Below are 144179 nucleotides of genomic sequence, written 5' to 3' on the forward strand. Positions count from 1 at the left end.
TTAGAAATTAAGTGTTAACGAGCAGTTGGACAGGTGTACCTAATAAAGTGGCCGGTGAGTGTATTTTTCAGACTATAAGAAGCACCTAGGTTTTAGAGGGAAAAATGGGGGAAAAAAATTATTTAATCAAAAAATGTGGTAAAATATTTATTAATGGGAGTTGTAGTTTTGCAACAACTGCAAGCCCACACAGAGATGCGTAGGGCATTTTTTATTTATTTTTTTGTGGGGTCAGATGTACTTTTTAGTTACGCCATTTTGGGGAACATCTATTGCTTTGATCACTTTTTTATTTAAATCAGAGGCACAACAGTGAAAAAACCCCCAGCAATTTGGCACTTTTGATTGTTCCTCCTGCTACGACGTTTTAATTTTTTTTTTTTCGTTACTATTTTATTAGCCCTCCAAAGGGGCTTGAACCTGCAATCATCTGATTGCAAGTCCCATAGATGGCAATATGCTCTATTGCAGTCTATTGGCGACACTATACTATACATTACTACTAAGGATGGTTACAGACTAGCTTCAGTAGTAATATTGCTATGACAGGCCTGGGAGACTTCATTAGGCTCCCGGCTGTCACAGAAACAGGTTGGCTCCTGCGATCTCACCATACAGGAGCCGGCCTGCAACTTTAGAGGTATCACCGGCCCAGGGGGGCATTGGGTGGGTTTACAGGTAGCAATGCCTGCCATCAGAGTGTAGATTATAGCGGAGACCCAGTAGCTATGGTGCCCGCTCTGCAGCAGACCGGCCACCATTATCTCTACAGACCCAGCATCCACCCTAATAGCAACAGTGGGTGCCAGGATGGGTTTGCAGTGCCAGAACACTTGTTCCTCGTGCACAGGTCCCGCAGCAGGAAGCCTGCGGAGGTAGATAGTAAGGGGGCGATTCATCTGTACTATAAGATGCACTTCTATCTTATCAACTCTCCAAGAAAGAAATGGCATAAAAAAGTGTGTCAATTAAGGAGATGAACTTGAGCGTAACAGGTTGCCCATTAATTAAAGGCACACAATATCTGGTCCTCCATGCAGGACTTTTCTCTCCACTGATTTTCAGCAGTTTCTGTGGTGGAGCTTCCATCAGAGACTAGAGGGCAGATGTGAACTGAACCTTACCATTCCCCTGTGCCTCCTGTGCTATAGTTGCCTGTCCACACCAGTCTCTGTATCCAATTCTTCAACTATAAGATTGCATTATGGACAACTGACTACTGCACCAACCAGCACTAAGCTCACACCTGCAGCTTATGGAGCAATGCCTGAATTTCTATTTTTGTCGTTCATGAACCCTTTTGAATTGCAAAGTGCAGCGAAATATGTTGTTGTCATGTAATATTATTATATTGTCTTGCACATACATTGTACTCTGTGTTTCTCTGCATGTTAGAGCATCTGAATTCTTTGAACTAGGACCTAGGACTAGAAGACACAAAACATTCCTCAGCTATACTGTAGAATTAATCTTATTTCTTTCCTGAAATCACATAATAGGGAGTTACCTTCCAGAAGGTGTTGCTAGAGGCAGCTGCCTTTTTTCATCAAAGAAAACTTACTTGCATATAGAGAGCATTTAATAGGAGTCAATTGATTTAAAGAGGACCTTTCACCACTTTTGGGCACATGCAGTGTTATATACTGCCAGAAAGCCGACAGTGCGCTGAGTTCAGCGCACTGTCGGCTTTCCCAATCTGTGCCCGGTGTAAAGAGCTTACGGTGCCGGTACCGTAGTACTCTATGGTCAGAAGGGCGTTTCTGACCATTAGCCAGGAACGTCCTTCTGCCTCGCAGCGCCAATCGCGCTGTGCTGTGGAGCGGGGAGGAACTCCCCCCTCCCGCTCCTGATAATGCTCGTCTATGGACGAGCGCTGTGAGCAGAGGGAGGGGGCGTTCCTCCCCGCTCCACAGCACAGCGCGATTGGCGCTGCGAGGCAGAAGGACGTTCCTGGCTAATGGTCAGAAACGCCCTTCTGACCATAGAGCACTACGGTACCGGGCCGTAAGCTCTTTACACCGGGCACAGATCGGGAAAGCCGACAGTGCGCTGAACTCAGCGCACTGTCGGCTTTCTGGAGGTATATAACACTGCATGTGTTATGCTAGACAAAACAAGCACATTAGGTATATCTGTATCTGAAAAATGCTATCTAAAACATAAAAATAAAACATACAATTATTTTATTTATTTATTTTTTTTATTTTTTTTATTAACAGCCTCTCACATAGATATACCTATCTAGTATCAAAGCTAGTAAGACAATGAATAATGTCCACACAAATATAAACTGTACAAAAATATTCTTTATTAACTACTTGAGCAGAAAAAGAATTTATTATTAAAATCAATTAAAAACATAGAGAATCAGAACAGCATGTTAACCAATTGTCAACGCTGGTGTTTTCCCTATAGGTATAACAGAGGAAAATTTGTAGCAGAAAAACTCAGCAAAAATGACACCAAAAACCGCTGCAGAAAAAAGAAAATGTTACGTCAATAACACCATTCACATTCATTGAATTTAATGCAATCATGTGACGTCTGTTTAAAAAAATAGAATAAAATACTGTCACGCAGCTTAATAACCATGGTTGTGTGAATATAGCTTTAGGGTAGATATCAATACAAAAAAAAAACTACTTTAGCTACAGAATACAACCAGTTTTATTGGCTCCAGAAGAATAGGGCAGATTATTTTGTGTAAAGTTTGCACATGACCTCTCTTAAGTGACACATAACCCATTTTACACATTTGTACAGTTTGATCTGGTATGTTGGCCTACCATGGACAAAAAAAATAATTATTTCACTACAATAAGGGCTGAAATCCATAACATGGGAATGTTTATTATCTCAGCAGACAAAAAAAAACAAAACTACATGCTTTTCCCAATCCATTCCCTTCAGATAGACTACGGTATCTACTGTATGTCCGAGACAAATGGTGTAGAGATGTGTTTGGGAGGTTTATCTGATAATCGTCCATTCTACTATGACATTTTATCACTTGTAGGAACTTGAGAGATAAGCAAAGCATTAATACAGTGAAGGCTAACCCAAAGAAGAGACACCTGGATTCATGGTCATATTTTAGGGTTACTTTATGCATATCCTAATACATTAGTACGGTAAAGTGAGAGTAAAGTAAAACAAAGTAATGTAATGTTAATAAATCATGTCTAAAGATAAATTGCTAAATTGAGCACCAATGACCATTGTTAGTACGCTAACATTCCTAAGACTTGCCCTTATATGTTACAGGAATAACGTGCTTTTACTGTAAAAACCATTTGAGTAACTGCTTAACTTGCAGAACTTTTCTTGACGCATGATTTGTGCGGACACAGAGTGGAAACCACACAGACCCCATTATAGTCTATGGGGTCTGTGTGGTTTCTTAGCGAACGGCTTTTTAATGAGTAGAGGTTTCCAATCGGGGGATCTCCAAGTTTCTACACCCCTTTACTTCATTGGATGTACTGCCGATAGAGAATTTTCTCTAAAGTCAGCATAAAAGTGGGATCAATGACAAATGAGCAAATTACTGGCTCCATGTACAAACTCACTGCAAAATCATCTGTCCAGACGATTTCTACCCCATGAAATGCACCATATGGACTGGAAAAAAAACAATTTAATCGGCTAGATTTCTTTGCCCAAACCTAGTCAGGAGACACTCACTCCTTGTCTCTCTCTCTCTGCCTGGGGCTTTACGGTTCCATAATGTATGGACATTAGAACTAAGGGCAGACAGGGACTCCTAACATCAGAGATTGCTATGCTGCAAGGAGTCTTGGTCTCTTCACTGGGTTCAGGCTGGGAAATCCGGCCAATGTACAGAGATTTACCTCTTTGTATGAAGCCTGAAAAGCCCTCACTTGGGGCTTATAATTCTGGGCATAGTAACATAGTAGATAAGACTGGATAAAGGTAGAGGTTCCTCAAGTACAACCTATAAACCTACCAAGTGGAATCAGGGGAAGGAGGGAAAAAAACCCCAAAACAGACTCAAATTACCAAATCAAAGAAATTATTCCATCCCAATCCCAGATATGGTGATGATATGGTGATCAGAGTAAGTCCCTGGATCAACATCTTATCCCAAAAACTTCTAGTTCCCTTAACTTATGAGACTCTTACTTTCAAGAAAGTTATCCAGACCCATCTTGAACTAGAAGTTATTAGACCTCACACATCAGTGAGTTCCATAGTCCCATCTGTGACTATGGTAAATCCTTATTTTCCCCCTCTAGACATAGTGAATGCCCCCTTGGTATGGTTACAAGCCTCAGTATGAAGAGATCATCTGAAAGATATTTGTACTGCGGATTTATGTGCGCACACATTAGGTTGCTCCTAAGCAGTTTTTTTGCAAACTGAACAACCCCAAGTCTGATAACTCGGCTTTACACTCAATTCACCCATTACCTTGGTCGCCCTCCTCCGCACATACTCCACTCCAGCTATGTTTCCTATATACAGGTGCCTAAAACGATGCACAGGCCACTACATGTGACCTTACTAGTTATTTGTATAGAGGGAAAATTATATCCTTGCCATGAACATCTAGTCCTCTCTTTATATAGCCCATGATTGTATTTGCTTTGGCAGCAGCTGCCTGGTATTGGTTGCTAAAAATAATTTTACTGCCCACCAATATCACTAAGAATTTTTCACTAGTCTTACAATTCTAATAAGAAAGGACTGGGAAACACATGTCTTCTTCAGGCCAGATGCATAACTTTATATTTAAACATATTAAAATTCAGCAGATATTGAGAATCTATTCTGTAAATCCTCAATCAAGTCATTAATAAAAGTATTAAAAAGAGGACCCAGTACTGACACCTATGGCACCCGGCTGGTGACCGAGACCCAATCTATGTGACATTAACAACCACCCTCTGGTTTCTAACCATGAGCCAGTTACATTTTCCCCTAATCCTAGTATTCTTAATTTATTTCCCAAATCTTTTATGTGGGACATTGTCAAACGCCATTGAAAAGTCCAGATATACATCTATGGCATTAGCCAGGTCCAGTCTAGAACTTACCTCATAAACCCATGTAAATACAGTGTTAGAAGTTTATTACCTTTGAACAGTGATCCTATACATTGACGGTCTTCCCTGTGTGACAGTGCTGTCAATTGCTTTTATTTATAGTATTAACAATTGCTGATTCAGCAAGAAATGTCCATATACCATCTAGCTACCGTATATACTTGAGTATAAGCCGACCCGAATATAAGCCGAGGCCCCTAATTTTACCACAAAAAACTGGGAAAACTTATTGACTTGAGTATAAGCCGAGGGGGGAGGGGGGAAATGCAGCAGCTACTAGAAAATTTCAAAAATTAAAATGGTCGGAGTTTTTGGGTGCAGTAAGTGCTGGGGAAGGGGAGGGGGTGTTTTGTTTGTCTGTCTGCCCCTTCCCTGAGCTTGAGGACTGGGTTTTTTTCCCCCCTACTTGGAATTTAGTCTGCCTGAATATAGGGTATCTGCAGTGCTCCTATTAACCCCTTCCCGACGGAACAGGAGCACTGCAGATCCCCTATATTCAGTAGACCGGGCACTTTCAGACACAGGATACCTAATGTGTATGTGTTTCACAGTCATTTTCTACTTTTGTATGTATTCTAGGGAAAGGAGTGACTTAGAACTTTTATTTTTTTAAAACATTTTTGCACTATTTTTTGGGAGATTCTATACATTAATATTGTGGCTGGTCATAGACCCCCCCCCCTTCTCCTAAAAAAAAAAAAAAAAATTTTTTTTTTTTTGCTGACTCGAGTATAAGCCGAGGGGGACCTTTTCAGCGCAAAAACTGGGCTGAAAAATTGGCTTATACTTGAGTGTATATGGTACTTTAAATCTTAACTTTGATAACTGATATTAAAGCGGTTTTTAACCATAACAGGGCAATTGTGGGTAGTGCTGTAAAATAAGTGTTTAAGCTAATTTTCCTGCCATGTCTGCCACCAACCCAGCACTCCTACTTTACGCTGGTGGATTCTGTTCCCCATTATGCTTGAAAAATACAGAGAGAAAAGCGCTGCAAGAAGCATTTTTCGCCCTCTTCAAACAGTCATTCATCAGAATGTGTTTTTTTTGGTACCAATAAAGTTCCAAGTTTGACTACGCTTTGGTGAACCGTCTGGTTGTCCAAGGATCCCAAGGTTCTGTTGGTGGTTCCTTTCTTAGCCTACCCATCCTGATAGTTTTCTGCATTGAGAAATGTAGGCAGAGGAGATTGGTGGATCAGATCTTTATTCTTATTTATAGACAACTTCATTTCATGAAACCAGTCAAACCAATCATACCGTAGTATACAGTAAAATTTATTAGAAAAATCTGTGCAAAACATCTCAACCAGCCAGAATTTACAATTGTATCAGTTACACTGTACATACTTTTAGAAGGAAGCAGAAAAAGAAAACAAAAAAACCCCCCACGAAGATCATTAAACATTAAAAGTCATAAATAAAATAAACAGGATTTTAGTACACTCAAATTTAAATATTAGAAAAATATTAATTGATCTGTCTAGGAAATGTCAAACAATTCTGCATACAAACACTATACAGCCCTTGAACCATTCATTCATTAGAACCCATTCTGCGGATGTTGGTAGACATGTCATCTTATACTCCTTTGTGCCATCGCCTCTCTAATTTGACGATCTAGCTCACTAATGATCCGGTCTTCATGAGTATAGACGCCTGTTCTTAATAAAGTGTCCCTCTCTTCAATGAGGCGAGACAGAAAGTCATCTAAACCTTCATCTTGGGGCCTGGATGCTGAAGCCGCCATTCTTTGTTCTTGGCTTTTAGAGGGGTCAGTCTGTTTTCGGTCTTCTTGCAGCCTGAGTGTGATGGAAAAAGAACATCTGTGTATATTGCTGCATATAGTACATATAAACATATATTATATTACATCCTAGTGCCAGTCATCTCAGAATTGTGCACATAAATAAAGGAGCATATGATGCAAGCCCAGAAACCACACCTGACCAGGGGTCCTACCAATATCCAAAAGAAGAGCAATCAAGCCACATTCAAAATGCTAAATCTATGTGGATGTTGAAATCTGGTCAGCTCTAATCTAATCATAGCGGCGAACATGACTACATTTACTTACAGGGAGAGGATCTCAAGATGTGTAGTTTGCACACCCACTAATGCGGATTATAAAGTGGTCACAGCATTGCATCCCTCTCTAAGTGTGTTCCTGCACATGAAACTGTTCTTACAGACATTAGCTGTACAGAATGTAAAACATCATGGAACGGCGATTGTGAATGGAACCGTATGGCAATGCCTTGCACAGCAGATGGTTGGAAGTTCATCTTTGCAGGAAAAACTGAAGGAAGTCGTTGCTAAACCAATACTTCTGTCCAATTATTCTCTGCTCGGGCCTTCGCTAATCAGAACATGATGGCTTATTGGGCATTGGGGTAGACGACGCCATCATCCACCTTCTTCACAGAGCTCTCTCTCACCTGGAGAAACCCGGGAACACTGTGAGAATAATGTTCTTTGATTTCTCCAGTGCGTTCAACACCATTCAGCCAGGGCTACTGAGGGAGAAGCTGAACCTTGGTGGTGTGGACCAGCACCTGTCCAACTGTATCCTAGACTACCTGACAAACCGCCCTCAGTATGTGAGAGCCCAGGACTGTGTGTCGGAAACTGTGATCTGTAGTACAGGGGCACCACAAGGTACAGTTCTTGCCCCATTCCTCTTCACACTGTACACTGCTGACTTTAGGCACAACTCCTCCAGCTGTTACTTACAGAAGTACTCTGATGACTCTGCTATAGTCGGCCTTATCACTGATGGCGACGATAGGGAATAGAGACTTAAACCGGGACTTTGTTGAATGGTGCCAGCAGAACCAGCTCAGGATTAATGCTGGGAAGACCAAGGAGATGGTGGTGGACTTTAGTAAATGGAGAAGTGCTCCGACCCCGGTGGAGATCCAAGGGTCATGCATTGAGATAGTCAGGACCTATAAGTATCTGGGTGTGCTTCTCAATAATAAACTAGACTGGGCTGATCACCTGGAGGCGGTTCACAGAAAGGGCCACAGCAGGCTCTACCTGCTCAGGAGGCTGAGGGCCTTCGGGGTCCAGGGGACACTTCTTAGGGCCTTTTTCAACTCTGTGGTTGCTTCAGCCATCTTTCGGTGTGGCCTGCTGGGGGAGCAGTATATCAACCAGGGACAGAAATAGACTTGACAGGCTGATCAGGAGGGCCAGCTCTGTCCTGGGGAGCCCCCCAGGACCCAGTACAGGTGGTGAGTGACAGAAGGATACTGTCTATGGTGACCTCCATGCGGGTGAACAAATCCCACCCCATGTATGGGACCTTGATGGCACTTAGCAGCACTGTAAGTGACCGTTTGCTTCACCCCAAGTGTGAGAAGGAGCGCTATCGCAGGTCCTTCCTTACAACCGCGATCAGGCTGTATAATCTACATCAGACCAAGCGAAGATCACCCCACACAGAAAACTAAATGATTAGGATTATGAAGTCTTCCTTCTTTCTTCTTCTGTTCTTTAGCTGTTATGGACTCCTAGTATATCTATTCTTCTCAGCATATGTGTGTCTACGTCTGTAATATATTACTGTGTACTATCCTGTATCTGTATTACTATGCTGCTGTAACATGCTGAAATTTCCCCACTGTGGGACTATTAAAGGATTGTCTTATCTTATATACTAGCAACAGATCATGACTTTATCAGATGTGAAAATCTGCTTAAAGCTTAAAGTTTGAAGCTGAAGCCCCACATTGCAGAACAATTTTTTTTTGTTGTTGCAGGTTTTGCTGCATTTTTTTTGAGCTAAACTCAAGTATGGCTACAAAAGTAATGGAAAGTTCTTACACTTGTCCGTTCTGCTCAATCCACTCCTGGCTTTGGCTCAAAAAACTGCAGCAAAATCTGCAACAATAAGGGCCCTTTCACACGGCGTAAGCGCTTGGCTCATTCTGAGCCGCACACGCAAGCGCTTCTAAACACTTCCCATTCACTTCAATGGGAGCACGCGTAAGGCCGGCTTTACAAGCGCTCCGATTGAAGTGAATGGAAAGTGTTTAGAAGCGCTCGCGTGTACGGCTCGGAATGAGCCGAGCGCTTACGCCGTGTGAAGGGGCCCTAAAAAGCTGTGTTTCTGCAACATGGGATCTTAGCCTAAGCATTCATAGTGGATAACACCAACTGGTTTGGTTTTTAGTTTTGTGATAGGCACCCACACCATAAGGAAATCTCAAGTCTGTGTGTGTGAACCTGCTTCAATCAATGGCAGACAACTCTGGTTGTCTCCATGAGAACAAAAGATTGACATAATGAAATTCTACCTGCTTGATCCATCCAATGACATCATCTGTTGTGGTATACTTGGAAGACTCCATAAAAGTAAAATAATTGTTTGGACCCACCAAAAACATTGAGTAGGAAAGACTTTACTCTTATGTTGGGTAGCTTTAAACTTCACTATAAACCAGCACCTCTTCATCTGTATTGAACTATATGTGAAAGGTTATATTTTTGTTTATAGAGAAAATTTTCTTTATGTAAAATTAGGGTTATCGTGAAAGAATAGTTTCTCTTTGTATAAAATACAGTATTACAAATTAACGTTCTGAATCTCAAATATACAAAAAAATGTGCATATGTCTGTATGTATGCATGCGTGTTTTGAAAGACAATATACACAATAATGGGTTTCATCTTTGATACCTATTTAGTTCATTCCTGATTTCCTCCAGCTCTCGACGTTCGCTCTTAACCATATCTTTCTCTTCTGCTGCCAGATAGCGTAGTCTCATTTGTTCAAGTTCTTCTTGTTGCTTTTTAAGTCTTGCCATAGCGTTCTCTTGTTCACGCTTTATCACATTATATGAAATAAAAAGGAAAAACAAATAAGTAAAATAAGTAATTTACAAATGTGAAATTTCCTAGATTTATTAAATAAGCGAATTGCTGTATTTAATGCCATATCTCCATTGTTTAATTCTCATATGCTTTGTCCTTCTGACCTACACTGTAGCATTTCCCTCCTTTATTAAATTCTTGTATATTTTTAACTTGCAATAAACTTTTCTTTTCTTAAGCTAAATAAGGTGCGTATGAAAACATGTCAAACTCTAGATAAATCAATAAAGGAAAATAAAATTCAGCGCAGTAAATATTAAACAGTTAAAATCCATATTAATGTAAGAAAGATAGAGGCCACAGAACATATCTCAGGGAAGTAGAATCGCTTATGTCATTCATACAAACATTTGAATTCTTTACATTGTTTGAGTCTTAAACTAGAGACTCCGAGTTGAACTGTACCGTCTAGCACACTTTAACAGTCACCAACTTTTCAGGCAACTTAGTCTAATTTTTAATAGAGTATGTGATTGTAGAACAACATGTAATGCACTTTAACTTTTGTTTGTTGCAGTATTGTGAGCCAAAACCAAAAATGGTTACAAAAGGAATGGAAAATAAATAGGAAGTTCTTATACTTCTACCTTCTGCTCAATTCACTCCTGGCTTTGACTCAAAAAAAAAAAACAAAACAAAAAAAAAAAACTGCAACAAAATCTTCAGCAAAAGAATCATGTCCCTAGAATCAAGAAAGAAAGACAATGAGGTGAAGGGGAGGATTCCCTTCACACAGTGAATGCAGATGGAAGTGGCAGATTCTCCTCACATGTCATCAACCTGCAAGGCCTGACGATTCTTCATATTGCACATCTTAAAATACAAGAAAAGTAATCTGTGTACTTCTATGTACTCATGGCTGCTTCTGTGGTTACATGCATGGTCATGTCTGCATGGTAGATTCTACACTGTAGTAGGTATCTGTATATATCTACTCTATATTTGTTGTTCAGTGCTCCCGATCTCGTATATTATGGTCATTTGGACATTTCTTAGCTATAGGTTTCCTCTTGTAAAGTTACTCCTGGCAGAAATACATGTTAAAATTAAAAAAATAAAGTTTCATAGAGAAAAAAACATGCTTATTGAACAGATGGAGTGGTTTTCCATTGAGGTAAAGTGCAGCGTGTGAGACCGTATAGAAAAAGAAGTTTAATAAATGGAGATGAAACAGATCTCCTGTCTACCCTCCTCCTTAATGTCCTGGGTCTGTTTGTAAGAAAAGTGGATAAAGTAGGAGCCTCCTGGCTGTGCCCTGTCTACAGTACTAAAATATACTGCTAATTCCTTGCTCCTCTGTCAATCTCCTGTAGAAGATACTGCAGGTCAGCACAGGATTAATCCCTATGCTCTGTATATGAATGTATCAAGACTGCTGCAAACAGCATGGCAGGCTATCTATTTTTTAGTGTTCTTCACATTTTGAGAAATGCGATCTAGATGTGAAAATGTAGAAATGGGATTGACCGTGTATATTAGACCTATAAAATATTTTATACCTTAGGAATTTTCCTTTATGAAAGCAACATAAAACTGGGGTAAACTAGTACACAGATAATGGGTAGTTTGGAATGTAATAATAATGGGAAATAATAATTTACTGTACATTGTTAAACTCCACAAATCATCCAGTTCTCCAAAATCCCAGCTACAAAGTAAGATTAACATTGAAGACATTCTGGAAAGTAGCAGGGGTGCTGTGATAGTTTGCATTTGCTGCTTAGTGACTCTCTGAACTATGTCTGGCTCCAGTTTAGAACATCAATCTTTCACTCATATGAGCCGAGTTCTGACTTACAGTATGTGGAAATTAATTATCGCTTTATATATTCTCAATGTTTTGGAAACTTGTCCAAGTCATTAATATATGAACTCATTGGTTATACATGTAAAGTCTGATTGTTTGTTATGGTATTCGCTTACGAACTCCAAGTCAAAATCAGGGACAAAAGATGTAAGAAAGGAGAGAAAAAAATATATATATATTACACATAAGAAAAAAAAAAAACTGTCCAGCTGGAAAAGACCAAACTAAAAGTCAATAATCAAATGTAAAGACCACTGACCCTAATCAGGCCTAGGGTACATTAATCTAAGTTGGTCCTGAAGGCTTAAAGTTGTGCTGAGGAAGGAATTCAGATCCGATTGTGCAGCAGATTCAGCCTCAAGAAATCTACCTGCCATTGTTTTCATTGAGAGACAGTGGTGGACACTTGTCAGCACATTGAAAAAATGAAGACCAAAAAAATCACAGCAGAAATACTTGTGAGGCCTCATGCTTGTATAAGGTTCACCAATGGGCAAATCTGCAGCAGAAGGCCGAGGCTTGTTGTGGGTTACATTGGACTATTTTTTGGTCTGGAGATAGACTACTGCTTTTGGGAGATTTTCTGGTTCGAATTATATCCCAAGTCATGTGACAAGGTTTCTTGAAGGTCAAGCATGCTCACAGACACCAACAGGATCGGGCTATTTGGGATTCCAAGTCTTTGGGCCATAAGGACCTGTGAGTGGTTTAGTGCCTCAAGTAGACCTGACCGATTCCCTTTAAAGAGGCTATCTGGAGCTAGGAGAACTTCTATGCTGCTCATGCCAATACATTACAAATATATTATAATTGAGACTTAACATCTAGCTTTAGTAGAATTTTTGTTTCTGGTACATAGCAGACTTGGTGTGCACCCTTTATAAACTTTTGTGTCTTACTCCAGATGGGGCATTTACTAACTTTAGAAAGTTGTCATTCGGATACCAATTTAGCCAAAAGCCAACTCACCCAATCCCCTCGCTGAGCAATGTAGGAATACTAAATGGTAAAGGTGGGAGGAAATTGTGCCAGAATTATCTGGCGGCAACTTATTTAGTACAGGACAAAAGGATGGGGGAAATTTTATTCCACTCCAATTCCCTTGAAATCTCCAACTGGGAGGCACGCACATATTAGATGGTTGGCCACTCTTGCAAAAATCATTTGGTTGACGATCATCTATCAGCTTATGCTGTTGCATGATACGCCAGACTTGGTAAACTGATCTCACTGTCCACATGAGTAATCCATAATACTTTGTATAATCTGTAAGTGAGGGTGATGTCAGTGACTTCACATCCTGCTGTCATGTAACAGTCAGATTGATTCAATACTCAGTGTAATGATAGACATGGTAATATTGTTGAAGGGAGATGAGAAGACGACTTTCACCATATGCATACAAATTGCTGAGAGGACACTACAAATAAATTCTAGTGTCCGTTCTGTTATCACAGCCCTTAATGTCTTTGACACTTCCCCTTCATGTATTGTAAGCAAAACTAAAAAGGAATATAAAAATACAAGCTATGTGGAATAGACAGGAGATAAAACATGTTATCTACACTTCAGGAAGATGCAGCTATGGCTAGTTTATCAGCAGCTCTTACAGTAGGATGCCAAGTACTCTCTGTTTCCATCACTTTTTCAACACTTGCGGGTTGCTAGATTTCCTTCCACCCAAGTGATGAAAGTCCTGAAAACCATCCATAAATATTGTGAAGTGTGTTACAGAGACACGGATCTTTCAAAAGTCAGAGAAAACAGTTCACTCCTCAAGACAATGTTACAGGTTAACAATACAATAGGAGACAAATGGTGGTCAGTTGGCTAGCTATACAATGTAAGGCGCTGTGTATGGTAAGCGGGGTTTGGACAAGTGCTGCAGTGTCTTCATACCTGCTCAATGGAGGTGCTGGATGGTGGACCCCAGAGATAAGATAATACCCTAAGGATAGGTCGCTACTATCAGTAAAGTGGAAAGAAAAAAAAAAAACCTTTAACAAAAGGAGAATCTAAAAATGGACAGCAATGTCAATTCTGAACACAGCAGTAAGGGTTGAACTGCTGCATTTCCCCCCCTCGGTTTATAATTGAGTCAATAAGTTTTCCAAGTTTTTGTGTGGTAAAAATAGGGGCCTCAGCTTATATTCGGGTCGGCTTATACTCGAGTATATACGGTATATATGTATTCTAGGGAAAGGAGTGATTTAGAACATTTATTTTTTGAAAGCTTTTTTTGTCACTATTTTATGGGAGATTCTATACATTACTATTGCAGGTGGTCATAGACCCCCCCACCCCACACACACAAAAAAGGGGGGGGGACTTTTTCAACACAAAAACTGTGCTGGAAAAACTCTGCTTGTAGTCGAGTATGTACGGTACTTATACTTGCAAAAATGTTTACATTTTAATTATATACAAAGTTAAAAATGTCTATGTACATGGGAACAACCCTTTAAGGCTAAGGCCTCTCAGTGCCGAAACAAAGCTTTTTTTTGTTGCAGATTTGGTTGCAGTTTTTTGAGCCAAAGCAAAGACCGGCTGCAAAAGGAATGGGGAATATATAGGAAGTTCATATATTTCTCCTTTTTGCTTAATCCAATCCTGGTTTTGGCTTAAAAAACCGCAATAAAATCTGCAATAAAAAAAAGCTGCGTTTCCGCACCTTGGGGCTTTAGCCTAAAATTAGGGGAAAAAGCCCACAAAATGACCCCCTCCCTTCCTGACAACCCCCCCCCCCCCCCCCCCAAAAAAAAAAAAAAAAAAAAAAAAAAAAAAAAAAAAAAAAAAAAAAACCTAGGTGTTAAAAATCTGATTTTTTATTTTTTAATATTATATTACTCTATCCCTAGCTGCTCCATTACAAACATGAAGTGACAAGGATGCTTATCGAGCACATATTTGCTGGACTGGCTCTTTACAATAGATTACTATCTGCAGTAAAAGATCTATATAAGACATAAAACAGAATTACTCATTTAGCAGTTACAAAGAAAAGCAAATCTGAAAAAGGTTAACATTTGTTAAAAAAAAATTAAAATCTGAATATATATTTTTATTACTCTAAGTAGTTTCAGCTGGCATGTGTCTTTACCAAATATTTTTCCTGCACATCTCTACTCAATCCTTTCAGTCCTTACAACGTACAATTGTACAAGGAAGAGAAAATAAGCAGAAACCGCTATTTAATATTATTATAACTAATCTGGACAATAAAACAAAGTCTAATATTTTTGTTAACCCTTCAAATGTGGAGTTCACTAAATTCTGCTTGTACAGTTCTATCCTCTATCTGGCACTGGGACGGTTAAACATGCAATAGAGACATGCCAACCCAGTGTAAAGGACAAGCGGCTCCTCAGCAACCGAGCAATCAGGATCTTTATTTTGCTATGGCTGCCTATAAATCCTGAGAAGAGCGGTAAACACACATACAGTAGACTAAACAATCACTAAATAGTGGCCGCTGCTCGCTCTCCCACTCATACATACCAAGTGAGTCTGTGGGAAAATAATGCCTCTCTCGCTAAGGAACTCAAGTCAAGTTTTCTGAAAATAACCCAGATCTGACAAGCCAGTAGGAGGGCCTGGATGGTTTCAAGACACAGTTTTCAACCTACCCAAGATCCCCGACTAATATATTTTTTAAACAAACCTTTCGCTTCCCATGTTTGGCCAAACGACTTAATAATGAATCAAATTAATTACGGAGAATGGATAAGCGCGGGACAGGAGAGGGACAGACTAGATGTCAGACAGAAAAATTTGTGCTGAGCAAACGCAGAAAAAGAGCTTGTTGTGTGATTAGACGACAAATGACCTGGACATGCTTCTTTTATTTGCCCTTACAAAAATAAGGAAGAGAGATAGGCCGCATCCAGACAGCCTCAGACCATTAACATTTATGTGCCCCTGTACTGCATCCAAAGCCACGCATGTATGTCCTGCACATCATCAAGAGTGTGCTGGACGAGGGGGATTTATACAGGGACTTTATATGTCTCATGATATGGAACAAAAAGGAAGAGAAAGTTATGTAGACAGTTCAGACAGAAATAGTGTAAGTGTATAACTGTGCTTTGTCTAGAAGTTCTATAAAATGGAGACATTAAGCCAAGGCAAAATCAGTACAATGTATTCTAAGGGTGTCACATGTACACCATTTACCGTATATACTCGAGTATAAGCCGACCTGAATATAAGCCGAGGCCCCTAATTTCACTTCAAAAAACTGGGAAAACTTATTGACTCGAGTATAAGCCGAGGGGGGGAAATGTAGCAGCTACTGGAAAATTTCAAAAATGAAAATGGTTCGGAGTTTTTGGGTGCAGTAGTTGCTGGGAAAGGGGAGGGGGTGTTTTGGTGTCTGTCTGCCCCTTCCCCGAGCTTCAGGACTGGGTCCCCCCCCCCACTTGGAATTCAGCCTGGTTGAATATAGGGTATCTGTAGTGCTCCTATTAAACCCTTCCCGATGGAACAGGAGCACTGCAGATACCCTATATTCAGTAGACCGGGCACTGTCAGACACAGAGATACCTAATGTGTTTATGTTTCACAGTCAATTTTCTACTTTTAAATGTATTCTAGGGAAAGGAGGGATTTAGAACATTTTATTTTATATTATATATTTTTTTTAAACTTTTTTTTTTCCACTATTTTACTATTGTAGCTGGTCACCACTGCAAGAAAACCAAGACAGACTGGCAAGGTCCACCAGCGAGTGCTTTATCAGGGGGGCATAATTATTTTGTGGTGTTGCCTTCACTTATCAGGGTGTTCCAGTACTCTTTTTCACACATAGGGAGGCCTAACAAGACAAAACAGTACATATCCACCTGTCCGTTCAGTCTGCGATCCAAAGGATAGTCACTGTGTTGCTGACACACATGAGTGTGTCAGCCAACCAGTAAACTCAGTCCAGGGACCCAACGCAGACTCTCTATTGACTCTCTAGCTGAACGGACAGGGAAGTTTATTATTTTAGTTGAAGGGGGGGGGGGGGGGGAGTAAAAAGGAGTAAAATTGGCAACCAGATCTCTTTCTCCCCTCACCTTTTGCAATGACCATCTTGGATGAGCCCCATGTTATTTCAGTTATTATTAAGGCCATCAGACAGAGATGGACCCTTATTTTTTGGGCTACCTTTATACAGTTTGTTTCAGAACTATGTACACTAGCTACATTTCGCCCATTTAAGTTCCCCTCATTTATTTCTTGGTTTGGCGTCCATTTAATGGTTACAGAAGGCGCATGTAGGAGTGTAAACAATATGTGCTGGAAAACTCGCCTTTTCCTTTAGTCTTAGGGTCTTTAGATGTAAAACTCCAAGTTTCATTAACAGCCTTTGACACATTCTGGTGTGATTAACATTAAATCCATACAAAACACAGGCTACAGCTAAAAAGAAAAAAATTGCTCGAGTGATGGTAATAAGTCAAGATTTATTATTTTTTTAATGAAGAAAATGTAGAAAAGGGATCTCTCAAATCACAAAGAAGGCAGCTTTTCCAAATGTTTACTCTTTAGGCTAAGCCTTACAATAATTCACTATATGGACTTCGTGCAGGCACAAGTTAGTAATGGAAATCATTACTCACTCCGCCTTGGCAGTGGGCACTCGCACAAGACGTCTAAGCCTCTTACCAGTTGGGCTTTGTCATTAACATTTAGAAACAATAAGATAGAAATTCCAACATCCAATTTGCATGATGGTGAATATTATAGAAAGGCTTGTACAGCGCTTCAGTGTAACAAATGACTGGCACAGGCGGCATTCCAAGAGAGGTAATAATTATTCGCAGGATACATTGTTTGAAGAAAGCATTTTCGTACTGGCAGATACATATGTGTGAAAGCACATGTGCCAGACAGAAGAGCGCTGGGATTTCTAACAAGAAGGATATAAAATCATCAAACGGTTCCAACTACTTCTGAGTATCACTCTCCAATCTACTGCCACGGGCCAGTAAAATGCACTCTAGGTTGGCTACAAAGCACCAGCAGTCTGAAAGCATTGGTTGTCTTCACGCTGCGATTTCTGGCAAATTAAATAATGCCCCAGCATGTGAGGTCCCAACAAAGACCCTCGTGTTTATTGACCCACTGCCTAATATATTATATATAAAATTCAGTTAATACACATTATGGCAATAAGTAACTAAAAAACAGCTAGTAAAGCGTACCTAAATTTCAACCACCTTAATAAATGTTGGAATATACTTATTAAAAGATTTTTGCTTTTTTTTCCCCATAAAGTCCTGCATTGAAATCTACTTTCTGTCCCTTCTGTATGCTTTCCCATGTTTTTCACTGGAGTTCAGGGGTGTACAACTCCAATAATGGAAGGAAGGAGGCCAACGGCTAGAGATAGACGTCTGCACTCTCTGGTCCACAGATCGGAGTATCGACAAGGTGAATAAAATATATGACCTTTATTGGTCAAAAACGTACTGCATGACGCGTTTTGAGCTCCATAAGCTCTCCTTCAGGTGCACAATTGCTTGCCAGGCGAGGTCAGAGTAAGTAAGTGGGCACCTGAAGAAGAGCTTGTGGAGCTCGAAACACGTTGTGAAGTACATTTTTGCCAAATAAAGGTCATATATTTTATTCACCTTGTTGATACTCCGATCTATGGACCAGATTGCGCAGATGTCCATCTCTAGCCATTGGCCTCCTTTCTTCCATTGCCGTCTGGTCCTCGGTGACCAGTCTGTAGATTCTACAGCCACCTCAAACTCTATACTTCCATTGGTATTGTGACTCATTCACAACACCTAAAGGTGAGGGACCAACTGGTCCATTTCTCTGTACATTTATATTTCCAACATCCATTGCAAACTCATCTGCACTATAAGCACGCTCGGTGTTCTCCCCCTTTGTTATTACAACTCCAATAAAGCAGGAAAGTCGAGGCTGGATGATCACTTGAAACAGTTACCGTATTTTTCGGACTATAAGACGCACTTTTTTTCCCCAAAATTTTGGGGGAGAAGAAGGGTGCGTCTTATAGGCCGAATGTGGCGCCTGGCATCCGCTGTAATAGAGAGGCGGAAGCCGGCAAGGGATAGACGCCATTACAGGTGCCGGGGCCTGAGACATCGCTGCCCTGTCCTGCATGAAGCCAGCAGCGGGAGGAGTGATGCTATTCCGCTCCTCCGTTCCCCGCCGCTGGCTTCAGGCAGGGCAGGACAGCGATGTCTCAGGCCCCGGCGTCTATCCCTCTCCGGCATCCGCCTCTCTAGTACAGCGGATGCCGGGTCTGCAGTCAGTATCAGCGGCCCCTTCTCCCCCGGGGCCAGTCCCCACCGGCCCCGTACCTGTAGAGTTGCAGGCCGGCTCCTGCGCGGCGATATCGCAGGAGCCGACCTGTTCGGGTGACAGCCGGGAGCCTAATGAGGCTCCCAGGCCTGTCACTGCTGTATTAGTATTGCGGCTGGTCTCTATGACCAGCCGTAATACTAATAGACAGAATGTCCCATAGACGGCAATACAGTTGTATTGCCGTCTATGGGACTTGCGATCAAGTGACCGCAGGTTCAAGCCCCGGGGGGGAATAAAATGGTAAAAAAAAAAAAAAAGCTTTAAAAATATATAATAAAAATATGAAATAAATAAAAGTTCTAAATCACCTCCTGTCCCTAGAATATATATATAAAAGTAGAAAATCATATATCATAAACCACCGGTTTTTTTTTTCAATAAAAGGTGATCTAAGCAATAGATATTCCCCAAAATTGTATAACTAAAAAGTACTTCTGGCCCCGCAAAAAAAAAACACTCTATGCGTCCCCGTACAGCTGCAGGGTCACCTGTCAATGTGGCCTTGCAGCTGTTGCAAAACTACAACTCCCATATATTAAATATTTTACCAGTTTTTGCTTCAAATTTTTTTTTCCCTATTTTCCTCCTCTAAAACCTAGGTGCGTCTTATAGTCCGAAAAATACGGTACATCTCGGCCATTATAAAAGAACGCTGGTTTTGATGTCATACAAAAGAGGAGATTCTATCTACATTATTTCATCAGTTAACAGTCAGGATTGAGAGCAGCTGTAGATGCATATAAATATGCCAAACTCAACTGAGTTTTCAATGGTTGATATCACTGGAAATAGAACAAGTACAAGATGAAAATCTTTCATACAGCACAAAAGCCACTGTTCTAAGGTTTACAATGCCAGAAGTATAACTGTATGAAGTGACCCCACCAACCTAAACCTCTTTGCATTATATAAGAACTCGTATATCCTTGTACACCAGCAAGAAGCAGTGAGAATACAGATGGGATAGAAAGAAGATGTCACTAGATTATGACATATAGCAATGTCACAAATACTGTTAAAAAAATCAAAAGCTGCTACAAAGTTTAGGTATGGTTTAAGTGATTGTTTTTTTTTTTGCAATATTATGCTAGGCTCACATCTGTGCCAGAGTCTCAGCCACAGAAACAACCAAAAAATAGTGAAGAGAAAAGTCCTGCATGGACACAAACGTGTCCACAGGTAACTGCTGTTTTAGTAGTCTGACTCTCCCCCGGTGGACCCAAACGATGGAGACCTGTGAACAGATGTAAACCTAGCCTTATGCTGCTGTTAAATTTAATCAATGGCTTATGTCATTTTTTTTTTTTTTTTTTTAGAAAAAGATGGATCTAAGACTTTTAGAAAAACATTGCTACACTGAGACTAAATATAAGAGCACTCACCTGTTTTATTCTTGCCAATTCCTTTAGCGCTCTTCCCCACTGCTGCTTATAGTGCAACTTAGATTTTGTTGTAGATTCCAACTTCCTTTCAAGTTCAACCTATTGAGGGGGGGGGGGGGGGGGGGGAGGCAGAGAAAAAATTTTTTAGACAGCTGCATTCTACATGGTACATAAAAGTTACAATAAATACTGTAATATAATCATTCAAGTGAATTTCAAAGGAAATATGAACAAAATGATTACTGGAGATGAGCAAATTTTTCAGCTTCGCTGAATTTTCCAATACGTTTAAATTAATTTGCGGCAATCACATAACCCCCCCCCAGCTATTTCCTGGTTGCAGAAAGCCTATATAGTAGTGTAGAACACTGTGCCTTGCTGTATTTGTAGTGATGTTCCACTGGTGGACTTGAACCAGCAATGCACTGATCGCTGGTTCAGCACTATAGACTGCAATACGCATGTATTACAGTCTATGGAGGAAGTCAGCCTATGCAGACAAATAAGCTGACTTCCTCACTTCTAGGTAAGATCAACCAGGTACTGGGGGGCTACTAGCAGCCCGGGGTCATCGGTCAGACCCCGGGCTGCAGAAGATGCATATTGGCACCCACAGATATCGCTACAGGGGTGCCCTAGGGCACATGTAGCATGGAAAAACCCCGCGGATAGCGCAGTCAATCACAGGGCTGGATGCACGTATGGCACCGAGGGTGATCCCGCGTTCCTAGAGTTCCTTGCCCCATGTCCTAACATTCAGCAACTATTTTCTGGAAAAAATAAATAAATAAAAAATGAACTAAAATAAACTAAAACTACCATGAAGCATGCGGAAATCCGGATTAGAAGAAAATCAAGTATTTCCTGAAATTCGGATTGAATGACACTTCATCAGCTTCGATTCGCTCATCTCTAATGATTACCAATACAGTGAAGATTTTCCTATCCCAAAGAAGGGAGAAATCTATAGTATTGTAAAATGGATTATATGGAAAGGTTGCCAAATGTGCAAAAATGGATGTAACAGTGCCAAATTTATCAAAATGGAACAGTGGCCACTAAGACCAATATTTAACGCCAAAACAGAAAAGTCCATAAGCATATAATCCACGTATAAATCCAGATGTTCTTAAAACAAGTAGTTACAGTCAGCTGAGGAACCCACAAAAGATAACAGTGCAGTCATACAGTCCACGTATCTTTGCAAGGTTTATCCTATTGTTTACCTAGCATAAGCTGTGCTAAATGTTTGGCAGTCCTCCATAGGAAGGAACATCACACCATTAAACATATTAATGTTTACCGTATTTTTCGGACTATAAGACGCACTTTTTTTCCCCAAAATTTTTGGGGAAAAGAAGGGTGCGTCTTATAGTCTGAAGGTGGCGCCTGGCATCCGCTGTAATAGAGAGGCGGAAGCCGGCAAGTGATAGACGCCATTACAGGTGCCGGGGCCTGAGACATCGCTGCGCTCCTCTGCCCTGCATGAAGCCAGGCAGCGGCAAGGGCTCCTCCGTCCCCCCGCCGCTGGCTTCATGAAGGGCAGAGGATCGTAGCAATGTCTCAGGCCCCGGCGTCTATCCCTCCCCGGCATCCGCCTCTCTAGTACAGCGGATGCCGGGTCAGTATCCGTGGCCCCTTCTCCCCCGGGGCCGGTCCCCACCGGCCCCGTACCTGTAAAGTTGCAGGCCGGCTCCTGCGCGGCGATATCGCAGGAGCCGACCTGTTCGGGTGACAGCCGGGAGCCTAATGAGGCTCCCAGGCCTGTCACTGCTGTATTAGTATTGCGGCTGGTCTCTATGACCAGCCGTAATACTAATAGACAGAATGTCCCATAGACGGCAATACAGTTGTATTGCCGTCTATGGGACTTGCGATCAAGTGACCGCAGGTTCAAGCCCCCGGGGGGGAATAAAATAGTAAAGTAAAAAAAAAAAAAAAGCTTTAAAAATATGAAATATATAAAAGCTCTAAATCACCTCCTGTTTTTTTTTCAATACAAGGTGATCTAAGCAATAGATATCCCCCAAAATGGTATAACTAAAAAGTACAGCTGGCCCCGCAAAAAAAAACGCTCTATGCATCCCCGTACAGCTGCAGTGTCACCTGTCAATGTGGCCTTGCAGCTGTGGCAAAACTACAACTCCCATATATTAAATATTTTACCAGTTTTTGCTTCAAAATTTTTTTCCCCTATTTTCCTCCTCTAAAACCTAGGTGCGTCTTATAGTCCGAAAAATACGGTAGTTCACATTCTGGGAGTAATGATCATTGTGTGAAACAAGTTTTTGTCTCTATTACCTTATGTTAACCAGCCATGCAGCACAGAACCATCTTTCAGTTTTAAAAACTTTGGTGTACCTCACAAAATTAAAGAGAACCTGTCATGTTCAAAATACTCCCCAATCCAATAATAAAGCTATGTATGGGCCTTTAATAGTAGTAAAAACAAATTTTCATTGCCACAAACTTATAAAGTAAGGGGGCTTTCACACATGCGCTTGTTGTCCAGCTTTTGCATTCCGCCAGGTTTCTGGCCTTTTGCCCCCGCAAAACTGGAGAGGGGACTGAAACCCGGTGGTCAGTTTTAAAACGCCTTTCACTTGAAAGGGTTTGCAAAGATGACCGCCCATGTGCGTCTTCTGCCTGTCCGCAGGGAAACCTTTTTTTTTTAATTTTTTTTTTTAAGCCAGACACAAAGTCCTGCATGTCTGACTTTACAGCCTAATTTGCCTGTAGACAGTTGCAAATGCTCCAGTTCTTGTCTGGAATCAGTGACTAATATCTCCCTTTTAGATATACCTAACATTTTTTTAGAATCTGTATGTATCACAATTGTCCATATACAAATCTGGCATATCAAATCCGCATATACAGTGGCGGCAAAAAAACCCCGCATCATTTTACAAAATGTAATAATGATTGTAGCAAAAATTATGTCATTTTCCATTTCTATCCTCTTTTCTCCTGGATGATGAGTATTTGGCAATTTTGTACATGTCACGTGACATTTTTCAGTCGATTTTGCAGTAGGAAGTATACATATCATTTGTAGGGACTCAATTTAAACGTATCACATACATTTCACAAAATCCACTGGGTTTTTTTTTTTTTTGGCCACCACTATATTTTCAGGCCATCTTGCATATTCATAAAAAGATGATCCTCCCTGCATCATTTTATGGCTACAAAGGTATTTCTGCTCCTATTAAGGGTCCCTACACAACACTATTATTGGTGTGGGAGGAAGTCTGGACCCTACGAACTCCCTTGAAAAAAAAAAAAAAATCTGCCAGCAGTACTGACCCCTTGAAACTGTTGTGCCGATGGTCAGGGGCACATTAGCTGCATAAGCTATGAAAAGAAGTCTCAATCTGTCTGGAGCCAAGATGGCTGTAGTTGTCATTCAAGAACAGACAGGAGGGGTAGGTGAGTGAAGTGTCCTCGACCCTTTGCAATAAACATAGTCTTGGCTTCCACAGGGACAAGATGAATCAAGACAGATTTTTACTGCTTAGGCTAGGTTCACATCTGCGTCAGAGTCTCCATAGGAGATTCCTCCGAAAATTGGACAAAGAAAAGTCTTGTACTGAGGATTTTTCAAGTCACCTGGTTTCAATAAAAAATGGCAGAAACCTGGTGAACCTCATTAAAGCTTATAAGGTCCCAGGGTAACAGACAGCCCAGCGCAAGTGTGAACCTAGCCTTAAGCAACTAGTATGAAAGCCTCATGAACTCTGGTAAACCAAATAGAGTAACATGGAAAGATACAAAAAGTTACCTTATTATTCAAAAAAGAATTGTTATTATGAATAAAAAAGTATCTTTGTACATCTCATTTCTTTATTTGATTGACAAGTGATCAAGTAGGTTTCACGGTCAAGTTCTTGGGACTGATCAGAAATTGTAGGTGTTCATAACTACCCCGTTTCCCTGAAAACAAGTCATCCCCTGATTGTAAGACATGGCAGAGGTTTTGTTGAATTGCCTAATATAAGGCACCCTCCGAAAGTAAGACATCCCCAACAATAATAATAATCTTTCTGCGCAAAGATTGTATGAAGAAATACATTGAAGCTGGCTGAACACTGTGCACGATGTTCCGTGTGCACAGGTATGCCGGCTGCTTATGCTGCTGCGATACGCTGTATCCACTGTCCCTGCTGCTGTAGGATGAGCTGGGAGATGCCGCTGTGCATACACTAAGCATCATATGCGGTGGCGGGTCCACTCTCCCAGCTCATCCCACAGCAGCCAGAACAGTGGATACAATGTATGGTATCATAGCAGAAGAAGCAGCCGGCTTTCCTGTGCACACGGAACATCGTGCACAGCGTTCAGCCGGCTGCAATGTTTTTCTTCATACATTTTTTGTGCAGCAAGCATATTTCAGCGTAGCGCAGCAGCACACAAAAATAAAATAAGACATCCCCTGAAAATAAGACACAGCATATCTTTAGGACCAAAATTTAATATAAGACACTGTCTTATTTTTGGGGAAACACGGTATTAATATAGAGATGTCTTATCTGTGTGAGATGTTGCCTCTTGCAGCAGTTTCTTGATGGACACCCTTTAGGCTTATATTAGGGGCCACCATTACTTCAGTGACTAAAGTATGTTACACAACAGTCCTGCTGCCATATTGCTGTCAAGCCAGAAATGAGGATTCATAAAATAGAAGTCGTAACCTACTGGCAAAGACTCTAGCCTTGTCTGGATGAGGCAAACAACTGTCCAGTTGCTGGGTCATAGGCACATGAGCTCATAAAGCAATTCTGCATTCCTCAGTTCTCTTCTTCCACAGGTTGTATGTGACCCCCTTCTGTAATCCTGTACATTATGTGCCGACAGCTCATAGGTCTGCTAAGGCATTTTCAGCCACTCACTTTAAGCATTTGGTTGGAGGGAGGTGTAGATAGCGAGGGGTACAAAGTCTGAATCAAAATGCTTATTTTTACTTGCCATAGCTGATCTGTTATAACTGAATTCCAGCCAACCTGGCCTTGTTTTAGGAATGTACTTTCTCAGTCTCAAACAGAGAAACAAGTTGGCTAAAACACTCCAGACAAAGTTTTACTCTTTATTTTAATAAAATGATAGCAAGTTTAAAGAAACACAAATGTCAGCCCTCCTTTACCATGCACTTTCAAGAAGAGATCGGCTCCAAAATAAATAAATTATATATTTAACGTTGCTCAAAAAATGAACCCTCCGCTGTGTTGACTAGTTAATATCAATAGGAGAGGGGAAAATGAATGACTCTGTTTGTATATTTAAGGACAATACTAACAGTGCAGTTAGACTCTTTATAAAGGATTATAGGACTGTGTTTATACAGAGAGCTGTTACGTGAATGATTAAGTTGTTTTACAATAGATGAGATCAGAACAACCAAAATCTGTCAGTGTACACTGGTAAAAACACAGCAAACCACATAATAATGGAACGTAGGGCTGCAAAGAGTCATGAAACTTGTTAAAGTGAACTACTGGATTACTATTCAGTGCTATCAACAGGAAGATACTCAGGTTAATGTACAGAAGCTTCATAAAGAAGACTGTACTGAACTGTAATATTAGCCATGGAAAAAGTATAAGGTTAATGTGAACTACGGTATTATTTTATGGCACTAGGACCACAGAGATGAGATTCTCAGCACAGTCTAATAGATACGTCACAAACTGCACTGAATTGTAGTATCAGCCATGGAAATAAGTAGCAGGCAACCTATTCCTGTAAATTCCACATGGAAAAGCCGAGGATTAGGCCCCACTGAATGACAACATGGCTAATCTGTATACCTGCAGCAGAATCTGAATTTCAGCCCTTGGATTACTACCCTAAAAATTATGTCAAATTTAATGCCGAAGTGTGAACACAGTCTAAACAGGGATTAGAGCATTCAGGGACTCGCCATATAACATTTTAGCATGCTTAAAGGGGCTGCCAGGTTTAGAAGATCTGTTTCAAGTAGGAGTAAAATTTCTCTTTTTTGCCGTTACACCTTCCCCAGTCTCCTCTGGGATTTGACCAATTCCTGGACAACCACTTAAACCATTTGTTCTTTTGGACAGTCTAACTTTAGAAAATCATGAAAATACAGGGAGAAATTCACTATGCTAAATGAGTCACAATTCAGACTCAATGTGCGCTACACTAGCAGGAGAGAGGCATGGTCTTGCAGGAAGAGGACACGGTTTCAAATGCATTAGTGTGCCAAGATTTTGGTACAAAGCAAGAAAACCAAAAGGTGATGTACAGTTAGTCAAAAGTGTATAACTTGCAGGAAATTCATCATCCAGCCTTTAAAACAATTGGTATACCCTCTGACGTCCAGGTGTAAGTTCACGCTGTTTGGTCAGGATTACTAGCCAATCCTACTAATATTATAAATGTGAAAGTTTGTGAGTTTGGATGTTTATTAGTCAATCACCCAAAAACGGCTGAACAGATTTAAATGAAATTTGCCACATAGATAGTCTGTAACCTGGATTAACACATTAATTACTTTTTATCCTGGTAAATGACATGGCTTTGCGACTGTTCTGAATTTATGTTCACATACTATATCACACTGCTCCTGCAGCAACCTTATCTCAGGTCCCAGGGCTGTTATCTCTCTGTGTAAACACTCAGCTAACCCTCAGTGGTTTGTGTACACACATTTGCATATTATCTGATCAGCTCCAGCCAGTACAGACAAACTGACATTGCCAAACCCCTTTAATCCAAATTGGCAGTTTGTCAATTTTAAAAATGCGTGGAAAAAGAAAATCTAATTTGTCGCAAACAATGAGAGCTATGAAGGAAGCAAAAAGTCAACAGAGTTCTCCTCAAGCACAGCTGAGGGGATCATTGACGCCCACAACACATGCATTATATGGCGTCCCAGCAAGCTGCTGAGATGCTGCAACAATCATGGACACAGCGCGAGGAATGAGTTCAGTGGCAGGCCAGCTTGAGAGTTGCCGAAACGCCGGAGCATGCGGAACATCAACACCAACAACAAGCTTATTATATGGCTTCCCAGCGAGCTGCTGAGATGCCGGAACAATCAAGGGCATAGTGTAAGGAACACGTTCAGCGACAGGCCAGCTTGACAGCTGTCAAAACGCCGGAGCAGGTGAATCATCAACACCAACAACAAGCTCATTATATGTTGTCCCAGCAAGCTGTTGAGATACCAGAATAATCACAGGCACGGTGCAAGGAACAAGTTCAGCAGCAGGACAGCTGAAAAGCTGCCAAAACGCTGGAGCAGGCAAACCATTTATGGCAGCAATCATCCACTTCAACAACCCACAGACGAAGTCTTGGACAGAGGCTAGTATACTATATAGACAGATTCCCTTCAATTTCACCTTAACCAATAGCCCCATATTTTCATGGCTGAGAGGTAAAAGGACCAAAGATGAAAGAAAGTCATCCCAACTTTTTTTTTTTTTTTAAAGCATTACATAACTTGGAAAAATGAAGGACTGATACAACACCTGAACGTATGTATACTAAACAAGAGCAGATTATCAGCATAGTCTCAACAAATGTCTGCGTCTTTATTTCATGTGCTGCAGAAGTCAATCTCTGCTGGGTAGCACAATAAATGGTAAGGCATACTGTAGATATATTTTCCTATAGCTTTTCAGTTGGGTGTTTAAAATGCAGAAATTATTACACCACAGTAGCATCTATGTGATTCCATGTAACTACTCGGCAATCGGATTCATTAGAGTCATTATGACTTAATGGTGGGAGAAATCCATCTCGAAAATGAGTCTGGGATGAAGAGTCTATTGGGAATGGATCTCTTAGTCACTGTATTTCCAGAGAGGTTATCAGGGTGAAACCTTGTTCTAAAGACTGACGTGAAACACATTTCTTGTCTGTGAGCCAGGCCATTGTCTGGGACATTTTTGGGATTTTAAACCAAGTAGAAATTCAACTTGGTTTTATGACAATTTAATCCTGTAGTTAATATTTACTGTACTGAAATTAACTGTATTATTTTTTTTCTGTCTTAAGCACATATACATTAGTCAATAAGAGGTCGCCTCCTGAACTCACAAATCAAGAACAGTCTTAACATATCTAGTAAGGAAATATTTTATGTCATGAAAGAACACTAGAAAACACATTTGATAATTTTGTACATTTTCTGTAGATCTATAGAACATACTTATTTCATTTATGGGTTACTGTTTTCCACATTTACTTTACACTTATACAAGAGTATTCTAATAAGTTATACACCAACTCTGTGAGTGATGTAACATTATATACTATATCATATTTTATTATAAATTAGATTTATTATTGTTTTATAACATTTTATTATATTTTTATATCCCATTAAGGAGCTACGATTTTACATATTTTTTTTATACAGTACATATTACATATTAGCATCCTGCTGCATGTTACTAACTTATGCCCTGACTCACTACGACATATGCTGTAGGAAAAACACTCAGTGTACCGTCAGCTCGCAGTTCTTTCTAGGTCACAAGGGCTGACTTCACAATGGTCTCTCAGTTCCTGATGGTGTCTCAGGTAAATCCTGTGACCCACTTGAAGAATGGACTGGCTGACTTCTGACTGCAGCAATCCAAGGGTTAAACAGCGGACATTGGAGTTTCTCAGATACTGGCTGATAGAGCAGGAAGCTGGCTGTCCTCAGAGAGCAGAGTACCCATTCATGGGATGCCTGTGCTTCCTACATCAACGCAAAAACAAAGAACTGCTGACACCCATTAGGATGTTAAAGGATTATTCCCATCGGAGACATTTATGGCATAAATGCCACAAGATAAGCCATAAAATGTCTGCTAGATACAGGTCCTTGATCCTTCTTTTGCAGCAGCGGTGATTGGTACACATGCACAACTCTTTTCTTTTCCTTTTATTGAGCTTACAAAAACAGTGGTCCATGCTTGGCAATTGTCAGAGGCAAAACATAATGAGCCTTTAACATGTGATACTGCAGTGTACTGTACATTTTAATAGATGCCTATTCAGTCCAGTCTACGGCAGGACCTAATAGGCATTTGGACGATAAAATTTAACGTTTAATATAAATTACTAACCCTTTAAAAACGCAGAGTAGTTTGTACATTAATGCTCAGCTATTTTTCTTCATATTTTCCTTCCCCGCCTTCCAAAATTCATAACTTTTTTTATTTTTCTATTGGCTTTATGCTCAGTTTCTTATAGTGTTGACACCTTTTCCGGAAACACTCATCATTATGGGTTTGTTGTCTGACACTCTTTTGGAACTTGGAATTATTTTTATAACATGTATTGGTTATTTAGGTTTCTGTGCCTGTTGAATAACTTAGGCGGTGCCATAGTACTGCTTTTATTAATAACTTATTAAAAGTTTCATGGACATTATTAGATTTATCATTGTTGGGGAGATATGTCATTGCTTTTTAGTAATAGGCATTTGAACAGTGAAGTGGCTCAGAGTAGCCTTGCAGCGCTGGAGTCCCAGGTTCGAATCCAACCAAGGATCAACATGGAGTTTGTACAGTTTCCTCCTACACTCTAAAGACATACTAATAGGGAACATAGATTGTGAGCCCCATATGGGACAGTGACTGATTGTGTCTGTAAAAGCGCTGAAGAATATCTTGGTGCAATACAAAAGTAAGCTACGGTAAATAACTAAAAATTGTATATGGAGGCTATTCAAAAGCAGTTTCAGACTGTCATGGCACCCTGTGACCAGCATTAATCGTGGCATCTAACTTTCTAAGAATGAGTGTTATCCTCCATTCTGTACTCACTTGACACAGTTATACCATACACTGTATAGACCAGGGGTAGGGAACCTTTGGTTCTCCAGCTGCTGTGAAACTACAACTCCCAGCATGCTCCATTCACTTCCATGGGAGTTCCAAGAACAGCAGAGTGAGTATGCATGCTGGGAGTTGTAGTTTTGCAACAGCTGGAGAGCCGTACGTTCCCTACCCCTGGTATAGACCCATCTAGTATCTATCCTTAGAATTGTTCAGCTCTTGGGCAGCCCATTTAAAGGGGTTAGGGCTAGTTAACATGTAAATTACGTGTGGCTTATTTTGGTCCTGAAAAAAAAAAACGCTTCCTAACTTTTTGGACTTTGCCGCGCTTTTTGTAGCTTTTTTTGTAGCTTGTTTTTTTGGGTAAAAACCGCTTCTAAAAACACCAGGTGGTTTTCCCCTCCCGTAAAGTGAATGGCCCGCAAAAAATGCGTTGCGGTTTTTGAAAAAATGCCTGAAGAAAGGTCATATCGCTTCTTTTTTCTGCTAGAGGCGAAAAACTGCTAGCAGAATAAAAAAAAGCTAGCGGTCTACATAGACCACAATTGTAATGAGGCGGATTTTGAGGCGAAATCCAGAGTCAAAATTCGCCTCTTTGCCCCCGTGTGAACTAGCCTTTTTATGGGACTATGATCAATTGCTGTAGCCTCTTCACTACTTGCCAGCACCATAAGTTTTATGGTGGCTGTGGTCGGTACTGCAGCTCAGCCCCATTAATTTGAATGGCACCGAGCTACCGCATGGCCAGGTGACCAATGGATATGATGTCAGTTCCTGAGAAGAAAAGGTGAAGCTCAGTATAACCCCAGGACTGGTGCGGACAATGGCTAACTACTGTAAATGAAATCATGTGATATTGTTTGGCTAACACACACAGAGGGCTGCTATGTAATGATTGCACCAGCCTATAAATACTATTTATTGCCTAAAAATACTTTACATTTTGATTCAATTAAGCTATGGCAGGAGTATTTATTAAAAAAAAAAAAAAAAAAAAAAAACATCCACTAGAAAAATGTAATATACATGCCCATAAAAATGAATGTACGTAAAAACAACAAGTAGTAGTAAATGAATAGGATGGCCAAGTCCAATGTTACCTTTTCTAGTGTGAGAAGATTGATCTCTGACTGTAATCGGATTTCTGGTTTACTGCTTTGCTGCTCCTTATACTGCTGAAACTCCTTGTCCAGTAATTTAAACTTATGCTCGGTTTCTTGAAGCTGGGAGGGAAAAACAGACAGACATTGATATAAAACCCATTAAACTGGCTACTTAAAGAAGCAAGCTGAGGACATAGAACATGTCAGTACTCAGCCCATGAACCCTATGTTTATAGACGTTAAGCAGATATCACAATGGCGCTGCCACCATAAATTACCGCTGCTCGCAAAACAGCAGAATACTCAAAACCAAAAGATGTTAAAACAAGCTCTTAGGAAACAAAAGTGAAAAGTTATTTATTTCCTAGTGACACAAGAAAAACACAGACTAGAGATAAAATGCAGAAACTGCCCTCCACTAAATCACTGACAGCTCGGCCATGCTTTTTTTAAATTATTACATTATATATTTTAGAACATTTACCTCTGGATATTTTTCTGATGTTATGACAAATGTAACTGCAAAGCAGGAAAAATGTAGCAGCTCACATAGCAGTATCTACCAGCTAGGTACAGAATAGAATAGGTTTTATTTAATAAAAATGAAGATAATGTAGATTAGATAGAATACGGACCCATTAATTTCCATAGCCCCCATACACATGTCCATTGCTTTCAAAAATCAGTGTCTGGGCCGTATAGATGAGCTGCAAAATATGGAGCAGGTCATATACCTGACCGTTTATATAGGCTGGTTAATCTATTCAATAGTATGGGTCTGCAAAAAACACAAAATGCACACGGGTGGACATTTTTAAGGAACTGGGCACTGCCTATGGTCATATGCATGAAACCTAAGAAGGAGATATATCATGGAAATAATGTTCAAGTTGTAATCTGCAGTAAAATTATCAATCACATGACAATTAACACATTTCTCAAGTCTCTAAGTCTAACTCTTCTGTTCTGAGGGGTTACGCCATTTTCCATTCCCAATAATTATAGGGGTGATGCCGGGACAAGTTTTAAAAAGTTGCATTTGAAAAATGTGGCACAAGCAGCTCAATAGAATTCAAGTGTCTAATAAAATAGACATTGACCCCTAGTATGGATCCTTACTATACATGTACATCTTACATACAAATAATTTCTCCAAAAATAAATTATAACAAGTATTCCAAGGTGAATACGAGGGGTTTTTCTCATGAAGACAATTAATATTTAAACATGCACATTTTTATTTTTTTTTTACAGAATTTTAAAGATTTTTCTTTAACCATATTCGTATTTTGTCTTGGTAGGTTGCCAATAGATATGACCAAGAATGCAGGAACTTTTTATGGTCTGACACTTGTCAGAAACTCAGCCATAATTTCCTTATTGACGTCAGGTTATCAGGCAGGGACAGCGCCTGAATGAGAAGATAACTGGGCCGCAATAAGAAAAATCATGGCTGGGTTTCTGAAAAATGCCAGACCATAGAAAGTTCCTGCATACATGGTCGTATCCATTGGCAGCCGCTCAAGACAAAAGATTGTCACCACTAAGATTAAAGAAAATCTTTAAAATTCTTCTACATTTTCCATTATTTATATTTGCAAAAATATGGTTATGTCCATGGGAAAAATCCCTTCCAATAAGGCATCCATATCAACAGAATAACCATCCAGCGGTCCCCGGATTACCTGCTGCTGAAGCCGCATCTTGTCCTCCTCCAGCTGCTTAACCTTTAACCTCTCGAGCTCTATTTGATGTACGCAGTCTTCTCTCACTCTTCTTATAGAGTCCTGACGCTCCTGAACACTCCGTTCACACTGTAGCTGAAGTTCTGCCTTAGCCTTTTTTAACTGGAAAGTAAACACAATAAAACCTTGTAAGAAAAGCAGCACATATGGAAATATGACTATAGGGATTACTTTCTCAGGTTATTAACAGGCCCCTAATTAAGTGTAACATGAAAAAAAGCGCCCTCCACCTCAACGACGTATTCCACAAAAACACCTACTATATATAACACTCAGTAAATAAACCACTTGCTGTGAGCGCGGATTCCTCTTAACACTGTAAGTGACAACAATATTACATTCACGTTGGTTACAGCTAAGTAGGAACTTTTTTATTTTAGATTTATTTGTGATCAGCAGTTTTGTTGAACGGTAACGTAACATAAGGTTAGTTAGTGAGAGCTAATAATAATTAAAAATAATGCTTCATAATGCAGTAGGTGTATGATGAAGTTGTGGCATGCATAAAAATGTTGCTATACAGAGGGCTCAAGAATACAGACAGTGAATAAGCCCCTTCCGCCACTCGCCTCCAGACACTGGACAATGTATCTGATAGATATATGGTCTCAAACCCTGGAAAAGTGAGGTTGCTCTGGAGTTGCGTAGAAACGGTTTTTATTTTATCTATAAGTGTATGAACATCCAAATGGACCAGACTCTCTCAACTCCAACCTTTATCTTCACAGCCCTGCAGAGATGACCATTTATTACGATTCCTCCCCAAATATAGCAGAATTCACTTTTTTGCAGCAGGAGACAGAACAATAGCCATCTCTGCAGTGCCTTGGAGTTGAAGAAAAACACATGGAGATGAAAGGGAAACAAAATGTGTACAAGATTTTAATTTTATTTGTAAATGTACAATCTATATGCGCCTCCAGAGGGATTCGGAATAAAATAATCACTATATTCTGTAATATATTTTACTAGATAAAAAGCCTCCATTTTTCAGGCTTTTCCTGTCCTGTCCAACCCCCCCCCCCTTTCTTCATAAGCAGACATTCATTCAGAAACCTTTCCAAGTGAAGTGTCAAATTACTGCTCTCCATAGAAGTCTATGGGGAGGGGAGTAGGAGAAGTAGCCAAGTGAGAGAGAGAGAAAAATTGTAGAGATGAGCGAACAGTGTTCTATCGAACACATGTTCGATCGGATATCAGGCTGTTCGATGTGTTCGATTCGAATCGAACATCACGTGGCAAACTCCAAAAAAATTTGATTCCCCTCCCACCTTCCCTGGCGCTTTTTTTGCACCAATAACAGCGTAGGGGAGGTGGGACAGGAACTACGACACCGGAGGCATCGAAAAAAATCGGAAAAAGTCATTGGCTGCCGAAATCAGATGACCCCCATTTTAGACGAATAGTGGATTTCAAATCCGGGTCATATGAGAATGTGAACTTTGTGACTAAGAGACAGGGATAGCTGTACAGGCAGGGATAGCTAGGGATAACCTTTATTTAGGTAGGAATGTTATTAAAAATAACTTTTTGGGGCTCTATCGGGTGTGTAATTGTGATTTTTGTGACATAAACTTTTTCCAATAGGAATGCATTGGACAGCGCTGATTGGCCAGAGTACGGAACTCGACCAATCAGCGCTGGCTCTGCTGGAGGAGGCGGAGTCTAAGATCGCTCCACGCCAGTCTCCATTCAGGTCCGACCTTAGACTCCGCCTCCTCCGGCAGAGCCAGCGCTGATTGGCCAGAGTACGGAATTCGACCAATCAGCGCTGGCCAATGCATTTCTATGGGGAAAAGTTAGCTTGCGAAAATCGCAAGCTGAGAGGGATTTCCATGAAATAAAGTGAGTCTAAGATCGCTCCACACCAGTCTCCAAGAGTCAGCGCTGATTGGTCGAATTCCGTACTCTGGCCAATCAGCGCTGGCCAATGCATTTCTATGGGGAAAAGTTAGCTTGCGAAAATCGCAAGCTGACAGGGATTTCCATGAAATAAAGTGACTTTTATGCCCCCAGACATGCTTCCCCTGCTGTCCCAGTGTCATTCCAGGGTGTTGGTATCATTTCCTGGGGTGTCATAGTGGACTTGGTGACCCTCCAGACACGGATTTGGGTTTCCCCCTTAACGAGTATATGTTCCCCATAGACTATAATGGGGTTCGAAACACGTTCGAACACACGAACAGTGAGCGGCTGTTCGAATCGAATTTCGAACCTCGAACATTTTAATGTTCGCTCATCTCTAAAAAAGAGACACAAGGAGTCATCAGAGCATCACATTAGAAGGACAGACACTAAAAATTCCCTTATTAATATATTTGCACAGAGTGAAGTTCTGCCTTTGGACAGCCTGTGCTGTCCAAAAACCCTCCCTGTGCTGTCCAAAGACCCTCCAGCAACACCTGTCTTCTTCTCCTGACCGCCTCTTCGCCGCATTATCAGCCGGCAGAGCCAACTGTGCATGTCAGTTCAGCCATTTTCCTGTCGCCAAACGGACGCTCGTGTAAGAAGCCACAGGAACTGACACACACATTTGGCTCTGACAGCTGATGACATGGTGAAGAAGCCTGTCGGGAGAAGAATACAGAGGTGTCGCTGGAGAGTCTTCGGACAGCACAGCGGACCTCTCAACCGCTGTGCTTTTTGAGCAAATGGGAACACCCCCTGTGCTTTCTGAAGACTCATTTGCATACGGAAGAAAAAAGAAAATTCACAAAAACGGTGGCGCGGATCAGAATAATAAAAGGTAGGAGAATAATGGTCTTTATAAAGGCTATTCCAATGTGGTCTTTGTAGAATATACCGTATATACTCGAGTATAAGCCGACCCTAATATAAGCAGAGACCTCTAATTTTACCACAAAAAAAACTGGGAAAACTTATTGACTCGAGTATAAGCCGAGGGGGAAATGCAGCAGCTACTGGAAAATTTCAAAAATTAAAATGGTCGGAGTTTTTGGGTGCTGGGGAAGGGGAGGGGGTGTTTTGGTTGTCCGTCTACCCCTTCCCTGAGCTTGAGGACTGGGTTTCCCCCCCCCCACTTGGAATTCAGCTTGGCTGAATATAGGGTATCTGCAGTGCTCCTATTAACCCCTCTTGACGGAACAGGAGCACTGCAGATACCCTATATTCAGGAGACCGGGCACTGTCAGACACAGAGAGACGTAATGTGTTTGTGTTTCACAGTCATCTTCTACTTTTATATGTATTCTAGGGAAAGGAGTGATTTAGAACTTTTATTTACTTTATTTTTTCTTATATTCTTTTTAAAGCTTTTTTTTTCCAGTATTTTATGGAAGATTCTATACATTACTATCGTGGCTGGTCATAGACAACCCCCCCCTCCCCCCCAAAAAAAAATTATATAATAATATTTTTTTTTTTTTTTTTTGCTTGACTCGAGTATAAGCCGAGGGGGGCTTTTTCAGCACAAAGAAAACTGTACTGAAAAATTTGGTTTATACTCGAGTAAACTACACATTGAGAACACCAAGTTAAATGAATATTGTTAAAAAGTGGGAGAATTCAGTAAGTAAATGCCTCTTATTAGGAAGAAAGAAGTGGACTACTTGGGAAATAAAGAAAAAATATACATATATGGGCCAACTCAGACAACCCTGCAGTATTTCAAGTTCTAGCATAGAGAAAGAATGGAAATTACAGAGTTGTTGTAAAAAGACGTTCATACACTCTAGGTCAACTAACTGGCTGGGGAAAAAAGCCCAAATGTGAAGGTAACAGGCTATACGATACTGTTGATACAAAGTGAATTACACATGTACAAACTTACACTGTAACAGAAGGCAATCTTAATAAAACTTTCCTAGTACAGATCCAGTATGTCAACATGTCCAGAATAAATTAATGTGTCTTAGATAAGGAAATGTTTAAGGCACCAGAGTTACTTTCTGCTTTATGTCTGTATCATAGCAAATGTCGGATTTTACCAATAGGATTGTGCCAAGAACACAAAGCAGGATATTCTCCATGACCCTGAAGATTTACGACTGCTTTACTCCATCCTTGTCTAAGAGGAAAGCCTTACATTTCATAGGTGAAAGTATGGAAGTGCGGTCATACAGTATTTTACAATATATGAGAATGGAGTACAACATAAACAACTTATCACTGTCAGAATCAAGACACAATTTACAGGTTTTGCTGTATTTGGGACAAAAGCAAAGTACAATATAAGCCTCTACCGCTATATACTATCAGGGTTTATCACTATTTTGGTTTTTATTAAAAAAAATATTTGTGTATTTTCCTTCAGAAACATTTAATATACAATCTTTTGTTGCTCTAACTTGGGATTTAGGTGCACACGCACAATGGAGAATGGGGGTATCAAGACAAGTGTGACCGGTGGAGACGTGCAAAGAAAACGTCACCATATCATAGCTGGCAAAGATTTCAGGCATCATATATGCAAGTAAGGTGATATAAATAAAATATTTAAAAAAAACAACAAAAAAAAACAAAACACACATACATCCATCCCACGTGAAACCGTATTTATCACAAGGGGTCATTTAAAAAGTTAGAAATGTGACCAAGGCCAAGGCGGAAACGCAGATTTTTTTTTGTTGCAGATTTTGTTGCAGTTTTTTGAGCCAAAGCCAAGGATGGCTACAAAAGGAATGGAAAATATATAGGAAGCTCTTATACTTCTCCCTTCTGTTCAGTCCACTCCTGACTTTGGCTCAAAAAACCGCAGCAAAATCTGCAACAAAAAAAGCTGCGTTTCCGCAATGTGGGACCTCAGCCTTAGGCCGTAAACTCACACATACACATACATGTTTTCCAGACTAATTCTGCATAGTTCAACTCTATTTTACACTTTCAGCAATTGGACAAAGATGATCATACCTCCATTTCATCACTCGTGATTTGATGTTCTCTTATTTTTAGGTCAGCCAAGGCTTTCTGCAATGTTTCTTCCAAAGCTGTGTATTCAGCAACCTATAAAGTAGCAGAAAAAAACCCTTAAATATTATATACATAAATAAGATGTGTGTCTGAAGTGTTCAGCCGCTCGTGCCAGTGCTGTAACTGACATTGATATGTACTGCACATATGTGCAATACCCTAGTTTATGTATTGTTTCTTAAAGTGAGTCCATTATTGGCTATAGGTTTTTGTTTTGTTTTTTTAAAGGGATTCTATCATTAGAATCCTGTTTTAAGCTAAATGCATATCGGAACAGCCTTACAAAAGGCTATTCTTCTTTTATCATTAAGGAATGGCGGCGCGGAGAAGACTTCTCGATATCTCGGTTTCATCCATATGCTAATTAGTTTTCGCAGCACAGGGGAAGCGCCCAGTGCTGCAAGAAAACTATCCAGCGCCGCCGTTTTCTTGGTCTCTGGCTCTCGATCCTTTTCCCATCACGTCTTCTTCAAAAAGTGCCAACTGCGCATGTTCGTCACCACCTCTCCCACTCGGCCACAGGAAAATGGCGACGGACATGCGCAGTCGGCCATTTTCCTGTGGCTGAACGGGGGGAGGCAGTGAACAAGAAGGAAGCGGCGCTGGATAGTTTTCTCACAGCACAGTGCTGTGAGAAAACTAATTAGCATATGGACGAAAACTCGGGATATCTAAGGAATGGCAGCACAGCGAAGACATCTAAAAGGTAGAGGAAGAATAGCTACTCCGACATGGTTTTAGCTTAAAACGGGATCCTAATGATACAATCCCTTTAAAGGGATCCTATCATTCAGACGACATTTTTTCTAAGTACTAGGCTATTCTTCTCCTACCTTTCGTTGTTTTCTCCGTGCCGCCGTTCGCCTACAATCCCGGCTCTTGTCGGTATGTAAATTAGCTCCTCTCGCAGCACTGGGGACGGGCCCCAGCGCTCAGACAGCACTGGGGGTGGCCACAATGCTGCGAGAGAACTCTCTCCGGCGCCACCTCCATCTTCGTCAGGAACGGCCTCTTCATTCTCTTCTTCTGGCAGTGTCTTCTTACTTCTAGACCTCGGGCAGAGCAGACTGCGCATGCCCACAGGCCCCGAGAAAGTGGCTGCTTACAATACTATGCTATTTCTATCCATTTTCTCGTGGCCTATGGGGTTTGCGCAGTCTGCTCTGCCCAAGGCCACCGCCGGAAGAAGAGGCTGAAGATGATGCTGCTGAAGAAGAGGAGGCGGCACTGGAGAGAGTTCTCTCGCAGTATTGGGGACGTCCCCAGTGTTGTCTGAGCACTGGGGCCCGCCCCCAGTGTGGCGAGAGAGCTAATTTACATACCGACAAGAACCGGGATTGTATGCGAACGGCGGCACAGAGAAGACAACGAAAAGTAGGAGAAGAATAGCCTTTCTTAAGGTTACTCCGACATGGTACTTAGAAAAATTGTCGTCTGAATGATAGGATTCCTTTAAATAGGGGGCAACATGGTGGTTCAGTGGCTAGCACTGCAGCCTTGCAACACTGGAGTCCTGGGTTTGAATCCCACCAGAAACAACATCTGCAAGGAGTTTGTATGTTCTCCCTGTGTTTGCATGGATTTCCTCCCATTCTACAAAGACATAATGCTAAGACAAAAAAATGTACATTGTAATCCCTATATAGGGCTCACAATCTACCAAAAAAAATCCCTTTAAATAAGCATACCCATACGTAGCCTTTAGAAAGGCTATTCTAGGCATACCTTTCATTCATTGATCTTCGCAGCCATTTTTTAATTAATCTGGTTTTCTTAATATGCCAATTATCCTGCAAGGAGCATCGGAAGTATTATCCCTGTTCCCTGAGCACTGCTGTGTGTTGATGGACTTTCAATGAGAACAAAGCATTTATATTCACTATAGAATGTGCGCTAATGTTCTGGTAACACTATAATAAGTAAATGCAGGAGGTGTTACCAGAACATTAGCATACATTCATACATGAAAGTCCATCAACACACATCAGTGTGATAGACTCCCTTTAAAGAGGACCTTTCACCACTTTTGGGCACAGGCAGTTCTATATACTGCCAGAAAGCTGACAGTGCGCTGAATTCAGCGCACTGTCGGCTTTCCCGATCTGTGCCCGGTGTGAAGAGCTTACGGCCCGGTACCGTAGCTCTTCTATGGTCAGAAGGGCGTTTCTGACCATTAGCCAGGAACGTCCTTCTGCCTCGCGGCGCCAATCGCGCTGTGCTGTGGAGCGGGGAGGAACTCCCCCCTCCCTCTGCTCACACAGCTTGTCCGTAGACGAGCATTATCAGGAGCGGGAGGGGGCGTTCCTCCCGGCTCCACAGCACAGCGCGATTGGCGCCGCGAGGCAGAAGGACGTTCCTGGCTAATGGTCAGAAACGCCCTTCTGACTGTAAAGCGCTACGGTACCGGGACCGATAGCGCTTTACACCGGGCACAGATCGGGAAAGCCGACAGTGCGCTGAATTCAGCGCACTGTCAGCTTTCTGGCAGTATATAACACTGCCTGTGCCCAGATATGGTGAAAGGTCCTCTTTAAACCTCTGTAGGATGGTTTTCAAAATTTCGAACATTTCTCGAAAGAGACCCTGGAGTAGAATAGTGGTTTCTTAGTGATAAACCACAAAAATATTGGGTTCGGGCAAACCTGAGATTTTTGTAGAATTCATATTGAACTTGTCTTGTTACGAAACAGTTTGCTCATCTCTAATCATTATTGTAAGCGACTATACACAGGCAGTAATGTTAACTGATACAAAACTCAAATAATCCTTCACTAAAGGTCTACAATTCCTTTAACATGTTACCTATAATGGAAGCGGATTACCAAACATGGATACATAAGGAAGGCTTACCTTTTTCTTTACTAATGCCTCCCTTTCTCGATCTCTTCTTTTCCATTCTTCTACCAGGACTTGCATGTGGGCCAGTTCTTTTTTCTTCAACTGTCCATCAAAAGTACAATAACAAAGTTCTTTTTAACCCCTTAAGGACACAGCCCAAATGTATGTTAAGGACCAGGCCTATTTTTTCAAAATTGATATGTCACTTTAAATGGCAATAATTTTCAGACGCTTTAATTTACACAAGTGATTTTGGGATTATTTTCTCGTAACACATTATACTTCATGTTAGTGGTAAACACTAATCAATATTTTTGTATTTACTTATTAAAAAAATAGGAAATTTGATGGAAATTTGGAAAAAATTGCAATTTTCAAAATGTGAAATTCTCTGTTTTTCAGGCAGATAGTTATTACCACCCAAATACAGTAATAAATATTATCTCCCATATCTCTGCTTTATATCGGCATCATCTTTTGATTGTATTTTAATTTTATTTTGGACGTTATAAGGCTTACAAGTGTAACAGCGATTTTCCAGATTTACAAGAAATGTAACTTTTTTTTTTTTTTGTTTTACACTATTTAAAAAAAAAAAAAAAAAAAAAAAAAACTTTTTTACATTGTTTTATTTGTGCTGCAAGCACACTAGAACCAGTGATCAGAGAGGATCGCTGGTTCTATACTAACTACAGACTGCAATACACGTGTATTGCAGTCTATAGAGGAAGCTAGCTATGCAGATGCATAGACTAGCTTCCCCTTGTCCTGGCATCCAAGGGGTTAACCCTCCCCCCATCGGAGCGAGCTCCGATGGGGGGAGGGATTAAGGAGCAGCGTGTAGCTGTAAATTACAGCTCACACAGACTCCTGCTGCCGGCAACATGATTTATAGCCCAGCCAAACCCCTAGGGTGCCATGATCACTATGGATCATGGCACCTTAAGGGTTAAACAGCGGGGGTCGGTGCAATCACCGTCCCTGCTGCTACAGGGGAAGCCTGGCTGTCAGATACAGCCGGCCTCCCATGGAGATCGCACGGGCTCTGCTTCTGAACCCGTGCGATCTCTATCACGTACAGGTACGTGGGAATGCGGGAACTAACCACATTCCCTGACGTACAGGTACGTGATTTAGCGTTAAGGGGTTAAAGACATTTAGTATTTGAGCTCTACATGCCTACTAGCATATATTTTCTGTCTTTGCCAGCTATGCTCAGTGCTTATTATCCTTCCTCATTTTGACCAAAAAACAAGGACTGGAAACAAAACTAAATTAGGGACCAAATCAAACACAAAGTTATCGGTATAAGAAAGAGGACCTGACAGTAAGTAGAAGATGCTAAATGCCATACATCATTTATTGCAATTGTGTACAAAGTTTCTTAGAATCGCTTATGCTATTCCTTAATGCAAAGTTTGTTGAAACAACAGTGCTTCTAAAGGTAGAGAGTTAAAATCTGGGCATTTTATATACACAAAATTTCCTGAAAAAAAAAAGTGGAAAAACTGCAGAAATCTAAAATTAAATAGTGTTTGTTAGGCTGCAGTAACATTGCATCCTGTTAGCAAGGCGTAAAAATCTTGAAGACACAGGTAATGATATATTCTGTGATTACATTTCTCTCCATTTTCAAGATCGCAATTTGTGGCCAATAAAATTATTCCATATTAAATTTAGAACCTAAAAGCCCTTAGAAAAGCTAAAGCTTCTTAGTGCTGAAATTCTGCTACGATTGTAGTCAGTTTTGACAAACTTAGGAGAGCAGCACATGACCGGGTTTCACCCGTGTTTCTCCCAGCATTAAGTTCAAGCCGGTAAATTTGGCTGACACACGGGCCGTGTTTCACAGGCGAAAAACGGTCGTGTGCTGCTACTCTTGGTGCAAGTAAAACTTGATATATTTTGTCTACCCTGGAACAACGCAAGTGCCAATGCAGTCATTCAGTAACAAGCAGATATCTTGAGAATGGTGGGAAATTTTAAAAAATGCATAATGAAAAAACAAAAACACACTGTTGAATTTTGCATTATGCAATAATGAAGATTTTAATATGTAAATTGCAAGAAATTTCTTTAGATGGACTGTCAGCAGGGGAAAGCATACTAAACCTACAACAAAGTTAGATTTAACGAGGACCTTTCATCAGATTGGGCACAGGCAGTTCTATATATTGCTGGAAAGCTGACAGTGCACTGAATTCAGCGCACTGTCGGCTTTCCCGATCTGTGCCTGGTGTAAAGCGCTATCGGTCCCGGTACCATAGGGCTTTACAGTCAGAATGGCGTTTCTGACACTTAGCCAGGGACGCCCTTCTGCCTAACAGTGCCTATCGCGCTGTACTGTGGAGCGGGGAGGAACTCCCCCCTCCCTCTCCTGATAACACTCGTCTATGGACGAGCTGTGTGAGCAGAGGGAGGGGGCGTTCCTCCCCGCTCACACAGTACAGCGCGATAGGCGCTGCTGGGCAGAAGGGCGTCCCTGGCTAACTGTCAGAAACGCCCTTCTGACACTAAAGCGCTATGGTCCCGGGACCGATAGCGCTTTACACTGGGCACAGATCGGGAAAGCCGACAGTGCGCTGAATTCAGCGCACTGTCAGCTTTCCAGCAGTATATAAAACTGCCTGTGCCCGATCTGGTGAAAGGTCCTCTTTAAAGTCTGGGAAAATTTATATTAAAAAAAAAAAAAAAAAAAAAAAAGGGCTGTTGCTGTTCTCAGCATACAGTCTACTGAATGTGGCCCATAAGCAGGCCCACAAAATATTTAATAACTCCAACCATGCCAGATCAAATGCTCAGAGTGTTCCAACATTATTTCATAAAAACGCAAGTTCACATTAATGAAAAGAATCTCATGAACAGTACGCGCTTCTTGCCAACAATATCTATATTACTAGAAATCATGATAAAAGTATGTTGGCATATAATCATTATCTACAGATCCAGAGTATGAGAACATTGGATATAATACTGAAAAAAGGCATGGGACTGGAAATCATTTATACACCAAACATAATGGGAGGTTACGTCCAGTGCACAAATAATGTGCCTGCTGCCCAAAGCAAGCGGCCACAGCCTTCACTTACAACACAATGCTTGGAATCTCAGTCACTATAATTTACCGTATTTTTCGGACTATAAGACGCACCGGACCATAAGACGCACTAAGGTTTTAGAGGAGGAAAATAGGGAAAAAAAAAAATTTTAAGGAAAAAAAATTGGTGAAATATTTAATAACCTAATAATATAATATTTCACCAATGTAAATAGAACCGGGGGCTTTCGGACACAGGGATACCAAATGTGTATGTGTTTCACAGTAATGTTTTTGTTTTATATGTATTCTAGGGATATGGGGGTGATTTGAACATATATCTCTATCTATCTATCTATCTATCTATCTATCTGTCTATCCGTCTGTCTGTCTATCCGTCTGTCTGTCTATCCGTCCGTCTGTCTGTCTGTGTCTGTCTTTCTGTCTATCTATATCTAATCTATCTCATCCATGGATGGAAAGAGACACCCTGCAGTGAAGCTATGCAAGAAGAGAAAAAGGGGCGGGCCAGACGGGTGAAGGAGGTGTGGTTTTCTAAGCAAACTTGAAAACATGCCTTTTTCACCTGTCTGGCTCGTCCCTCCTTCACTGCCTCTCACATCTTGCTCCGGCAATGAAGCCACACAGACAGGGAAGTAGGGGCGGACCAGACAGGTGAAGGAGGCGTGGTTTCAAGCTTGCTGAGAAAACCACGCCTCCTCCTCCCGTTTGGCCCGCCCCTCCTTCCCTGTCTGTGTGGCTTCATTGCCAGAGCCAGATCTGAGAGGCAGTGAAGGAGGGGCGGGCCAGACAGGAGAAGGAGGCGTGGTTTTCTCGGCAAGCTTGAAACCACGCTTCCTTCACCCGTCTGGCCCGCCCTTACTTCCCTGCCTCTTATATCTCGCTCCTGCAAAGACCCGACACAGACAGGGAAGGAGGGGCAGAGCAGGCAGGCACCGTGCTGCTCTCCTTTTGATTCACACAGACGGGACACAGACGCTGCACACGCTGCATTCGGACTATAAGACGCACACACATTTTCCTCCCATATTGGGAGGAAAAAAAGTGCGTCTTATAGTCCGAAAAATACGGTAAGTGCTAATAGTCACTTTATTATCTGTAGCAAGAGTAAAACAGGAGGGGGTGCTTTTGAATAGGGGGATCCGCAGAGGTTTCCGGCCAGCCTGCTCCTGCACCCTGCCTATATACTGAGGTCCTATGCTGTGGTTGTTATGGCCCACCAGGAACCTATATAAGGGAGCCTTCACACGGAGTAAACGTGTGTGTATTTTTGCAAAATACTCGTGTAAAAATAAGACTCCCATTGACTTAAATGATATTTTTTACATGTGTAAAAGTACGCCTGTAAAATGTCATTGACGTCAATGGGAGTCTTATTTTTACAGGTGTATTTTGCAAAAATACACGCGCATTTACTCCGTGTGAAGGCTCCCTAAGAAATGCATCACTGTACAAGCTTGAAATATAAAAAACAAAAAACTTGAGAGTCTTCAGTAGATGATACTTTTTTACTGGCTAACTCATAATGATGACAGAATATAATGTTTCAAAGCTCTTTGGCTTCTTCTTCAGATATAACTAAAAAACAATTTTCTGAAGGCTGCATATTTATGTACAACAGGACACATAGGGATAGGATTTCAGGAGGGGGGGGGGGGGAAGAGGCTTATTAGTATATACATGTAAACAATTCACAGTTCCCAGGTTCTTATCTTTATGGCTGTCTTAGTTCAGTGATTTCTATAGAATGACATGAACACATATGAGACATTTATTCCATTCTCCAGAGTGTTAATTTAGGGTCATGCTCTTGTACTCATAAATCTGTCGCTCTTTCCTTGATTTAAAATTCCCTCTTAAAACCAAAATTTTCATGTCATTGGTGAGATTATGATCTTCATTGCAGAAATGTTTTAGCACGGGAAAGTCCATCCTTTGTTCTCTAATTGTATGGCAATGTGAATTAATTCTCATTCTGAGCTTCTGACCAGCAAGTCATTTTCTATGCAGCTGTCATAACAAATAACTGAGAATATATATTTATATATGTATATGTGAATACTTGTATACAGACTGATAAGCGTGTATAAATGCATGTCAGACACTGCCATAAAAGTTCAGAAGACTTGTACAGTAAAAGTTAGGATCTCACCAAATAATCCGTAGTCTTAAGATCATCCACCACTGAGAGCCTTACAGATAGCCTACCTGACTTGCAAACAATTCCTCCTGCATTTCTTTCCACATTTCCAACTCGAGAGCAGCTTTGTACTCCAGGGTTTCCCGTGGCTCCGAAATATGTTTGGGAGAAGGTGGTGGCTGGGGAGGAGGATTCTGACATGCTGAGCTCTAACATTTAATAAAAAGAATAAAGAATAACTCTTAAAAATTACAAGTGGAAGATGGGCAAAAAAACATTACCCTGTTTCCCCGAAAATAAGACAGTGTCTTATATTAATTTTTGGTCCTAAAGACATGCTATGTCTTATTTTCAGGGGATGTCTTATGTGCTAAGATTGCACAAAGATTGTATAAAGAAAAACATTGCAACCAGCTGAAAGCGGTGTGAGGTGCTCTGTTTTCACAGGAAAGTCGGCGGCTGCTGCTGCTGTGATCCCATTATTTGTATCCACTGTTCCTGCTGCTGTGGGATGAGCTGGGAGAGTGGACCCGACCCCCCCCCCCCCCTGCATATGATGCTTAGTGTATATCCACGGGCATCTCCCAGCTCATCCTACTGCAGCAGGAACAGTGGATACAACGTATTGCAGCGGTGTCAGCAGCCGGCATATCTGTGCACACAGAACATCGCACACAGTGTTCAGCTGGCTGCAATGTTTTTCTTCATGCAATCTTTGCGCAGAAAGATTATTACCGTATTATTGGGGCATGTCTTACTTTCGGGGGGTGCCTTATATTAGGCAATTCAACAAAACATCTGCTATGTCTTACTTCTGGGGGATGACTTATTTTTGGGGAAACAGGGTAGTACAATGCACTAAAACATAGCGTGTAGAAAACAATAGTATGTACATTAATATACAGTATCTTTCTGCTATAACGCCTGTGGGTGGATTCCATTTTAACCATTTTTAATTATTTTAAAAAACAATGAAAATGTTTTAGGCTCTGTTCACATCACGCTTGATCCATCTGTCAGATGAATACCTATAAAATATTGCCCAATGTACTGTATGTCACTGTGTATAGTGCCATCTTTTACCCATTCACTTTATTTAAAAGAAACTTATACTGGCTGGTCTTCATCTTTGTTACTGAAGTGCACAGCAAAGTATTTTATGTTACTCCATACAACAAAAGAAAAATTATACCAATATATTGCAGCCTGATGAATACCAAAGAACACACTTTTAGTGTCCACCAGTCAAATGGAGACCTATAGATATACAAGCCAAACATAAGGATCAAATGAGATGTGAACAAAGCCTTAGAGGGTAAAATTAGGACAAGCTTTTGCTTACTAACGTAAATTCCTTTCCAATTCTGATTTTTTTTCATTTACTGCTTAGAGTAGTAACAGAGTTACTTAAAGGGGTTGTCTGGGATAAATAGAAATCCCTGCACTAATCTAAACACCCTCCCGTTGCCTACTTTCTAAATTAAATAATTTAACAAAAATGTATAATTTATCAAAAATGTATCCCCATATCCCCAGGATGGTCACGTGAACGCCCCAGGGACATATTCTGATTATCCGGTGGCTGTTTTCCCATTTCTAGAAACAGAACGTCACTACTACAACCCCCCTCCACCCAATCATACTTGCCTCTCATCCTTCCAGACTTCCTCCTGCCGGGAACGGCTCTTCTTCCTTCTGTGAAGCCTGTGTGAGCCGGAGTCAAGGCTTTGCACTGTAGCCGACACTCCAGCTCTATTAAGAAAGCGTAGAAGCCTGAAGAAGCTGCCCACGCCTGCGAGTAGAGATGGAGTAAAGGCTACAGCACAGTGCCAGGACTGTTGCACAGGCGCTGCAAGAATCAAAGAACAGAAGGAGCCTTTCCCGCAGCAGAAAGTCTGGATATGAAGAAGACAGGTAAGTATAATGGGGTGGGTTGAATTAGTTGGGAAGGGCTAGTAGTGGGAGGGATAACTAGGGAAACACGGAGGAAGTATTAGAGAGGGAGATCGGGTTAGAACCTACAACTATCATAATGCATTACATCAGCTAAGGCAGCAGGAAGCTACACCATGTAAACGAATGCAGAAGATGCTGCACGCTCCCATGGAAACCCAGAAATCAAACAAAACACTACTAAAGGTGGATGTACTTATTAACCCATTATTAGCACTAACAGACCTTTTTTTAAAAAAAAATATATATTTTTTATTTTTCCCTGAAAACCCCTTTAAAAGGCAGGACAAAGCTATCGGAATATATTGGATAACAAAATCCAAGCTTATAGGACAGATGATGCGACTTTTTGCTCTCTGAATGGGAGGGGAGCTGAGTTTTCAAGACTGTGCTTGCTTTCAGAACAATTCAGACAATCAGTTCAATTTATTACACTTTGCTGATAAAGCTCGGACAGTACTTAACCTTTCTTTGTAAACACAAAGAGAAAATGGAGTTTACTTCAAGTCCATTGTCTGTTCTGATAGGATGCAAGTGTTCTCCAACCTTGTATAATGTAATATACATTTACTGTTCATATTACTTGATCTGATTATTATAGATTTCTAATACCTTCTGTGTTTGTCTTCTTTGGGCCTCATGGATGACGCATGCGCAGTTGGCTCTAACAGGCTCGCGCAGCCAGAGCCGACTACGCATGCGTCATCCATGAGGCCCAAAGAAGACAACACAGAAGGGGTGGACGCAGCTGAGAAAGAAGGCAGCGCTGGCTATGGCAAAAGGTAGGAGACGAATAGCCTTTTTTAAGGTTATTCCGACGTGGTCAAGAGGAAAGGACTTCTTTTAATGGTAGAATCCCTTTAAGCGACCGCCGCCGGCAAAGTCTGCCTGCCGCTTCCATACATTGCAATGGGAGCGCGCTATTCAAATAGTATTCGCGCATCTCTAACTTCAATTGTAAGAAGATACAATTGAAGTTAGAGATGAACAAATACTATTTGAATAGCGCGCTCGCTCCCATTGCAATGTAGGGAAGCGGCAGGCCGACTTTGCCGGCGGCCGCCGATTAACTCCTCGCGTGCCGCCGCTTCAATCCATATATAAGGCGCACTGGACTATAAGGCGCACTTTCGATTTCTGAGGAAATCGTAGGATTTTATGTGCGCCTTATAGTCCAGAAAATACGGTAATGATAAATAATGTATCAAGGTAAAGCAAATGCATATATCTAGTGAGGTACTTCATAGTGTCCCGTCCATCAAATATGCAAAGTCCGCGCACTAGCTTGCTGAATAATACAAGTGAGAAGAGGCGGCAGTAGGCAAAGCAGATGAGAGTGGGAGATGTGAAACCCCTTTTAACATTTTGTGATTTATTTTTTAAATGTTCCACCTACTTTAACATTTGCAAACAAACTGAAGGCTATTCTTACATTTAACAGTCCAGCATATTATTTGTTTTAGGTCCCCATTAAAGGGAACCTTTCATCACCTCCATCAACTCTAACTATCTACATCTTTCAATAGGAGATGATCCACTGATTTTGGTGAATTTGGAATTCTCTGGAGCTCCCACCATTCTTGAGCAGTCATTTCTATCCATGTCAACAATATAACATTTACTACAATACATACATTAACTAAATGACTGAACTGGCACAGAGGGAGAGTGGACACTGCCCGCAAGGGCTTACAAGAAAGGAGAAGGCAACAGTGGTTGAGGGTAGAAGTTGCCTAGATGACAGTGTAATGGCAGCAGGGTTAATGAAGATTGCAAGATATCTTAGAGGTGGTTATTCAGGTTGCCTTTGAAGGTTTTGATAGTTATGACATCCTGATGCATTAGGATAGTGCGCTCTATAGAATGTGGGATGGACTGGAGAAATCCTGGAAATGGCTGTGAGAGGAGCAGAATCTAGAGTGATGGAGACGATTAGGTATAGATATCAGGAGCTTAGATCAGAGATGTATAAAGGAAACCGGATGTGGAAAGCCTTATATGCCACTCTGATCTGGGATAAATCATTGTTGGTATACAGAATTGATTTGGTTAAATATTTGATGTAAGTTATGCAGCCTGGTTCTATACAATATATGTCACGTGCTGTTATTGAAAGGTCTATATAGAATATATATATATATATATATATATATATATATATATAGATAGATAGATATAGATAGATAGATATATATATATACAGTCATGGCCAAAAGTTTTGAGAATGATACAAATATTAATTTTTACAAAGTCTACTGCTTCAGTTTTTCTAATGGCAATTTGCATATACTCCAGAATGTTATAAAGAGTGATCAGCTTAACAGCAATTACTAACAAAGTCAATAATTGCCTAGAAAATGAACTTTATCCCCCAAAACACATTTCAACATTATTGCAGCCATGCCTTAAAAGGACCAGCTAACATCGTTTCAGTGATTGCTCCATTAACACAGGTGTGGGTGTTGATGAGGACAGGGCTGGAGATCAATCTGTCATGATTAAGTAAGAATGACACCACTGGACACTTTAAAAGGAGGCTGGTGCTTGGCATCATTGTTTCTCTTCTGTTAACCATGGTTATCTCTAAAGAAACACGTGCAGTCATCACTGCACTGCACAAAAATGGCTTAACAGGGAAGAGTATCGCAGCTAGAAAGATTGCACCTCAGTCAACAATCTATCGCATCATCAAGAACTTCAAGGAGAGATGTTCCATTGTTGGCAAAAAGGCTCCAGGGCGCCCAAGAAAGACCAGCAAGCGCCAGGACCATCTCTTAAAAGTGTTTCAGCTGCGGGATCAGGCTACCAGCAGTGCAGAGCTTGCTCAGGAATGGCAGCAGGCAGGTGTGAGTGCATCTGCACACACTGTGAGGAGGAGACTCTTGGAGCAAGGCCTGGTCTCAAGGAGGGCAGCAAAGAAGCCACTTCTCTCCAGAAAAAACATCAGAGACAGACTGATATTCTGCAAAAGGTACAGGGAGTGGACTGCTGAGGACTGGGGTAAAGTCATTTTCTCGGATGAATCCCCTTTTCGATTGTTTGGGACATCTGGAAAACAGCTTATTCGGAGAAGACGAGGTGAGCACTACCACCAGTCTTGTCTCATGCCAACTGTAAAGCATCCTGAAACCATTCATGTGTGGGGTTGCTTCTCAGCCAAGGGAATCGGCTCTCTCACAGTCTTGCCTAAAAACACAGCCATGAATAAAGAATGGTACCAGAATGTCCTCCAAGATCAACTTCTCTCAACCGTCCAAGAGCAGTTTGGCAATCAACAATGCCTTTTCCAGCATGATGGAGCACCTTGCCATAAAGCAAAGGTGATAACTAAATGGCTCAGGGAACAAAACATAGAGATTTTGGGTCCATGGCCTGGAAACTCCCCAGAACTTAATCCCATTGAGAACTTGTGGTCAATCATCAAGAGATGGGTGGGCAAACAAAAAGCTACAAATTCTGACAAAATGCAAGCATTGATTGTGCAAGAATGGACTGCTATCAGTCAGGATTTGGTCCAGAAGTTGATTGAGAGCATGCCAGGGAGAATTGCAGAGGTCCTAAAAAAGAAGGGTCAACACTGCAAATATTGACTTGCTGCATTAACTCATTCTAACTGTCAATATAAGCTTTTGTTACTTATAATATGATTGCAATTATATTTCTGTATGTGATAAAAACATCTGACAAACACACATAAAAACCAGAGGGCAGCAGATCATGTGAAAATAGAAGATTTGTGTCATTCTCAAAACTTTTGGCCATGACTGTATATATATATATATATATATATATATATATATATAGATATATATTATAAAAATGTATGTCTATAAAAATAATATATATAAAAATAGTAATAACAATACCTGAGTGGATTCAGACACAACATCCTCTCGCTCCTTCAGCAGTCCGTAATCCTCTAATGTGATGGTATACGACAGTTCGGCCACTCTGTTTTCAGATCTGAAAAGAATATTTGTAATGCTTATTATAGTATTCAAAAGAATATAAAAAAACTGGACAAACAAATAGATGAGAATAATAAAAAAAATGTGTAATAACTTTGCAGAGATATTGCTCACAGGATTCTACCACCTACCTCAAGCATATTCAACTCTTCCCACTACTTTATAGAGCACAAAACCAATGTTACAAACATCACACCTTTGTTACGTATGCCACTTTTGTAGATTTGGAGAAAAACAACATTGAAGTCATACAAAAATGAAGTATCTGGTGCACTGGTGTCAGTCCTGGGAGCTGATGTCAAAGCATTGGGAGGATCAACTCTCACTGCAGGGGTTGTCACAAGCAGAGGATGGTAAGGGTCTGATTGGCAAAAGCCAAGCTCTAGGCAACCCTTGTCTTTATGCCCTGTTAGGATATATGGATGCCAGCGAGATGGGTTCCCCCATTAACTTTGTGCACTTGGCCTTATTATGTATCATGTAAAGCCATAAGCACATGACTATATTTGTCGGCAGCATGCTGTTTTGTTAACAAATAGCATTGAGAGGATCAACTCTCACTGCATGGGGTGTCACAGGCAGAAGATGGTAAGGGTCTTATAACCCACTCATTACAATGGTCCCATGCACACAATTAAATTCCAAGGGTACATGTGGGAACTGTGAACACGCGGCAGCTTAATTTTTTTTTTCTATCATGCCGATACCAAATCTTTTACTCTTTAACAGTAAGGATCAATTGTTGGCATCTGTTTAGGTGCAGGGGGTCATATTTTATTATTGCAATTACCATTACTCAACTTCTTTTATTCTGCTAAAGAGATGCGGAGAACATAAATGTGATAGAGGGCAGTAGTTGGAATGAGGGGTGATAACATGATGAAAAGTTCCTGAGGTCACTAACCACACTCCTCTCGATGACAGTAACAAGATTTGTATGTGATTTTTATTCCTGATGTCATTTACAGCTTCCTCCTCAAAGTCCTTTGTCACAAACAAACCTAAGACTTTAAAAGGATCCTATCATTCAAACTCATTTTTTTCCTCACTAACACATCAGAATAGCCTTAAGAAAGGCTATTCTTCTCCTACCTTTCGATATCTTCTTTGCGCTGCCATTCGCTTTAAATCCCGTTTTTTTTGTCGGTATGCAGTAAGCGTAAGTGGCCACAAAAAAAAAAACTTCCGCCCGCTGGCAGAGCCGACTTGCACATGCGTTGAATTTTGACACTCCGCGCACCGGAAGAGGATGTGTGAAGAAGCCGTTGCTGAAGAAGATGGAGGAGGCGCTGGAGAGAGTTCTCCCGTAGCATTGGGCACGCCCCCAGTGCTGCGAAGGAACTCATTTGCATACAGACAAAAAACTGGATTTCAAGCGAACAGCGGCGCAGAGAAGACATCGAAATGTAGGAGAAGAATAGCCTTTCCTAAGGCTATTGGGACATGTTAGTGAGAAAAAAATGATTTCGACTGATAGGATCCCTTTAAAGGGGTATTCCCAACTCGTCTGTTCACCTACTTGCTGGCTGTGTGCTCTCTTCACTTCCTGGTTTTCTCTGTACATTGGTGGACAGGGTTTCACTTGCTGTCTCCCAGACAAAGCCAGCTCTGCTATCTCTCTTCATAGCAGTATGTTTGCAGTCAGTAATGACGGATGGTTGTAAATAAATTAGCACAGTATTACTGGAAGATGCACAATATGAAGCTGATTCAGCAGAGCTGAATTTGATAGGTGATGAGAATCCCAAATTTACATGCTACAGGACCAAAAGTCAGCTTGCAATAAACTCCGTTTTAGGTCTGTGTGTTGCATACAGAGGTAACTGACTCCCTGTCTCAGCTCTTATCAGCAAAATTCAATTAAAAGACCTGATAACTGGAAGGAGATAAACAGCTCAGAAATACAAGCTGCCCCAAGCACTCAGTTCCCCCTCCCCTAAGAGCAGGGAGCTAGGTCACTTGTCCTGGGCAGAGAAATAAGATCATCACCAGGTCCGTGGTTATGGAAACGCAGTGTAAACAATGAAGTGAATAATCTCAGATAATAGCCAAACAAAGCAGTTTTGCTGAAGCAATGTATTTAGGAAAAGTCTTAAATCCGCATAAGCTAGTAGTATAGATAGGATCCTTGAGATCGTTTAAACATTCCATGCTGCGCCTCAAATATGTCTAATATCCAAGCTTTAGCTTCAATGTACCAGTCAGGACAAGGCTTTGAAATCTAGCCATATTATGTATGGCCTCGACAGTAATAGTATTAAAATGGGCTTTATGTGCCAGCATGTGAATATTTGCACAGTTACCGTCTATAAAGAGTTCCTAAGCTTTACATTGTAAGTTTAATACTGCTCTAGTACTGTACTATAGACAATTCAGCCATGCCATTTACAAGTTACACTAAATGAGTACAGTGAATGGTTGTTATAGACAAGTAGTGTGCCTAGAACTACTGGAAGAGCCAGATAGACAGAAATAGAGATAAACACTGACAAGGGAACAATATCTATAAAAACCTGAACAGCAGAGTCATAAAATATGTCAAGTTATTAAAAACAATATCACATTATATTGCGAACAAATAAGACAATTCAGTTTCCTTTGCAACAGCTGGAAAAATAGAACATGTCAAGCAACACGTTCTTGTTAAAAATGGATGGCCACAAAACAATTTCATTTCTAAGCAGAAAAGACATGATTTGTGGAACATGTCGGAGTATTCTGCAGTTACATTGTGTAACTGGCCCGAGATTAGTTTCTATCAAAAGCTATTAGAGGTTGGTTAGTCTCTCATCCCTCTAATATAAATGCAACAGGAACAAGAAATCTACCCCATGGTGTCTATGAACAGCGCTGACCAGTCACACAATGGTGCCCTTCTTTTGAATGTAAAAAAGTAAAAAAATAAAATTTAATTAAAAATAAACTGTACACTATGTCAGAGATTCCAAAATGCATGTGAACATAGCTAAATGGAAAGTCCTGTAGCAACATGTGAACAAGTACAAGGATCATCAGATGTAGAGTGTAATGGGATGGCACCACAAGCACCAGAAATATAGGGTAGGGGTGGGGGGAGATTGGGCTTTGCCCAGGAATCTAGAACTGGGACCAAAGTCCAGGTAAACTATGGTATGCTACCAATGCACAATTTACATATAAATAAAACAGTAATTTACACAATTTACATGAATATGGGGCTCCAAAGCTAAATAACAATCTGCCCAAAGTCGCAATAGACAGCCTTATGTACCCCAAAAAAAAAAAAATACACTCACAAAAAATAAGACCTCATAACAAAAAGTTTAGAAAAACAAAACAAAAATAAAGTTATGGGTCAAACACTGGTGACACAAAGGGAAACCATATGTATCTGGTACTGCAGTATTCACACTGACCCACATACAATAGTTCAAGGGATTTTCCAAGATGTGATATTGAGGGCCTATTCTAAAGAAGGGTCATCCATGTCCAATCGCGTTGCACTCGCCACGTCACCCTATTGCAGCTCACCTCGCATTCACTTGAATGAGAGCTGTAGCAGCATGGCCAGTACTCAATGTAACAAAGAAAATATAAAAACACTAAGGAGAAAGCATTAATGAAATTTCAGGGATTAGCAGACATGAACTTGGATGCAGCACGTCAGTTTCACACATACGCGGTCATAACTACAGATATCTGTATTATCATCACATCGAACAGTATGCCAGTCACTCAGAAGACACACAATTCAACCGCACATGGACCGAACTAGTGACTGAAACGTTGACATGTCACAAGTGGTTTTCTTTTATCACGGTACTGGATCTTCACTAGAAATTGATTATTATTCCACCGATGATCTGCTCAGATTTCTTTTTAGACAGCGCCATCTATTGGTATGACTGTTCTCCATTATAGTGTCTTGCTCATACTTGCTTTAGTTATTGACCGTTAGGTTTCATCTGGACTCATTTGAACAATATTTAGTATGCTATCCATTAACTTATTATTAATATTATTGCCACTTTAGACTGGAGACATGTAATGAATTATTGAAACTGTTAAAATATTAAAATTTACATGTAGCTGAATGGGGGGTGACAAAACAAAAAAAAAAAAAAAAACAACCCATATTGTAGTATTATGTCAACATGAGACTGATACAGAAATTTTGCAGAATACAAACGCAACTCCTAGAAATTTGCCACAGATCTTAGCCTATCACAAACGGTAACATAATAAGTACTGAGACATATAGCTAGCAGGGAAAAAAAAGCAGCTCCCATTGAAGGCCGTTTTTGGAGGCGGATTCTGCGACAAAATAAGCTGCCAAATAACTCTGTGAGAGCATACCATACGCATTGTCTAGCCACAACTCTTTTCCTTAAGACCTTTCATAACACTAAGGAGGAAGGCGTTTAAGAAGTAGAAAATAATGTCTTATAAAGTGCCTTTTGTAGATGGCGTAGTAGGAGACCTTCCTACTCTTGATGGGCATTCTTCGTTAAATATTTTCAACGATATTTCTATAAAACTGTGTTTACCTTTGTAGGCACATACTGAGCGATGTGTTACATTAAATTTCCCTTTTAAGTGTTACACAGAAGAAACTGAACACTTGCTGCCAAGTTCTTGGTGAGCATGTTTTATTAAACATTCCCATGTGGTGCAGTGGTATGCATGCTGTAGTGGTGGGCAATGTTACTTTCTATATATAAATGCATGGAATATACATTATTAGAGATGAGTGGATACTATTCGAAACGGCAGTTTCGAATAGCACGCTCCCATAGGAATGAATAGGAGCGGCTGGCGCGCAGGGGGTTAATCTGCCGGACGCCAGCTGCATCCATTCATTCCTATGGGAGCGTGCTATTCAAAACGGCCGTTTCGAATAGTATTCGCTCATCTCTATATATTATATATAAATGCATTTTAAAGTTCAGCTCAGGTCAGTAGACACTCTGTTCTCTAAAGTGCAGCCATTGCAACAAGTCAGTAAAATTTTGACTGCCTGCTGCTTCTTTACCAGTATACCAATCCTGAATCATCAGTTTACAAACTTTGCTAAGGGCGGGTTCACACCTGCGCCCGGCCTCCGGTTTATAGGTTTCCGTCTTCTGCCCGAGAAACTGGAAAGGAGACCGAAACCATCAGTCAGTTTTCAAACCCATTCATTTGAATGAGTTTGCAAAGTGTCTGCTCATGAGCGTCTTCTGGTCTCTGCAGCGAAACTGTTTCTTTTAACCAGACACAAAGTTGGACATGCAGAGACCAGAAGACGCTCAGGGCAAACATTGACTGCCGGGTTTCCGTCTCCTGTCCAACTTCTCAGATGGAAAGTGGAGACCAGGCGCAAGTGTAAACCTGCCCTAAGGCAATGAGTGTTTAGCCCAATTCCAGTGAACAGGTGAATGTAGACTTTAGAAGTGTACTATTAAATAATGCTCTGGTCAAGTGATGTCTCCTAGGCCAACCTCAAACACTACTACATGGACACAGGTACGTTTTTGCGCCTGTGAATACAAGCTCCATTGTCTAGCACAAAGTTGGTACATACAGTATGTCACTTTCGGGTGTGATCAGTGTCCCAATTCAAGAGCATTCTGCTTAGCAACATTCTCACAATTACAGTTTGCAGTTCGGTTTCAACAAGAATGTGAACTGTATATGCATTTCCAACAATGTACGGAGGATCACATGTATTGTTCCATGATATGCCTAGAAAGGTGACAAACGGTCTACATTTGGATTTGGGTTCTCTTTGTTCATATATATGTCTTACCCCTCTATAGGCAGAACAGAAGCCTTTTCATGAAAGGTCTGCCTCCAGCAATGCTCCCCCTGTCGTCCTAAGAACCGTGTCTTCTCAGTTGTAAAAACGTTTGACAGCTGAAGTCTTGCTACTCCAATGAGAAGATCCTTTGCAGATTTATCCCTGTGCCATACTTCAACAAGCAGTGGCAACCTAAAAAGACAAAAATGTTATCCTGTTAAGATCTGTAATGCCAATTGATTTGTATGTGATAACTGGTGTATGCTATGTTCTATACATAAAGGAAGAAACAGTACCACGTTGCACTCTAGTGGCCATATGAAGAAAGCAAAACAACTTTAAAAAAAAAAGTTTCAAAGCTCTTGAAATTTATAACTACTAGAAGAAAACTAAATAAATAAAAGGACTACTGGTAAATTATAACATCAATGCATTTAATTGACAGTAACTTGACTGAGAGCATACGTATGGTGAGGTTTTTGAGATCTGCTCACATGGTATAGGGATGTGTGGCGACTGCCATTGCTGTGATGCTGTGTCTGCGGTGTGGTCTAGAGTCCGAGAGCTTAGCCTGTTAGAAGGGGTGCTGTTGGCCTGCTGGGTTGTGTTCACCTGTAGGTGCTGAGCTGTGGAGGTTGTGTGGTACCGCACCAAATATCATAGGGACCCACTATACAGAGGTTGCCGTGAAGTGGCTAATGAAGGTATATACCTTGATTAAAATAAATACTACAAATTCTTGAGTTAATTTTTGCAGGTTTTGCAGAGTTAAAAAGGTTATTCAGGCTAAATAATATTTTCTAATTAGGCCCGGGGAGGTGAAAAAAAACAAACAAACAAAAAATACTCATCTGACCCCGATGCTCCAGTGTTCTCCTAGCCCGCTCCTTTCTGCTGCATTCTTGTGAATGAATTTCTCACTGGCTCTGACGTTCCGGATGCCTACCACTGATCGGCCTTGGCGATCTCATGGGGCGGACACTTCTGCCATAACAAAGCTGCAGGGGCAGAAAGCCCGGGGAGGTGCCGGAGCACCAGGGACAGGAGAGTATGGTTTTATTTTTTTCACCACCCCCGGCCTAATTAATAGATAGCATTTTAAGCTGGACAACCCCTTTAAGTATAAATCAATGTATAAATACTGGTATTAGATCCATGAGTGGAGCTCAACAGTAGAACATGACTGGGGAAGAGCCCACTAACAATTAGATGTGTTCCACTGTCAGAGCAGTAGAGGCAAACCTTTCCCTTTTGTGAAGGGGTGAAATGACCTTTCCCAATACTTACCAGTACTGGTCTATTAAGTTTCTTTCACAACTTTGTCATGTTTATATATGGAAACTGAAGGTGGCCATAAACCTGTTAGTCTAATGCTTATATTCTTTTTTCCATATAAGACGTGACAGTTGGCCAAGCATGCATGTGTTCTCAGTGGGGCGAGCGGAAGATGCTGTCTGGGTTTTTTTTTCAGCAGTTTATATCCATTAAAGACAAAAGGAATTTGCATGTTGAAACCCATTACTTCTTTCCCTGACATGTGTCAAGAGATCCTTTCCCCAGTCTGTACACATACACACACTAGATGGCCAACTTTTGTGTATGTGTGGGTCTCTAAAATAAAAAAATACATCCATGTGCTGACCATGTCATCCACAGACCCACTCATTTCATATTGTTGAGTTCTGCTTGAAAAACGGAAAGGAATAGGACCTGTCCTCAGTTTTGCCTCTGGAAAATTGTTGGACTAAAGTCTTGCAAGTCCGGCTGTTTCAGTTTTAAAGAAAGGACACCGATGGACCCCTTTATAGTTAATGGGGTCAGCTGCGCCCCACACGTGACCACTGTTGTAGCGGTCAGTCTATCCATTGTTCTGGTCATCTGACGGTCCAGAACAACAGGACGGTCGACGTTTGTGTGAACCTACCATAACCCTGCTAAAAATCCCTAAATTGATTCAATATTAATCTATTGTGTATGGCCATTAGACATCTGTCTCTTATGATCCACAGAGGAAACCTAATACCTTATACTAGGGCCAGGCGACCAGGCTTAGCTGAGCTGACTTGTGATTTCAATTATTTTTGGATTAACTGCCCAGCCCTACCTCATACACAAGTGTGGTGCATTGTGGCTTGTAACATAATGCATACAATTTTTACTACAGTTCAGTTGTAAATAGGTTGAATATCTCCAAACCTTAAGAAGGTATCCTGAAGCTGGTGGGGCATAGTCGCAAAATCAAAGGCACAATAAGACTGTGGAAAAAATACTTCCATATTTCTTCGCACTTCCACTGGAGGGTTAGTCATAATAGGAGCTGCACTGCCAAAGAATGGGTAGGTGTACCTGTATTGGAGAAAAGAAAAGACGTGCCTCTCAGTATCTGATCGTTTACTATACAATACAAATTGGAAACCAGTGATAGACATGCTGACTGTAAGGTCTGACAAAGATAAATGGTCATTGAGCCAATAGTTCTCCCCAGAGTTATTCTGTCCCCACAGGTCTGCCATGAAGCTGGATTATTCCGCAGTCAGATCCAGTGCCCGAGAACCCTTCAAGATGCCAAGTGAATACAAAGTTTGTTCTCAAACTATTTACAACAGTGAAAGCAATTTACTAAAGGACATCACAGGGGACAGTCAAGACAATACACTAAAACATTTGTAAGTTATTATTTATATAGTAATACTAAACAATAACATTAAAGATTTGTCAAGAAATAAAATATATCAAACCTTAGAATGCAGTTTACAGGGAACCCAACATCTATATTACTAATGCTTCTCAAATCAATGGAGAAATAGAAGTGGTGAGCAGCAGGGGGCACTACAATCTTCTGCTCAGAGATGGACTCAGAAAGGTTCTTTGCTTCTGCGGCACTTCGTGGAGCAGGCGATGGGGAGTGGGGAGCTGTGGTAGAAAAAACATTTAGAGTAGTAAACTAGAGGAGGATAGAAACTGAATAAGGGCGCAGCTGACTTTGGGCCCTAAGGACACGGCGATTGTCTTTATATAAATTTGTATTTCACAAGGAACCACTTATTTGACATAGCCATACTTTGGCTTGTTTGGGTTTTTTTTGCATTATAAGTATTTTTAAATACCAGCATATTGGTTTACATAGAATGTGTGTAGCTTGTATTAATGTCTAAGAGGAGTGCATAAATCTACATGCAATACCTCATTATTTGGGCTTTGTTTTAGGACACTAATACTTTTGTCAGTAGATCTTTAAGAATATGGAGATATGAAATACTATCATACGGCTATGCCCAATTAATACAGATTTTATTACTTAGATTTTTTGTGACATAGCGTGTCAGCTTGTCTTTTGTGCTGCGAGCGATAGTGAGCTAGGGTTATTATTGGTACTATTTTTTTTTAAAAAAAAAATACTAATTTTTCATTACCTTTTATTCCTATGGCGAGAGGCAAGATGCCATGAAACAACAATTCTGGCATTTTTTTGGTTCTTGAGTTTTAAATAGAACTCATTGTATGGAATAAATAATGGTTATATTTTAAAGAGGTTATTAAAGGGCTCTATCATTGAGAAAAGTCAGCACATCCTTGCATAGGCTTTAGAAAGGTTATTTCACACCTACCTTTTGTATGTAAATTACCTCAGTAGTCTTTGAATAAGTTCATTTTTATTCATATGCTAATTGGCTTTCTCCGTGCACCGGAAGTCTCACTGTGCACTTATCTCTGCTATTCTCTATGTGTATGTACAGCAGAGGCTGCTGTGCTGATGACTCATCTCCCTGCTAGCATACACAGAGAATAGCAGACACAGATCCGGGTGCACGCTGGAGGCTAATTAGCATATGAATAAAAATGGACTTATTCAAAGACTAGGAGGCAATTTACATACAAAAGGTAGGTGTGGAATAGCATTTCTAAAGACTATGCAAGGATCTGCTTAGCTAAAAATGACGTTTCCCAATGGTAGAGCCCCTTTAAACTACCATAAAGGGGAATGAGAGCTATAGAAAGTGAAAAGCATAGCAGGGCTACACGGATTCCCTAGCTTCACAGCTACAGGAACAGCATAGTTATAGGTGTCAGGGTGTTTCTGTAGCTCCCATACTCCTACTGTAAATGGGGTAGCAGCACCGCTTGGCTTTTCCCATATGTTCCAGCTGTAAGGGCCGGGGTTGGGAGCAATAATTCCCATCTAACATCTCACTCATGGAGATAAAGAGAAGAAACCAAGTAGGGTCACGCTAACAGAAGTTTGACATATAGTCCATATAAACGTCCTTATAAATTTTACCCTCAAAACACTTGTATGTCTTTTCTTGGTAACACACCTGAGCGTCTCAATACCTTATTCGTACAGCAGCATCTTCAGTATCACGGCTCAAGGCCGGAAATACATTTACAGGATGGACTGGGACTTAATCCTTACGGTAAACCCAATATTGATGCGAAGATAGGAGTAAATTGATTTATTTAAAGATACCCCGAAATGCGTTATCTTTAAATAAATCAATTTAATCCTATCTTCGCATCAATATTGGGTTTACCGTAAGGAGCGTGTTATTGGTTTTTCAGTCTGGGATTAAGTCCCAGTCCATCCTGTAACACCTCACTCATGTTCATTTTAGTTGCAGCAGTTATAAGTACGTCAGTGATGCCCCAATCAAGTTTATGGGACATCAATGAAAACCACAACTTCTAATAGTATGGCGAATAAGACATGGAGTGTTGAGCTGCACTATTTGCTAAACATCTGATCTGCAAGGGTTCCAACAGCTGGATCTCCACTAGTCAAAAAGTGATGGTCTATCTAAACATACTGTACATGTTAGCAGTTGCCTATTAGGTTATGTTTCTGACTTGTTAGGCATCCATACATGACAGCCTGGAGGCCATTGTTAGACCTGGCTGTTGTGGAAACCCCTCCAAACTAGACAATCAAGGGCCATCTTCAGGTGAAAGCACCTATCTCAGTACCACCCATTACCTGGTATGTGATCTTCCAATGCCCCTGTAGCGGCATGTTCAGTCTGTGGCTGAGAGCTTGCTGGTTCTGCCTGCACAGACTTTATACTCTCCACTTCACTCTCGGTGGCATCATCTTTGGTGGGTGGGGAATCACTATACCGAGGGGGTTTAGGCAATAAACTATTTGCACTTTCTTTAGGATTTTTAGGTGGTGTAGATGGCTCTTTCCCAGTTACAACATTTCCACTGCGCTCCTTCAGGTGAAGTGAGGTCTGCAGATATATAAAATAAGCACATTAAACTATTAAATGAAAGAACATAAGTCTACGATCCAAACATTGCAAAGTGCCACATTACCTGCTGCAGATTAGATTCTTTATACAGGGAAACAGACACTCCTATTGTTGGGGCGCCATCTGCAGGCAGTGAGGGTATAGTCAGTTTGGATCTGTTCGGAGGAGTAAGGATGAATGCACCTTCCACAGCCACTGGATGATGATCTATTTCTGTACTTGCTTTTTTCAGCAATCCTGTTAACGGTATATCGGTGCTCCCCAGAGACTGATCTCCACAACACAGATGGATCTTGAAAACATTAAAGATTAATGCTGTAGAAAAGCTGAACTTGTAACAAATCTGAACAGGAAATGTTAAGATACCATGTAACAAGTTAAAGTAGCCTTCAAACCAGTCATAATGCATTGTAGGGAGTATTATGCTGAGCACCAACATACCTTCAGATAGTCCAATAGGTGCAACATTTCCATGAAAAGGCATTTAAAAAAATAAAATAAATAATAATAAGCAAATGACACTCAATTGGAATGGGTGTACTAGAAAAGCGCAAAATAAATGAACAGATCTTGTATCAGGCTAGAGACAGCCCAACTGCGTACTAGAACCCCCTTTCAATTCTATAGTTTTCCCCAAATAAACTTAGCCAGTGGCTGTAACACTGCAATGACTTACATTATATTCACACATATAAAGCATCACTCAATTCCAACATCTCCTTCTTGACTTTTTTTTTTTTTTTTTTTGTCAATGCGTATGTCTATTGTATGGCATAAGGTCATCAACACTAATTTGACACTATTTTTTATTTATTTATTTTTTTAACTAATCGCTGTTCCCATCACCGCAGAGTAGGAAAGATTTACAATCCTATTAGATTTCCTACTGAATCACACTATGACCAGTGAAAATAGAGCCTTACCTGCAGTTTGGGCTGGACAGAAAGATACATGCAGAGCACCTCAGTACTGCTGCGGATTCTGACAGATGCTCTCTCTGGTTCAAAGTCTGGATTTATCAAATCCGTAAATGGCTCATTTGTGACATCATTTCCCAATAAAGAGTAGTAAAAGAAAAATTCTGGCTGTGGCTCTGGAAGCCTTAAAGTACTAGGGATTAACTGAAAAGGAAAAAGGGGAGACATCAAAAAAATAAAGATCGGTTACGTCTTCTGACATGTCTGTTTAATAAATAACTACATTTCCATAAAATAATTCTGGAGTATCTGTTCTTAGAACATTGCTTTGTGCCGTTCCTCTGTTAGTCCTCCAAGAAATTTCTGAATTAATTGGCAACTGGATGATATCAGTTGGGGGTGTCAGTCAGTGGTGCCAAAACTGGACTGGAGGGTCACACTCAGAATTGTAAGTTAGAAACGTTTTGTTAAATTTCTAAGGAATACCAGAGGAACATCACAACACAGAAATGTGGAACCAAGAAGGAAAAAACAAAACTGTCCCTTATTATAAAAAAAATAAAAAAAAAATGCATAAGGGAAAAACCTACAGGAAGTCCATTGTACAATATTTATTTTTACAGGGATGTCAGTGGAATAATTTGCATCATCAGAAAAGAATTCCAGTACCTCTTAAATTGGTTTTCTGGAGAACATATGCTAAGCATTTACATAAAGGCAATTACAGTGAATATGTTTCTATTCATAGAGGCTTGACAACATTATTACCTGCTCTAACTGGGTAGCAAATGCAATGGTCACAGAGAGAACAAAGTAGTCTTTGCAGTACTCCACAGGCCCGATTTGATGATAGCCCTCGGCTTCGTTGAGAATAGGCACAAGACTTTTTGGGTCGAGTTCCCCTGGGACTAAATAAGGAAAAAGAAATAGATAAGGACTACTTATACCATTACTGTAAACTGCCACAAAACAAAAAAATGCCGCAAAGAAAACCTACAAATACACAGACCGCTCAATCCACCATGAAGATCCTTTTGGTACTAAAGGTGATATCAAGTTCATTGGTCACATGGCCACACTGCGAATCAATCCCATTCAAATGAGTGGATTTCAGCTGCAACACCAAGTTCAGCCACTATAAAATGTATGGCACTGTACTTGGTAAGTAGTAAAGAGAGCACAGCAGCCAATAGCATAGTGCCGGACAACACTTTTAAAGTGGCTCTATCAGCAAAATCATACTGATAGAGCCCCACATATGCGTGAATAGCCTTTAAAAAGGGGGCGGGCATTCAGGGTCCGACGTCTTCTTCATACACGCCTCCTCTTCCTGCGATGTCCTCGGGTCACGTCTTCCTCCGGCGCTCGCAAACTGACATTGCTAAAAAAAAAAATGGCCTGGGCGCATGTGCAGTAGCATGCTGCTTCTACTACTGCGTATGCGCCCACGTCATTTTTTTTTATAGTTTGCGAGCGCCGGAGGAAGACGGAACCCGAGGACATTGCAGGAAGAGGAGTAGTGGATGAAGAAGTCGGTGGACCCTGAATGCCCGCCTCCCATGCACGATGGGCAAGTGTATCACATTCTGTTTTAGGGTTTTATTTTAAAACGGGGGGGGGGGGGGGGGGGGGGTAGTTTAATATAACATCTACGGTGCCTGAACAGCCTTTTTAAAGGCTATTCAGGCATATGTGGGGACTCTATCAGCATGATTTTGCTGATAGAGCCCCTTTAAACAAGGTCAACAAAATGCTCTTTTTTCCATGTTGGGTCAAAATTTAAAATTTTCTAAAACATATTCTTCTCCAGAAAAATACTCCAGCACACCCAACATACATCTCTTAAATTATGTCATTCAAAATCATGACCATACTGGCAGCTGAGCGACTTGGCATGTGACCTCACATACACTATGTAAGAACAGCCTTCCGAAATCTCCCGGCTGTCTCCTCGCCACACAGGAACTGTACTGGTGAGCAAAGATGTGGGTCGTCTTAAGAGGGATCAGGGGGACGCAGATGCACTAACTGCCCGTGATCAGAGAGGACTTTGTTCCCTGCCAATGTTGAGGAACAGGTTAACAGATCCTATAATAGATTAAACTAAGTGATGGCCCAGACTGGAGACAGATCTCTTGCACGCCAGTGTGAGATGGTTTACCCCATTACATCTATTATCCTTTTCCATGCCAATGGCAGGGAAAAGGTTAACAGACACTATAGTCAATTAATGTCACTAGAAGTGCCTATAATGTCCCATGCCTATGACCAAGTGTACCTTGGTGACACTCAGAGCAACGTCCAAGTGACATCCGAGTATATTTTGTGATGCTCTATTGGGGATTCCCATGCATTGTGTTCTAATGATATAGAGTAGGTCCTATCCTGCTCGGTCATCAGAACAAGAACCAGAGGTAAGTGCCTCACAAAAAGCACTTAGATGACACTCAGAGAGAAGCTCTGACGGTCTGAGAGTCATCAGAGAGCATTCCACTACAAACTCAGTCGTGTACATCAGGTCTATATGCCGGGGAAGGGGAGCTTCAGCTTCAAGTGCTGGAAAATGTCTCATGTACTGTATATTAAGGCAGAAGACTTTATTCAATGCATAAAAATGCTTTTACAGGTGCCTATGATACTTGTGCAAGCATTATTGTAACCTTTCTCTGGAACCCAAGTGAGTTTGGATCATAGGGTACCTGTTACTTACTACCTTCCGTCCTCTATGATATGACAGCAGTATACTGTAGTGACAGGCACACTGAATTCAGCAGTGTTTAGGATAAACTCAAAGCTGTGTATCAAGAGTCTGATGTATTCATGAGAGCCCGGGTTCTGCCTTTAATTGATTATTGTGTACAGGGAGAAATCTGTCAATCAGCAGCAGGGGGAAGGGTTGTATGCATACTATGAATCTATTGGACTCCTTGCTCATGGCATTGGCCACAAGCTTCAAATTAAGTGGGAGTTTGGCCAAATGACTCCAAAATCATGCACAACCTCTCTGCCGACAGAGGGTAAAATAAATAGGTGACAGGTTCACTTTAAATGTCTGTCATTGCTTTACCGTCAAAAGTTTTAATGTTAGGTAGTTCTCTAGAAGATGTCTCATAACATAATTTATAGTTATAAAGTTTTTTAGGATTATATGCTGCTTTCATCGATTTTTACTTGCACAAACCACAGGCGGTCAAGTACTGCTACTGACACAAGCTGGCTGAAATGTATTCACACCATAACTACATTTATTTTTAGAATTGGAATAACAATTTCAAGTTATAAGTATGTACCAAAGAGATCAACAACATGTACCTTGATGTGTTCCTCTAACTCCTGAAAATTTCAATGAAGTCCATGCTGCAAATGGCAGCAAGAGGGCAGGTCCATACATAGCAGAATTTTTCCATCACAGACTTTACCACAAATTGTTACATGTAGATTTTTGATGTGGATTTTCCATGGAGTTCACCCCTATACACTAAGGGATAAAATCCATGGTGAAAATCAGCAACAATTCTGCATTACAACCGATCAGCTACGGATGGGAAAGTCTGCAGAATACTCAATTTTCCAGGCTCGTTTTTGTGGTGCTAAATTCTAACCACCAGTCTGCTGCTTGTGAATTAAGTGGATATATACTGACCGAGAGAGTGCCGGGAAACTCACAAATAAGTACATCAATACATATAATAACTTTCAGCAGATCCTACATGATCCTCAAGAGCTCAGGTTCACATCTACGTATTGTAGTCTATTGTATGAACAGAAAAAGGACTCAACAGATGAATTCAGATTGTGAGGGGCCTTACTGACTATAATGCGGTGTGTCAGGCATCAGTTTTGCTCTCTGTTATTCCACTGGACAAAATGCACGCAGAAATTGTTTATCGACAATTGTAGAAGGACTGTACTCCTACCAGCTTCTGACACAGATGCAAACATACCCTAAGGCCCGATTTGGAAACCTATACGCATTAAAAAGCAGTTACCTAAGGAAACCCGTGCACCCCACAGACTATAATGAGGTCCGTGTTGTTTCTGCATGAAACATGGGGAGAGAAAAGTGCTGTTTGCACAGGTAGGAATCAGTGGCGGGAGACCAAGTGGACTCCCCGAACGCAGATGTGAATAGGGCCTCAGATAGAGGTAGGCCAAGTCAGAGACAGACATAAATGTATCACAGGACAGAGACAGAGGATCAGAATCTTTAATACAAATATGATCTATATACACGCACATTATATATAAACTGTATGTAAGGAGACGATCAGCTTGATATGTGGCTCCATGATATGCTTAGAGGCAAATGCCTTTAGTCACTGAACAACTATAAGGAAACGTATGCTGTTAGTCTAACATAGCACTCTCTGTTCGTGTAACATATCATTGCATGAAATATATACTGATAATCTTGTAAAATAATTTACATTAGCTACAACTAAATCAAAGGAAGATATAAGCAGTCTATGCAGCTGGAAATAACTACATGTAGCACAATTACCCACTTATGGTTTCCCATTTCAAGGGTTTGTGCTCATTTCCTGAACCTGGCCACCATATGTGAGCTGTCACCACTCCAGGTCTGTGTTTTTGAGAGCTCTTAGTGTTAGACCTTGACGTTAAGTAAAGCTTTTCAATGTTGAGGCCTTTTCACACTTATGTAATGTACCCTTCTCACCTTTACTGCTGCGAGGAGGAGCTTCCTTGGCTTTGAAAGCATCTACAGCAGGTTTGGTGTCAGTTTCCAGAGAAATATTAAGCTGCACTTCTGGCCTAAACTTTGTGTATTTACTGCTCAATAGGGAAAACCATTTTGGAGCCTGTTCAAAAATAGAATTAAAAAAAACGGAAAAAAAACCAAACAAACACTGAATAATATAAAATGAGCAACACATACAATAAATGTGCAAGTTCAAACAGGAAGCAATAGTGCCACAGTTAAGAATATATATATATATATATATATATATATATATATATATATATATATATATATATTTTTATATATATATATACACACATACACACATATTTTTTTAGTTTTTTTTTATTCAAAAAGCTTTCAATGGGAAGTCTACTACCTTGCCCAATCATATTCAACTGCCACCATGTAATAGAGCACATTACAGTGATATCCATCAAAGAGGTATGTTGTGTATCCCTATTGTAGATTTAAAGAAAAACAACTTTAAAGTTTTATGTAAATAAGACAGGTGGTGCACTGGAGGCGGGCCTTCAGGCCTGGGAGCACTGCTGTTGTTGTACAAATACGATAGGTAATAACAGTGGAAACAAAAACTATCACATCACAGGGTGGTGCAAGCAGGAGATGGAAGAGGTCCAAGCAGCAAGAGCAGTCCTCCAGGGAGGAAAGGCCCGCCTCCAGTACTCCAATTGACTAATTTGCATAAAACATCAAAGTAGTTTTTCTTTAAGTCTACTAAAGTGATATATGGTTTATCATTGTACTCTGCTCTGTAACACGGTGGTGGCAGTGGAATAGGCTTAGGGGAGGTGATCTAGAACAAAAAAAATTGCTCTTGAACCTTTTTTGTGTCAAAATTTCTTGCAAAGAAAATTCTTTTTTTTTAATCCACACACAACTGAACCATTCAATGACCCCAAGGGTGTGGCCATGTCTCCCAGAGCACTTTTGTTGCCTATAGTTGCCGCACAACAGGATCTGTGAACTATTATGGTGGAGGGAGACAACACACAGGTTAATGGTGCTCCAGCTGAACAGATCTTTTACATAAGGGTTAGATTACCATTCCATATAAGTCGCCCCTACAACAGCTTATAAATGGTTTAGAAGCGATTTAGGTGATGGCAGACTCCTTTTAGGGCCTCAACAGAAAACTAGAGCATGAATAGGACTAATCCACATGCAGATCTGAAGAACTCAAACTGAGAATCCACATCAGAAATCTCTGCCATAGATTAACTTGAGAAGATCTGCTATTTATACACAGCCTTAGGTACCAGCAAAATTTTAGGAGCATTAGCTACTGACTTTTTAAGATACATCATCTGAAGAATATCAATGTTGAAGATGCAGTTAGAGTGAAAAGTAAAAGTTATCTCCCCAACACTCCCATAAACATCCTGTATTACACAAGAGAACATGGCCACCAATCCTCATTACTGGAGTAATCTGGAAGAATCCCTGCTGACATATTTCTTTAGATAACCACAATATCATTACTTGTTTCTTTTCCTGAGCAGCTCTCAAGTCTAAAACAACATATCCGACAGACTCTTTTGCTGATGTTAATGTGTCCAAGGCAAAACACTGGAGTTTGATCGGCGTTCGCTGCAGCCTACAACAAGAACAGAGATGTATTGTTACAGGGACATTTTTACATTTCTAAGCCACATTTTAAACCCACACATTGTACTTGGCTCAGTTAGCAATTCACAAACTGTAACTGGTTTCCTCTTAAAGACTTCAAATAAAACACAATCTAATACACATCTTAAAAATCACTAAGACAGTAAATTCAGTATCCACAGTTTTAATTTCTTGGTGAGAAGAAATATTCATTGAATTCTCTTCCTATCAGACGCTTTAAGAGAAGGAAACTACTCTGTAAATATATCTACAAAACGTATTAGTATTACATCCAAATTGTATATAATATTTACATATTATATATCATCGAATACATACGTAAAACCCAATAAAGCAGTGTTCTAGCAGTGGCAGCAGTTTGGCTCATTAAAAACCCAAGAGGTTTAACTGGCACCTAACGGTTACAATATTTCTGCCGTAAATTAGAAATATAATATATTAATATATATTTTAAGATTTCTGGGCTGGTGCTGACCACAGGTCACAAGTCCAACAACCGGCTGGTGATTTATTAGCAGTGATGTCACAGGTATCCAATATGAGACTACTGAGGCCAAAGATTGACTGCAGAAGTCAGTGCGGGAACAGAACGGATCTGGAGACCCAAAGGCAAAACAGAGGACCCAAAGGCAAAACAGAGGACCCAAAGGCAAAACAGAGGACCCAAAGGCAAAACAGAGGACCCAAAGGCAAAACAGAGGACCCAAAGGCAAAACAGAGGACCCAAAGGCAAAACAGGACATAGGGTCAAAGTTACATAGGGTAAGGTATGGTTATGGTTTGTTTTATTTAAAATTTTGCCTGGAAAACTAACTTCCATTGCCCGTGATGCTTTCCAGTGAACTTTACCAACACAGTTACAAGACTACTCCCATCTTTATAAAGTGATAAAGGAAATACCATCGCTTTATGATTACTGTGCATGATTGTGTGCGCACTGTCCTCTGAAGGTGATAAACAGAGAATTACTTGTGCTGGTGAAGGGCTTTCCTGTCAAGTTCCCAAGCTAGTTCCGTAGCAAACTGAGGCTGCTCCAAGTGCGGTACTGGATCTGTAGAGAGCTGTTCACCATCAAACTTCGCTTCTACCACAAGCATATGCCGAGAGCGCTTTGGAAAATGGCGCCCTGAAGCGAGAAAAAAAAAAAAGAGAGCGATAAGGATCAGAACAACATATATGCAGGATTAGATGAAGTAAAAAAAAAAAAAAAAAGTTTAATAATGCCATAAAGAAAATAAATGAAAAGCAAAACATGAAAAAGCATGGCTGAAACCCCCCCCCCAAAAAAAAACAAACAAACAAACAAACAAACAGCAATTTAAAATGGGGGGGGGGGCACCTCTTGGATGTAGTATCAGGAAATATGTGACATGTGAGACTAAATGACTAGAATTCTACTATATTTCATAGTTATGGTTTACCTCTAGCTCTAGGGGTCACTTTAGCTATTCATCTTTTAGGAATTTATCAAAAAAGTGATAAATAGTTCAAACATATTTATATTCTTATTATAAAATGTTTTACGTTCTGACTGATACAAGTCGTTTATTCTTATTGTTACTCTGATATGTAATCTGTATTTTTGGAATTTGTAAAAAGTTTTCAGGGTTTTTCATCTTGATGACCTTGGATAGCTGATTAATATCAGTCCAGTGAGGGTCCGACATCCCCACCAGAAAGGGGAACTACAGCTCTGTACACTGTATAGTGAATGTGCCAAGTTACTGCAGCTCAGGTCCCATTCATTTAAAGGACTACTACATCATGTACTTAGCATTCTGCTTCTGGCAGTGTTCACCATATATTTGGTGGTCAAGGTTCTCATATCAGCTGATCGATTGGGATTCTGGGCGTTAGACCCTTATTGAGATGAGACTAAAGACCAATCCCAAGGTCATCCATATCAAAAGTCTTGAAAACACCATTAAAGAGGCCATGCACATTCAATAGCTGATAGACAACTACTATTCCTGCAGACCTATACACGCACATACACACTCAATACCTGTGGCAGAAACTTATCTACCTTGAGAAAAAAAGAACAGGGAGTGCTAAAATTCATCATGCCCGATCCCTCCTCTTCCATCACCCCCCACCCACCCACCCAACACATAGGCTAAACACCCAGTACACATTAGATTAGGTCAGCTGGTCTTGCAGGATTTGGAAGAATCAGCCAACCTAAGGGTTGGTCCACACTAGCGCTTGTATTCCGTCCGCAAGGAGTCCGCATGGAGACCCCCCAGAACGGAATACCAACGCTAATGCAAGCGCTGTGCAGTTAAGAACACGGAGCCCATAGACTATAATGGGCTCCGTGTGCTTGCCATGCACTGCCCGCACGAATGAATTGTGCGGGCAGTGCGCGGCGCTTGCATTAGCGTTGGTATTCCGTTCGGGGGGGTCTCCATGCGGACGGAATACAAGCGCTAGTGTGAACCAACCCTTAGACTAAAATGCAAGCCACATAATGTGGAGAAGTTAAAGGTGATGTGTCACAAAGACGGCTGAGCAATGAGGTTATATAATCACAAAGGTAAGACATGTCTGGCTAACATTTCTCTACAGAAGCTGCATTTGCTGGGGGATTATAGCCATGTAATACATGGATGTGCTGGACCTGCAAGAATGGTTGCTAATATCTGTTCTAGCCGGTGAGGACTAATAGGATATGTGGACAAGGGTCGTCTCAGAAGAGACAACTATGGCATATTGCTAGGATATATCATTACACTTGCAGTGACCCTACAAAAGCACCATGCCATTCGCCTCCTCTCAGGCCTGCTTAGCTTTCTCTGGTCCATTCAGGTTAATGGCTGATTGCCTAGAAAAAAGTGAGAACCACCTACAGAAGATAAAGTGACAAAGTACTTTCCTAGGGACACTGGTTTCTCATTCATTCAACAGGGATCACTGCAGTAAATCCTAACTTTAAGCCACCACCAAAAGCCTCAGAAAACCCCCAATACTCCCTTCTTCGCAATCCACTCCTGGCTTTGGCTCAAAAAAAAAAAAAAAAAAACGCAGCAAAATCTGTACTTTTCTGCAATGTGGTGCTATAGCCTAAAGGGTTTTTCTGGTACGTTGTTTTTTTTATTTTTTATACTGATGACCTATGCACCCATACCCTGCACAGATCCACTGTTCTGGCACACTCTGTGTGCTGGAAATTACTAGTGGACAGAGAACGTGCAGCATCAGCTTTTCTCAAATAGCAATAGGACTGGCGTTGCAGTTCCCCAGAACCACATACCTTAGCCCTCGTTCACATCTGCGTTTGGATTCCGTCTGGGGGGAGTCTGCATGAGGACCTCCCGAACAGAATACCAAACGCAATTGCAAGCACTGGTGCAGTAAAAGTACATGGACCCCATAGACTATAATTGGGTCCGTGTGTTTGCCACGCGTTGCCCGCACGAATCATGCAGACAGGAAAGTGCGGACAGCAAGCACACAGACCCCATTATAGTCTATGGGGTCTGTGTGCTTTTACAGCACACCGCTTTCAATTGTGTTTTGTATTCCGTTCGGGAAGGTCCTCATGCGGACTCCTCCAGACGGATTACCAACGCAGATGTGAACAGGGCATGAGGCATCATGCACACAACCAAGTGTAATGCATAGAAATAATGTGTAAAAACATCCCATACAGGAAGAAACCATACACTGCTCACTGTAAACACACATATACACAAACTTTCAGACAACTTTTATTTTTCTGTCAGTATTTGCAACATTAATAAATTTTGTAATATACTTTATTAGCAAAGTTTGGATCCTTTCAATGAATAATAATCCTGTACTCCAAGTCCACACTCCATACAGTAACGTTCAGGGAGAGGCAGGAGTAGCTCTCAATACAAGAACATGGGAAAGAGTGAAAGCATGCAGGATTTCGTAGAAAGGATCCAAAATGTGTTAATAAAATAGATTAAAAAATGTATTAATGGCACAAATACTGCCAGATCAAAAGTTTAGTTACAATTTAACCATTTTTGATTCTAAGTGCTCCATCTTTTAATATTTGCTCTATACGACATGAAATATTGAATTAGATGTGCAACAACACAGTCTATCTGTAATGTACGGAAGTAAAAAAAACAAAAAAAAAAAAAACATAGAAAAATTAACACAAAAGGGAAGATATTACAAAGACAATTTTTTTTCCGTTTTACCAGATGCTGACATATGACAAAAGGCTTCTCATATGACAGAACTATTGCCCAGGAGGATTATACTGGTAGATCTGAAACACTAAACCGTCCTGTCCTGAGTGATTTTTGCTCCAGCCCATATGTCAACACATAAGACAATGAAATGCTGTTTGCATGGATTTTTCTTGTTAAACGAAAAAAAAATACAATATCATAAGAATATTTGAACAAAAAAACAATAAGTCTATAAACTGACTGCACTTCCCGGCTTTAAACACACATGGCTGTATATCTCCAGCACAGGTTTATTGGATTCTGCAGTCTAGCAGGTCCAATGTCCAGCTGTCAGAGACAGCGAGATGCCAAAAAAAGTTTATAACCTCTTCTATCTCCTTCTTTATTGCCTCCATAGCATGAAGACAGTAAACAGAGGAAGAAGAACTACAGCTGACCCAGCGATCCCTGACAAGGAAGAGCTCACAACAATACAGACTGACCTCATAGCGGTCCTGTTTACCTAAACATATCGGGGCAGATTTACTAATAGTCACAGTTCTAAACTGCACCAGATTTATCAAAGTATCTGATGGTGTTAGATAAGCCGGGTGTATGGTCAGACTGTCCAGTCTAAGCTTACACTATTTATTGGTGTAATTAGTAGTCAATTTTTGGCACACAATGTTGTAATTTGGGACACACCCTTTTTTTGCACACGTTGTGATAGCGGTGATAAATGTGGTGTACATTATATTAGAAAGTTTTGAGGATAAAAATATTGCTGATCTAGCCTTAAAATCTACTAATATTAGATCAGGAGGGGTGTGATTCCAGCACTCCCACAGAGAATGGAGCTGGTAGCAGACAGGTGTTCTCTGCGTAGAGGCTGGAAGGAGTCCATGCAGCTTAGGTCTCATTCCAGTAAATGGAGCTGATCTGCAGTACCTTGTATGGCCACTACTCAGAGAGCAGAGCTCTACGTATATCAGAGGGGGTACCCGGGTGTCAGAAACCCACTAATCTGATATCTATAGTCTTAACCTGGAAATTCCCTTTAAAGCCTGGTCATTTACCTGTAGGCTACACCATAAATACCTGATAGATTTGGTTCCCACCTCTATTAATATCGTCTGACCCCAGTGTCTAAGTCATCTAGGACTGCATACGTGATGGTCCCCACAGTCACTTGTAGAAGGCATCCAATAACAGGCAGCCAAGCTATTTTGGAAACTTCCATACAAGTGAATAGAGACCCCCCCCCATTGTAGATATAGATATGATTCTGCCATGTTAGACATATAACCTGGGGGTAGTAATACGGAAACCTGCAGACACTCCTTTAAGGAGTTAACAAGACTGTACCAATGTATCAGGGAACAGAAAGCCCTGAATGTGACGCCATTCTATGCAGAGGATAAGTGTATGTTCACATGCAACATTTGTGGAACAGTTTTAGGAATAGCAGAAGAACTTCCACAGAATCGCATGTACAGCTATGTAGTACTGCACAACTGCGACATGTGAACACAACCATAAGCTTTCTAGGAGACTTGTCATCTGCGCAGACACTGCATAATGTGAATGGGGCCATGGAGGCATCTAAGGATGAGTGCTCCTCCTCCCATATAGTGTGGCCACTCAGGATGGGCACTACAGGTGGGTAAGGGGCCCGGCAATTGTCTGGATTATACCTGATGCATTAGAGATGACATGCTGGGACTTGTAGTGCCACAGCTGGGTGCATAGAGTACAGGCTCACATACACATGGCACTACTCACCTTCTAGGATGGACACAACGATAAGCAGCTGGTCCGTCTTGTAGCCCATGTCTGTGCGGTGTGAGGGGACACACGGGCCCGGTAAGGATACACTGTCACCCGCCGCTATACAGCTCCTTGCCGCTTCTCTCAACATACAAACATAGCGAGCCCCGCCTCCTGACTACCAACTACTTCCGCCTGGCAACCGGGATCCGACCAATCACAGAGTCCGGCGGTAGAACAAGAGGGAAGGAGAATGCTGACTGCCAACTGGACGGACCACTGGAAGCGCATGCGCGTTATTATCATTTCCAGCCTCATGACAGTAACTGGGCAGCCATGATTGTTGTGGGCAACAGGACATTTATAGCTCTGCTTCTCTACTGTCTCACAAATATGCAGGCTGTAGCCATGAAAACTATATCTGCAATAAGGCACATAATAATTGTGTGTGTATTATATGTCATATGCTCCAGGAAGGCACATGGAGGATAGAACTGTGAAATGTGCAACAAGAAACATTGGGGCGTATTTACTATTAGTGTGTTCACATACTCAGATTTACAGACGTAATGCTATGTCCAAATGCTGAGTGTTCTTTGTTCTGGTCCATCAAAGCATACTTCCCAACCATTCCAGGTTCAACAGGACAGTCCCAGATTCCAGGTCTTGTATCACTGTCATGGTCAGCTGGAGGTATATCCCAGATTTAACTCATCTGCATACCTCCCAACTTTTGAACCGAAAGAGGGACAAAATGTGTGGTGCGCATAGCGCGCCGCGGCAAATTTAGCACTGCCCATTTTGTGTTGACTCCGCCCACTCGTTAATTTTTCATGTGCCCGCACACAGTATAATCCTCCTACAGTCACCCGTAAATTATATGTCCCCCCTCTATCTCTCCCCCAGTTTCATATAACCCCTTCATCTGCCCCCAGTTTCATGTGTCCCCTCCATCTCTGCCCCCAGATTCATGTCCCCTCCATCTCTGCCCCCAGATTCATGTCCCCATCTCTGCCCCCAGATTCATGTCCCCTCCATCTCTGCCCCCAGATTCATGTCCCCTCCATCTCTGCCCCCAGATTCATGTCCCCTCCATCTCTGCCCCCAGATTCATGTCCCCTCCATCTCTGCCCCAGATTCATGTCCCCTCCATCTCTGCCCCCAGATTCATGTCCCCTCCATCTCTGCCCCAGATTCATGTCCCCTCCATCTCTGCCCCCAGATTCATGTCCCCTCCATCTCTGCCCCCAGATTCATGTCCCCTCCATCTCTGCCCCCAGATTCATGTCCCCTCCATCTCTGCCCCCAGATTCATGTCCCCTCCATCTCTGCCCCCAGATTCATGTCCCCTCCATCTCTGCCCCAGATTCATGTCCCCTCCATCTCTGCCCCCAGATTCATGTCCCCTCCATCTCTGCCCCCAGATTCATGTCCTTCCATCTCTGCCTCCAGTGTCATGCCATCCCCTCCTTCATCTGCCCCCAGTTTCACGTTCCACCTCAGTACACATTACACTTACCCTCTCCTTCACTCCCTCGCCGCTCTCTGCATGCCTCTCTCTCTCTCACTGGCGCACAGTTGTAGACGCGATGTGACGTCATCACATCGCGTCTACAAGCCAGTAGCAGGCGGCAGCGGCGAAGGAAGGAGCTGACCTGTGTCAGCTCCTTGCTTCAGCCGCGTATGTGTTCAACTTCTTTGAATTCGGGACATACCTCCCTCCAACCGGGAACGTGGGACATGTCACCCAAATCGTGCTCCTGGAGTAGTAGGTGTAATGTGATAACATCACTCACATTGGGCCTGCAGCTCCCTGAAGCCTCCAGTGACAGAGACTTCAGACAGAATAGCGGGGGAGCAAGGAGAGGTGAATATTAGTGGTTTTTTATGTTTGGTTGGTAAAAGTTTTTTTTAGCGAAACCTAAGACTGGATTGAGCAGAAAGGAGAAGTGAAAGAACTTCCTAGATATTTTCCATTTTTCATAGCCATTTTTGACTTTGGCTCAAAAAAATGCAGCAAAATCTGCAATTGCATCTACAGATCCTCCAATGACCTCCTACTCCGCTCTGCCCACATCCGCTCCTCACACAACCGTCTCCAAGATTTCTCCCGTGCATCCCCCATACTCTGGAACTCCCTACCACGACACATAAGACTGACCCCCACAATCACAGGCTTCAAAAAGGCCCTGAAGACTCACCTATTCAGGAAGGCCTACAATCTCCAATAAAACTATCACCGCACTGCCATCTGAACTGTCTCCCCCTCTCCTTCTGTCTCTACCCCCCCTTCCCTCATAGATTGTAAGCCCTCGCGGGCAGGGCCCTCTACCCCACTGTGCCAGCCGATCACTGTCAGTATTATATCTACCTGTACATTTTGTGTACTGTATGTATCCCCCAAATGTAAAGCACCATGGAATTAATGGTGCTATATAAATAAATAATAATAACAACAGAAAAAGCTGCGCTTCTGCAACGTGGGGCTTTAGCCTTAAAGGGGTTCTTTCATCATCTCTACCAACTCAAAATCTTTACAATGTTCAATACGTTGCTCCAGTTATTCTGGAACAGTTTTTTCCCTAGCCCCCATCATTCCAAAGCAATCTGCAAGTGCTGTTAATTTCAGCTCCTAATAAGGTAATTTGTCTCTCTACTGTCAGGTGGGTGGTCCCAGATTGTCCAACCTTGCAACAGAGCCTAAGTAGCATATTGGATGCTGAAACTAACAGAAATGATTGCTTGGGAATAATTAGGGCTCAAGAAAAAATTCCAAATATGCCAGAATCAGTGGAGCAATGTCTGCTAAGTATTATAAAGAAGGTGGTGAAAGGTTGTCTAATTCACTGATAGAATCTGAATCCAGAGAGGAGTCAGCACTTCAATTTTAATGATAGATCAGGTTACATGCTGCCCATAGAAGATGAAGAGGAGAGTGAGAGAGCAGAAGCAAAAAGAGAAAGAGACCCAGACACACAGAGAGATCCTGCTGCTGACTCCAGTATGTTTTCTAGTTCATCTCACCTTACTGTGCTGGATTTCCAGTAAGTCTTCTCAGTATTGCTCTACTATGTCCTCCATGCTGCTGCAGCTGTTTCTGAGACTGTGCTACAAAGAGTTAGCTTAGGTCTTATTTTTAAGCTATTGGTAGCTTATTAAGCAGCTGCAGATCCCCTTCTAAGGGTTTATTCACACGGAAGAAAATGGCGCTTTATTTGGCGCTGAAATTCCAGCATCGGGAATAAAAAGCCTCCCATTGATTTCAATGGGTGTCACTAGCTTTTTTTTCACTAGTGGAATAGCAGAGATTTCATACAGAATAGCGGGGGAGCAAGAAGAGGTGAGTATTAGTGTTAGCAGCACCCATTGAAGTCAAAGGGAGGCTTTTTTTTCAGCGCTGAAAATTCAGCGCCAAATAAAGCACCATTTTTCTCCATGTGGGTGGACCCTTACAGCCTAGTGTGATCTCAATGTGGCGTTAAAAAACTTTTATTCACTATTCAAATTTGTTCAATAAAGTCAGGGAGTTGGAGAGCCAAGCGATAAAGTAAAACTCTCCACACCCTCAAACAGCCCCTGTGCTTTGAACGATGTCCCTGAGTACAGGGCAGCGCCGCACCTTTAATGAGGTGAGAAGAGGTGACAGCCTCAGGCAGCACTCCGGAGGGGGGCGGCAGCCGTGGTGATTTTTTAAAAACTGTTTTTGCCTAAACTAACACAGGAGAGCGTCTGCTCTTAAAACAAACCGAGCGGCCCCTCTCCTACACTGGTTTAGACCTCATTTAGACCTACAGTAATATCCCAGACCACGTGATGTCTGGGACATTACCATATAGGCCCGAAGCCTGCTAGGATTAACATCGGATCCCGGAGAGGTGAGTTACAGTTTTTATTATGTTACTTCACCTGCACTGGTGCTCTGATTATTATACTCAGGGGTCTGAAAAACCCCCTGAGTATAATAATAGTTTATGGGTGTGCAACTGTGGGGCATGATAGTTGGGTGGGCAACTGTGGCCCCTGTAACCTCTATTATGCCCCACAGCGGCCCCCCTGAAACCTCTATTATGCCCCACAGTCTATTTTGTCACTGTGGGGCATAATATAGGCTGTAGGGGCCGCTGTGGGGTATATATAGAGAGAGAGAGAGGTTGGGTGCGTGGAGAAGTGAGGAGTCAAAGATGTCTGTGTTGCAAACTTTACAGAGTCAAGTCACAGCTGGAAGAAGTGGTCATGGCGGTCCAAAGGGAAGAGACAGGAAATGTGGGAAGATGTCTCCTGTAAGTATTACTGCATAATGTTACCGCTAGCACCCCCAACCCCTCCACTGCCTGAGGCGTACGATCAAAAGATGAACAACACCCCCCACCCTGGACTCAATACCAGGGGGGCGTCTTTTGTTTGTCCTCCTCAGGCAGCTGAGAGGCTAGGTTCACCACTGGTACAGGGATGTCACTAGACTCCAAAGCCAATGTCGCTAGGATACTCCTGCTATGTACTGTGTCATTCCTATCTCTGTACACCTCCTTCTGCTGCTGTTGTACAAAACTGACGTAGATGGGTTAGTAAATTCCTACCACCATCCAAAAAATAGTCCATGTGTGACTGTATTTCCTGGACTAAACTTTCCTGTGTGTGTTGAACTCACTGCATCAAAGTAAACTATGATCCAACCATTCAATAGCTCACTGCAACAAAGCTAACTATGATGCAGTGAGTTCAATTCACACTGCTGAGTTCAGTCTGGGAAATATGGCCCCGACACAGACACAGGAAGCTTAAAGGGGTTTTCCAGGCAAAAAAAAAAAAAAGTTTTATTAAAATATGTCTGTTAGTGCTACTAATGGGTTAATAAATGCACCCATATACCTATATCAGTGTTTTGGGTGTCTTTTGCTGCTTCCTGCTCTCTAACTTCCTCACTAACCCTCTCACCTTTCTCCCCCCTACTTCCTCTCTCTCCCCTCCCTGTCTCTCAAACTATACCACCCTTTCCTACCTACTCAGCCCAACCCATAGTATGTACTCCATGCTTCCGACGACACAGCCCCTCCTCCTCCTGTACTGCTCCCGCACTCCTACTCAGCAGCGGCGACGAGATGAGATACTTCTACTGCGTATGCATGGAAGTGCTGTAGAGGTGACTTACAGGCGGCTGCGCACATAGTGAAGAAGAGCGCGCATCGCACAGACAGCAGGAGGAGGAGCCATCTCGCCAGAAGAAACCATGGATGGGTAAGTATGACTGGAGTGGATAGGGGGGATGAGTAGTAGTGACGATCCATTTCCGGAAATAGAGAAACGGGTTGTCACCGGATAATCATAATATGTCTTTGGGGCAGCAGTCACATGACTGCCCCAGGGATATGAGTAACTATACATTTTTGATAATCAATGTTATTTAGAAAGTAGGAGGAGGGGGGGTTAGATTAGTGTAGGGATTTTAGGTTAACCCGGACAACCCCTTTAAGTATGGGGGCAGAAGAAGAGTTTCAGTGGTAAGAGTTTCTTTTATCCTATTATTACCCACATGCCTTCACTATTTGGTTTAATACAAGCCAAGTAGTTTAGCTGTATCATTTAATTTCAGTCCATGGAACTTCTATGTAATTGTTTGCTCTTATTCACATTTATCATCATTTACTAGTATAGGAGGTAATGGAAGAACCATTTTACATTCTATATTTCTGGCCTTGATTCATGTATTTGTCACTGGGAGAAATAAAACAGCTCACTATTAGCAAACACAGACAGCCTCTGAAAAGACAAAACCTCCATTGCATTTGTTACCAATAGCCATATAGCAACATTATTAGTCAATGCTTTATTTTATTCATTGGATTTAACATCCTGGTTTTTTTTTTTTTTTTGCTGCATTGTAAGTCAGAATATTCTACGCTGCTCCCTTGAAATTCTGCTGAGCTATAGGATTCAAGCGCCATCTACACTTACACGTAGTGACCTCATTTACACAAATGAATAAAATATAAGTTTACTTTCTCACAGATGAAAATAGTCCTGTGCTAGCTGGGCTGCATAGTCTATGATGCAACGTCAGGAAGATAATGTTCTCTTTCTTGCAAGAGTATAGTATTATTATGGAGAAAATGCTAGGAATAGGGTTATTTACAGACTTTGTCATTAAAACAAAAAAAAATCCTCTGAGATGCAAAGTAGACATGTCACCAGTGGGGGTCTGGGCACTGAGACCCCAATGACCACTACTGGTTGCTGTTGCACCTCACATTCTATGGCCCGTATACAGCCCTTTAAGAAAAAGTCACCATAGGACCATTCATTTTAGTAATCTATGGGGGTCTCAGTTACTGATATTAACTGTCTCTTAGGCTGAAGCCACACATTGAGGAAACACGTTTTTTTGTTGCAGATTTTGCTGCAGTTTCTTATGCTGAAGCCAGGAATGTATTGAGCAGAAGGTAGAAGTAAAAATATATACTTCCTATTCGTTTTGTAGTCATTCTTGGCTTTGGCTCAAAATGCCGCAGCAAAATCTGAAACAAAAAAAGCTGTGTTTCCCCAACGTTGTTTCTCAGCCTTAGGGTGCATTCACACTGAGTATACTCTCACTGATTCTGAACGTGTAACTCGATCAGAATCAGCGGCATTAAAACAGATCGCATTGCTTTCTATGGGAGCCGACATACGTGCGCTCCCCATAGAAATGCGCGTATCACATTGAAAGCAATAGGGAAAAAAATCAGCCCATTCATTTCTATGGGGAGTGCACGTATGCCGGCTCCCATGGAAAGCAATGGGATCTGTTTTAACGCCGCTGATTCGGAACGAGTTACACGTTCAGAATCAGTGAGCATATACTCAGTGTGAATGCACCCTTACAAATTGATGGCTTGTCCATAGGATAGATTATCAATATATGTTTGGTGGGAGTCCAACACCCGGGACCCCTGCCGATAAATTGTTTGAAGAGTCTGCGGTGCTCATGAGTGCTGTGTCCTTTATCTTGTGCTGCTGATGTCGCGTTGAATGGTCACATGGCACAGCAGAAGCTCAGTTCAGGTGAATGGGCTGAGCTGCAGTACCAAGCACAGCCCCTACAATACAGTATGTAAGACTCTGTGCTTGGAAATGACTGAAGAGGCTGCAGCACTCAACTGAATGATGTGGTCTCTTCGATCAGAAGCTCATAGGGATTCTGAATGATGAACCCCTACCAATCAGATAGTGATGATCTATCTCAATGATAAATTATCAATATATACTGTAAGTTCCGGAAAAACCCTTTTAGGTTAAGGGCTCGTTCACATCTGCGCCCGGTCTCCGTTCTGCAGGTTTCCGTTTCCTGCACAAAACAGAGGCAGGAGACGGGAACCTGCAGGACTCTTTCAAACCCATTCATTTGAATGGGTTTGAAAGACGTCCAGCCGTGAGCGGCGGTGAGCGTTTTATGCTCTCTGCCACAAAACTTTTTTTTAAATCGGACACAGAGTCGGACATACAGTACTCTGTGTCCGGTTTTAAAAAGTCGGTTTCGTGGTGGAGAGCATAAAATGCTCACCACCGCTCACGGCTGGACCCGCTCTGACAGCTTTCCGCCTTCTGCCGGCAGAAGACGGAAAGCTGAGAACGGAGACCCAAACGCTAATGTGAACCTAGCGTAACGCCCCACTTTGCAGAAACATGGCTTTTTTGTTGCAAATTTTGTTGCATTTTTTTTAAGCCAAAGCTAAGAGTGACTACAAAAGGAATGGGAAATATAGAGGAAGTTCTTATACTTCTAACTTCTGCTCAATCCATTCCTGGCCTGGGCTCAAAAATCCACAACAAAATCTACAACAGAAAAAGCTGCGTTTCCGCAACGTGGGGCTTTAGCCTTAGAGAGGACATTTCATGTCCTTATTGATGTGCAGTACTATAGACTGCTAGAAAGCCGACAGTGCTCTGAATTCAGCACACTGTCAGCTTTCCTGCTATGTGCCCTGGGTTGGAGATATTGGTACCATTACTTTTGGCACTGATATTTCCCGACTGTCAGAAGGGTGAACCTTACAGCTCAGCGCTGGGTGGTAAGGAACACTCACACTCACTGACAGTACAAGTCTATGAAAGAGTGCATTGTCAGGTTTCGTATATAATACCATACATGCAGTTCTTTCCCCTCCTCCCTTTTTGCTTATTGTGGTTTACGTACAGTACTTAATATTTCTGCATAAATTTGACTTTAAACACCATCACACAAGTCCTAAAAGTAGATAACGAGAACCAAATGAGTCAAAGTACATAAGGAGAACCAATGAAACGAAGTAAATTTAAGACCATTATTACCCTCCCCAGGAGCTGTTGACCAAGTAAAAGCGTATTTCACTTTCGCGAATGTTAATGTTCATAAGTCCACCATCAATAATGGTAAGTATAGCAAGATTTCAAATTGCCTGTAACACCAGCGAGTTGTGGCGTATCTAGACCTAGCTGACTGTGTACCTCTTTGCGTGCTCCTGTCACTTTACCAATTTGTGCTCTTCTGCCAGTCTGTGTGTGCATTTAACTCTGCTCCTGTAGGCCTTTCCACTGTGGGAAAAAAATTGCTGCATTCCCATTCCAATTCTGCTAATCCCATTCACACATTGCAGAAAAAAATCTGCAGCGCCAATGCTATGATTTCAAAAAGCAAGTGGTTTTGCAAATAGCAGCGTGACAATACCAACTGAAACAATGGCATTGTCCATATAGGTCTAATAAAAGCAGAAAGTCCACAGAGGAAAACCGTGCTGATTTTTTGCGAAAAACATTGCAGAAAAAAACAAAATGCGTTTTAACTGCATTTTTTTACACAGTGTTATTTTTGCAGCAATTCTCGTTGCCTGGGGCCTTGGCCTTTTGCCTGAGCAATGTGTGTGCTGTTTTCACCTCCTGGTCTAGCTCTGTTTGTATGCCTGCTCCTGTTTTGTCTGTTATACTGGTATCTATGTCTACCTTATCTGTTTTTAGTCCTTCTAGTTTTCTTCTGTTCCTGTGTACTTGCAGCCTCCAAGCTTTCTGCAGTACTACTAGTTTCCTCTTTGGCCTTCTGCCCTTTGTATTACCTGTTTCTGCCTTGTCTGAATTATATCCTAGCCAAATACTTGTGGTCATATGCCTTTTTCTACTTGTGGCCACAAGTTTTGTGCTACCAGACTTAAAGAGGTTGCCCAGGATAAATTGAAATCTCTAATTTAAGCTAACCCCGACTCCCCCTACCCCCTTAACTTCTAAATTACTTAGTGTACCAAAAAATGTAACGTCACCTAATCTACCTGCCCACCCTCCTCCACCCCAACATTCTTACCTGTCTTCTAGTCCGGACCTTCTGGACATGATGTCAATTCTAGGCAGCCTGTGTAATAGAGCCGGAGTGCTGGCATGCGCAGAAGTGATGTCCCATGACCAGAAGGTCCAGATAGGAAGACAGGTAAGTATGATGATGGGGTTGGAGGGGAGTTGAGTTAGTTAGGAAGGGCTAGTAGTGGCAAGGCTAGCTAGAGAAGTAGGAAGGGGGTGTGAGTGAGAGGGGGAGGTCTTGTGAGTCGACTGAGTGAAGCCCAAGGGATCATGGTAGTTGTAGGAAATCACAGAACAATAAGAATCCCTGTAAACAAATGCAGAAGATGCCAGGAGCACACAGAGAAACCTTTCAAGCACTCAAAACACTTGGAAAGGTATTTGGATGCACTTATTAACCTATTAATATGACTAAAACCTTTTTTGAAAAATTATTTTTTGCCTGGAAAACTCCTTTAAATCTTGACATCGACACTGGCTTTGGTATATTCTGGTCCAGTCCTGTATCCCTGATTTTAGCCTGTACACTTGTCTGTCCTGGTTCTAGTCTATGTTCACATCATCTGGTTTCTGTGGTGCTCTGTAGGTTCTCTCCTGTCTGATCAGATGCTACAAAACCAGGACCAGCTCAGGAGGTAAAAAGTGGGGAGTCTGCTGAGATAATCCCTTAGAAGTATCCCCAAGCCAAACTGGTTTGGTAAGGGGACAACACGGTGGCTCAGTGGTTAGTACTGCAGCCTTGCTGTGCTGGAGTCCTGGGTTTGAATCTCGCCAGGAACAACATATGCAAGGAGTTTGTATGTTCTCTCTGTGTTTGCGTGTTTTCCTCCATTCTACAAAGACATACTGTTAGGAAAAAAATATACATTTTGATCCCTATATGGGGCTCATGATCTCCATTACAGAAAAAAAAAATGGTTTGGTAGTACAGTTGGTTCATGATCTATCTCTGCTACAACGCTACTGCTCCCAAAAAGGACATTGCAGTCCATTGTAGCTTTCTAAACATCACCTTGTGAAGAAAGATGATTTGAGGATGGATGTGACCAAAATTGAGATTTTTGGTTTAAAATGAGAAATGTAACATTTAGTGAAAAGAAAACACTGTATTCCTGCATAAAAGCCTCATAGCATTTGTATAACACAGTGGTGGTAGTATCATGATCTGGGTGTGTTTGGCTTCATCTGGAATAGAACAACCTTATATCATTGATGGAATAATGAATTCTAAATTATACCTGAAAATTCTAAGGAAAAATGTCAGGACATCTGCCTTTGGGCAATGATCTTAAATAAAGTTGTGATACTAAAGAATGGTTAAAATAGAATACCGTATATACTCGAGTATAAGCCGAATTTTTCATCCCAGTTGTTGTGCTGAAAAAGCCGCCCTCGGCTTATACTCGAGTCAGCAAAAAAAAAATTATTTTTATTTTTATTTTTTTTTTTTTAGGAGGGGGAGTCTATGACCAGCCACAATATTAATGTATAGAATCTCCCATAAAACAGTGCAAAAAAAAAAAAAAAAAAAAAGTTCTAAATCACTCCTTTCCCTAGAATACATATAAAAGTAGAGAATGACTGTGAAACACATACACATTAGGTATCCCTGTGTCTGACAGTGCCCGGTCTACTGAATATAGGGTATCTGCAGTGCTCCTGTTCCTTCGGGAAGGGGTTAATAGGAGCACTGCAGATACCCTATATTCAGCCAGACTGAATTCCAAGTGGGGGAAGAAAAAACAGTCCTCAAGCTCAGGGAAGGGGCAGACAGACAACCAAAACACCCCCTCCCCTTCCCCAGCACCCAGCAACTACTGCACCCAAAAACTACGACCATTTTAATTTTTGAAAATTTCCAGTAGCTGCTGCATTTCCCCCCCTAGGCTTATACTCGAGTCAATAAGTTTTCCCAGTTTTTTGTGGTAAAATTAGGGGGGTCGGCTTATACTCGGGTCGGCTTATACTCGAGTATATACGGTAAGCTAAAATGTTAAGGAAGAATCTGAAGCAAGCAGTTCAAGGAAAGAAATTCCAGAGTTGAGGCTGCTTTGTATAGAGGAACGGGTTACAATTCCTCCAAGACGCTGTGGAGGAATAAGCAACAATTACTGGAAATGTTTAGATGCAGCTATTGCTGTACAAGGTCACATCAGATACTGAAAGCAAAGCTTCACATACTTTAGCCACTCACAGACATTCTCTGTATCTACTTTTAGGACTTATGTGAATCTAGGTCAAATTTATACAGAAATATAGAAAATTCTTAAGGACTCGCAAACCTTCAAACATCACCGTAGTTCTCTGAATTGTCACAAGATTGATAATGCAAATGTTCAGTTACAATAATTTGTAGGTGCAACATTCTTTTTTTTTTATGTAGATTGTGAGCCCCACATAGAGCTCACAATGTACATTTTTCCCTATCAGTATGTCTTTGGAATATGGGAGGAAATCCATGCGAACACGGGGAGAACATACAAACTCCTTGCAGGTGGTTTTTTTGCCCTTGGCGGGATTTGAACACCAGGACTCCAGCGCTGCAAGACTAACTACTGAGCCACCGTGTGAAATGGTTAATACTAGTCTTGCCGTGTGACTGACAGTCTATCTTCCAATCAAGTCTAGGGCTGGTTTTTTGGCTTCCTATATACAGGCCATCAGCCCACATAGACGGGCTGGCTATTGACTTTGTACCTGCTAAGCTTCTCTTCTTCTACTATTATATTACTGACTTCCGACCTCTGGCTTTCCCTATTGACTATTCTTTGGATTTTGATTTGGCACTGCATAGCTCGACTGTTACTGAACCCTTGGCTTGCTGATTTCCCTTTTGTGTTGTTTGTGTTGTCTGCATTTTGTGTTTCACATATATAAGTAGAGCCCATCACCCAGTTGCCGCCTATTACGTAGGATAGGACCAGGCAAGCAGGAAGGGACAGTGGGGGGTTTCAGCTTAGGGCTCCTCATCTCTTGTGTCCCTTCTCAGGGTTTCCATTAGCTACTGGGGAATTGCTGTCCTGGCACTTCCCTAACAATTGTATTGGTGGTTGATTTAAGATGTTCAAAGAATAGTCTTCTCTTATTTGAGTCTCCTTTCTTTACCTAAATGTTTTAAAATAAAGTATAAATAAAACAGTAAGTACTTTCAAGGATCCTTTCCCCTTCTCGGTTGTAATGGTGAAAACACTGAGGTCATAGTCCATTGTATTATTAGTAACCAGACTTTACTTGAGTCTGCATCACTGCTACATCATGTCTATAAATGTTGATTCTAGAATTGTTGAGTGGGTGGGCTATTCCTATTTTCCCTCCCCTCTCACAGTTATACATGACCCCTTTCCTCTCCCTTCCTCTTTTGCTAAGTGTCTTCAGTTACCGTGTTTTTTCTTCTGGCGCTGAACGTTTAGAGTAGAGCTACGATGTTCCACAACTTGAAGGATGGCACAAGTCACATGATGGCTTTTATGGAAAGAGAAATTTCAGGTTGAATTTGGAATTCAATATAAAAAGAAAAAGAAAGGAAGAAATTAAATGGATTAAAAGGATTGTACCCTCTTTTCCAGAAGCTTTAAAAAACATCCAGCTAAATGTATGTAAAGCAAAGTAGTTGTTAAGCTTTTAAGTAAGGTTCAATTATTTGGAAATTGTAAGCCTCCATTAGAATTAATGCAGTGCTCGCTGAGTTTTCTGCACTTAATTTCAATACATGTCTATTCAGTTTTAGAAAGCCGTATAATACTTATGTTCTTCTTGCGAGAAGACAACTTTGAAACTGAGCCACAATTGACATTTGGAATAAACTAGTGTATAACAGACGTTCTCCTTAATGCAGGGACTACTGGATTTACAATCTATTTTCAGAGAGGAACGTACTGAATCCAACTTCTTAATGGGGCATGAGAAGGATAACACTAATAAGTAGTTAACGACAAACCCATTAGGACTTAAGCTGCGTTCTGTCTCAACTAACAATTGCCTAAATTAAATGTTTATGTTGTGTTATTCGCCAACAAACATATCTAATTTCCCAAATGGGTTCTAGGATTATCAAAACTTTTATTTAGACCGACAGTAATAAAAGAAAATGGAAACTGCCAAGTACTATAAAGTGGATATGTCAGGAAAGTATGGTGTCCTATTTAAGTGCAGCTTATTATCATAACAGGTCAGGCTAGTTATCATACCAAAAATATTGGGTCATATGCATAGTAGCAGAGCAGAAAGTATACACCGGACTCATAGTTAAAAGCACAAACTATCAGAGTAATTTCTGTGTCATTTCTTAACAACTTCTAGGGCTGTCCATTAATGCCCTTTTTAAGATTTTTTTTTTCTGTTTTTATGGTAAACTATACTAAAAGTTAAAATAAATCTCTCTAATTCTGTATGCAAAAATACTTTAAAAATATAAGCATTATCCACTTATATAACATATATAATGACGGGAGTCAAGACCCAGGACCACCACAGATCAGCTGTACCGAGACAGCATGGCTTCCAGTATGGTTTACATCTTGCCAGCTGTGCTGCTCCCTTGATATACAAACTGTAAGTGGTAAAAAATTGTAGAAACTTCAGCGCTGTCCCATGTACTTCAATAGGATAGCGCTGCAGTACAAACACTCACTTCTGCAGTTTATATGGTAAGTGAGCAGCATAGTTTGTGGTGTGTAAACATTACAGAGAGTCACGCTGTCTCATCACAGGTGAAATAAGGGGGTCCCTTATGTTAGAAACCAGATAACCTCCTTTAATACTTTATTTGTCAATTAACAAAATGCAAAGTGAATGAATAAAAGATCAATCTAAATCAAATCGTAACAAATGCTGCATAGTAGGAGTTCCAGTTAAAAGTGAAAACAGTCTCCACAGTGTCAATATGAATGGACAGAGCAGACCTAAGTCTGCTAAGGCTCAGCCGGGTCCACTAGAGGTAGTGTCTTTTGTTCACTACACACATAGCACTCATTCAGTGCAATTTAGCATTTTCACATGGAGGAAAATGGTACTTTATTTGGCGCTGAATTTTCCACACAGAAAAAAAAGCCTGCCATTGATTTCAAAGGGTTCCGCTAGCTTTTTTTTACACTAGCGGAATTTTTCCCCTCATCAACATAAAAACAAAGCCCTATGTGTGATCAGAAAAAGACGCAGAAATTAGTTGAATAACCAAAATGATAACATTTTATAGACATCAAAATGGTACATACAAAAAACCCAAAGATGTCTGGTCCTGAACCACAAATTGGCCAGGTACAGAAGTGGTTAGTTAAAGAGGACCTGTCGCGTCCTCATAGATGTGCAGAATTCATTGCACTGTTGGCTTTCCTGTATGAGCTCGGAGCTGGAGATATCAGTGCTGTTAATTTCAGCATTGATATCTACACACTGTCAGAAGGGCAGGCCTTACAGCTCAGCGTCATCTCAGGAATGATGGAGATTAGAGAGAAAATTGATGATGAAGCGTCTTGCTTCATGGAAGAGTATAACTGTTCGCTTTCAAAAGTTCCCCTTGATACTCCAAGTAACCCTCCTTGCTGCATCTCTGCAGACCTCAATGAATTCCCCCCTCTGTACAAATGTAGACTTATCTAGGCTTTAGGTCTACCATACTTCTCAGTGGTGCAAGAGTCCCCAGGTCTAAGAACCACATTGGTGAAGAACACCTCCATTGGGCACAGTACAATTCTTATCCTATCGGTAACGAACTGTCTCACCACTTCTCCCAGCATGATTGAGTGGCAGAATGATGTCACTACACCCATCTCTATTTGGATCAGATTCTTCCTGGACCGTCTCACATCTGTATCTACTTCTCTTGTGGCTGAGACCTAAGACTACGATTCCTGCAGCCAGTGATAGCAGTTTTTTACGTAAGTTTCAAAGGGCTTTGCATACCGCATTTCTTACTGTAGTGCCTGAACTCCACCAGCCCTAACTTGTACCCATCTGACTATGAATTCTGCCTCGTCACTAGGTACTCCATTATGTTACTAACAGAAACTACTCCTGGGTAAGCAACTGGAAGACTTTATTCAGTAAAGTCCAGATACGTGTATGGTGTTTGAAGGGTGAAAACACCCAGAGAATATGCTAAATTTTGTTCTTGGGTTTAGGGATCCACAACTTCTCTAGTAAACTTGTGACAATACACAACATATATCAATACATTTGAACATACAGCCCTATGAAAAAGTTTGGGCACCCCTATTAATCTTAATCATTTTTAGTTCTAAATATTTTGGTGTTTATAACAGCCATTTCAGTTTGATATATCTAATAACTGATGGACACAGTAATATTTCAGGATTGAAATGAGGTTTATTGTACTAACAGAAAATGTGCAATATGCATTAAACCAAAATTTGACCGGTGCAAAAGTATGGGCACCTCAACAGAAAAGTGACATTAATATTTAGTAGATCCTCCTTTTGCAAAGATAACAGCCTCTAGTCGCTTCCTGTAGCTTTTAATCAGTTCCTGGATCCTGGATAAAGGTATTTTGGACAAACAATTCAAGTTCAGTAAGTTAGATGGTCGCCGAGCATGGACAGCCCGCTTCAAATCATCCCACAGATGTTCAATGATATTCAGGTCTGGGGACTGGGATGGCCATTCCAGAACATTGTAAGGGTGAATTCACACTGAGTAAACGCTAGCTTATTCTGAACGTAAAACACGTTCAGAATAAGCGGCGTCTAAAGCAGCTCCATTCATTTCTATGGGAGCGGGGATACGAGCGCTCCCCATAGAAATGAATGGGCTGCTTCTTTCACTCCGTGCAGTCCCATTGAAGTGAATGGGGAGTGCCGGCGTGTACGCTCCGGCATGAGCAGAGCTTGCCGTATACGCCGGCACTCCCCATTCACTTCAATGGGACTGCACGGAGTGAAAGAAGCATCCCATTCATTTCTATGGGGAGCGCTCGTATCCCCGCTCCCATAGAAATGAATGGAGCTGCTTTAGACGCCGCTTATTCTGAACGTGTTTTACGTTCAGAATAAGCTAGCGTTTACTCAGTGTGAATGCACCCTAATTGTTCCTCTGCATGAATGCCTGAGGATTTGGAGCGGTGTTTTGGATCATTGTCTTGCTGAAATATCCATCCCCGGCGTAACTTCAACTTCGTCACTGATTCTTGAACATTATTCTCAAGAATCTGCTGATACTGAGTGGAATCCATGCGACTCTCAACTTTAACAAGATTCCCGATGCCGGCATTGGCCACACAGCCCCAAAGCATGATGGAACCTCCACCAAATTTTACAGTGGGTAGCATGTGTTTTTCTTGGAATGCTGTTTCTTTTTGGACGCCATGCATAACGCCTTTTTTTTATAACCAAACAACTCAATTTTTGTTTCCAAAATGAAGCTGCCTTGTCCAAATGTGCTTTTTCATACCTCAGGCAACTCTATTTGTGGCGTACGTGCAGAAACGGCTTCTTTCTCATCACTCTCCCATACAGCTTCTATTTGTGCAAAGTGCACTGTATAGTTGACCGATGCACAGTGACACCATCTGCAGCAAGATGATGCTGCAGCTCTTTGGAGGTGGTCTGTGGATTGTCCTTGACTGTTCTCACCATTCTTCTTCTCTGCCTTTCTGATATTTTTCTTGGCCTGCCACTTCTGGGCTTAACAAGAACTGTCCCTGTGGTCTTCCATTTCCTTACTATGTTCCTCACAGTGGAAACTGACAGGTTAAATCTCTGAGACAACTTTTTGTATCCTTCCCCTGAACAACTATGTTGAACAATCTTTGTTTTCAGATCATTTGAGAGTCGTTTTGAGTAGCCCATGATGCCACTCTTCAGAGGAGATTCAAATAGGAGATCAACTTGCAATTGGCCACCTTAAATACCTTTTCTTATGATTGGATACATCTGGCTATGAAGTTCAAAGCTCACTGAGGTTACAAAACCAATTTTGTGCTTCAGTAAGTCAGTAAAAAGTAGTTAGGGGAATTCAAATCAATAAAATGATAAGGGTGCCCATACTTTTGCACCAGTCAAATTTTAGTTTAATGCATATTGCACATTTTCTGTTAGTACAATAAACCTCATTTCAATCCTGAAATATTACTGTGTCCATCAGTTATTAGATATATCAAACTGAAATGGCTGTTGCAAACACCAAAATATTTAGAACAAAAAATGATTAAGATTAATAGGGGTGCCCAAACTTTTTCATAGGACTGTATATACATAAGGCAAACACAACTAGTGAGCAGTCTCGCAGTTATTCATCAGTGCATTTAAGGACATGTCCACACTACAGAATTCCGCTTCAATTTCCACCTCCCAATTCCTGAAGGTTGAATGCCAAACAGAGCATAAGCTTTCTATGGCTGATGATGTCCAGAAGAATGAACCTGATTAGAGGGGAGTCTTGAGTTGTGGACTCTGCGACTGAATTAGCTGCAGAGTCTGCAGCAAGATCGAGTAGGACACTTATTTTTTTCACCTTCTTGCTGCGATCTCTAAAATTGAATGCAGAATCTGCTGTTGATTTTGGGCAGAGCCCGCCTCAAAATAAGCAGCAGATTCTGCCATGTGATTGGGCCCTATAGAAACAGGTACCCCTCAGTAAAATATACAATTTCAATCCATATGCTGCAAGAATGTATACAGTTCACCATCTTTACACCTTCTGTATTCTTACTTATGAGCAAAGTTCTCCTACCCCCATACTTGCCAGTAATTTCAGATTAGCTGACATAATCCTAAACAAGAAAGATTCATGAAAATTTTCAGAGAAGTGGTTGGTTCCTGCTGGGTTTGGGGCATTCCAGGGGGGGTGAGTCTAAGAGAGCCATCACACGGAGTTTATGCTTGCTCATTCTGAACGTAAAAATCGTTCAGAGTGAGCGGCATAAAAAACAGATCACATTGACTTGAATGGGTGCTGGCATACACGCGCTACCCATTGAAATCAATGAGAGGCTTTTTTACCTATTGCTTTCAATGTGATACGCAAAAATGGAAGGATGGTGAACACTACAAGGCAATGGGCCATTTTGCACGCTTTCTCAAAACTTATATATATATATATATATATATATATATATATATATATATATATATATACACCCTATATAAGACTTGAGGAAGCATGAAATGGCCCATTGCCACGCAGTGTTCGGCGTTCTACCATTTGTATATGTTGCTGTGCTAAAATAGAGAATTGTGAACTTTTATTCTGGTGAGTGCCACTTTTCCTCTAGTACGGAGATGATGTGTAATGGCATTTTTGAGCAGTGCACCCTGGTTTAGATGGCTCTCTATTTGGCTTGAAACATCGGAAATCCTGTGATGTTTTCCATTGTACAGTAGTGCCATTGTATTATTTCTTGATTGAGGACTGCTTTTGAGTCTTAAATGTCCTAAATTTACCAAGGCAAATCTTGGTAACTATGTATTCTCCTCCATCATAACCCAATATCCTCTCTTGAACTTGTTGGACATCATTTCTTTTTATGGATTGATCAAACAAAACTTAAAAGGTCAGTAGATACAAGTAGCTACAAAGCTGATCAGCTTTATTTGTTAACTTAGGTCTACTTGCAGAATTGTACCAAAATACTTTAGCAGTAAAAAAGGGCTTTGATTTCAAGTAGCGCTTTGAAAGATTGAGCTTTCTGTAACTTTTCCAAGAGGAAAATTGTCGGTGAACCAGAACTACACCATATTCCCCATTAAACATGCACCATATGGGGAGAATGCAGTGTCCAGAAATAAGCCAGTGTTAGTTTATGTACCTGTGTCTCTCAGGAATATATGAGAAACTTCTCTATATTTACACCCTATCATTATTCTCCTAGATATGTTAGATGCAGAACCTCCCCTGGTTGGGATAGGGAACTGGGTCACAAGATGCTAGGAAAAACTTACATGTTGGTACAACTGCCTCTGACAGCTTCACGGCATTTTGATGGAGGTGCAACTAAATATGGACATTATGTTACACGTCTGAGGGCTCAAATTCAGCACTTTATAGGTATAAGGATTTTAAAAGCACAATCCTTACTACTCATAGCTTGTTCTCAGGATTGTGCACTAGATATCTCCAATGGTAATGATTTGGTTCTGTGTGATTCTGTATGACATACCTGTACTGCTTGTGGCCATCTATGGCTGCAACGACACTGCTCAAAAAAATAAAGGAAACACATAAGCAACACAATGTAACTCCAAGCAACACTGATAATCAATTTCACATGCTGATGTGTAAATGGAATAGACAACAGATGGAAATTATTGGCAATATTCGAGACACACTTAATAAAGGAGGGGTTCTGCAGGTGGGGACCACAGGTCACATCTTGTTACCAATGCATTCTGGCTGATGTTTTGGTCAATTTTGAATGTTGGTTGTGCTTTCACTCGTGGTAGCATGAGACAAACTCTACAACCCACACAAGTGGTTGAAGTAGTGCAGCTCATCCAGGAAGGCAGTCATCAACGCAAGCTGTGGCAAGAAAGTTTGCTGTGTCTGTCAGCGTAGTGTCCAGAAGCTGGAGGCGCTACCAGGAGACAGGCTAGTACACCGGGAGACGTGGAGGGGGCCGTAGGAGGGCAAAGACCTAGCAGCAGGACCGCTACCTCTGTCTCTGTGCAAGGAGGAACAGGAGGAGCACTGGCAGAGAACTGCAAAATGTCTTCCAGCAGGCCACAAATGTGCGTGTGTCTGCACAAACGGTTAGAAACCGACTCCATGAGGATGGTATGAGGGCCCGATGTCCACAGATGGGGGTTGTGCTCACAGCCCAACACCGTGCAGGATGCTTGGCATTTGCCTCAGAACACCAGGATTACACGGTACGAGAACAAACATTTTCCTAACACCAGGATTGGCAACTTCACAACTGGTGCCCTGTGCTCTTTACAGATGAAAGCAGGTTCAAACTGAGCACATGTGACAGACTGATAGAGTCTCTAGATGCCGTGGAGAGCGATCTGCTGCCTGCAACATCCTTCAGCATGACCAGTTTGGCAGTGGATCAGTAATGGTGTGGGGTGGCATTTCTTTGGAGGGACGCACAGCCCTCCATGTGCTCGCCAGTGGTAGCCTGACTGCCATTAGGTACCGAGATGAGATCTTCAGACCCCTTGTGAGACCATATGCTGGTTTGGTTGGCCCTAGGTTACTCCTAATGCAGGACAATGCCAGACCTCATGTGGCTGGAGTGTGTCAGCAGTTCCTGCAAGATGAAGGGATTGAGGCTATGGCCTGGCCCGCCCCTTCCCCAGACCTGAGTCTGATTGAGCACATCTGGGACGTCATGTCTCACTCCATCCACCAATGTCACATTGCACCTCAGACTGTGCAGGAGTTGGCAGATGCTTTAGTCCAGGACTGGGAGGAGATCCCTCAGGAGACCATCTGAAACCTCAACAGGAGCATGCCCAGGCATTGTAGGGAGATCATACAGGCACGTGGAGCCCACGCACACTACGGAGCCTCAGTTTGACATGTTTTAAGGACATTACATCAAAGTTGGATCAGCCTGTAGTGTGTTTTTCCACTTTAATTCTGGGGGTGACTCCAAATCCAGGCCTCCATTGTTTATAAATTTGATTTCCATTGATGATTTTTGTGTGATTTTGTTGTCATCACATTCAACTTTGTACAGAACAAAGTATTCATTGAGAATATTTCATTCATTCAGATCTAGGATGTGTTATTTGAGTGTTCCTTTTATTTTTTGAGCAGTGTATGTTATACTGAAGGGTATGGTTTACTCATTCTGATACTATAGTAGAGCTTGAAAATTTGTGAACTTTTCAGAATATTTCTGCGTAAATTTGACCTAAAAATACATCAGATTTCCACACAATTACTAAAAGTAGATATAGGGTGCCAAATGAGACAAATAAACCAATAATATTAAACTTGGTCATTTATTTCTAAAAGAAAATTAACCTAATATCACATATCAATGAGTGGCAGAAGTATGTGAACCTTTGCTTTCAGTTTCCATTGTGAACTCTTTGTGCAGCTAAACATGTCCAGTAATTGTTGACCAGTCCTGCACATTGGCTTAGTGGAATTGTAGCCCATTCCTCCATATAAAATAACTTAACTCTGTTATATTAGTGACTTTCCTCCCAAGAACTGCTTGCTCCAGGTACGTTTTTTTTTTTAAGTCTGTAGTGTACAGAAGTCTATTGATAAGAGAAAATAAACTACATTACAAGCAAGAGGAGGAGGGAACACAACAGAGTTACATATCAAAAAGATCCTCATCAAATATACAGTGATGTATACCAGTAGTTCTATACTGGGGCAGGGGAAAGGGCAGATGCAGTACCGCTTGACACCCATGCCACCGTTCCTGCTTACAACTGCAGAAGTGCTGTAGATGGCATACCAGGGGAACTTAACCAGGTACCTCAAATCCTTTCAGACTTAGCAGTAGCATTGTGCTTGATATAAATTGCTTTCTCTAATCTGACTATTATTTAGTCTGGTACACAATTTTTTCACTCCCATGTTGCAACTAGTTATCAAGCAACTAATTTGTGGGCATGATACAAAATACAGTATACACGTGTAACCTCTGGTGTATTTTCCATATTATCAATACAGCACACCAGTAGGATCCCAGATGAATACATTCCCACATCATTTACATCAAGTGACCATCCTCCAGGCCACACATGGGACAAGCGGAATGAGAACGAATACCCTATTTATATAACATGAAAGGAGTCTTGTATGCTCTAATATACTGTAATAGAAACAATTGAGAACACCTATGAGCCTCGCTAAGTGATAGTATAGGGGTATAGTAAGTATATCATCCCATTGGCTGTCAGTCAAGGGCCTGTCATCCATCTCCCATTGGCTCTCCTTCTTTCAGGTCCCCATGCAGACCAGAATGACGGAGAGATGAACGCAAATGTGACCCTAGTGTCAGTTACTTGAGTCCTTGCTGTGATGCCGGATAGATTTTTATTGAGAGACTGTGCAGCCACTGAGGGAAGAGAGTTGGGCTCTTTTAAGCCAGGATACCATTGCTACAGCCCAGAGACTTGGAGTAATTGCTGTTAAGCTCACTGAAGGGAGAGAAGTGCCATACTGGAGGAGAAATGGAGATTCCCCATAGTCATAGGGCAGTGGAGATAAAAGGCACTGAGATGACATCTATTCCTGGGTATCTCTAAATGAGTGACTCCAACACCAGCCACCCACAGTGGAACTCCATACTACCACTAACCCTGGGAAGTCTGGGAAGCCGCGTTGGTTTTGTGTTTCCATAGTAGTTACATTGATTCAGCTGCACTGTTGCCTCTTAGGTTGTTTCTGCACTTACCATAAGGGCCCTTCCGAACTCCATCACTGGCTCAGGGGAGGAGAGGACCATTCTTCTACCCGACGCACTCCTGAGGGAAGTACCTCCACCATTGGGTACATCGTAGGTCCCCTCAACCTTGCCTCAACTTGGTAGGTGGGCTGCAAGAGTAGGTTCAGTGTCCTTGGCCTAACATTGACAACACAGCTTCTGCTACTCCTATCCTACGATTCCCTCCTGGTAGGTGCACATTCTCCCCACATAAAGAGCTTTTACCAAGGACATAACAAACGCGGCTGAAGATGGCTAGGGGGTCCAAAGCATTATGGCAGTTGTCAGGGAAATTCTGGTTCCCCAACCACTGTATTCTATGTAACTCTAATGAACCTCCAGCAACAGAGAGATTGTCATTCATTTCTGCTGCCCACGTAAGTCACTGTACAGAACGCTCGAAGCAGCAGAGATTAGTGCTGATCCGCTGCTAGAGGTGTATTAGCGTTATGTAGGAGACAGAAAATCACTTTTATTAAGCTGGAGTAGGGACCCCTCAGTGAATAACCCTTCCAATGGGCTATTATAGTTAGCTATTATTGTAGATCTATCTTCAGGATAGGACATCAATAAAAGATCAGTGGGGGTCCAATACCCGTGACCCCCACCGAGGATAGGTCATCAATACAAAACAAATGGAATATTCCTTTAAAGGAGTTATCCATCTTTTAAAATTTATGGACAATCATTGAGATAAACTATCAATTTTAGATTGGTGAGGGTCCAACTGTTAAGACCTCCACATATCAGTTGTTTCCCAGGGCACGCAGATCCCTGTTGTTTACATATATTGTTTACATGCGGTTGTTGCGCTGCTCATTCACTGTATTCTAAATAACAGCAGATGTGAATACTATAATATGCCTCCCAACTTTCAAAGGACAGGAGAGACAAAATGCGCGGTGTGCTATCCGCACTGCTGCAAATTTAGCTCCGCCCACTTCTATGTTGACTCTGCCCATTCTCAGCCATTTTTCCATGTGCCTCCACACAGTATAATGTTCCTATACTCACTGTAACATTGATAATAATCGCTAATTATAATGATTATAATATCCTCCAATTGCCCCACAGTATTAAGTCCCTCTCCTCATGCCCCTGTTTAAACTGGTGTAAACTAGAGGGGGACATTAAACTATGGGGCAGCTGGAGAGTGACATTAAACAATGGGGGTAGAGGGAGGGGGACATTAAACTGGGGGCAACTAGAGGTAGACATGTCCCCCTCCAGCTACGCTCCACGGTTTAATGTCCTCCTCCAGTTGCCCCCGGTTTAATGTTCACTCCTCAATCTGCCCCCAGTTTAATGTCCCCCCTTCATCAGTTCCCATTTTAATGTCCCCATCTGTTCCCATTTTAATGCACCCTCCATCTGCCACAAGCAGTCCTGGACTGGCTTAGGGTCACCGTCACTGAGCGATGGATTGGGGAGGTCGCTGGAGCAGCGCTGCTCCAGCGGCCACCCCTCACGGTCAGGCAGAGAGCAGGTCCTCTCCGTGCCTGCTTTCTGCCTGCTAAAGAAGATCGCTCCGCTCGGCCCCGCCCCCTCCTCCGGGGGGGCAGCTTTCTGACGTCCGCTTCAGGTGGCAGAAAGCCATGGTTCACCCCTGCATCTACCACTAGTTTAATGTCCCCCTTCATCTGCCACCAGTTTAATGTCCCCCTTTATCTTCCACCAGCTTAATATCCCCCTTTATCTGCCAACAGTTTAATTGCCCCTTCATCTGCCCCAGTTTAATTGCCCCCTCCATATGCCTTCAGTTTAATTGCCCTCTACATCTGCCCCCAGTTCTCCCCTCTTGGTCACACATGCTGTCTTTTCTCTGCTCATCTTCCATCAGTCTCTGTTCCCAGCAGCTTCTTTTTTTCTGTGTAATACTGCACTGTCCTGTGGTATCCAGAATAGCTTCACCCACATAAGAGTCTGATCACATGGCCATGATGATGTCAAAGACACTTTAGCCCACTAGGATTTAGCATCTACCATTTAGCCTTTACCCTACCCTAGCAAAGTTTGTTAACAGCAAAACACTTCAGGGACATAGCGGGACTTTAGGGGTTTAGCAGGACCTCAGGGGCATAGCGAGATAAACTTTAAGCTATCCTGGATGGCGGAACAGTAGTGTAAAATTGTGACTGTCCCGCCGGATCCGGGACTTTTTGGAGCTATGCTATAGTTGTATCCCTTTCATGTATACGCTGCAGGGATGGGGTAGGGGCCCCTGTAAAATTTCTGACAAGACTTACACCACTGGCTCTTACTCTCCTCTCTGAGCACAGCATACAGTTGTAGAAAGGCAAGAGTTAATGGGCATGACTCAAATTGATCTACACATGTCTCTAAAACAGTTGTTGCTGCTCCGTTTTTTAGGCGAATGAGGCAGATTATTAAGAGCACAAGTTACTGCCCTGTGTGTACAAATCACTTTATTATCTCCTCACTAAACAAGTCTGTATGTACAATCTGAGTGTTCAGGGAGAAAATAATGCAGAGATTTACACACACAGGTTAATAAAGGCATCCCCCCTCCCCACCACACAAACCGCATTCTTGAACATACTATTATGCGCCATAGTGGCCCCTGCTCACACTATTATGCCCCATAGTGGCTCCTGCATATAGTATTATGCCCCATTGTGGACCACCCATGAAAAGACCCCAGAGTGATAATAATATAATAATAATAAATTGTATTTATATAGCACCAACATATTCCGCAGCACTGTACAATTTGTAGGGTTCAAATACAGACAGAAAGATACATAACAAAGAATGTCATTTCACACAATAGGACTGAGGGCCCTGCTCGCAAGAACTTACAATCTATGAGGTAGAGGGGGTGACACAAGAGGTAGCAGGGGCGGTATTGCTTATACAGTATTCAGACAATTCTGTAATAGGGGTTACTGTCATTACCTAAACAAAACTTTTTGAGCCGTCACTAGTGGTGTCCTGTAACATGTGGATGGAGCTTGGACAAATAAAGTTAGCCTGAAAAGACATCATATCATGTGGGGTAATGTGGGAGCGGGGACAGAGGAGGGTTAAATTTTGGGGATTCTAATTATAGTATGGAAGGGTTTACGTTAGAAATTGTGATAGGCCTGTCTGAAAAGATGTGTCTTTAGTTTGCGTTTGAAACTGTAGAAATTGGGAGTTAATCTGATTGTCCGGGGTAGAGTATTCCAGAGAAGTGGTGCAGCTCGGGAGAAGTCTTGTATACGAGCGTGGGAGGTTCTGATAATAGAGGATGTAAGTGTTAGGTCATTGAGTGAACGGAGAGCACAGGTTGGGCGGTAGACAGAGATGAGGGAGGAAATGTAGGGAGGTGCGGCATTATGGAGAGCCTTGTGGATGAGAGTGATAACTTTATATTTTATTCTATATTGAATAGGCAGCCAATGTAGCGACTGGCAAAGACCAGAGGCATCGCTGTCTAGACTGATAGATGAGCCTGGCCGCTGTATTCAGAATAGATTGTAGAGGAGAGAGTTTAGTGAGGGGAAGACCAATTAGTAAGGAGTTACAATAGTCAAGGCGAGAATGAATCAGAGAGACAATAAGGGTCTTTAGTGTATCCCTGGTGAGGAAAGGGTGTATTCTGGAGATGTTTAATGATCGGAGACAAATGTAAAAAACAATGTTACTTACCTCTTCCTGGCTCCGGCGCACTCCCCGCTACATTCGGCCGTCTTCAGTGTTGGACCAGATGGCACATGAGCCAGGCCTGCGTCGCCACGCATAATGACACCGGCCTGGCCCACGTGACATCACCAAACAGACCCGCAGACTTCCGGAGGGCAGGAGAGGTAAGGGATAGTGTTTTTTATATTCCCTCACCTCTCCTTGCCCACCGATCATTATACTGTGGAGTCTAAAAATATAACGATAGCAGTGTTTGTCGAGTTCGCGGGCCTGCGGCCTCACTTACTGATCCTTGTTCATGATCAAAGCTGCCTACGCAGAAGGGGAAGCGCAGGCAGCCGTGAGCAGGAGTGGGGATTGGTAATAAGGCCCATTACATACTGAGGTTACTACAGCAGGTAACGGCCTAATTAAAAAAAAAAAACAACAAAAAACTTCATTGGCTCACTAGGCCCTCTAGTGTCCTGGGCCCTGTGGCAGCTGCTACCCCGGTATGTTGTTGTATTTATGCAACTGCTGCCAAGACCTTTCTTTCCCTCATACGGAGCATTCAGTATTTGGTCTTACAGTCAAGTCAGAGCAGGAGTCAGAGTTTGGCTATGAAAAATTTGTGGTAGACTTAGGGAGCCTTCACACAATGTAACGCTGCGCTCATTCTGATCGTAAAAACACGTTCAGAATGAGCGCGTAAAAAGCAGCTCCCATTGACTTGAATGAGAGCCGGCATACGTGCGCTCCCCATTGAAATCAATGGGAGGCTTTTTTCCCTGTGCCTTCAATGTATCACGTGCGTATCACATAGGGAAAAAAGCCTCCCATTGATTTCAATGGGGAGCGCACGTATGCCGGCTCTCATTCAAGTCAATGGGAGCTGCTTTTTACGTGTTCAAACGTGTTTTTACGATCAGAATGAGCGCAGCGTTACATTGTGTGAAGGCTCCCTTAGGGTATGTTCACACGGTGGAAACCTTTTCCACCGTGTGACTTTTCTGTGCGGTTAGCCACAACGGGATGCTGATCCAGTGCACTGGCACCCCGCTCCTGATTGGGCCCAAATGAATGGGGCTAAGCAGGAGGGTGTCTCAAGCTGCGGACGCTGGCTGACTCAGCCTCGGGAAGATAGGACGTGTTGCTTCTTTTTCCTGCTAGCTGAAAAAAATCGCTAGCGGGAAAAAAAAGTGAGTGACTCCCATTGAAATGAATGAGAGACGTTATTACAGGCGGATTCTGCCTCGAAATCCGGCCGCAAAGAACTGTGACCATACCATTGGGTATGTGTGAATATACACTTTGACTGCAGCAACCAAACAACCAATCGCAGCACAGCTTTCATATTTTTCAAGCGCAGATTGTGAAATGAAAGCTGCATGGTGATTGGTTGCTAAGAGCAAGGCAGATCACTCACACTACAGTAGAAAGTATAGTGATGCCATAGAGAGGATAACGTGAATCTTGCACCCAGCAGCGGCCTCTATGGTAAATTTAGCTAGGCGGCCACACCATTTTCCACAACCCCTTTGTTCGTCCATTATCTTCTAATTGCACCTGAAGTCTGAGTGTATAGGGGCCCACACAAGGTTGAGATTTGTTACATGTAACAGTCCTGTACGTGTCACCTAGCTGAGATGACACCATAGTACTGTACGAGCAGCTCGGCGCTGGCACTGACACTTGATGCGCTCACCAGCAGTGACGCACTCAGCATCATACCCCAGCAGTGCCATCCCTATGAGGTGACTGCCTCAACCCCACCGCCTATTGGTCAGCTGCAGCGGCCCGAACCTGCCCCGCCCTCCCTGGGGAATCCCTAAGACTGACACCAACAGCTGACCAATCGCGAGAGCCTGAAGTGGGTAAGCCCCGCCCCCACCCGAAGGTGGCGACGTGCGAACAAGCAGTACTAGAAACACCGCCGTATGGCATTACCATTACTATGTCACGACTCGCCGTGACCACGCCCACATCTCTCCACTGACTGAGATGAAGGCGTTGACGCCTCCGAATGCTTGTCACGTGATTGGTCAGCGCTCTCGGGCAGTGGGCGGAGTTTCGTTGCTCTCCGTTTCTCCCCCACTGCTGCCGCCCCCTAGCGGTGTCGCGAGTAAGGGAGGGGTCGCCGTCTCTTTGGCTTCCAGTTCTTGCAGGCCCGGAGTGCGGGGAATGGGCTGAGCGCGGCTGTGCTCCGAGCCCCTGTCTTGTCGCGGAAGAGGCGGTCCCGCTTTCAGGGGGGGTGGTTTCCGCTGCGCGTTCCCCTCTGACACGGAACATTTCCCTCCAGTATGTGTGTGTGAGGTCCCTCCTCCTCCTCCTCTGGCCATCTTTATTACATTCATTACCGCAAAGGAAGAGCGAGCCGGCCCAGCCTCTTACCGACACAACTACCCCGGAGAGCCCCGAGCATCCGCGCCCTCCACAGCAACCGCTACCCGGGGGACAAACGACGAGCACCGGATACGGCTACAGCACTCTACGTCATCGGGATACCGGGACATGATCCGCCGCCGCTGCTGTGATCAGGACGTGTGATCGATCATCCCCGGACTGCTCGGTGGGTGGCTGATGCCCTGTCAGATAGTGACGGGTGTCCTCCAGGAGGGGTCCCCCCACATCATCCACCCATGTGCGGGGGTGACAGGAAGCAGGGACTCCTCCTGGTCCATCATCTGTCCCAAAGGGACGATCCTGGGCGCTGGGCTTCCTGTTGTGACTTCTCCCTGGTAGACGGGCCGGGCCTGCTGGGGGTTGGGCACATGGATGTGGAGACCATAGTAAAGCAGGCTGTGGACAGTATTTGTAGCTGCTGAGGTCACTGCCAGGTCACACAGTCTCTTGGCTGGACGGGTTGTGACCTCACTGGGCTGATGACGTCACAGTGGCTGCATTGTTGTGCTCACGACCTGTGTGTTGTTAGTGATGTCTCCATCACACACTTCTCCAAGCTGTTGCGGCTCCCTTTCCTCACTTGCTGTTCTCTTGGAAGTATTTTGTTGTTCTCTGGTATCAGCCATTTCACTCTACTGTTCTTTATGGGTTTCGTAGGTGAAAAGAGCACCAGACAACCTGGTTAAGGAAAATGTCCAAAACTGGGGCAAAGTGATGGTGTTTCTCATAGCAACGAAGAACGCTCCCCTGAAAGTCATGTATAATAGAACTGGATGTATTAAAGGGAACCTCTGACAGGTGTGGGGTCTTTAACCAGCAGGTCATGATGTAGCTGAGGTTTACAGTCCTGACCTGTCAGTATGAAAGCCTGCCACATGACCTGGACACTATTCAGACAAGAGAGTGGCCATGTGATGTCTACAGGACGTTCTCTATTGTTTGAAGGATGAGATAATGGGGGAACTTCCTTAAACCAGCTATGCCAGTTTTCTGATGTAAATGTGTGCATCTTAATAATTCAGGCACCAGTCTTAATAAATCCACCTTAGAGAACCTGCTTTGAGGAACCCAATATGGTCATTGAAGTAAATTTGGATAGTACTGGAACAGATTGGACCATGGGATACCCCCTTGGAGGGGCATCAGACGGCTCATGTGCGTGGAGTCTTAGTCTGGGTACACGCCGGGCATGGTACACGACACCTCACTTTACTGCACATGTGCCCGGTGCCATGGTCTAAGTCATGCCACTAAGTCCTTACATTTCTAAAGTTTGCAGAACTAGCCAGTCTTCATAGCTTAACCCCAGCTGTATAGTGACATACTGGTTAGGGCCCACAAACCAAGTGACAAGTTCCCTTTAATATAGCCATCTATTTTATGTCACTGTTCCTGGTTGCTATGGCAGACTCCACCAGTATCTAAGTGCGGCCTATGTCCCAGTTAGTTGTTATATTGGCTTACAGACTTCTAGTATTTTCTGTATGTTTTAGAAGTTTGAAGGGATTTTTCTTGATGACCATAGTTGATCCAGACTTGTTATAACGGTAACATGATGACATTCGGTGTTGTCCCTCCGCTTCCATCTGTTCCTGCCCCACATTGGGGGCGATTTATCAATCTAGTTAAAAGAATAGTTCTTGCTGCCTGTAGTAACCAATCACAGCGCAGCTTTCACTTTGTGTTCTACCTTTGAACAATGAAAGCTGTTTTGTGATTGGTTGCTTCGGTCGCAAGAGACAATTTTCATGAATCTGTATCAGTTTAGTGTATGGACTTGTCAGCCATAGTGATGGCACGTTACAAGTGATGCGGCCAGTCACAGGCATTTCTGGTGACTTCACTCTTTTGTGACATTTTGTCCCAATGGACAAGACATTTTATCGCCTAAGTGAGAGAAAACCAGACAGGGATGAGTAAATGGAACAACTCTTAAGAAGCAAGTATGTGGCCGTGTTTTCTGTCTTGGGTTTACAAAAATCCTAGAAACCCTGGTAAAGGGGATACTTCAAGAGTTAGTATAGTTATAAATAAGTGTTTTTTGCACTGTTATAAGTGCTGTTGATCTGCCCACACCCTGCCATGGCTACTGATGGAGATTCACCACTTTGTGTCCCTATTCACTGTAGTCATCGATGTGCTGTACCACATTATAGCGGCTGTGTATATCGTAGGCGGATGCAGATTTGAAATGATTATTTTTTTTTATTGGCATTCAAAGGGCTTCTTTCATACCCTCTCCTCCATTGACTTATCCACTTATGTGCAGTCCATATCCATTAAAGTTATGGGACATATAATTACGGTCGTACATGCGTCTTTGTCCTGCTCACTGTTTCAGAGAGCACTTGTGGTTGCCTCTACTAGGGACGCACAAGCTTATTTCCAGGACCACTGAGGGGGCCTGACTGCCCCTGCTTCCTATATCGAAGGCTCTTGTTCTGCAGGTGCTGTATAGACACATAACAAAGGGCTGGGTTAGGAATGATGCTATGATAAAGAAATCTGAAGCAGCCTGGTGTTGTTGGGATAGTGGAGGAAACAGCCGTTGTGTAACCAATATAACCCAGTCTATATTTATAGCTGGCACAACCTCTTTATATGGCTTTTGTTCCTGTCTAAGTGATATGGAGGTCGGTTGTCACTAGTGGCATTTTGTCTGTGGCACCACCACCATCATGTCCTGGAGCGCATTACATTGATAAACATCACACGTCTGTCGTGTGTCATTTCTGTACATTTAAAGAAAAAGAAACAACGACTTTGAAGTCTTATGCAAATGAGGCAGTGGGTGCACTGGGGAGGGTATTCTGCTCTATGGAGCACTGCGGGTGGGTATGCCACTCCATAGGGGTTTTAGTGGCAAGAGCAGTCCTCCAGGGAGTTGAAGGTTGGTCTGAGCGCTCCCCCCCCCCCCTTAATGTAACAACTGCCTATAGGGGGGGGGGGGTGCCACACTTGCACTCGTTGTCCAGTTTGTGAAATCCGGCCGGTTTTTGTCTTCTATAGACTATAATGGGGACCGTGTGTTTTCTGTGCGGTGTCCGCAAGAATCATGCGGAGAGGAAAGTAGTTCTTGAAGTACTTTTCTCTACGCATGTTCCGTGTGCTTTCAGAAGCTCACCGCTTGTCAATACCTTCAGTCCGCTTGGGGACCCCCAAACAGAATACCGAGCACAGAGGTGAAGCGGGTCTAATATAACAATATATGCAACATCAGTTCAGCGATTCTGTCCACAGCAGCTCACGTCTCAGCTCCCTGGACACTTTTGAGTGAGTTTTCTAGTGAAAGGTTTGATGTACTGACTCTTAGGGGGATTGTGATGGGAGTCCAAACTTTGAGACTCAGCTTCTTTTCGGCACTCTAGTACAGATGAATAGTATGGCAGTACGTTTGTGACTATGGCTTCACTCAGACTGAGGTACAAGGGAGCCGCATTCTGTTCTTCAGTAAGGTCCAATTGGTCTGACCGCCCATGGCTATGAATAGGTGTAAATTTGACACAACCCCTATAAGTCAGACCTTATTATTTTGTGTAAAGTCATTTGGTTCCTTTGATGCCAGTGATGGGTTTTGAGGACATTATGGATTTTTCTGGTCTTGGAGGCGTTTATGGAAGGATATCCTGTAATACTTGTCTAGCTGCAGAGAAATATTTAGCACATTATCTCATGTATAGAATACATTGTGTCCAGCCAGTAATATTTCTAGTAATATGGAAGGAGCATTTCTCTTAAGTCCAGAAGATCTCTTCATATCTTATTGATTTTTCCCTTTCAGAATCTTTGAGTCACTTGGTCAATAGACGGATGAAGTCTGTGCTTTATGGCGGACTTGTTTATGCGCAGAATGTGATAAGTAAATTCTGTAAGTTGGAAATAATTTTACCATTTCTGGCAGATTTACTGATATATATATATATATATATATATATATATATATATATATATATATAATTTTTGCATTTTTTTAGCAATTTCTTTGAATCAAATGTCTTTTCTCATGTGTAAATGAGTGGTGGCCATAGTTGCTGTTTTACAAATGCACCTTTTATAATATTGATTCCCTATCTTTTTGGATAGGTATTCAATATTAGATCTGCATGATTTCGACCTCCTGGACCCCTCACAGATCAGCTGTTCCCCATTGAAATCTGTGGAACAGGGCTGTAATAACTAAACCCACCACTAAACTTTCTACTTGTTTTAAGATGTTATGGTGAGATGTCTAGAGGAGATAAACCTTAGTTTGAACCCATGTGTTTTTTTCTTGGTCGTACCTATGTGGAAGGCTGCTTTTACCAGGCTTGATGTAATATTAGTGGATCAATGTGAAGGAGCCATTGACAAGCTTATTAGACTAGTAATGCATGAAGAGCTGGTTGACAAAACACACACACTTGCCACCTGATGCTGCAGTTTCCTGCACAGTTCCCTGTGTGGATGGCCGGGGCACCAATGTGCAAAGGAAAAGCAGTGACATTCCTGAACAATCACTTATCAGAGTGAAAGCTTGTTCCTTAAGGATGTGCAGTCACCTTCTGAGATAAGAAAACCTTTGTAGGCTGAGGCCACATGTCAGGGAAAATGCAGCACCTCTAACCGTTGGATGGGGGAAGCAATGCTCTCATTCTCACGTTGGGGACAAAACTGCGAAAAACAATGAATTTTTAAAAAGCTTGTATTTTTAGGGGGCGTTCACATTACCGTTGGTTTCCGTCAGCAGTGTCCGTGGCTGTTGTCCATTACAGGATTTTAGCAACGGACATTAGCTGGTCTGTCTGAAATTTCTATTAATTTCAATGGGATTTAACTTGTCCATTAGTGTTCGTTTACACCCATGTCTGTTTTTTCAAGCGGACAAAAAAATCCTGCATGCGGGATTTTTCTGTCCATTTGAAAAGACCGACAGTAAGTGTCCGTTACTTTTTTAACATTGAAGTTTATGGGCAATGGACTTCTAACAGACATAAGTTACTGTCCGTTATTTTGTGTCCATTTATTTTCGGCGCATGCTCAGAAAGCATAAACAGCAAAAAAAAAAACAAAAATGGACAGTATAAAATAAAAGACACTAACTGATGCTAAGGGTGGATTCACACCTGTTTCACACCAGTTTCAAACCCATTCACTTGAATTGGTTTGCAAAGTGACCATCAGTGAGCATCTTCTGCCTCTCCACAGCAAAACTGTTTTTTAAACCAGACACAAAGTCCTGCATGTCTGACTTTGTGTCCGGTTAAAAATAACCAAAAATGTTTTCACCGCAGAGAGGCACAAAACGCTCACTGATGGTCACTTTGCAAACCCATTCAAGTGAATGGGTTTGAAAACTGACTGTCAGGTTTCCATCTCCCGTCCAGTTTCTCGGGCAGAAGACGGAAACCCGCAATGTGAAGACCGGGCGCAGGTGTGAACCCGCCCTCACTGACACCAAACTGATACTAATGTGTCTGTTTTTTTTTTTTTTTTTTTTACTGATCCTTAAAATAGATCAGTTATAAAAACCCAGACACATAGGCATCAGTTAGTGTCTGTTATGATAGGTGTCTGTTTTTTTTCTTGTTTTTTTTTTAAACGGACGGAATCCAACAGTAGTGTGAACCCTGCTTTACCGGTTTACACATTTTTTTTCCATAGACATCTATGGGAGGAAGGTAAAAATGCAAAACAGAGCGAAGAACAGTCACTTCTGCTGCTTTCTTTTTGCTTCTGCGTTTCCACTGCTTTGTTCTGCAGCGCTTATTACCTGTGATATGCTATATGTGGCCTTAGCCTATGGCCCCATGCACATGTCTTTAGTAATGTAATATACAGGCCCACACACACACACCTGTAGTTTTTATTGATGTCTGTTCAGGACAGTTCGAGGGAGCTGCAAATATGGAGCCAGTTGTATACTAGTCCATTTTTGCGTTTGGTCCATTCATTTAAATGCATTGGTTAATGCATTTTTTTATTTTTACAGTCTCGTATACTGCACATGTTTGTGTGCATGAAGCCTTAAAGTGTTATCTAAGATCAGGCAAAGCCTACCAAAAGGTGGAATGCCAAAGACAAAGGCCCTGTAACCTGCCTGGTAGATCCCTCACCATTCTTGTATTGCTGTCTTAGCCCTTTCTGCTTATCTTGGGTTACTTTGCTGTGGCAGCGATGGGACATATAGAATAAAAAAAAAAAGACTTTTGTTAGAAAAAGTGATTCGGAATAGTCCCATTAACACTGAAGCCACAGGCTTTGGCTCAAAAACGCAACAAGGGGCCTCAGCCTAAGGGCTCGTTCACATCTGCGCCCGGCACTCCATTATGCAGGTTTCCGTTTCCTGCATAAAACAGAGCAGGAGACGGAAACCTGCAGGATTCTTTCAGGATTTTTATGCTCTCCGCCGCGAATCCGGACATGCAGTACTCTGTGTCCGGATTTTAAAAAAAACTGTTTCGCGGCGGAGAGCATAAAACGCTGATGGCTGGACCCGGTCTGTGCTTTCCGTCTTCTTGCATGTAGAAGACGGAAAGCACAGAACGGAGTGCTGAACGCAGGTGTGAACCTAGCGTCAAGTGGACTGTGCTACAGTGCTGACATCTGCAGCCACATCTTTACTGACCACGGAGTTACTTTTTTTTTTTTTTTTCCCCTTTTGGCCTGAATTGCTGACATCAGTTTTGATTGCTGTTAGTTGGTAGTCTGTACTGCCTGATCTAAGGTTCATCCTTCTCCACACTAAGAAGCAGAGACCCGGCTAGAGATGAGCGAACACTGTTCGGAACAGCACGCTCCCATAGAAATGAATGGAAGCGGCCGGCACGCGGGGGAGGGTTAAGCGGCCGACTGCCGGCAAAGTCGGCGTCACAGGTGCTTCCATTCATTTCTATGGGAGCGTGCTGTTCGGATCAGCTGATCCGAACAGTGTTCGCTCATCTCTAGAGACCGCCCATTTGACAGTTTAGCTGCTGTCATTGCAGTTGGTGTTGGCTCCTGATGCTACTGGGGAGGCTGGAATAATAAAAAGTGCTGGAGAGCCACATAAAGATGTGGCTGCAAAAGTACAATCCAATTCCAGTTGTGCGAGGTTGTGATGGGTAATCTTTATGCATGTGATTGATGTGGACATAAGAGCCATCAATAACATGTCATGGAGACACTTTAGTGTCTGTCGCACCTCTACAGGAATGCGATTATGACTATGTATAAATGTGGCGATGTGCATCAATTCTAAGCCAGCAAATGTAAACCTTAGCGTGTGCAATATATTGCTTGTACTTTGATACTTGACTTTGAAGCCTTTGTTTAGGTCCGTTCACATTATTTGCATTGTATGTCTGAGGAATCCATTAGTAGGATTCCCTATCCTATACCTCCAGGGAATCTTCTGATTTGTTCTACCATATAGGTGTGCAGTGTCATTTACCACTCCTAGAATACTGTAGTCGGATAAGCTATTCTGTGCAGCAAAAAAGTGCGTACATATTAGGGGGCGTTCACACTACCGTCAGTTTCCGACAGGTAGTGTCTGCTCCTAGTGTCCGTTCAAAATCTGGCACGGACATTAGGAGCGGACACTAGCTGTGTCCGTGACACTTGTCATTCATTTAAATGGCGATCAGGTGTGTTCTTTTGCACTCCGTGTCTGTCCTTCCCTGTCCGCTTGTAAAGTTGTCCGACTTTTCAAGCGGACAGTAAAAACCTACATGTCGGGTTTTTCTGTCCGCTTGAGAAGTCGGACATCTTTCAAGCGGACAGTGAAGTTAGGGCACGGAGTGCAAAAGAACGCACCCGATGTCCATTTAAATGAATGACAGTTGTCACGGACACAGCTAGTGTCCGCTCCTAATGTCCGTGCCAGATTTTGACCAGACCCTACCTGTCGGACACTGAGGGTAGTGTGAACGCCCCCTTTATGCGGCATGTTACTTTTCTACATGGAATTGCAAGTGTTTTCCCTATAGATTTACTAAACAAAGAAAAGACGCAGAGGAAAATATAGCAAAAATTTAGCAGGAAGAGTGCAGTGTTTTTTTTTTTTTTTTTTTTTTTTTTTTTTTTTTTTTAAATGCTGGCTTTTGCTATGTGGTTCTTTAGCCCTAGACCGATTCCCATTCCACTGGTGGAGGCTTCCATAGCCTATATTACCTAATCCAAGTGGACTGCTATATGCAGGTCAATGGTGGACTGACCATGTTGTTCATTCAATGCTATCCTTAAATTTTGCTACAGACATTACATATTTGTTGGAAGGTCCACACAATTTTCATTGGATCTGTAGACAATGTAATGTCTTTTATGGACCCTAGAACTTTGATTGTTGGCATAGCCCACCAAAGAAGACAGACCTGCCAACAAAGACCCTCTGTGACGGCAATAAATTGATGGGCAAAACCTTGGTAGCTTGGAAATATCCGCCTTTACAGAGGACTTGTGCTCCACCCCTGACGTGTCTGTCAGTAAATACTTGTTATTCATAATGTATTAATTCTGGAGAATTTTTTTGGTGAAGTCCTAAGGCCACAGGATAGTGACTAAGTCCACGTGTCATTTTATTAAAAAAATATTCCGGAGGAATAATACAACGCTGAGTTCAAAGAGTAAGTTCACACTGAATGTTTTTTTTGCAGGTGGATCACTTGCTTCAATGTGAGTCACGCAGATTTTTTTTTTTTTTTTTTCCTTAGCTGTTTTTTTCAGCTAGAGGAAAGTGTCATGACCTGTCTTTGGATTCTTCCTTGCAAACCCCATTCAAATGAATGGGAGGCAAAAGAAAACCGCGAGTAGTTTTATGAAGGCTAAGGCTCCACGGGACGATCCGCAGCACTTTAACTGTGGTGGGAATGCATTGTGGTTCTTCCCACAGCGCTTTGAATAGAAATTTCATGCAGTTTTCCGCCACAGACCATTATATCTATGGCAGTGGTTCTTAACCGGGGTTCGATCGAACCCTAGGCCCTATGCACCGTTCATTTTGTGTACCAGTAAAAAAACATATACCTATGTCTTGAAGTTGGAAATAAATCATATTTGATTTATCACTAAAGAAGGGTTCGGTGAATGTGCATATGAAACTGGTGAGTTCGGTACCTCAAACAAGGTTAAGAACCACTGGTCTATGGGAAAGCCACCGGCATTCCCGTAGATATAATTAACATGCTGCAGTCTCCAAAACTGCGCTGCGGTTTAAACGCCAAGTGGGCATGGGATTCGTATGAATCCCATCTACTGTGCAGATACTGTAAAACACTGCGATTTTTCCTGCGGCATTTTCGCCGCAGGCAAATTGCGATGTTTCCGGCCCATGGGGCCCCGGCCTAAAATGAACAGAGTTAGAAGGCAGTTTTTGAGGTAAATTGTGCCTCAAAATCTACCTTAAAAAAACAATGTGAACCTGCAAAGTGCTGCAGGAAAAACCGCATCTGCAACGCTTCAGTTTATACGGCAGTGCTTTTCAGAGAAAGTCCACAGAGGTTTCCTTGGCTGCTTCCATTATACCTATAGGGAAATCGACGGTGATTCTGTAGGTATAGTTGGCATGCTGCGATTTCTAAAACCACAACATTTTTGCAAATCGCAGCATGTCCATCGCCTGTATTTTTTTTGCAGTGTGTGGATGAGTTTACTACTAAAATAGACATGTCTGGACAGGTGACAGGTTCTGCTGGGGCTTGTTCACACAGGCAAAGAGACTTAAAAAAAAAGTTCCTATCCAATATTCATAAAAATTGGATTGAAATTTTACCGAATGTGTTTATATGAAGAAAACTTAAAATGCGTTAAAGAGAAATGTACATTTTTTTTGGTGCATTTTCTACTCCAAAACTGTTCCCACTAATCGGTGATGAATCTAAAAACCTAAATCAAACCAAAACGCACAAAAAAGTCAAAACCCAAAAACCACACTATAAAACTCAGTGTGAACATGCTGTATCTGCTAGCCCTCTTATCTAATGTTTTTCGGTCCTCTTTGCATCACCGTCACTACCCCTTCTCCCCTCACCCCCCTGTAGGAATTGATCCTAGTGAATGTCTCCTGTCTATTGGTCCTGTATTCGGTAGCTGCAGTTTGAATGGTCTGCACTGGGGCTTTACAACGGTGTCTCCTTGCAGTTGAACTTTCCTCTTTTGCTATTTCCAGTGAAGGTAAGCTGTGATGTTACAGTATGTCACGTGTTCACACATTGTTAACTATATCACTCCCATCACTCCAGGGTTGGACAAATCCCATGATGAAGCTTAGGAGTCGTGTGTCTAGAAAGGATTGGCTCCAAACTTGTGGCCTCTGAAAAAGGATACCGGCCCCTGGAGTGGTGTAACTGGGTCCTAAAGCTGGCAGCTTGTGCTGGGAGTGGAGACCTGTTACTGGTTGTGGTCTACACAGAGTGTTCTCTAAATGTCACATATTATGTTCCTTTCCATGTCTCTACAGCTTACCGCACACAGAAATTGTGTTTGTAAACTTCTGTACTGCGTTAGTTATTTCTACCCTTGGCCTCCGGGAGCAGTGTAGGTTTCCAGCCTCAGTTCATAAAAGTAGGCCCCTCCTCCATAGTAACCAATCGCAATCCAGCTTTTATTTTCTAAACCTAGATTCTGATTGGCTGCTGTAGATGACAAGGCCCCTAATTACTGATTTGGTTCTAAGCTGACTGAGCATGCATGTGATTTTAGTGTGGTCACGGGAGCCGGCTGCTAACGGGCACTTCTGCCAATGGCCTATATTCCTTGAGAACAAAGAAGCAGGTTGAAATTCGATCACCTGTAATGTGAATTGAGCCTTATCTGGTCATATGATCAATAGGCAGGTTGTCTGCAGGTTTACACCTCTATCCATGGCCTTAAGCAACGAGGCTTTAGGGCATCTAATACATATGACATATATCAGCCGAAATAGGTGAGTTTGGTCATTTCGGACGAGCAGTGGGCAGTCGTACACTAATGTCTGCCTGAAATGTGATTGGTAAGGGATGGGCATTTGGTACACTGCACGTGTATGGTATATTTGGCTGTCCTTCACTTTGTACAAGCCCTGATTTAGTCTCTTGTGTTGCTGGTGATATCATTTGTATGAACGTTCCTATAAGCGATTGATCTTTCTTATGTGTGTGGCTGTTGTACATAGAACAAACTATGGGTGAATATCTCAGAGGGTTGACGCATTGACCTAGCAGGACTATTCTTTCTGGGTGTTTCTCTGAACACAGGAAATAATACCTCATCCCTTCATTGGCTAGCAGGGGGATAGGTAAGGTGTTTTTTTTCTTTTCTGAGCATTTTCTTATATTTTTATCATCTAGATAATATCCTTTAGTGGTATGAACTAGGTCCATGTAGCTCTGCTTCTATCCATTGTAAACTGGCTGTAACAGTAGATGACCCTTCAGTCACCGAGCAGCCAGGAAGATCTGAAAGGCTTCACTTGTACTTTTCCTTGTTCACCTTCTCCGTACCAGGTACACACAGTTAACAAGACAATGAGGGATTTGTTTTCACCAGCACCAGATCAGTAAGGCCGCTTCCTAATGTATAAACCGCATTAAAAGCATATTGGTAAAATACATGCCCTTATAGTTATTGTTGACTGAAAAGGCAAGCAACTCCCCCCTCCCTTTTTTTTTTTTTTTTTTTTTAAATAATAAAAAAAGTGTTTTTAATGCATTTAAAATAGCAAATAAACCAAAGTGTGAACACAGCTCAATGTGTGGCATACTAGGGCTGGACAATTATGATCAAAGTCGCAATAAGCGGACACTTTATCTCAATATGATTAATGGCGATTATTTAGGTCTCTCCCTTTTACGGGTGAACTGAAACTGCTGTTATACTTTGGGGTCTCTTCAGGCCCCCTAAAAAGTGTTACTCTCCTCTCCTGGGCTCTGGTGCAACTCTCTGCTGTCTTCTGCGCTTCCAACAGTGTGACTGCAGTCTGATGACAGACAGAAGCACCGAACACAGCAGAGAGTCTCTCTGGAGCCCAGGAGAGGAGAGTAACACTGTTTGTTAGATCGCCTCCACTTATTATATACTCCGAGCCCTGACACCAGAATATATGAACAAAAGTGCTAATATAGTAGTAACCAATGTGAAGAAAAGCACGTTGGTTCTCTTAGTTGATGTTTGATTTTAGATGGCTGTCAAGCAAAACTTTTCTCTCTGCATGTTTCGTACGGAAACCACACAGACCCCGCTATAGTCTTTGGGGTCTGCGTGTTTTCCTTAGGTAACCGCTTTTTTAATGCGTATAGGTTTCCGTTTGGTGGGTCCCAAAGTGGTCTCCCTGAACAGAATCCTGAATGCAGATGTGAACCAGGCCTTAGAGAGTTGATCCTGATCATCAGCTTTGGGTGATGATAATGTAATGTGTATGGCTACCTTTAGTGTGACCTCTCAGGTTGGGAGGTGGGGGTTGAGTGAGGTTAGGCTTTAGGATGACGACAAATCTCTCCTTCTTTTCTAAATCTTCAGTAGTGTCAGTCTGGCTCCTAAATATCACATCATTGTTATAAAGCGCTCTGCTTGCTGTGATCTGTGCACTTTTCTGTACGCTGCATTTATCTGAAACCTCAATGGAGACGGCAGCCATTTTCCTGTTTGTAGTGAATGCCAGACTGTAGGCTTTATTTGTTAGCATACTGCACTGTAGTCTCCATGGGCCTGTAAGTGGTTTGTACTGTAGGTCGGCCCTTGTGACTGGTGTTGCTTAGTAGTCCAGACTTCTTTTCTCTGTTTGATATACTGTGTGTGTGCGTATATATATATATATATATATATATATATATATATATATATATATATACACACACACGCACAATTTTTCCCATTGCCTTTCTGAACTGATGTAGTTGGTGTGAGTCTCAGACTGTGCCCTCGCTTTTCTGTCTTTGATGTTCCTTGTACGGCCGGCTCTTCCTCCTTAGCTGGTTGAGCTTTTCTTCTGACCTTCATTAAGTCGTCCTGACCCTCATTATCTCTCCGTTTAGGATTTGCGTGGCGCTGCGGCTCTACTTAATTCCTCTCCTTTAACTTTCCCTGCAAGTATCTCAGCAGATCAGTGTTTTGTTCTTCAACAAGTCAGGGCATTTTTCTACAGAGATGTCTGAAACACATTGGGAAATGTAATTTACATGTATTAGAATAAACGCAGGTCTGAAGGCCTATGTGAATAGAGAACACCTTTCTGCCTATAGATATTAATCTGTATCAGCTTTGTGGTTGTTTTTATTACATATATATTATATATATATATATATATATATATATATATATATATATATATGGGAAAAACAAGAGGGTAATTCTAAGTTCTGCAAATTTCAATGCTGTGGTCAGATAGTGGCTCTAGGACCATCTGTGAGATTATAAAAAAAAAAATTCTAATTTCATTTTTTTTTTTTTTTTTTTTTTTTTGCAGTGTTCTGGTGTGTTTGTGGTACATCTGTGTAACCATCTTTCAGACACCTCTCCTATAAAGGAACACTAAAGAGGTTGTAGAAATGTTATCCTGTATTACACATAGCACCCAACGGAAATATCTGTATGATCTGGATCTCTGTTCTGATCTTGTACATCAGGGGGCTTTCACATGATGTAACGTGGCGTTGATTCTGACACGTAAACTCGTGTAAGGATCAGCGCTGCAAAACAGAATCCCATTGACTTCAATGGTTTCCGTTTAGCGCGAGTAACTCATTGAAGTCATTGGGATTCTGTTTTGCAGCGCTGATTCTTACACGAAAACCACATGTAGGAAATGTATTGAATAAGTACTTTTGTATTTTGCATGTGCTGTTTGGTGTGCTTTTGTCATATGTTTTTTGGAAGGTTCTTCTCGAGACGTTGACTTTTTCTGGCCCGGATATTAGCTGATCACCATGGAGGTGTCTTCTGGTACTCCCAGCAAGCCGCTGATGTTGGAGGAGTGTTCTAGGAAATGTTCTTAGAACTGATTCAGTGGAAAACCGCATTGCAATATGCATTTGTGAAGAGCTTGGCCTTAGGAGAGGTCACTGCAGACTTGAAGCAAGGCAATGGGATTAGATCTTGTATTGTGTTTGGGTGTGTTATCCTTTCTTGTTAAAGCAGACCCCCAGGCATACTTTCAGAACTAGTACAATGGACATATTTGGGTCATTTAGCATACCAGGAATGGTAATTCCTTTACGCAGCTCCATCTAATGTAAGTTTATGTACACTATAGGTCTGTGACATGGAGCTTATATGTTAACCCCCTCCTCTCCCACCCGGCTGGAGTGCTATTAAAATGCTTTATACACAGACTCTGACTCCTGCATGTGCATTGGCTTCCTGCTGCTGCTGGCACATGCACATTGCACACAGTATGAGCTTCACTGCCATTGTGATTAGGCAGATTCCAGGTATCTCTATTTTACTACATCATATCACTTTAGAGTAAGGCGGGGGGATTAATCGAAAAATAACCAAAATTGAACATCACCCAGGATAACTGACGGAATCTTGTTCACTTCTGTTATTTTGATCCTGTTTATTCTCCTCCCCGGGCCTACAATTGTTAGGGTAAGATCACGCAGGGTTTTGTGGTCCGGAACCTGAGGTGGAGGCCGCCTCAAATTCCGGACCAAAATATGGGTAGCCGCGACTGATTGCCAGTGCGGTGCATCGGCATCCAGTCACGCACTCCGTTACGGATTAGGCCCAATGAATGGGCCTAGTCGGGAGGAGGGAGTGTCTTTGGGCTGAATCGTGAGGCGAGTCGGCCTGAAGAATGAGCATCTCTCTTCTTTTTTCCGGGAGCCGGAAGAACCGGCTCACGGAAAATAGAACTGACCGTCTCCCATTGATTTCAATGGGAGCCGTCTTTTTGGTCAGGATTTTGAGGTGGATACGGCCTTAAAATCCTGACCAAAAAATGTGAACTTATACTCTGGGGTCTCTTCAACCCCATAGAGTATAATTGCTGTTTGGGTTTAGGCTGAACAAAATTGATGTGCAAGTTTCACCCAACACATATTCATGCTGTAAAATGGGTGTGGTTTGGATCGCCATTAATCATAATCGAGGTAAAATGCCTGATTAAGCACGATTTTGATTTCGGTCATATTTGCCCAGCCCTATTGTAGAGTCAATTCAAGGAGGTGGTCTTGCACAGTTGGACTATCCTGATCATTAACATTCAACACTACGATTTCCATGTGTGTAATTGGGCGTAATCTACAGAATCAGTGAGCGTACCATAGAAAATGTGCGCAAAAATGACGGATGAAGCAAATGTTTGGGGTGTGTTCACATCTCCCGGATCATATTTGTGACTATTTTCACTCTTGCTTTATCTAGCTTTCTCTGTTGTCTCCTGAGTGTTTACAGCATGTTGCCTAGGTTTCAGACCACCTCTGCTATCTAGCAGCAGTGACTTTTACTCTACTTCATAGTGAATGATGAATAATAGAGGCTTCTGTCAGCTCTGTAAAGTGCACTTAACTGGAGAGCTCTGATGAGGGTTAGCGTAGTGCTTGATCAGTGTTATTTCTGCATATAAGACCCCATGCATACAACAGAGTGTGCAACTGGTGTGGGGCTGAGTTTGCAGTGGAATCCAGTCGGAGTGACATCTGAATCCATTAATCTCTATGGGGCATTTCAATCTGTTCTGTTTGGATGATTATAGAGCAGGTGTTATCCTGTGCAGTGTCATCAAAACTGATCGGAAGCCCCCATAGACGTAAATGCATCATGGCATGCACTGAGATGTCGCTACAAGTGTCATTCAACTTCATCTGCTCCTGCGTATGGGGTTTATAGCTAGAGATAAGTGTTGTGTTTAGTCTCAGGAGTATGCTTATGGACTGACCTGTATATCAAACACGCTAAGCCCATGCAACAAGTTGTTACTGAAACATGTAATGGAGAGGAGACGGGACAGCAGGTGAAACCATTAGGTGATAAAACCCTTTAAGTGATAGAAAGTAGGAGAACTAACACAATAATTCTTACAAATAAGTTTTTCACCCAGTCAGTGATTGAGCCAAAATCCAGAGTGCAGACTACACATAGAACAGGTATAGCTGAAAGATTTGCACCTTTTCCATGTTTCCCGCTTCTTCTGGTTTTGGCGCACAATCGCTGACCATGTGAAAGTAGCCTAAAGGTTTAGAAAGTCGCTCATGGCCTCACGTAGTTGCCTCAGTTGGGCTGCTTTCACATCGATGTCTGTTCTGATCTATCAAACCCCCCAGAAAGCTGACAAAAGGCCTTCTGTTTTCATTTTAACATTGATAATATATATCCACAAATCTAAAGGGGATCTTTGTGCTGCTGTATCCTTATGTGATGGCTTTTTCATAGCAGTCACAACAGACTTGCGCTTGTCTGTTTATATCACTTTGAAATATTAGCATTTTCTTAACAAACTGCACGTCTGTTTTAAAAACAATGGCCGTCAATAGGGGCATGCATGTCCCTTTTTTTTTTTTTTTTTTTTTTTTTTTTTTTTTAAAGCCATATTCAGACGCTGGAAGTATAAGTAATTCCTGTATACTTTCCATTTCTTTTGTAGCCATTCTTGGCTTTAGCTCAAATAAACACAACAAAATCTGCAACAAAAAAAGCTGCGTTTCTGCACCCTGGGGTTTTGGCCTAAAATGGTTATCCGGGTTTAAATGACACTTTAACGCTAAGGGCCCCTTTACACGGAGTATACGCTTGCAGATTCTGAACGTGTAAATGTTCTGAATCAGCAGCGTTTAAAACAGATCCCATTGCTTTCCATGGGAAATGAATGGAAAAAAGCAGCCCATTCATTTCTATGGGGAGCGCACACATGCTGGCTCCCATAGAAAGCAATGGGATCTGTTTTAAACGCCGCTGTTTACACGTTCAGAATCAGCCAGCGTATCCTCCGTGTGAAGGGGCCCTAAGGCCAGGTTCTCATCTGTGCACGGGTTTCCATTCGGGGAGTCCATTTGGGGACTTCCTGAACAGAAACCTAATCCACATAGAAAAAAAAGAAACGTCCGAGAAGTGGTTGCCTTGTCCTGACAGAACGTACCGGTACGTCCAATCAGAACAGAGCAGCTGCACGGAGATCGTGCAGCTGCTTTCACTGGGAGCTGGCTATAACTTCAGCCGGAGCTCCCAGAGAGAAGACGGGGAAGGTTTATTCCCATCCCTGCCTTCTCGATTGCTGTGTTTACAGCTATGCGGCCGCCCTCTGACCCGGTGGTCACGTGATCCGCCGAGAGCAGCGTCTTGCAAGAACTGCTGGGTCCTAAAGGACCCAGATCAGCTATGTATACCATATATAGCAGCGTGCAGGAGGCTGTATTCCTCCTGCAACTGGGGCTAAATGTACCAGCCTCAGTAGCAGGGGAAATCAGCCTCCCTAACAAAGAAAGAAAGTGATCAGATGTCCCCCAAGGTCTCTTATGAATTTATGGGGACACCATCTGCAAAAAAAATATTAAAAAATTAATAGTTTAAAAAAAAAATAAAATAAATAAAAATAAAATAAAATAAGTAAAATAATACGCCAATAAAGTGACGTTATTAAAGGTTATAGCCGCACCCTTGACTACACCATATAAAATAAAAGTTACTGTAATGGAGAGAAAAAACTATTTTATAAAGTTTTTCAGTTGCACTTTGTGTTATTAAATAAAAAAAAAAAAGAGTGAAAACCAGACACAATTTCCCTCCTATTTTGTTTATATTTTCTCAGATATAAAAAAGAAATTAAAACACATTCGAAAATAAAAACAACACAAAAATAAAGCACTATGTTTCCCCGAAAAAAGACGCAAAAATTAGTCGAATGAGATGTATGAGAAAAATGTTACAGCCCTCTAAGGGCTTGTTCACATCTGTACCCGGTCTCCGTTCTGCAGGTTTCCGTTTCCTGCACAAAACAGAGGCAGGAGACGGAAACCTGCAGGTGTCTTTCTCACCCATTCATTTGAATGGTTGAGAAAGCTGTCCGGCGGTGAGCGTTTTATACTCTCCGCCGCGAAACCGTTTTTTTGAATCCGGACACAGAATCGGACATGCAGTACTCTTGTGTCCGGATTAAAAAAAAAAACGGTTTCGCGGCGGAGAGCATAAAACGCTCACTGCCGCTCACGGCTGGACCCGGTCTGTGGTTTCCGTTTTCTTGCATGCAGAAGACGGAAAGCACAGAACGGAGTGCCGAACGCAGGTGTGAACCTAGCGTAAACCGTACATACAAAATAAACCTAAAATGTGTCTGGTCCTGGACCACAAAATGGCCTGGTACTGAAGTGGTTAAAAAAGAAATTAAAATAAATAAATAAATAAAATAATATATATATATATATATATATATATATATATATATATATATATATATATATATATATATAGGGAGAGAGAGAGTTTTTTCATTCATTCATATATTTTTTTTGCTTGGAAAACCCCTTTAAAGGGGCTCTATCAGCAAAATTATGCCTTATGACCTCACATATGCCTGAATAGCCTTTTTAGGCACCGCTAATCTTATTTTAAACCCCCCCCTTCCGTTTTAAACTAATACCCTAAAAAACAATATTCAAATTATACTTACCGTGCACGCTGGGCAGTTCATGCGCTGGTCGACGTAATCTTCGGTCCTCCCGGGCTTGCTCTTCCCCCCTCCATCTTCTTATCTTCCTGTGGGTGCTCCAAACTTCCAAAAATGGCGTCGGAGCGTGCGAAGTAGAGCTCCTGAGGGAGCGCTACTGCGCAAGTGCAGGATTTGAACACGGCCCGCAGGAAGATAAGAAGATGGAGGCAGGGAAGAGCAAGCCTGGAAGGACGTCGCTGGAAGAAGACACCAGTGGAAGGCGGGACCAAACATAACGTCGAACAGTGCGGTTCGCCCAGCGTGCATGGCAAGTATAATTTACATATTGGTTTTTAGGGTATTACTTTAAAACGGGAGGGGGGGTTAAAATAAGATTAGCAGTGTCTGAATAGCCTTTTTAAAGGCTATTCAGGCATATGTGGGGCTCATACGGCATAATTTTGCTCATAGAGACCCTTTAAAACCAGACAGACAGAAAACTAACAATTTCATCTGCATTTGTTTCCAGTCATGTGCATGTAGACTTTTTCTTGTACATTTTTAATACACACACACACACACACACACACACACACACACACACACACACACACACACATATATATATATAAATTTTTAATATAAATATTTAGTCATGTTTTTTAATTTTTTTTTTTTTCTTCTTTGAAAGTTTCAAGCGGTTGCATAGAGAATGTAGACAGCCCAGGGTATGGTGCTGCAAGCCAGGGCAGTAGTCAGTCATCTGAGGCACTATGCCCATTCAGTGTAAGTGAACTGTGGATGAATTTTCTTTAACAGATGACGCTTCTGGTCTGGTTTCTATGATCCATTTGCAGAGCGCTGCCAGATCGCTGGTTTCTTCAGCAGCACATGGACATGACAGATGCTTTACCGGGAATGCTGATCTATGTGAACAGTTGGAAATGGAATTGTTTCAACAAAATATTATGTGTAAAAAGCCTTCCTTTAATTTTATATGCAAATATAGTAGAAAGTAATGGAATGGTTGTCCTACTAAAGGAAGGCTCATTTGTGTAGCTGTATTTATAGCAGATGTGATCTTAGCAATAAAAGGTTTTATTACCTGCAAAAATGCGTTTTATATGGAACACTGGAGTAGAATCTTGCTTCTTGTTGTGCAATTGTTTGCCCATAGGTAAATCATTGACCTGGAAACTCATCTTGTAATATATTTTTTATGTAATAGTAATAATTCTGCAGTGTGAAAATCGGACCCATTGGGGCATTTTATACAACTTTTTTTTGTGTTGTGTTTAGTATAAAAACAGGCTGTCAGAATGTGGCTTAGGAGGCTCCTGGCATGGGGGTTAAGGCAGTTTGTACACGACTGTGCTCCTGGCCGGCTGTGAATTAAAGGAATAGGCGTGCATTAAATGAATAGGACCTGTTCTATATTTTGCGGCCCGGACTGTTGGCCGGCACACATGACAGTGTAATTCACAGTCGTGTACAGGTCCATAGAAATTAATGGGTCCGTGTGCTATCCGTGAAATACACAGCACACTGAACATGACCACGGTCGTCTGCAGCCAGCCTAAAGGATAAGGGTTTAATTGGACCGGTCTGGATGTCTGTGTCCTGGAACGGCTTTTCTTTGAGTAGTCGGCCATGAGAGTCATACAAGTTGGCTCTTTGGATATTAGTTCCTGATAATCCAGCCGTCATCTGGGTGCAGGGACTGCAGGACATGGTGATCTCTCAGGCCTCTTCATTGCCACCCCCGGAAGAAGGCCGGTCACGCGGCCGAAACGCGCGTCGGGTTGGGATTCCCCACAGACACGGGCTCTTGTGAATCACCTTATAATGGGTAAGAGATACATTTTTCTTGCGTCGGTATGTTACTGAGACGTATGCTATAGGTCTATGCTGGATACATACCCTATACTTGCCTTACATGAGTGATATGGCTTATTTGACTTTGTGATAGAATGTCATACAGTGTTGATAGCATATTTTTTCAATATTGAAATGCCCTTTCCCCTACTTCTGATTACGTTTATTTACTATAAGATGGGGGAGGGCATATGACTGAACATATACAAGTTTAGTTATATCTGTATAGGCAATCAGCAACAACTTCAATGCCAAGACCTATATTTATTCTGTTTATGGTGATTTGACAGTTGGATGCCCGTTTCTGTGGGTTGTCCGGTTCTTTTGAATTTTGGTGTTGTGTGTCTTGTTCTTCATATTTTGTGTATATATGTTTTTTAATATGAATTTTTCATGAATAAAAAAACGTTTTTCATAATTATTGTTGTATATGTTGAATATTTCAACCTTTTGGGACTGTATGTCCTTCTTTCGTCTTTACTTCTAGTTTTTTCGGTTGAAGTATGCTTTATACGATTGGGCTGATTTATGAGAGTTAATTACGGTATGTGTATTTGACTGTATCGGAACTCTCCTGTGCTATGCTTGTTTTCTACTTGTTTTCTCTTCATTGTTTGCATTGGTCCTTACAACCAAATATTGTTCTTGTAGCAACTGCTATTCTGGGAGTTGCAGCAATGTCCCTTAGGTGTGTTGCTAGATGTTAACAATGAAGTGGCCATAGCGCCGCCCTGAGTACGAAAGCTCTTTCAGACAGCTGTTGTCCCTGCCCCTGTTATCGGCTACTGATCGCCCATCCTAAGGATGAATCTTCAATATTGAAATTACAGAAACCCCTTTTATGTTGGTCTACAGTAATGTGTATGAAGGCAACCAGCTGCGCTCTGCTGGTAGATATCTGTTGAAAAGAGGATTGTGGAAATGGTTTCCGGCCTTGGTTATTAACCTATTACTGAAATGAGTAAGATTAGTCATCTGATCCCACTGTGCAGGTATTGAGGGAATTGGACAGTGTGATGGTTGGTAGAGTGATTTCTTATATGTAAGGTCAGGGTGTATGACTGTATAAGTCTTCGTGCTAATAGGTCTAAATAAAATGGCCACTTGTGGGACTGCCACCATACATTGCAGGTTCACATGGAGCTGACTCTGCAGAGCATTCCTTCTGCTCCTTACTGTAGGCTGACTCCGCACGGTGACTGTCCCTGGAACACATCTGTGCTTCCGGCTTGGCAGGATAAAATTTGTCACTTGTAGCTGATATTAGGGTGTGTCGCATGTTCTCATAATTCTAGGACCTTACAAAAGAACGTATGTTTGCTTTGTTTTTTGTAGGTCTTGCATTACATACTAGCGTAAGTGGAAACAAGAAAAGAAATTACCAAGCCCTGCACTCCAGCTTCTGGCATAAAAAAGCGATGTGACTTTTTGAGCTCAGATGGAAACTTTTTGCATTCTTAGATGACTCGCTCCATTTTTAAAAAGTGGGTAGTTTTCAAATGTAACTTTTTTTTTTTTTTTAATTTGCAATTCAAGCCTTTGAAAGGGTGCTGTAAAACGTGAAGTTACATCTTAAGGCCGGGTTCACACGGAGTATTTTGGTTCGTAATGTGGAACGTAGACGCCGCAGGAGGTTTTGCGGGCCTTATACGCTCCCATTGTTTTCAATGGGAGCCGGTACCGTATGCGTGGTGCTATTTTGCGGCCGCCGCAAAATCACGGCCGCAAAATAGCGCCGTGTATATGGTACTGGCTCCCATTGAAAACAATAGGGAGCGTATACGGCCCGCAAAAGCTCCCGCGTCGTCTACGTTCCACATTATGAACCAAAATACTCCGTGTGAACCCGGCCTAAGACAGAATTGCAGCAACGCATCTTTTTTTTAAAAAAAAAAATTGGAACTTTTTTGTAATTTTTTTTATTTTTTTAGTGTCCTATTATACCTGTAGGTATATTTGACATGCTGCGATTTTCAAAACACTTTTTTTTTCCCCTTTGAAACGCAGCATTTCAGCTACCATCTCATCCGCTTTGTGGGTAATGTAAAACTCCGTCTTTTTACAATGTGGGTCCTCGGCCTAAAGGGTTCATCAAGATTGAGTGTCTCTCTCCTGGTATGAGACTAGTGCTCTCACTACACGGCTCCGCTCTCTGTGTAGTGGCCAGGCTGTGTGACAGCAGATGCGGCTGAACTCCAGTGACCTGACTTGCATTTATAGCATTTGACGTGGATATAGCTATACATTCCTGGATGGGAAATATCCCTTTAACAGCTGACTTCAGTGTTTAACTTTAGTGTTATAGCAGGATCCTGCCTATCCATCACATCAATCTCCTTGCTGAGGGCTTTTATTTTCTTCCAGTAGATCATCCAGCAAGACCTCAGCTGCATGTGAATATAGCCCAAGTCGTTTGATTGGAGAGGAGCTGCTATTGTTACAGATGATCTGAAATACACAGTACTTGAGACTTCCTAGATTAAATAAAGCAGCGTTTTCATTACCTTTCATTGATTATTTTAGTTTTTTCTGTAACTTCTATTAAATCTATTATTGCTATTTAACCTCTGTTATCAAAATTGTAGAAAAATGTTCACCTGCGTTGCTCTGGAGTATTGAACTTGGCAATTCTGAACTTCATTTGCAAGGCGTAGGTGATTTTAGTATCCTGACCTTTTAGCATTTTATTAAAGGGGTAGTCTGTTTTTGTTTTTATTTTTGTAACCTTTTACATCTCCCGACTGCTCCAGCTGCTCACTGTCCTCTCATTGTGGTGGTAGAACAGGGGTAGGGAACGTACGGCTCTCCAGCTGTTGCAAAACTACAACTCCCAGCATGCATACTTGCTCTGCTGTTCTTGGAACTCTCATGGAAGTGAGTGGAGCATGATGGGAGTTGTAGTTTCACAGCAGCTGGAGAGCCGAAGGTTCCCTATTAGAGATGAGCGAACAGTGTTCTATCGAACACATGTTCGATCGGATATCAGGGTGTTCGCCATGTTCGAATCGAACACCGCGTGGTAAAGTGCGCCAAAATTCGATTCCCCTCCCACCTTCCCTGGCGCCTTTTTTGCACCAATAACAGCGCAGGGGAGGTGGGACAGGAACTACGACACCGGGGGCATTGAAAAAAATTGGAAAAAGTCATTGGCTGCCGAAATCAGGTGACCTCCATTTTAGACGAATAGTGGATTTCAAATCCGGGTCATATGAGAATGTGAACTTTGTGACTATGAGACAGGGATAGCTGTACAGTCAGGGATAGCTAGGGATAACCTTTATTTAGGGGGGAATGTTATTAAAAATAACTTTTTGGGGCTCTATCGGGTGTGTAATTGTGATTTTTGTGAGATAAACTTTTTCCCATAGGGATGCATTGGCCAGCGCTGATTGGCCGAATTCCGTACTCTGGCCAATCAGTGCTGGCCAATGCATTCTATTAGCTTGATGAAGCAGAGTGTGCACAAGGGTTCAAGCGCACCCTCGGCTCTGATGTAGCAGAGCCGAGGCTGCACAAGGGTTCAAGCGCACCCTCGGCTCTGATGTAGGAGAGCCGAGGGTGCACTTGAACCCTTGTGCACCCTCAGCTCTGCTACATCAGAGCCGAGGGTGCGCTTGAACCCTTGTGCACACTCTGCTTCATCAAGCTAATAGAATGCATTGGCCAGTGCTGATTGGCCAGAGTACGGAACTCGACCAATCAGCGCTGGCTCTGCTGGAGGAGGCGGAGTCTAAGATCGCTCCACACCAGTCTCCATTCAGGTCCGACCTTAGACTCCACCTCCTCCGGCAGAGCCAGCGCTGATTGGCCGAAGGCTGGCCAATGCATTCCTATGCGAATGCAGAGACTTAGCAGTGCTGAGTCAGTTTTGCTCAACTACACATCTGATGCACACTCGGCACTGCTACATCAGATGTAGCAATCTGATATAGCAGAGCCGAGGGTGCACTAGAACCCCTGTGCAAACTCAGTTCACGCTAATAGAATGCATTGGCCAGCGCTGATTGGCCAATGCATTCTATTAGCCCGATGAAGTAGAGCTGAATGTGTGTGCTAAGCACACACATTCAGCACTGCTTCATCACGCCAATACAATGCATTAGCCAGTGCTGATTGGCCAGAGTACGGAATTCGGCCAATCAGCGCTGGCCAATGCATTCTATTAGCCCGATGAAGTAGAGCTGAATGTGTGTGCTAAGCACACACATTCAGCACTGCTTCATCACGCCAATACAATGCATTAGCCAGTGCTGATTGGCCAGAGTACGGAATTCAGCCAATCAGCGCTGGCTCTGCTGGAGGAGGCGGAGTCTAAGATCGCTCCACACCAGTCTCCATTCAGGTCCGACCTTAGACTCCGCCTCCTCCAGCAGAGCCAGCGCTGATTGGCCGAATTCCGTACTCTGGCCAATCAGCACTGGCTAATGCATTGTATTGGCGTGATGAAGCAGTGCTGAATGTGTGTGCTTAGCACACACATTCAGCTCTACTTCATCGGGCTAATAGAATGCATTAGCCAGTGCTGATTGGCCAGAGTACGGAATTCGGCCAATCAGCGCTGGCTCTGCTGGAGGAGGCGGAGTCTAAGGTCGGACCTGAATGGAGACTGGTGTGGAGCGATCTTAGACTCCGCCTCCTCCAGCAGAGCCAGCGCTGATTGGCTGAATTCCGTACTCTGGCCAATCAGCACTGGCTAATGCATTTCTATGGGGAAAAGTTAGCTTGCGAAAATCGCAAACTGACAGGGATTTCCATGAAATAAAGTGACTTTTATGCCCCCAGACATGCTTCCCCTGCTGTCCCAGTGTCATTCCAGGGTGTTGGTATCATTTCCTGGGGTGTCATAGTGGACTTGGTGACCCTCCAGACACGAATTTGGGTTTCCCCCTTAACGAGTTTATGTTCCCCATAGACTATAATGGGGTTCGAAACCCATTCGAACACTCGAACAGTGAGCGGCTGTTCGAATCGAATTTCGAACCTCGAACATTTTAGTGTTCGCTCATCTCTATTCCCTATCCCTGCGGTAGAAGGTGGTTATACGGTTACTGACCACCTTCCATGTATAAATGTTCATAGATTGTTGTCAGTCAATGAGTACATCCGCCTACTAGACTCATAGTAGAGGTTTCAATGAAGAAGTCACAAGTTCTAGCAGCCAAACTCCTATGGGATTGTAAAACATATAGAATATAATTTTCAGTTTACAGATTGCCTCGTTTTTCCCCAGCTAGGTCACATATAAAAAAATAAACTTACCGTAAGCCTGAACTATAAAAATAATCCCATGGTGGATTTTTTTGAATCCCATTTTTACTGCAAATAATAAAGGCAAAACATCAGGAAGTCCCCAAAATGGTATGAATAAAAACTACAACTTGCCTCATAACAAAGCTCCATATCTAGCTCTGTAGACTGAAATGTAAACAAGTGACATTAGACTTTTCTTTTTTTTTTTTGTAAAGGTACTAAAACCTAACAAAAACTTTAAAATGTGGAACTGCCATGATCAAACTGACATACAGAATATGGGCTACATGTAATTTAGGCGTTTTACCTCAATTACAATTAATTGGGATTATTTAGGTCTCCCTTCTTTTATAGTATCAGTGTGTTGGACGAACCTTGTGGGATTCATTTTGTGAAGTTCCCCAGTAGTTTCGTTCAGACCGAACCAGAACATCAGACACCTCTTCTGGACACTGGCGCTGCTGTCTTCCAGTCTTCTGTCACATGTCACACAGCATTGTGATGCTTTTGTCTACACGTCACAAAGCTATGTGACCCGCTGAGGTCAAATCACAGTGCTTTAGCAGTCCCTGACATCAGTCAGAAGACTTCAGGGAGTTGCACCAGAGCCCGGGAACTTTTTTCTAGTTTCCCAGTACAACATACAGCATATTAAATGGCATCCCAGTGCAGTTGGAATTTTTGCTTTAGCTACCACCATTCCTGAGCAATCAGTGCAGTTAGTTTTGGTGCCTAACATGCTATTTTATCCTCTGTACTGTCCTTTTGACAGTACAAACAGCATCAGGCACCAAGCTAACAGTGTTTATTGCTCAGGTATGGTGAGGGCTAGAGAAAAATTGACCACTGCTCCAGTGGAGCAGAACCTATTAATTGATGTAACGAGCTGGACTTGGCAGAAGTAGTGATCATTCCTCTTTATCAAGATAATCTGGTTGATAGAGGATACCAGTGCCAGCACAACACAGTGGCAAGCAATGTTCTAGCTAGTTATTTTGTGTTGTAGACGCATGAAGTGAGACATGTTGGTGTGCGGCCATAAGGGCAGCTGCCAGAAGCACTGACCATGAAGGTCTGTAGTTCAGCCTGTTGGGTGACATGATCAGCGTTCCTGTGCTCAGGCTGTCATGGCTTCTTGGAAAGGTTAAACAATGCAGGTTCAGGTTAAGTTTCAGATAGCATTTAGCAGGGTGACTGTGATCACGTATCAGTCTTTCTTGACTGGGACCTCAGCTGTCTTTCATGTAGTTCCTAATATTTAATTATAATAATAACTTACTAACATGAAGCAACTTTTTTTTTTTTTTAATTTTGAACAGTGCTCCTTTTCCTTGCCATTTGTCTGGAATATATCTATGTAAATGTGATGCATCTTTGACTCATGACCCTTTCTTGCACCAAAGATGCGCCACATTTCCAGGATTATTTCCCCCACCGGCACAAGATACATCTGAATTAAGAGGGTCTGCCGCTAGAATTGCAATCTATATAATCTGGTGTAGAGTTCAGGTATAACTCAGGCCAGAAAGCTGGCTTTTAATAAAATTGTTGTCCTTGCCCCGGCCCACCTTGGTCACTTACATTTCCAATTGCTACTTTGTTCTGCACCTTGCTCTCCATTTTTTATGTATCACAAAAATCAGATTATGCCCAACATATGTTAGATATCCTGCAAACCCTACACGACCGGCCACAATGACCGAGTGGCACCCAGGGAATGTGAAAAAATAGACCATGCCCTATTGCGACTGGTTTCACGGACCCGATTCATCCATTGAACTGTATGTGTCTGTGACAAAAAAAACAAAAAAAAAAAACAATGCGGCACATAATACTACTAAATACATAGCGGAGTCTCTGCTCAGTTGTGTGAATGAGGCATGAGATTATTTTCTACTTCCGTTTATTGGCAGTTGAGGGTGACTGTGATGAAGAGGTTAAATATTTTTCCACTAGGAATATTTGATTTTTTTTTTTTTCTTTTTCCTTTTTTTCAATAGAATTGGTTTTCCATAAGCTTCTTACATTGGTGGCCATTGCGTTAGACAATTGTTTGTGTGGATGACCACCTCATGTATTGGTTGGTTATCCATATTGCATTCCTCTACGTATATCAAAAAGAGGGTTTAAGAAATGTTCAAAAGTGGAAAGTCACTTGAAGATACCGTTACTCACTGCTACAATGTGCAGTCTTATACCAGTCTATGTCCATTTATCTACCAACCCAGTATTTCTGGTCAGCACTCTCTGCTGGTAGTCTGTAGGGTGCACCAAATCTGTTTCACCTTTGCTTTTTGGTGCTTTTGTCGCTACTAGTGAATATTTCCCGTTCATGGGGCGGCTCTTTGCCTGGCACTGGAGACAGATGATTTCAGGCGATAACTGACCACAACCAAGAGATGAGTGTGAGAACCAGACTGGTGACTGGGAGTATTCAGCAGATAGAGTTTAGTTGCCCTGTGGTGAATGGGGTTAGGGGAGCTGTGTTTGGGTTCCTCTCCAGTATATGGAGACTAATGGTATACCAGCTTAGTTTAGTCTGTGGGTAGGAGGTTGTGCTTACTGGCCTGTATTTCTGCGTCACCTCTGATCTCTTCGTCTCCACGTTACAGGACTTCCTTGTTCTAGAGCTCTGCCAGATAATGGACGTAAACAGAGCGGCGGTTGTTTTACTTGCATTACTTTCCATGTACACTTCAATTAATATCTATTAATACTGTTTATTTCACTTTGTTTCTGTGGCAGGTCTTACAAATCTCCAACTCACTTGGTTAAAGTAACAAATCATTGTAATTGGAGGTTCTGAAGATCGGAAGGGGGGGGGGGGGAGGTGCCAAAATTGGGCCATTCACAACTAGGTCCATGCTGAGACTAAAATTGTACTATTAGGTGATACAACATGTTAGGTAACATGTTATCCAGTGACAACAATGTAAAATTGGTAGAACCACTAGCTAAAAGTCCATTTACACAAAGAGATAATAGTCTGAACAATCGATCACAATCGTTCTACAATGTAAACCTGTCCAGTAACCAGATAACTGTAATTCAGCTGTTTGTGGATGATCACATTTTTTATGTTGGCCTGAAAATTAACAAAACTCCATCTTCTTAAAGATGACCTTTCATGTCCTCAGGCACATGGGGTTTTATATACTGCTAGAAAGCTGAATTCCGTGCACTGTTGGCTTTCCTGTTCTGTGCCCCAGGGCTGGAGATATCTATGCCATTACCAATTTCTGCCCACTGCATTCCTGACCTTCTAGCCGGGCTGTGAGAAACGCCCCCTGATTGTGCTCGTCCATAGCCCTGTACTGTCGGAAGCGGTGTTCCCTACTGCCCAGCGATGACGCTAAGCTTTGAAGAACCCCAATACTAGTCTATGGACGAGTACAGTCAGCAGCGGCGTTCCTGAATTCAGCGCATTGTTGGCCTTCTCTTTTTAAACCGCATGTGCCTGAGGACATGAAAGGTCCTCTTTAAATAAAATGTGCACCTACTTGTTGCTTATGATGGAAAAACAGGTAATTGCATTAATGGTGGTATTATTATATATAAATGCCTGTAAACTGATGTCATTGTCTTTGTATATTGATCAGTGCTCATTACAAACCATGTCTCTGTACTTGTAATTTGACCTTACAGGTAATGGACCACCACCACTAAAGCTACCTTTAAAGGGAGTCTACCAGCTCCCCTAGCATGTACAATTGCTTCCATGACATTGCAGGGTACACTCCTGTGATAAACAACATACTTCTGTTATGTTTGTAGACTTTTTGTATATGTGGACTAAATAACTTCTTATGTAAATGAGACAGTCGGTGCACTGGGGGTGGGCCTTCAGCTGCTGCTACTCTAGTAGGTTGGAGGATGTCATAGCAATGAGAGGACCTGTGATAATGGACAGGGCATAATAGTCAGAAAAGCAAGAGCAAAAACATGTTGTACTGGCAAGTGTGGCCCCTCCCTCAGTGCACCAAATAGTCCATTTGCATGTGACATAAATGTTAAATTTCTCAGCACTTGGAGACAAGGTATTCACTATACCACTACCTGGGCCTACAACAGCATATAAGTGGTTAGAAGTGGCCCGGATTCCCCCATATGCATGGGGCCTTAAATGGACTGTGCAACATTAGAAAACAAGTGGCATCAGATCCATTGGTGACATGGCCAGGCTGCAGTGCAGTCTCACTTGTTCTAGTGGTGCAGAGCTATAGCATTGCCAGACAACTGGCAGTACTAAAATATACATATATATATATATATATATATATATATATATATATATATATATATATATATATATATATATATATATAATTATGGTAGGTCTGTTGTTTCTTGTGCATGTATAAGTTATGCGTCATTTAGGCCTGAAGGTACTGTAAACTACTAAGCTTATAGGGCTTGTCACCTGGCTGCCAACAATCCCAGAATGCCCAGTCTCTGTCCCCAGCTCTGCCTGGGTAAATCTATATTTGGGCAATATGTTTGGAGGAACATTGTGCTATGTTGCTTAACCTGTAGTTTATGACATTGTAATAGAGCAGAGGTTCTCAAACTTATTTTGTCTACCGCCCACTTCGAGAATTAATTATTTTCTAGCGCCCCCCCCCCCCCCAATTTTTTTTTACTTTACTACATCTTAAGAATCACAATCGCAGTCATTATGTTAATAATTAAATTATGTGTGTCCTGTGAAAATAAGACTTTCTGATGAGGGTAATGTAAAACACCATTTTGTAATATTAGGAAAACTTTTATTCATGTTATTAAAACAAACATTTCAATTTTAATTTTAAAACTAATCTAATGTGAAGGATGAATTTGATGATTTTTAACAAGTTTGTTAATATCAGGCTCGAATTTACTCAAAAACAGCCGTAAGTCACCGCGTTCGGTAATCTGCAACCGATTTCTCTTTTTAGTTAGCAACGTTGCCACAGCACTAAATCCACGTTCACACAAATACGATGATGGGAATGCTATCAAAAATCGTTGAACGATGGACCACAATCCAGGGTACAATTGCGGGATTGGCTTTTGTAGCCAAAATTCTTGTTATCCATTTTTGAATTTTATTTTTATTTCCTCGTTCGTTATCAGTTCTATTACCTAGTCGCTAAATTCACTTGTTTTCGTAATATCGTCGAATGACATGACTGGCTGTGACATGATGGCGCGTGCGCTTTTATATGAGGCAGCGGGCGGGCCTAGTATTTTCGAGAATGGACTAGAAACTTCTCGCTTCGCATTGGAGCTTACCGCCATCTATGGTACAGTTTGACAACTTTTGGATAGGAAATAGTTACTGTCTAGTCCCCTAGATGGCGTTACACAAGGAAACGCGCGTTAAGCGTAAAGGAGCGGTAAAGTTTGTGTTTAAAAGCAAAAAAAACAATTTTAAAGGGATAGCCTCATGAAGCTTGATCTGCCTTCTAAGCTGCCTAAAAAATCTTCTTTCTTCCTGTTTGCTCGCGTCAATTAGCCCCGCCCCCAAACTAGCGTGTAGCTCTGCCCACCACATAGCGTGATCCTATGGGATGACTGAAGGGCCTGTGATGTCATCCAAAGGTCCTGTAGACTTGGATTTACCTTGTACGGAGTTTCCTAAAGGACCTGGCTCCTCTGCCCACTAGCAGCCTGCTCTATATAATAAAGCTTTATCCTAGTGAACAGAGAGACCAGGTCCTTTAGCCCAGTAGGATTTAGACTGCTTTATATAAGAAAGCAGCACTTATTCCACACCCCCCCCTCTATCTCACAGCAGGGAGCTAGGTGATGTGTATGTGATGTGTATGTGTGGTGCAGACACAGGCTGGCTCCGTACACTCAGCCCCCACACAGCAGGGAGCTACGTCATGTGGCTCCCTCAGCAATGAGCAGGGAGCCAGGTGCTAGTGTCCATAATGAAGTGAATAAAGTAAGATAGTGGACAAACAAAGCAGTTTTGCTGAAGCAGTGTATTTAGGAAAAGTCTTAAATCCACATTAACAAGCAGTATAGATAGAATCATTGTTATGATACCACCCCTTTAAATTAGCCATCGCCCCCCTAAACCGCTTCAACGCCCCCCAATCTTCTCTGTGCCCTTTACTGCCCCCTATAGGCCTCCAGCGCCCACAAGGGGGCGTTATCGCCCACTTTGAGAAAGACTGTAATAGAGCAATGGTTGCGGTGCTTGGAGTACTATGTATATGGCATAGAAGCTGGGGCAGTGATACGTCGGGTATATAGGAGGCTGAAGAAATGAGTGCTAGGCAGCAGACTATGAATAATGTTGTGATTCTAGCAGGCCCATCTTGGCATTCGTGAGGTAACTTGCGCTGACACAATATTTTTGGAGGTTTGTTTTGTTTGCGGCTTATATGTTAGTATGTGGTCAAGCCGTTCTGGAGGCTTTCATAGAGAGCTATGTGGTTATGTCAGTTCTGTAACACGTTCTCGCTTTGTCACTTCAAGCTCTGCTTTCACCTGCCATGCTGTATTTCATGACTGGGGAATATTGATAAATTAACCCCCCCCTCCCTTTTTAATTACTTTAACTTCATTAAAGTTTTACATTGCAACAGCAGAAGCTGTGGTGAAAACCTGCCGCATACGTTGACTTGGTGCGGCGTGACAACCTGAAACACAGGTCAATATGAGCTGCATAATCCGCTGGATGTCTTATATAGTCCCAGCCTTAAAGTGTACCTCCAACTTGTCAGAAATGAATTGGACAGCTGAATATAAAAAAACTGTTATCTAGCTGAGTGACTTTTTACATATTAGTCTATGGACAGGGAAGGGGGAGGAGGATGCTGGAAAAGGCATCTGGTTTACTCTGCTACTCCGTGAGTAAGGGAACTCTTCTAACACTGCTGTGTTTCAAGATAAGAGACTACCACAGTACAGAACGTGGCAACAAGTAATAATCGCCTCCCCTCTCATAGAGTTCTGTATGTGAACTAGATACTATTGAGGAAGATGAAGGCAGCTTAGTAAGTGGCGAACAAGGTAGTAGAATACAAGATATAATACAAAGTCTCTTCACATTTGTTGAAAGTGGGTTCTCTCGCTATAGACCCTGTGGATAGCCTGAGCTCTGTAGACTACATTTGGTGAGATCTGCTGAGAATCTGATGTCTGTGGCGGTCATACACGTAAGATTAACAACAGATGCTACTGTTGGCTGGATCTACCAGTGATCTCATGTGTATAGCTAGCTTTACTTTGTAGTGAAGGCAATGACAACTGCTTGTAAAACTATTAAACTTGTTTAATCTAAAACTGAAACCACAAGTTTGGCAAGACTGCATTTTATTTTTTTCTAAATCATTTTGCTCTGTAGCGTGTGAGTTTAGCCGAATTGTGGGAGGCTGTGATAAAAGAAACATCTGCTGTCTGTATGTCAGATTCTCACATCATTTAGGGCTTCTGTGAATTGGGGCTGGACAAATCCCAGATTGGGTTTTTTTTATAATGATGATGAAGGGGTTGTCTTGAATGAATGGAACCCTATTAAAGTATATGGATGTCTATTTCAATATTGTCTTCACTATTGGAAATGGAACAGTGTAAATCTCTGCATAAAAATAATAGATTTTCTTAGTGGGGTTTTTATGTGTTTTTTGGGGAGGGTTTTTGTACTGCTTGTAGTGTCCTTTTACACGTTTATTTACATGTATGTGTCTGCATATTGTGAGAAGGTGACAGGCAGAGTGTTGGAGTGCCGGTATATCGCCTCCAGGTTTCTGACTTGTGTGGGCCATTGCGGGTCTTGTGTAGGCTTCAGCCAAGGTGTGGTACCTGGTCTTGTTACTCGGCCATAAAAGGCACTTCAGGGCAGATCCTGGGAGCGAGAGGAGGTGCCTGGGTCTGTCCTGAAACACTGAGCCTATTGAGAACGTACTGTGATATTTTAGTTTGTGTGGTTGGTAGTAAGCCACATGTTTAGTTAGCTTCATACTGTTAGTGCTCGGACGAGCAGTGTTTTTACATTTTTGCCTGAAGTTAAGGCTGTGTTTTATTTTGCTTATTTTGTACCTGAAATGAAGGTTTATTTATTTTGCTGTTTTTAAAATATAAACCTGTTTGCACCAGATTTTGTGTCCCTGTTTTTGCACCATTGCTCTTGCGAGCTACCCTCTACACATGGGCGTGTTTTAGAAGTGTCTATCTTTAAGACCTATTTATGAAACCGGAAAGAACAAATATGGTGCAGATTTTCTTGTGCAAAGTAGACCATATAAAATGGTGTAAATTTCAGTACAGAAGTTTAAGCCTAAAGCGGGGCCACGTGATGGCTCAGTGGTTAGCACTGCAGCCTTGCAGCGCTTTAGTCCTGGTGTTCAAATCCCACCAAGGGCAAAAAACCATCTGCAAGGAGTTTGTATGTTCTCTCCGTGTTTGCATGGATTTCCATCCCATATTCCAAAGTCATACTGATAGGAAAAAATGTACATTGTGAGCTCTATGTGGGGCTCACAATCTATATTTAAAAAAAAACAAAAACAAAAAAAACAGTTTAAGCCTAAAGTAAATACTTCAGCTTAAAAATGATATTTAATCTTTTTTTTTTTCCTTCCAGGTGTCCAGCCTAGGCCATTTGGACTGACGGATTAACAGCGGGGACATCCTTTGCTGCCCGGAAGTCCTCAGTGGGAACCATTTGCGAATGGGATGAATCCGCTTTTGCTGAGCCCTCACTATCATCAGCTGCGAGAATAGCAATATCCAGAGGGGAGCTTCTCTAGTTATGTTTCCATTTTTACAACACCCCATTTGAGTTTGCTTGTCTTTAAAAAAGAATTCAAAGTGGAGTACCGTAAACTTGATATGGATGGCAAAAAGAAAGACAAGGACAAACCTGATGAGAGGATGGCCCGGCCTGGTGCTCGGTCGGGTCATGGCACACGTACTGGTTCCTCAAACTCTGGAGTATTGATGGTTGGGCCTAATTTTAGAGTGGGTAAAAAGATTGGATGTGGAAACTTTGGAGAGTTACGATTAGGTAAGTGTTGCTACATTGGCCGGAGGTTATCCAGACATTTCTTCATTTACTTTATTACACCTATAACAGGAATGAACAATAGTCCATTATATTCTCTTTTTCAGACTTATAAAACTTATGAGAACTGAGAAGTAACTCTAATATATTCAGGTTGAATGAACCTGACAGCGCCCTAAATTAATAATGAAGTTTTATCATTTGTGTACATGAGCCATCTGGTATTTGCTGCAGGGAATGGATATTCTTATAGAGTTCTTGATGACTTGCATCCTCATTTTTTTTTTTTTCTTTTTGCTTAGCAATTTAGATAATTGGCCGTGTCTAGTCGACTCTTTTCCTGCAGTAGTTTTAGTAAATTATAAGGCAGTATATAAAAAAAAAAACCTACCCATTCTGACCCATCCCCCTCTCTCTATGGCTGCTTTCTACTTTCTGGTGGTTGGTTGGGAATTCCTACGACCATGTAGGTAAAGAATGGCTTGTCTCCCTAAGGGGATTTGCCTCAAAATCTGATCCAAACTCTTGCAAAGATTTAAGAAAGAAGATGCTGAAAAAATTAATAGTTAGCTTTCTCACTGGAGTCCTTGCCTGTTTCAGTTGCGGAACCTGTGGCTTGAGCCCCATACATCTGAGCATATTCAGTGAATGAAAGCCACCGAAAGAGGAGAGGAATTTGAGACTGAAGACTAATTCAAGTTCCTGTTCTCTTTCATTCTTACTTTTCGCATTGCAGTTTAAGGCCCCACATAGTGAGCCGCAGTAAACAAAATTCTCTGGGGAAAAAGCGTAAACGTGTCACGTTTTTTTTTTTTTTTTTCTTTACTTTTCTGCCCTATTCTACCTATACAAAAACCTCCAGCGTTTCTGTAGGTATAATTGATTTTCAAAAATGTGTTATTTTTCTGCAATGTGTAGATGCCAAAGTCCCCATTGACTTTGCAGGTAATGTAAAATGTTGTGTGTTTGTCTTTTTTTTTTTTTTGCAATGTGCTAAGGGTTTTACTCTCATAGGGAGCTCTCCCAGCATCTACAATCCGGCTCCTATAAATGCTCAGTAAAATATGTATGTTTTCTGGGAGTTGCAGTTGTAGCCTTTCTAGTGGGGCAGGGTAGCAGTATCATTCTGGAGACAGATGCTGGTCCTGCTCTCTATCATGTGCTTGGATTACACTGCAGTTCCTCCTGTCAGTATATGAGAAGAGATAAGGGGAGCAGCACACACTGAGGACAGGCCAGAGTGATTCGCACGGTCACTCACAGCAGTCCTGTTATGCTCTCACACAGAAAATTGGATTTTGAAATTTTATTTAATTTTTTTAAAAAACTTGTCCACCTTTTCAAAACATATGGCCCCAAGAAGGTTTATATATAAATTAGTTCTTGTTCTCCAACTGGGCAGTCATTTTTTGTTTTTCTCAGCGAGAATAAAAAGTTACTGCGTGGGTGGATTAAAAAGAATAAAAGCAGAAGCCCAGAGATATCTCCTGTAGTTGTCCATTTCTGTCTCCCCAGCAATGCTTTGGTAAATTGACTGAGATGTCTACCAAATATGAAAGTGACTGGGCGTCTTGTAATAAGCTTTTGAACTTCACCTCTAGAATGGCACATAGCTGGTGTTTAAGTTGATTTTTCAGAGTAAGAGGTTATGTTTTGGTATATAATATTATAATAATGCTATTTCTGCTCATTATATTCTGCAGTTTTAGCAGCTTTCCCCTCTGCAGGCTACATGTGTAGTAATTCCTTTCTGAGCCGCCATATACTGCATACTAGTTGCTGGAGAATCTGCTCTGTAGCCGTCTCACTCTTACTCAGAAGCAACTGTTGGGTCATGCTGGGCGTACAGTGATGGAAATAATTTAATCCGTTGCTCATTTTGTAAGTTTGTTCACTGACAAAGACATGAACAGTCTATAATTTTAAGGGTACATTAATTTCAACAGTGAGAAATAGAATATCAAAAATAAAATCCAGAAAATCACATTGAGTACATTTTATAAATTTATTTGCATTTTGCATAGAGAAATAAGTATTTGATCCCTCTGGCAAACAAGACTTAATACTTGGTGGCAAAACCCTTGTTGGCGCGCACAGCAGTCAGATGTTTTTTGTAGTTGATGATGATGTTTGCGCACATCAGGAGAAATTTTGGTCCCATCCTCTTTGCAGATCATCTCTAAATCACTAAGATTTTGAGGCTGTCGATTGGCAACTTGGAGCTTCAGCTCCCTCCATAAGTTTTCTATGGGATTAAGGTCTGGAGACTGGCTAAGCCACTCCATGACTTTAATGTGCTTCTTTTTGAGCCAATCCTTTATTGCCTTGTCTCTTTGTTTTGGGTCACTGTCCTGATGGAAGACCCAGCCACGACCCATTAATGTCCTGGTGGAGGGAAGGAGGTTGTCACTCAGGATTTTACGGTACATGGCTCCATCCATTCTCCCATTGATGTGGTGAAGTAGTCCTGTGCCCTTAGCAGAGAAACACCCCCAAAACATAATGTTTCCACCTCCATGCTTGACAGTGGGGACAGTGTTCTTTGTGTCATAGGCAGCATTTTTCTTCCTCTAAACATAGAGATTTGAGTTAATGCCAAAGAGCTCAATTTTTGTCTCGTCTATAACCCAAAGAACACCGTCCCCACTGTAATGCATGGAGGTGGAAACATTATGTGTTGGGGGTGTTTCTCTGCTAAGGGCACAGGACTACTTCACCACATCAATGGGAGAATGGATGGAGCCATGTACCGTAAAATCCTGAGTGACAACTTCCTTCCCTCCACCAGGACATTAATGGGTCGTGGCTTGGTCTTCCAGCAGGACCGTGACCCAAAACATACAGACAAGGCAACAAAGGATTGGCTCAAAAAGAAGCACATTAAGGTTATGGAGTGACCTAACCAGTCTCCAGACCTTAATCCCATAGAAAACTTATGGAGGGAGCTGAAGCTCAGAGTTGCCAAGCAACAGCCTCAAAATCTTAATGATTTAGAGATGATCTGCAAAGAGGAGGGAACCAAAATGTCTCCTGACATGTGCGAAAACCTCATCATCAACTACAAAAACCATCTGACTGCTGTGCGCGCCAACAAGGGTTTTGCCACCAAGTGTTAAGTCTTGTTTGCCAGAGGGATCAAATAGTTATTTCTCTAGGCAAATAAATTTATACAATGTGTAAGCCAATGGCTGGTCAGATAATGGAGGGGGTGTACGTCTCACCCAGACTACTAAGCTGGGTGAGATGAGAAAACTCCAGAAGGAATGTTTGTTCTCAGCAGACAACTTTCGTCTGCTGAACATTTTGGTAAATGCTCAGTATTGGGCTGGATTTTTAGGAATGGCAGGTAGGTTGGTAGTGGGACCTGTCATCCCCCCCCCCCCAGTCCACACTTTGGGGATGTTTTGGCAGCGACTCAGCTGTTGAGAGTCTGCTCATCAAGGGAGGCTTAAGAAGTCAGCTCCAGCAGCAGACTTTGGGCAGAACTTGGCTGGAGAACCAACAGAGAGGTCATATTTTTGGAGCTGTGTCCTGAATGGTTCTACTGGCTTTTGGATTTCTGTTATTCTAGGTGAGATAGCCTATTCTATGTTTAGTTAGAGCCTAGCCGGGCAGGTATTTATTTTTGTATTGTTTCTTTTTGTTACTGCACTATATTTTGTGAGTGAAAATAAACTTTGTTTTGGACTAAAAGAAACTGGACATGTGTGTCTATACCACCCCACCTAGTAACCCCAGACCCTGACAAATGTAATTTTCTGGGTTTTAATTTTGATATTGTATCTCTCACTGTTACAATTAACCTGCCCTTAAAATTATAGGCTGTTCATATATGTCAGTAGGCCAACTTACAAAATCAACAATGGATCCAAAAATTATTTCTTTCAATGTATATAGAGAAGTACTGGCCTATATGAGAGTAAAATGCTTTGGCTGTGATAAAGCTTGGATTCAGCATCTGTTTTCTTTTATCTCCTGCACTTCTCACCCTCCCCTCTCCGTAGAGTTCTATAGACATGAGTGATATGAATCCCGTAACTTGCAAACTGTCTCTAGTCACGTGGATTTTTGTAGTTTAGCAGGAGGAGGATGAGCAGGAAGAGGCATTTCTCTCAAAGATATTACATATTACCTATTTAAGGCCTTTTTACATGGGTCAATTGCTGAGGAAGGATGAAATCGGATATGCACTTCTGCAACTGCCTTTACGTGAGCCAATGCAAACTGCATGGGACATTATCATGTCTGCAGCAATTGTTTGTCCGCCTTACAGTTCCATTTTGTCAGTGAGCATTTTTCTGCTTCTGTTAAGGATCTGGTACAGTTGAGTGTTTGATATGGGTCACCAGCCCGTGTAAGAAAGAAGATGAACCTGCTGCATAGGTTCTGTAGAGACAAAGAGATTCCATTGGTTTGAGCTGCAGTTTGTGTGATTGTGATGTCATCCTAGTAAGGAAACTGTTTTCTAAGGGTAAGTGCACACAGAGTTTTTTGGCGCTGAGAATTCTATTGGGAGGCTGATTTTGTGGCGGATTCAAAATCCGCACCAAAAAAACCTTAGTGTGCACTCACCCTAAGGAATTCTGCAGGAGGAAGTTTATATGTGATCTTGAATTATGGTGCTCATCAATTTTCCATTGAGAATAAAAGCACATTGGACCTAACCATTCCAAAATTCAGACCTGGGGCCATA

At 41.9% G+C, this 144179-nt stretch overlaps 2 protein-coding genes across 9 annotated transcripts in view; one reads left to right on the forward strand and one right to left on the reverse strand.

Moving 5' to 3' along the window:
* Positions 1 to 6364: 6364 nt before the first annotated feature.
* CEP120 (centrosomal protein 120) lies at positions 6365 to 76357 on the reverse strand. The gene is made up of 20 exons (XM_075272295.1): positions 76193 to 76357; positions 71232 to 71388; positions 70116 to 70230; positions 68589 to 68730; positions 64679 to 64818; positions 63917 to 64114; positions 63058 to 63285; positions 62720 to 62972; positions 60486 to 60660; positions 59944 to 60093; positions 57757 to 57939; positions 51888 to 51984; positions 46137 to 46277; positions 40883 to 40972; positions 37973 to 38065; positions 33044 to 33205; positions 31356 to 31478; positions 20459 to 20557; positions 9749 to 9894; positions 6365 to 6867 (listed from the first exon to the last, which is right to left on the reverse strand). Exons 1-20 carry the CDS (start codon positions 76326 to 76328, stop codon positions 6642 to 6644), a joined length of 3054 nt encoding a protein of 1017 aa, XP_075128396.1. The 5' UTR covers positions 76329 to 76357; the 3' UTR covers positions 6365 to 6641.
* Positions 76358 to 104334: 27977 nt separating this feature from the next.
* The window catches only part of CSNK1G3 (casein kinase 1 gamma 3), a 107914-nt gene continuing 68069 nt past the window's right edge, over positions 104335 to 144179 (forward strand). For 4 of the 8 annotated variants that reach the window (XM_075272357.1, XM_075272373.1, XM_075272395.1 and 1 more), the window contains exons 1-2: positions 104336 to 105015; positions 139067 to 139489. In XM_075272357.1, the coding sequence (XP_075128458.1) occupies positions 139315 to 139489 (175 nt within the window). In that variant the 5' untranslated portion in view covers positions 104336 to 105015; positions 139067 to 139314. Of the gene's footprint in view, positions 105016 to 139066; positions 139490 to 144179 lie in introns of all 8 variants that reach the window. The other 4 variants (XM_075272380.1, XM_075272364.1, XM_075272387.1 and 1 more) reach the window with 2 other exon arrangements.

The sequence above is a fragment of the Leptodactylus fuscus genome, chromosome 1 (genome assembly GCF_031893055.1).
Source record: "Leptodactylus fuscus isolate aLepFus1 chromosome 1, aLepFus1.hap2, whole genome shotgun sequence".
Taxonomy (NCBI): Eukaryota; Metazoa; Chordata; class Amphibia; order Anura; family Leptodactylidae; genus Leptodactylus; species Leptodactylus fuscus.

Excerpts from the sequence above, each read along its gene's own strand:
- CEP120 (XM_075272295.1), bottom strand. The coding sequence starts at position 76,328 with ATGTTGAGAGAAGCGGCAAGGAGCTGTATAGCGGCGGGTGACAGTGTA. Across the intron at positions 71,389-76,192 it reads CGTTGTGTCCATCCTAGAAG|GGCGCCATTTTCCAAAGCGC; the intron begins GTGAGTAGTGCC and ends TTCTCGCTTCAG. Across the intron at positions 68,731-70,115 it reads CTGCTCAGGAAAAGAAACAA|GCTCCAAAATGGTTTTCCCT; the intron begins GTAATGATATTG and ends ATTTTTGAACAG.